Source organism: Brachycentrus maculatus, unplaced genomic scaffold (assembly GCF_059751285.1).
Source record: "Brachycentrus maculatus isolate JH-2025_06_01 unplaced genomic scaffold, ASM5975128v1 h1tg000271l, whole genome shotgun sequence".
Lineage (NCBI taxonomy): Eukaryota > Metazoa > Arthropoda > Insecta > Trichoptera > Brachycentridae > Brachycentrus > Brachycentrus maculatus.
Window position 1 is genome coordinate 4,899 of NW_028281022.1, and position 144,179 is coordinate 149,077.

The 144,179-nt window shown below is 31.5% G+C and overlaps 1 protein-coding gene and 1 long non-coding RNA gene across 3 annotated transcripts; both read right to left on the reverse strand.

The window, feature by feature from the left end:
• Window positions 1-20,902: 20,902 nt before the first annotated feature.
• LOC148305501 (uncharacterized) lies at window positions 20,903-102,871 on the reverse strand. 2 transcript variants are annotated; one of them, XM_088266581.1, is made up of 7 exons: window positions 101,646-102,871; window positions 89,957-90,266; window positions 58,463-58,736; window positions 53,972-54,136; window positions 28,325-28,401; window positions 25,872-25,973; window positions 20,903-24,146 (listed from the first exon to the last, which is right to left on the reverse strand). In XM_088266581.1, the coding sequence occupies exons 1-7, from the start codon at window positions 101,854-101,856 to the stop codon at window positions 23,714-23,716; spliced, it is 1,572 nt and encodes a 523-aa protein (XP_088122707.1). In that variant the 5' UTR covers window positions 101,857-102,871; the 3' UTR covers window positions 20,903-23,713. The 2 variants fall into 2 exon arrangements, with proteins under 2 accessions (XP_088122707.1, XP_088122709.1); XM_088266583.1 differs by lacking the exon at window positions 25,872-25,973.
• LOC148305502 (uncharacterized) lies at window positions 42,653-47,299 on the reverse strand. Its single transcript, XR_015838146.1, has 2 exons — window positions 47,118-47,299; window positions 42,653-43,557 (listed from the first exon to the last, which is right to left on the reverse strand). It is a non-coding gene; the product is annotated as an uncharacterized LOC148305502 (long non-coding RNA).
• Window positions 102,872-144,179: the final 41,308 nt, after the last annotated feature.

Below are 144,179 nucleotides of genomic sequence, written 5' to 3' on the forward strand. Positions count from 1 at the left end.
GCAATGTGAAGAACACCGTCGAATGATTTTAAACGAAGGAACATATAATGGTTCTGCCAGTAAAACAATTGAAGAGTCTTTCGAACACAGCATCCAAGCCATAATTATTTAAAGTTAAATATTTCATATTTTATTGATCATAACGATATTGAAAATTGAATTTAATCCCTTTTTTCAGATGTATTTAAAAAAATATCGATTTAAATTATCATTGATATATTCATTGATATATTCATTGATATATTAATGAAATTCATTAATAATAATAATAATAAAACCCTTATCCGCACCTCAATGGTGCATAGGGCACTGCGTCATATAAACTCAGTGTTATCTTGAAAACATGAAGGAAAGGTGATCAGCCCTCCGCTTCAGGTACCAGTCCAGGGTAATATTGAAAAAATCACAAATATTTATTTTACCCCCCTTGGGAATCGAACCCGGGACCTCCAGAACGGTAGCCGAGCATGCTGACCATTACACTACGGAGGCGGACAATTCATTATTCATCATTAATTCCGATATTCGTACTATTCATTATTTATTTTTTAATCTATTACCACGCTTGATTATACATTGATTGTCTTACATTGTATCCTTTTGTACATAGGATTTTTTAATACGCTACACATTAATAGACCTCTAATTAGTTTCATTCCGATATTTATTTGTACATTATGTCCGGTCAGTATTTATAAACATAATAAGTCAATTAATGTTCCGTTACCGCTGTTGTCTTCATAGTGGTTGGAAAAATTCCCTTGATAAATGACACGACTGTTAAAATGAGTAATTGCTTTTCGCAACGGATTATCGGGAAAATATTAATTGATCAGCAAAGAGTACACTCACCTACCCGGCACATAAATAAAGTTGTTACAAATGCGGCACTCTCTCCGGCCGGCCCCTTTAATGGATTAATGTAGCGTAAGTACCGAATTTAAATACACAGAACATTAATCATGGACAAGTAATAATGATGTTCCCGTTTATCGTCCGATCAAATTATTGAAGAGCGTCTGACAGTCGGGCATTTAACATTGTAAGGAGTTTATTATGACCGCCACCTGCCCTCGTTCTATTCGCCTTCCGCCACACAATTCTAAATTACCGAGGCGTTCTTGTCGCGAATTCCATCCGTTTCTGCACGCAGATTGCGGGCTGGGAGATGGTTGGCTTCGAATGTCTTTGAAATTGAAATTTTTCGAATCTCTAATACTTAATCCATTCATCATTTGTATTATTAAACTCTGGTATTTTGTATATCAAAAGCATTTTTAATTTATTATTAGATTAAAACCAATATTTTTAGCTTTTCCACTTTTTTATTTGACCAGCGACCGGGTTTCGTCGTTACCGACATCATCAGACTGGTGATCACCAGTCTGATGATGTCGGTAACGACGAAACCCGGTCGCTGGTCAAATAAAAAAGTGGAAAAGCTAAAAATATTGGTTTTAATCTAATAATAAATTAAAAATGCAATTCCATCACGAAGTGTCAGTGGATAATATAAATCTATTCAAAAGCATTGTTAATTTTGCGGTATGGTACCTAATACAATTGATTTATTTGTGGTTTGCAATAGATTGCAATCGAATCACATAACATACTGTGCAAATACAAATCGTTTAAATGTTTTTCATCAATTAGATAAGAATACAACAAACTTATAGAAAAAAGTAAAAGCACAGGTTATAAGGATTTGGATACCCAAAAATTTTCGAAACATCATATTATATAATTACTTCAGAGTATATAAAATTACCACTTGCGATATTTTTATGTGCTCATATCCTCGTACTTTGTGATTTAATAAATCATTTGCCACTCATCCGAATATTAAAATAATTTCATTACTTACTTAAAAACTTTATCGCCGAAATAAAGAATGAGTTGTCACCCCACGAATAATTAAAATGATAATGCTAAATTAGTGCCGCGATCATTTGCGATCCGAACGTAAAATGGCGCTCCCAGAACAGCAGGCAGCAGGAGCAGTTAGGAGATATTTATGGCGAGACATTGTTAGCGGCCTGGGTAGGCACTTGCGTACTCGCTGCATCAAATAATACGCTTTTCCCTGCGAAATTATTCAAATTACAAAACAAAGAGACTTCACCAAAAGCTTAGGACAAATAAAGCTAAGTGTAGATTTCTGTACGCGTGGCATTTTTGGCCTTTTTGTGAAAGTGCAGGAATTGCTGGGTGTATTTTCCTCGGGGTCTTGCATTGGGGATAGTACTTTACGAGGGAATGGCAACACTCTCAACAGCTTTATATGCAAATGGCCGCGAAGGGAGATATCAAACCAGTTTAGGGAGCATTGTAGGACTGTGTTTTAATTTCGACCGTTCAGCAGGTGTGAGCGGGATCACCTCCGCCGTTTAATTGTTCTCGAGTAATTGTTCAAATAATTTACTGGGCTCGGCTACTATCGCGCGGATTCGGTTCACAAACGCGACCCTTCCATTGATGTTTTCCACTTTCGATAAAAACCAAAGCATCCATAATACTCAACAAAAGTATCTATACATATATATATATATATATATATATATATATATATATATATATATATATATATATATATATATATATATATATATATATATATATATATATATATATATATATATATACATATATATATACATATATATATATTTATATTTAAATATATATATATATATATATATATATATATATATATATATATATATATATATATATATATATATATATATATATATATATATATACATATATATATATGTATATTTATATATATATATATATATATATATATATATATATATATATATATATATATATATATATATATATATATATATATATATATATATATATATATATATACATATATATATATATATATATATATATTTATATATATATGTATATATATTTATATATATATATATATATATATATATATATATATATATATATATATATATATATATATATATATATATATATATATATATATATATATATATATATATATATATAAATATATATATACATATATATATATATTTATATTTAAATATATATATATATATATATATATATATATATATATATATATATATATATATATATATATATATATATATATATATATATATATATATACATATATATATATATATGTATATTTATATATATATATATATATATATATATATATATATATATATATATATATATATATATATATATATATATACATATATATATATATATATATATATATATATATATATATATATATATATATATTATAAATATATATGTATATATATTTATATATATATATATATATATATATATATATATATATATATATATATATATATATATATATATATATATATATATATAAATACATATAAAAAAATATATATAAATATATATATATATATATATATATATATATATATATATATATATATTATTTAGCTAGGATAATTTTATTTAGACATGTTGTGAACCTATGATTTATGTTTATTGAAATTTATCATAAGATGAACAATTTAGTACCAAATAAAGAAAAAAAATATTTTTACATCTCATCAAAGATGAAGAAGAATATGGAAGTCTGGGCATTTACGGGGCTGACAACCGTCGTAGGCTGGTTTAAGTGTTCACTTTACACACGAGTAACGTTCACCAATTCTACCCATTATTGACAACCACACTATTCAAATTCTTGGAAGTTCTATATATATATGAACCAATTTCGAAACGTTGTTCTTGAATCATTAGAACTTTACTAGAGACATCTATTGGTGAGGTGAAAAGAAGCTTTTTATTGAGCGAATTGGTCGTCAGCCCCGTAAATGCCCAGACTTCCATATTCTTCCATATTCATCTCATCAAAGATGAAGAAGAATATGGAAGTCTGGGCATTTACGGGGCTGACGACCGTCATAGGTCTATACCGCCTATAACGGTCGTCAGCCCCGTACATGCCCAGACTTCCAAATTCTTCTTTATCTTTGATGAGATGTCAAAAATAATATGAAAAACTCCTATAATTGGAGATAATCCAGATTTATGAACAAGTATTTGGACACACTCAAAATGTGATGAAAAAGTATTTGAAATAACGAAGCAACTTCTCCAATAGAGCATGCTGATAGTGTTTAGGGAAGGAGTTAGTTTTATAAACTTTATTTATCCTGAGGTATAACAAAGTAACAATTAATAAGTAAGTGTGATAAAAAAATAAAAAATAAAAAAAAATTAACAGAAATTTAAATCATTAAAAACTATAAAATAAAGTAACAGTTGAAAAATAATTCGGGTGATAGAATTTCCTTTTATTTTCTTTTAACAATTTATCATAATCTTTCACCATTTACATTCCTTCTGGTAAGGAATAAATATCAAAATAAATAAATATGTATGCAAACAATTAAAAAGACGAAAAATATTACGATTTAACGTGATTTTACTCAGCAGAATTGAAATCAACTACGAAATTTACGTTACATTGCAGCAAGAAATTGAAAATGTTGAGCCGATAGTTTTTCAGGAGTCTCTAAATTATCGATCTGCGTGTTGTAGCTAATATGGATACATGAGTGTGCGTGGGCAGACACGCCGTCATTTCCGAGATTTTCCTCTTTCCAACTTTCATCAAACTTCGCAGGCTTCTAACATTTCATCTCGGATATTTACCGCGGTCCCATATCCATAAACTCTTATTTTGTTCACCACCTCTCTTCCTTCTTCCATCTTCCATCTTCCTACTCCTCCCGTTCTCCGGAGCGGGACTCCAAGTATGGGGAGATGGGAGCGCTTTATGGCGGCAATATATTCTGATATTTCACAGCCTCTTACACTGAATATCGGTATATCGGCTGACAGAAAATTGCAGAGCAGGACTATGTATTACAAAAAATCTACAAGAACGGAAAATTTCAAAATTTATATACATGCATACATATATAAATATATAAATATAAATATATAAATATATGTATATATATATATGTATATATATATATATATATATATATATATATATATATATATATATATATATATATATATATATATATATATATTTATATATATATATATATATATATATAAATATATATATATATATATATATATATATATATATATATATATATATATATATATATATATATATATATATATATATATATATATATATATATTTATATATATATATATATATATATAAATATATATATATATATATATATATATATATATATATATATATATATATATATATATATATATATATATATATATATATATATATATATATATATATATATATATATATATATATATATATATATATATATATATATATATATATATATATATATATATATATATACATATATATATATATATATATATATATATATATATATATATATATATATATATATATATATATATATATATATATATATATATATATATATATATATATATATAATACACATATATTTGTCATGTTAAATTATTAGTTATAAAAACGCATTACAAAACAAGTCATTAATGCCATTTTTTTACAACATTTTGAGTGTATCCAAATGCTTGTTCACCAAATCTGGATTATCTCCATTTATAGGAGTTATTTTCATATTATTTTTGATAAGTGATCACTTAGACCAGCTTATGACGGTCGTCAGCCTCATAAATGCCCAGACTTCCATATTCTTTTTCATCTTTGATGAGAAATTACATTAATGTCATCTTTACCAAAACTAATAACACACTTCGTATTGTTTTTTTTTTGTAATATTCTTTGACTTATGTTTGCAAGCCCTTTTAGTTTATATGTCAAATGGTTTATTTATATATTAATAATGAATTAAGACAATTTAAAAAGTGCTTGTATCGCGAAATTCAACCTCAAGGGCAGGTATAAATAAAGCACAATATGGCAAATACAGAAAAAATGGTAGAATCCAAACCCAAAATTGAAATGCATGATTGGTACAAACCGTTAAAACAACTATGGAATCAATATTTGCTATGGATCTAGATCAATCATAGGCAAGTCATTTATTTAAGCGAAAACTCTTGACTATTTTGAAATTTCGTTTCCTGTATTACCATTCGTCTCTGTTTGCTTAGCATCCCTCTCAGTTTTCCAGTTCAACGCTTTTACATTCTCGGCTGTTCTTTGCCTTAGCAAACTGCTTTCCATAAAACGGGGACTCGCCAACTCTGCTACACTTCACACAGTCTCGCAGCAGGGGTGTGTGCGTGCCCAGTGTGTTGGTGTTGGTGAGAAACCATTTCGGAAAAGTGTGAAAGATTCCCATCGAGATACGGAAGTGACTCATTGAAAGTCGGAAGCGAGAGGACGTTTCGAAAGTTATCTTTGTTTACCCAAAAAGAAGAATTCATGGAGATAAATGGTCGCACAGCATGAAATAACAGCCAGATAATTAAATGATAAGCATCGAAATTAAGCAAGTGAACAGTTTACACAAAGAAAGACTTTCATTTTAAGATAAGCTCTTATCAGAGCTTTGAAAGGGTGCGTAAAAGAAATTAAGTTATGTATCACATTTTCCAACTAAATTAAAATATTCATTCACCCAACATGAATTGAAATTGTAGTCCATAGTCGAATTGAGTAGAGCCTTTGTTAGGTTTATCATTAATGTCTGAGTATAGAACATCCTTTAAAAACAATTATATTTAAATTAAATCAATACACTTAATTTTAACACCCCGCAGTAAAAGATAAAAATCATAAATAAAGAAGAAAAAAGTTTAACCAAAAGATGAGTTTTATTATTCAACTTAAAAAAAAAGTAATAAATATAATTAACATGTCACATCACTAGGTATGCCATAAGTTTTTCGACCAAAAACTATCATGTTTAATACAATAATTTGATACCGCGTATTTCAATGAACTGAAATAGAAATTTATGGAAACATGTCACGTTTTAGTTCTTAGTAATATTTTTCCATTCAAAATGCTCCTTACCTTATGTTTTTCATGTGCCTATTTAGATACTGATTCTTTGATTGCTTTATATTTTACATTTCGTTCTGTGTTTTGTTACTTTTTTGTTTGTTTTTCGGTCTTGTTAACCTTAAACTTAATACCATGTCCTAAAATGAGTAATGGAAATTACTCATCGGAAATATTATATGTATGTGACTTATGTCGCTCACTCCTTTCAAGAACGTCATAAATCAAAAACTTGATTTTTCAGGAGAACGTTTTTAAAATTGAAAAATTTAATACAATGTATTAAAAATAAATATCAAGCCACTTATTGAACTTTTTACTGTGCAACGAATCCTTTCAGGCAAAACCTGAAGGTTTTTTCTCCATTTGAAAAATATTTAGTATTTTAAAAAAATAATTAAACAATACCTTTTCTTCAAAATGCAAAAAGCAACACTTTTTGCCCTGTAGCGGGTAAATATTAAGTTGAAAATATGCCTCTTTTGCTGGGATATAGTACATTTTCTGGGCACTTTGAAAACATGCACAACTGAAAATTGACGATTTTTGATTTATGACGTTCTTGAAAGGACTGAGCGATGTGTGTAATATGTTTAAGTAAATAAATAAAGTGACATTATACTGTATTACATATATGTACAAGTGATTAATTTATGAAACAAGTAAACAAAGCATTTCTATCCAATAAATCTTTCACTATTATCCGTAAAGCTTCTGCGATATCCATGCAACGAAAGCACGTTATTAACATGAGGAAAACCCATTCGAGCTGGTACGTGATAATGCTGGTGTTGCCGCATAACTTGGCATCCTGGGGAAAACAATCATTTCAAAAAGTCCGAACAAATCAAGTTAACTGGCGAGGGACTGAAGGGGTCAGGAGTAGGGCGGTGATGATGGCTGTTGCCATGGCGACGGTCCACCCCCTTAAACCTCAAAAGCCTGCGGGAAAACTAACACATAAGCCACGTATCCTCACGTCAAATTGCAAAAGAAGTACTAATGAAACGGTAAAAAGGGTAGATTTATCATTACAAAGTATGAAATTTCATCTCTTCTTGATAAACCCCTTTATAAATTTTCTCAGCCAGCTAGACTTTTCCTTGATTGGCCGAAATTCGGCAATAGAAATGAGAAGTTGCGAAGAGGTCTGTATATTCTGCACTTCGTCTGCGTTCGTAAACAGTCGTATGTCTTCGTTCGCCTGCACGATGAAAATTCAAGTGGGTTGAGTTGTCGCTTCAACGAATGAAAATGGAACTCGAAAAGCTCGTAAATAGGAAGTATTAAGTCTCTTCGAATTTATTACGCTGAGAAAATAAATTAACAAAGAAAGGCGCGATATAAATAATATACTAAATCACGCGGTACTCGCGAGAGATATACTGCCTACCAAACAAACTATTACAAATGTAGACATAGTAATTTTAAACATGTTATATTCCAATTTAATTAATAATTTTGAAAAAATTAAGATATTTGAATAATATTTAAATTATATTTATTGATATTTGTAGCCAAAACCTTGTATTTTCCAGCTTATTAATTTTTTAAATAACTGTACATCTCATTAGTTTTAGACCCAACAGGTATTTTTCCACAGGCTTTTCCCTTAAAAGGTTTTTTTTAATGTCTACTTTACAAAAATTAAAATATTTATTTGTTTCGATCTCGTGGGTATTTATATGTGGGTATTTTTTTTAAACATTTTCTATATTTTTTACCATCTATCTTCATTTTGAACTGCTGATCAACAAAATTAGCTACTTGAGACTCTAATCTAACCCCGTTTAATCGAAAAATACTTAAAATTTTGCAAAGAAGTTTTTTTGGATGAAATAGTCTTGAATGAATAGTATAGGAAATCAGGTTATGAAGCCGGTGAACAATAAATAATATATAGTACTTTTACCATTTTGTGCGTTAAAATAACATTAGTTATAGAACCATTTTATCAGGAAAGCCAAAATATAATGAAAATACGATAATAGTCGTAAAATGTTTGTGATAATAGTCATAAAATCTACTTGGTGAAAGTAAAAATGCAAAAATGCCTCGTGTTATAAAGAAGTTTTGCAAAAAGACTACCTAAATGTGTATTTACCTTATTTTCATCAAAAATTGTGTTGTTTTTTTCCTCTCACAAAAACCGTATGATTCATAAAATATATTTCTTTTAAACAAGACATACGTTATATGAACAAATAATTAATTTAAACTATTTTTTTAAAGGTGTCTCAACTTAATATGAAACATGGATCGTTCTTCACTTTTTTATGAAAAAGATGGAAGTCAGAGCATCCCAGGGCTTACGACCTTTAAAATTAACATCTCATCCGTAGGGTGAATAATCCAGTGTCCGATATAATAAATATAATTAATATTGTTTATTTATATTACGTTAAAACTTTTAAACTTCGCGTCGTTCTTCTGTAAAAAAAAATCTTAAGAAAACATTACTTAGAATGAGCTAATAAAAAACGAATACGAAACGATTACTTCGGATTCATATTTTACATATACCGTTATAGAAAATGCTATTAATTGTAATTCTAGATAAATATTAATTAAAATAAAGATAATATTGTATCAGTTGTTTAGAACTTCTGCTGTAGGTATGGAAAATTCTACTTTTCCTATTTTCCACTCACTAGCCTTCCCCTCCACGGGGTGGCATTAGTTATTGAGCAGATATACGAGCGTGAGTAGTAAGTAGGTAGTAAGTATATACAGCCTCCCCCGCCCAGAAAATACGGCCGAACTTCTGGCGATAGGAGGCTAATACTCTCAACTTTGCACTCTATCGCGAACTCTTATAGGCCCACAGAATGTGCGGAATCATCAAAATAGGTAGATATGAGTTCTCTTTCTGAGAGGAAATTATTTATCGGATTTTCGTCATAAAGAAATCATACGATGCTCAGAATTTGAACGTACTCCGTGGACCAAAGAATAAATTCTCTTTAAAAATATTAGTATTTTTTTACAACATTTTGAGTGTGTCCAAATACTTGTTCACAAAATCTGGATTATCTCCAATTACAGGAGTTATTTTCATATTATAATATGAAAATAACTCCTGTAATTGGAGATAATCCAGATTTTGTGAACAAGCATTTGGACACACTCAAAATGTTGTAAATAAATTATCTGGTCAAATTATAAGCTTAATAATAAAAATGAAAATGGTATTTTCTGGCGTTTCTCATGTGTGTGATTATAATCCAGGATTCGGATCTCACATACTAATATAAGAGTTTCTGCTTAATAAAAAGCTTCTTTACATCTCACCAATAGATGTCTCTAGTGAAGTTCTAGTGATTCATGAACAAGGTTTCTAAATTGGTTCATATATATAGAACTTCCAAGAATTTGAGTAGTGTGGTTGTCAATAATGGGTAGAATTGGTGAATGTTACACGTGTGTAAAGTGATCACTTAAACCAGCCTATGACGGTCGTAAGCCCCGTAAATGCCCAGACTTCCATAATCTTCTTCATCTTTGATGAGATGTCAAAAAATAATATATTAGTATTTATTTATTTTTTGACGGTGATTAATTGTTTCAATGGTTTGAAAATGAACAAAAAATGGTTCGTTTTTATTTTAGAAGTACTGGTAATTACTTGGTAAATACCACTACTTTCTAAAATCTATTTTAACACTTGTTTCGATTCATTCAGCCTTTGATAATGCAAATATATTGAAAATTGATAAATATTACCAATGCCAAATCGATCAACCGGAAATTTCAATTTGTTAAAAGCACAACGCATTACAAAACTCTAATAATTATATTTATATAAGACTTCAAAGTTAGCAATCATGCTTATGTAGCAATACAAATTACATCCGATTTAGAAATAAAAAATAACAAGTGACTCAATTATCGATCTAGAGTTTCATATATTTGTACTCTTACACTCGATTAGATATAAATCTAAAATATCGAATTATTTAAAATACCATAAACGCAGTAAATTGAGTAAAAAAACGCTTTTTAATAATTTGTTTTAAAATTAAGTAACGAAGAAAACAAGGTTTAGTTCTTTAACAATGCATTTCCTTATGGCGTTTTTTTCAGTTCAATTAAGAGAAAAAACGAATAACAACGAATATTTATATAAAATACGATTAAGAAACTAAAATATTTTTAAAATAAATCTTAAGAAAAATTGAAATTCGTTGAACTGTAATTGAATGTTAATTACTTCAGCAATTTTTAAAAACTGAAGATTGAATTTTTAAAAGTGTAAACATTATTTTCAATATAAATATAAATTAAATTTTTAAAAACTATACACGTTATTTTTATCTTAAAGTATAGAAGTTATAACGTAACGTATATCGGCTGCACCCTGTATTTTATTTGTAATTTAGTGAAAACGTTTCAATCCTGTTGTGAAACCTTTCGAAGTTAAGGTATTGACGAGGTCTCAATAACTAAAATGGTTTTGCTAACGCTTTCAACTTTGCACTCTATCGCTCGCCTTTATCGCTAAAACGTTACAGAAATAACCCCACACATGAAATATGTATATGGCTCCATACTCCATACGGCCTGAGACGAGGAGAATAAAACTTTTCACTTGAGCGGGCATTTCTGCTTTTCACGCCCTGCGCTACACAAATATAAAAGTTTTTATTAATTTAAGATAGCCATTGATTTATGTTCAGTTCGAAATTGCTTTTAAGTAATCAAATTGTTTGCTATGTTATCCGCTAGTGTTGGAATTACTTATGTTTGTGTTTTTTTAATGATTTTTTTGTATTATACGTCATATTTTTTACATGAATCAGGGAAAAAAATGTTTTAATGTCGACATGACTCGAAAAGTTTAGGATTAAATTCAATGTTTCATCAACTCATTAAAATGCATTGTACTTATTAATAATGAATATTCTTATAACTTTACATAAAAAACAAATGTAGCTATTTTAATTTAAGTTTTTACTTATTAAAGACCACTATTTCTTTAAATCTTTTTCGACACGTTGAAAATGATGCGGTGAAACAGGGGTGATAATAGATTAAAAAATAGTGGTATTTACTTGGTAAAACAAAGTGACTACCGAATCAATTAATAAAATTAAATACGGCTATTTTAAAACAAAAGTTTTTTTTTTATCTAAACCTTTATTCTCCTGATGAAAATAAATATTTCTAAATATTTATTTTCATTTGCTTCCCTGGGAATCAAACCCGGGACCTCCAGCACGGTAACTTATCTTAAACCTTTATTCTCATGATGAAAGTAAATATTTCTAAATATTTATTTTCAATTGCTTCCCAGGGAATCAAAGCCGGGACCTCCAGCACGGTAACTTAACACGCTAACCATCACACAACGGAGGCGGACAAAAGTAGTATTATAGAATTTAATTTTTAAGTAATTTGTATTTCAAAAATGCCTTTTTAATAATACCTACACCACGTATATGTTATTATTTCTCGATTCGATCTTACTCCTTTTTCGACAGACCAATCAAATTTCGGACACTATTTGGATAATTAATAAAACGATCAGTGTCAGAACGGTTTACCCTTGCAACTAGCATACAAGCATGCTGCTCCTATTATACCGGTAAGGGTGGTGGGGCGGCTGTTCGGTGGACGAGGGGGGGGGAAGGGTCGGTACAATACTCAGCATCCCTAGGAGGTGTGATTCCATCAAATTACAAGCCACGTGTTTACATTACCGGCACAAATTTGTCTCGCCCGGGATGCGAACTCCCTCCACTTAACTTGTCACACGTATATTGGCGGGAGGGTGATAACTGTAATAGAAAATAAAAGATACGATTAAATTGTAACATTTATAAAATGATACAATTCGATCGTGTGAAATAATATTTTTTTTCAAGGGAACTCATTCATGTTTTACTCCTTCCTTATGTGCTGTCAGGTTCACTTGAGAATACATTTCCATGTCTTGGGCAGCTCTAAACAGCGACTCAATTGTTCTGATCCTCATCCAATATATTATATTCTGGAGCCAGGACATTCGGCTTCTGGCCACACCTCGTTGACCTTCTATTCTGTTTTAGTTACATACAATTTTTAATAATGTATGGCAAACCTGAAGTTCATATTGAAAGTTTGAAATTTTCTGTCGCTTTAAATATACAACACTATCAATATTTCAGTAGTATTGTTATCAATTGTATTTCACTCTTCACTGTTAACGTTGGCTATTTAGTTTATACTTATAAAGATTCATCACTATACGACTATATTAAGAGTATATTTTATTATCGAAAATTATAATTAAGCTATGACATAGATTCTTTATACAGGGTCTTCGAGGTGATAACTCTCAAAAAGTGCGCTTAACAAATCAACCAATTATCATAATTATACTTGTTAATATTATGATATAAATTATGGGAAAAATAGTGAAAAGAAAATATCTCGAGTTTAATATTACCACTTCAATAACTTCTTCATCTGTGTTGAGATTTTTTTAAATCTCCTAAACGCGGTTCAACCTAGCACGTGTTCATAAAAAATTAACATATTCAAAACATTTATTTTTTGAGTGATTTAGATTATTAATAAAAATACATATTTTACTATACATATATTGATTAAATATTATTTTTGTTAATTTGTATAAGTTTGACGCTTTATTTTCTCAAAACCATATTTCGTAGACTTATTACACATTATATTATGCCATATATAACTGTCTTCAGATATATCATATTAAAAATATTATGTACCAGTAATTTAATGAACATTACTTTATTTCATTTGCAATCAAATCACAAAGTCGTGTATGAAATCAAGCAACACTCAATCTAATTGAAATAGGCTAACATATATCCATCAATTTGGCGAGTAAGCGAGAATATTGCGTCAATTTCACGCATTCTCATGGTCGTGAACATTGTTACTTCTCATGCATTGGAAAATTAGCAGTTCAATCTGACGACGGGGGCTTCCCTTCCGAATCACTCGGGGGTCCCTTCAACCTCCCCCGGGAGCACCCCCCAGGCCCTGCACAAGTGGAGGGCGAGGGCCCTCGGCGACATACTTTACATTAGCAATAACAATCTGATTTGAGTTGTTTTCCATCACCCCATTGCACATTTACTGCCGACTTGAGTTCAAAGTTATTAAGATGGTACTTTTAATATGTCCAGATTATTGCAACTGGCTTTAAATTTACAATTCCATTTTTTTTAACACTTTATATATTTTTTTACGATTGAATAATACTAGCATTGGAGGTTAGTGATAAGTTTACACTCTTTTTACTCATAATTCTCTCCCTATATTTTATATAACGTTTTTCTTCACATTTTTTGTTGTTTCCATTTCATATTTTCCATTCACTATTTATTTTTCTCTATTGTTTTCTTTTATTGCATTAAAAACATATTTTTATTAACAAAATATATCTTACTAAATCTTCCACCTAAATAGGTATGCGAAAGAAAGAATTATTAGTATTACTACAACTCTTATACATTATCATAAATAAACAAAAAAACAATAAGAATAACAAAAACTAAAGCAAAACAAAACAGTAATACACTCCACGCGCAGTAATACTAAAAGATTTCAAACGTCATCAGTATGACGCATTTAAAATGGACTTTCGAGAAAAAATTTACTGCAATGTTTTTTATCAAATACTTCAATGAAACAAGACAATACTACTTAAATATTGTATATTAAAAGCATTGATAACTTTGTGGTATGGTAATAAAATATTCCCCTTATCATCCATATCATCCATTGTTCACTTTGTGATAAAAGTGGTATTACACAAAGTGAACAATGGATGATTGGGATAGTGTTTTAATACTACTTATTTTTACAGTCGTTTAGAACAGCTGTGCTCATCGAAGTACTAAATAAATCTTAACAAATATTGAAACAGACGTTACGTAATTCGGTTTTTAGATTTTATGTAATACACTTTGGTTGCGTATCAATTAATCTGAGCTCCTGTATATTTAACATTAAAACAAACAAACAAAATTATGCCGAAGACAAATATAAATGTTTTAAAGTAAATGAATACCTTTCCTTTTAAGTAATTGAAAAAGTGACGTATCTATTCGTCACAAACCTATAGTGGAAGACATTGTAACGGGTAAATTAATAACATTTGAGTTTAGTAGATTCTACTAAGTCCAAATATGTAAAACAACGTTTTCAAAAAAATGTCCCTTACTGTGTTTTAAGTCTGGACAGCCGAATACAGTTACATATGAAAAATTATAAAACGGCTCCCATTTTATAAAAAAAAAAACTCTAAAATGACAGTTATAAATTAAGCAAGTTTTACTTATTTTTTTATTAAAAAAGAAAAATATTTGTGTTTTTATAATTCACACAAATATTTCAATTTCATACTATTTCTGTGAGCCTAAGCGGCTCATTTTAAGAAATAGGTATCAAATTGTGGTAGAGTTCGAACCGAGAAACTCTGACATAAGAGTCCGCGACACTAACCACGGGACCACAACCGACACTAAATTTTATGGGATAGTTTCAAAACAACAGTTTCACTAAAGAGACTATTAACAGTTTTTCAAAAGCTGTTTCGGTCAACCAAACTAGATACGTTGGAGACAGGGATAGAGGGGTAGCAATTTTTTTTATCATAAAATGTATAGAATTGTGTCTATCGTAAAATCAAATACCAAAGAATCACGTACCCAGTAGCGTGTATTTAGAAACAATATCCAATAACCTGAAATTAAAACCGTTTAATTTATTTAAAAATATTATAACTGTCTCAAAACTTATTTAAAAAAAACATATCATTTTTTTGATATCTCATCAAAGATGAAGAAGAATATGGAAGTCTGGGCATTTACGGGGCTGACGACCGTCATGGGCTGGTTTGTGATTGCTTTACATGACAGCAGCCTATGACGGTCGTCAGCCCCGTAAATGCCCATATTCTTCTTCATCTTTGATGAGATGTCAAAAAATAATATGAAAAATAACTCCTATAATTAGAGATAATCCAGATTTGTGAACAAGTACTTGGACACACTCAAAATGTTGTAAATAAAAATAAACAGTTTAATTTTTTTCCATCTCTTGTTTACATTACCGATTATCGAAACGTAAAAGAAAATAAAATTATTTATTTTCTTTTACGTTTCGATACTTATAAAGATGACTCTGAATCTCAGTGACAATAAAGCGGGTGAACCACCCGTGAAATAATCTTTCGGGGGTCGATTTATAAAGATATCACAGTCTCCACTCATAGCTGTTGGGGTGCATTACACACTACACCCCATGGCGCGAGATTAGGGTGATAGCCCGGAGGAAACAATCACTTTGTGACAGGAAGATTAGGAAAGGGATACTTAGCGTGACGGGTCATGCAGTCTGCTAAATTGGGGTATGTCGATATCATCGCAAGTAGCGCGTTGACCGACATGAGCTTTGAAAGAATATATTGGAAATACTCCATTTATCCGTATAGATTACCTACCAATTGACAAGAATAAATTATTATGACGAAATAAGGTTTAACTTTTGTAAAAGTATCATACCTAAAATATATACATATAAAATGTCTATCATATGTAAAAATATAATATGTCGTTCGAACAAATTTTGTTTTAATTCAAATTTTTATTCTATTTGATTTAAAAAAAAATGACAATGGCAGAAACATTATTTCACTGGGTGACATTATTTCCAGGGGGGTCAAATAAATATAAATGATTTTTTCACTCTAATATTTATTCTATATTACCTGAAGCGGAGGGCTGATCACCTTTCTTTCATTGCGTGCATAGGGCACTGCGTTTGTACGCAGTGCCCTATGCACCATCAGGGTGCGGATAAAGGTTTGAATGAATGATGATTTTGTAGTGTGGTAATATAACACTTTCCTTGTCATTCATCGTTCACTTTGTGTAATACCATTTAAAAAACACTACTTCATGACTACCGGTTTGGTAATTAATAATCATTTAGAAAAGTGTTTTAAAGTGGTATTACACAAAGTGAACTAAGAAAAATCATTTGGACAATCAGTCGGGTTTTGGTCTTAGGTTAGAGTCGCGGACAGACTTTCTAGGTTCAAATCCCACTCTAACGCAACTTGATTCCTATTTTCAAACACTAACTGCTTACCTTACCTGAAAAAGTATTGAACTGAAATATTTGTGTAAATATGTGTACTTATTGATCTAAATATTTTTTAGTCTTTCTCCGAAATAATTATAAAAAAAACATACTTATAGACATACATATATGTATATTATAATAAAAAAAATATATATCACCCACAAACATGAACAATGAATAATAAGTGTAAGTCATCTCCAAGCACATGAGCTTAATCTCTTTATTGGAGAGAACTGCGTTATTGATTTCAAGATTGTTAAGTAGAAAATGAATTAAATTATAAAAAAGCTCTTGTAACCATACTAAATAAATAAGTTAAAAAAAAAACAAAAATAATTAATGGTGTAAGGAAATTATACTTTTTACACTACGATATACATACGTAAATTAATTGATTTATATACGAGTATATATAAAATTGACGGCGCCTCTACTATACCTACTAATATGCTGGTTGTTTAAAAGTGGTTATTCTTATTACCATTTTACATATATCAAATACGTTTTCACGCGCTTATGTTTTCATGTTTAGTTGTTTGTCCTTTTCATCCCTTGCGATAACCAAAAGGACCTTCTTTCTATAGTCTACAGTCCATTTATAGGTATTGAAGGATAAGGTAATCTAGTAGTTTCATCTAAAAGAATCAAGGGATTCTAAAAGTTTTGTAATCATTATGACCATTTAATTATCTAATCAATTAAATTGAAGCCAATAATAATAATAAAATAATAAAACCCTTATCCGCACCCCAATGGTGCATAGGGTACTGCGTCATATAAACGCCGTGTTATCTTGATCGTCTACACATGAAGGAAAGGTGATCAGCCCCCCGCTTCAGGTACCTGTCCAGGGTAATATTGAATAAATATGACAGTGAAAAAATCACTTATATTTATTTTACCCCCCTTGGGAATCGAACCCGGGACCTCCAGAACGGTAGCCGAGCGTGCTGACCATTACACTACGGAGGCGAAGCCAATAAGGAAATCATTTTTCTTATCTCCATTTTGCACATAGATGCCAGGGCTACCAGATTAGAGAGAGAAAGGTTTGTCAATGAGAACTTTTTCTACGTGTGTGGCATTAGGAGACATTATTCCTGAGATGCTGTATGCGCCGTGCAAAAGTCAAAACAGACTGCACACTTGTGTTGATAAAATTTGTCATTCTAGCTACAAGAAAGTAGTAAAATCTCAAATAAAGTAATAAAATAAGCTTTAAAAACGTTTAAAAATATATTATTGTCATTACCTAGATGGATTTGATTCCCAAACGACCTTCCTGTCACAGTATTTCTTTAGCGCCCCATACACTTACCGCTAACTGCTGCTGTGCGCTGACGTACAAACATTGAGAATGAGAACATCACTTCTCTTTGATTTTTTTCTGAAGTCCTAACAGCGTTAGTCTGCTAATGAATTTATATCTCGCAGACGCCATCTGTGTGGTCGCCAACATCGACATGCTTAACTTTGCTGTAGGATTATTAATGTCATTGCATGTGGAACAAAATAATAATTTATAGGCGTGAAAAAACTCCACATCGTGTTTTTGCTTCTAAGATGACTTCATATAAATTGAAGGCAATCAGACAAATATTGTTTTATGTGGCTGATAGAAGATTAAATCATAGGATTTTCAAATAATATCTAGTGTATTTGTATGTATTATACATAGCATAAGAAAAAACCTTAATTTGTTCTCTAATTTTTTTTTTAAAAGATAAATATTTGTGTTGTCATTATTTACAAAAATACTTCAATTTTGTACCTACTATTTCTGTGAGCCTAAGCAGCTCATTATTAGAAATAGGCATCAAATTGTGGTAGAGTGGGTTCGAACTGAGAAACTCTGACTCAAGGTCCGCGACACTAACCACGGGACCACAACCCGACACGCTTTCTGAATTATTTCATATAGGTAAAAGAAAACTATTACAATGTAATTGTACAAAATGATGCTTATTTTTAAAACCAGTCATTCGATATAACGTATTTCAAGTCAACGGCAAGTCGTGAGCTCTAAAAATCCCCAGCCTTTTATATTTTCATCTCAGTAAACGCCTTCGTCTACGCCTAAATTTTTTTTACATTGCTCTTAAGTGGGGTGAAATCTGAATAAAAAATATAAACATACTAATCTATCGAGTTATGTAACATTTTATTATAAAGAGTTTATCTATCTTCTAACCCTCATCGCAACCCAATGGTTTATAGGGCTATGTATCTCATTTGTGCAATGTTATCTTGATCGTTAATAGACTAAGTTAATAGACATTTATGGACTAAGTAGACTCTACTTAGTCCATAAATGCAAAAAAAAACGTACTGCAAAAAAAATGTCCCTTACTGTGTTTTAAATTTGGACAGCCGTAATGAGACGTGTTTTATCTCATTTTTAAAAGACTTTTTTTTACGTAAGAAAGAGTTTTTTTCTTTATAATTTGCATATCCACAGTATCATACAGATTGAGTATCCAGATTTTATCATCTCACAATATCAGCAGATACTACAGAATAAATTATAAAGAAACAATTTTTATTTTGATTTTTTAAAATGTATGTATCTATGAAATAAATAAATAAATACATGTATAACAATAAATAATAAAAATAAATCAAGAAGATAAGGTAATCAATCCTGCGCTTCCGTTAATCCAGGGTAATAATGCAAATGTATTAGGGTGAAAATACATTTGTTTTAAATGTCTCTTATCATTTGTTTTATCTAGAATCGATCCCGGAACCTCTAGCGCAGTAGCCAAATGTTTTAACCAAATCAAAGTCATAGTGTACTAATGAGAAGAGTTTTATGTAATTTTTTATTTTTATTTTTTTTTAACTGTTAGAAAGAGTTTTTTTTTCTTTTTGTATTTGCATATCCACAGTATACTACAGATTGTGTATCCAGATTTTATCATCTCATAATATCAGCAGACACCACAGTATAAACTATTGTGTAATATTTTTTTCTGATTATTTTACTATGGAAAACTTCATTAAGTCTTCTTAAGGTCGCAAAACTGACATTTGAAAATAAGATTCTCATGATGATGGTTGACATAACGTTTTATATCATCCACGTTATTTCAAGACGAGGTTTGAACACATCCGATGAAATAAAACAAATCATTCTAATAATATACATAACGAACATTTATTTATTCATATTATTTATAACACTAAAATTATCTATTTATACACGTGTACACAGGAATCTTTTGTTTCATTATAAATTACAATAAAAGTAATACATTACTTTTAATAGTACTCTTCAACGAATTAAACATACCATACCTATATTTTGCAAAGCTCTATGTACATCAGCAGTAAAAACCGTTGCTAAAGAATTGTCTAATAATTATTATTGACATAAATTAATTAAGTAGGTATTTACAAACACTTCTTATTTTTATTTTTTTATATTAATAAATTAAGTACACGCTGTGAAACTAATAGCATATGTATAAGTAATTATATATATATATATATATATATATATATATATATATATATATATATATATATATATATATATATATATATATATAATAAATATATATATATTATATATATATATATATATATATATATATATATATATATATATATATATATATATATATATATATATATATATATATATATATATATATATATATTTATATATTATATTTATATATATATATATATATATATATATATATATTTTTATGTATATATATATATATATATATATATACATAAAAATAATATATAATATTTGCTTCATGACCTAAAATGTTTTTAATCCAATTAATCAATGAAATATCATCCGGAATCTTTAGTATATGTATTTTTTAACATGACATGTATTATGTACATAATAATAGAGACTTACAGGGCGTACAAAAAAATAGAAGCAGGTAATATGGTACAAAAAGCTATTGGCATAAATCCATATTTAAATAGGTTCAATATTTAAGTTATAAAATATCATTATTGTAATGAGTTATTTAAATATTGAGAAATCCATAAACATTACTCAAGTTTTTTGAGAAAAAATTTTTTTTAGTTTTTTCTTTCATCTTTGTTGCAAAAGCTGCCGACTTTTTAAACCCCATATTTTTTGACACACCCTGTATAGTAAATTAATTATTTGAAATACAATATAAAGAATTCGAGGTTACATATTTAATACATATTTCTTTAAATAACGTGTTTATATAATCAATTTTTAAACACCTTTTCAAACTCATAATATAAACAAACATCAAGTTTGAATAAATAAATAAATATATTTCTTAAAATAACAACTATGGGTACGGATTTTCTAATATCATTTTACAATAAACAAGAGAAATTAGGAATAATTTTTGACTGAACTATGTGTTTAGTTAATAAAATTATGCTTCATCAGCTAAAATAATATTAAAATTATATCACGAAGGGTCACCTTAATACTGAATGATTTTATAATTTTATTTTACAACATTTAAAGCTACTTAGCTACATATATGTATATATCGCTTTTTTTTCATTGCGTTATTTACAAGAGACCACAAAACAATTCGACATTTATGTTTTTTTCATCAGTTTAAACTATAATTGAAAACCTTGGGACAAAAACCACACATGTCACAAAAAGCCTTTTTTCCTCATGACAATAAACATCAAATATATTTATAACATATTTTATACCGTAGCATATTTTGCACACCTAATTTCAGGGGCTTTTCATTACTTTTTTTGTATATTCCTTTTCTAAAGTTGTGTGTAATCATAAAGGTACTAAGAATAAAAAAATGTGTTTTTGTCCCAAAGCCTGCAATTTTAGTCACATCAATAACATTTGATCATTGAATAGCAGTAAAAAATAATTAAAATCAAGCAATAAATTGTGTATGCGATCCAAATAATAATTTCATCGTAACAACCATGAAAGAATTTAAGTACATATTACATCGCTTTTGATCAACAAAAAAGTTATATTCCTAACAAAACAAATGCAATAACACACGTTAAAAAAATCGGAATTAATTTTTAATGGATTTTTTCAATATGATTCATAATTTGGTGTTATTGGTTACAATAATTGATACGTTACTTTTTTAATAAATTTAAAAAATGAATTTCTATCTAATTACTTCTAAAATAAAAATAAAAAAAACTGCAGAGATACTGGAGGTCTGAAAGCACAATTGAGTATACGATTTTACGAAAATACGTGTGCGTTTTTTATTAATCATTTAGGTAAGAAGAAAAATATCCATACTATTTTCCAATAAATTTTGTAATCATGTTAAATAAGTAATAAAATATGTATGTACTAAAGTCAGGTTGTGATAAAGTTCATAGGGGTTACCCCCACTCTGCCATACCTAGATCTTGATGATTGAAAATAGTATTGAATTTACATTAAATATTTGCATACTCGTATACTTAATATGTGAGAACGGATATTACATTTATTTAAAAATGCATGTACTTTAATTAAAAATCATCAATAATATCTTTCATTTTCAGACCTCCAATTAATCTTGTTATGAAAATTTAAGAAATAAATAATGGAAAGTACCATTACAATTTTCGGAAATATTTAATTATTGATCTGTATTAAATGTATTAATTCAATATGAGCACTCTACAACTCCATCACGAGCCGATAGCAGATTCAGAGACGATTAAATCAATGTATGTAAGCGATGTACCGTAATTTTCAGGATAATACAATATATTATTTTTTATATCTTCTTATTTGAATAACATACTTCTCATTTTTTATTTAAGTTTTACTTAGCAAATATTAATATTTCTTTAAATCTATTGTGACACGTGTTTCGATGCATTCTACACCATTTTCAAATACCGTATGTGATGCTAATTCTAAATTTTAGAGTTGGGTCCTTGGGATGTTGAAGTTTGAAAAGAGGGTAGGAGTAGATACTTATTTTTATTTATTTATTTTTTCACATCAACAAGAAAAATTGTAATATTGACGAGTAACACAAAACAGGTATTTATACCATTCCAGTTACAAATTTCCACATTTTTAAGTTAGTGAAAATACCTGTAAGAGGGACGGGAGGGAGGAAAAGGGGAAAAGGGAAAGATCAATGCTCAAGTCAAGGACAAATTATATGTCAATAGAGACACACCACGATATGAATGTCTTACAATATTATATTTCTTGTCAGTGGGAAAAAAGACAATACATGTATGTGTTTTTTATAAATGTATAAATATCTATAAACAATATAAAAAAAAATAAAAATAAGGAAAAGTCCCTCTCCAAGCACAAGGGCTAAGTCTCTTTTTGGGAGAGGCTCAACCCAATTAAAATTAAATGATTGTATTATATAGAAATGTATAGAAATTGTATATGAAAAGTAATCATATTTTAAAAAATAATAATAATAAAAACGATTAAAAAATGTAGCATCACGTACGGTGTTTGAAAATGGATAAAAGATTTTAAGAAATTGTCGTATTTACTAAGTAAAATTTAAATTAAAAATGGATAGATTTTACCACAAAGTGACTCTCTTGGTACGTCCTCGAGAGCAGCGTACAATAAGGTATTTATTTTCTAGTATTGAGGGTGTTCTAGGTCGGGCTCTGCGGCGGCATGTCGCGGTCGGGCGAGGAGGCGGGCGAGGCGCGCTCGGCGGGCTCGGCGCGCTCGGCAGGCGCGGGCTCGGCGCGGCGCGGCGGGTAGGGCGAGTAGCGCAGCGGCGCGGCCAGCGGCGGCGGCAGCGGCGGGTAGAGCGGGCGCGGCAGCTGGTGCGCGGCCAGGCAGGCCCACTGCCCCCAGAGGCCGGCGCCGCCGGGCAGGCCGTAGAGCCCGGGCAGCGCGGGCAGGCTGGGCAGGGCGTAGGGCCCCGCCGCCGCCGCCGCCGCGCGCAGGAAGAGCTGCGAGCGCGCCGCCAGCAGTGCCTTCTCCTCCAGCGTGAGATTATTATTGTGCCCGTCCAGCTCGAAGGGCCTCAGCGGCGCGCGCAGGTACTGCTGCTCGGCCAGCATCGACTCCATCGTCTCCCTGAAAGTTTATTACATTTTATTTCATTACTTATTGATTCGGCATTAACTTTGTGGAATGACCACTCATGAATTACATGAAATTATAGTAACTTTAAACATAAAGAGTAAATCCACTCACAAGTAGGCATAGGCTATGAAACTTATAAAGTAGAAGCCTGAGTAGGGACATGATAAACGGTGTTGCATAAGCCATAGCTAGATTTCAGAGTAACTTGGACGTTAGGTAGTTAAAAAAAATGTGGAATGACATGATTATTTTATTAAAATTAAACACTTGAATAAACCTATTTAATGAGTTTTATTTATACTTACGACTAGTTTCGAAAATATCTGTCGTTTCGAAACTAGTCGTAAATATAAATAAAACTCACTAAAGTGGAAAAATCAAGTGTTTAATTTTAATAAAAAACGTTTCATTTCATTTCAGTTTTGTGCTGAAATCTCTTGGTGGAACTGCATTTTTTACACCTTATTTTACGGACTATTAGACGCATCGTGATTTATAAGACTTTTTTTTTTATTTAATTACATTTTACTATTTTTATTGCTAAATTACAAAGTCAAACGAAAAAAACTTATTCCATTACTTCAATGTTGCCAGATCAACAAAAATTGATAATTTATATAGCGCAATTTTCGTAAAATTCTACTTCAAGGTCGCCGTGCTGTGAATCAATTGAGGAAAAGAAGATAGTGGAAATTATTTTTTTGAAATGAGCAAACAAATGCGTTTTTTCTTAGGATCATTTCAATCTCACTATTTTTACCTACTGGTGGAAGAGCATTCCACGCCATCGGGCCCGCAAAGGCACGCTCACCAAATAAAGTGAGCTGGTTGCGACCTGGTAAGATTATAATAGAGATTTGTTACCCTCGGCATCGAATGTGTGGCTATTTTTAAGACTTACTAGAATTTTATATCAAACACTTAAAAAAATACCATTTTAATATTAATTTCGAGTGTAAAAAGCACCTAAAATTTAGAAGTATTTTTTTAAAAGAAAAAAGTGCCACTTTTAATTCGTAAAATACGGTAATTAAACAACGTCTTGATTTTTTTTCACATTTGTTTTATTTTACCTGTGATCGGATTTCGATCGAAAGAATTTTACAGTGTTGATATTTTATATTAATAAACCATTTCTACATTGCCTAAGTAAAACATTTTGATGAGTGGCAACATACGTAAAAAAATGGATGAAGCATGCAACGTGCTTTGTAATGAATGCATGAAGCATGCAACGAGCTTTGTAATGTATGCATTTAATTAAGACTTTTGCCTAAAAGTACTAAATAAAGTTACATAATATAATCAGATATAATACAATAAAAGCGTAAAATAATATCTAAAAATCTTTTAAAAATATATATATATATATATATATATATATATTTTAAACGAATAATCCCCAATTATTTCAAGTTTTAAAAAAGAAATATGTGAAATAATTCGATCAAATTAGAACTTTTGTAAAGAAATGAGCAGACATAATTCCTTTTTGAGTTAAAAAAACAATTTTCATTAAATAAATAAGGGTGAAATATAAAAACTTTGCAAACTGCAAGAAATACAGCCGAAAATAAAATCAAAAGTAGGTATATCTGCTAAGACCCGTCTCGGGATATCAATCTTATCGATCGGAAAATCCTTGACGTCGGGAGGACGTGGCGCGTAATCCAGAAGGGGTGACCGAGTAAGAAGGGATAATGAAGGAGAGCTTACTTAGGATAGCCGGGAGGAAGGTCTGGCCAGGGCCCCGGGGGCTGCGGGGGGCCGAGGGGGCTCTGCCACCAGGGGGGGCGGTAGCACTGCATGAAGCTTTCACTTGAAAATAAAAATTCACCAATTTGCTTTTAAGCTCCCGATAATGGCCGAAATGGTGAAAGGTGTCAGTTTGGAGGGATTAGTGTATTATACAGACTTGTTTTGTGCAATGCTTTTGTTATATCAATACAACAGCTTTAATTTCAGTGGTTAAGGCATATGAAACGGATTTAAGACCAGGTTTTGAAATATTTTAAATAAATTCTTCATGACCCATTGTAATAAAAGTAAGTAGCTAATTTTTCGTTTGAACGTATGAATTTATTTATAAAATAAAAAATATATATACATATTTTAAACCAATTATAAAGTATTATAAATATTCAATATACATCTATCAACTATGGTTTTAAGCATAATACCAACTACTGCATTATTAAATGATACAATATATATTTTTTTAAATACTGCAAAGCAAACAACATTTCATTAGTAATTTGGTAACATTACACTTTATGAATCGTATAATTTTCATTGTGGATTGTACATTGTTTTGATCATAAAACAATTCAATTATGATAGACGCCGTAGCGTAGTCAGTAGACGCTCGAGTGCAAAACTGGCGTCGATTCCTACCGCAATTCAAGAAATATTTATTTTCTATCGGTCTGGGTGTTCGTAATGTTATTTTAACACCTAACCTTTCCTTTACTAACTATCCTACTTCCAGACAAGCCTTTAAAATAGAGGCCGTGCGGGTTATTTTTTTTTAATATATAAAGAAATATAAAAATAATATAAAAATAACAGAAAATATAAAAAATGATCCAATATAAATTACAAGACTACCAATATGTAAAATATTCGACGAAAATACGATAGTATAGTATTTAAGGTTAGTATTCTATTTTTTTTTTCATTTTCGTACGAATTTGCCGGTACGTAAGAAATCCTTTAGCAAGTTCGTAGTTTGTAACATATTTAGCTCCCAACATTGTAAGATACATTTATATTTCCTCTTTGTCTGGTACCGTGTAATATTTATGTGAAATTCACAGAATCGAAATGTTACTGAATTGTCACGTGCATGGCAATCGATTAGACCTTGCTCAAAATAATTATTTTAGTCCCTGCAAAAATGTCATCCATTTTGATGTGAAAGCTTTTCAGAATTATTATAATTGTTTGTAATATTTATAACAATTGTTTTAAATTTTAAAAATGTTTCGATATTTTATTAATTAATTATGCTTTTTTACATGCAAAACTTCCGATTGGCGTAATTACTATCTTTAGATATTATGAGTTGACTAAATTAAATTTTTTATAAATTTACTGTCATTTATTTTGATTTTGACAACAAAATTATATTATAAATTAAAAATTATTATTAAATTGTAATAATTATTTGTTAATTTAGAATTACGAATCGGAATTTTTTATAAAATATGTAAAATTTTATAATAATTAAATGCATATGAAGTAAGAAAGAAACAAAATTAAATTTTGTTTAATAAAATGACTTCATAATAATAAAATCATTGATTTATCATAGCAATATTATGTAAACTATGCATATTACTACCCAAGACTGGTTTGTGTAGGGGAGGATTGATTACCTTTTCTTGGTGTAATTAACGATCAAGAAAACACTGCATCTCTATAATCATCCTATGCACCATTTGATGAGGGTAAGGGGTATAAACAAGTTAGAAATCTTAAGAATGCATTTAAAAATTTCAAGGCTATTAGGTGAACATAATATCATGCATATAAAAATATAACATCTACTTTTCATAATAAATATATAATAATAATTTAAATTGCAAAATGTAAAACACTCAGGATTAAAACAAATACATTGTTTATTTAGTTTTATTAAAAAATCATAGTATACCAAACTGAACCACGTGTTACTGAGGTTCAGTTCGGTCAAATGGAAATGGAAGAAAATAAAAATAACACATTTCAAACACGTCTCATTTTACAGTGTTTTTGAAGCAATGAAAATATTAGAAAATCTTTTAAACCACAACGTAATCAATTACATTGAAAATGCTAAGTGGCAGTAGCTGTTTAGAAGCATGTTGTTCATCATGAGCAATGCTTTGAATTACTGTTACGTTCAACAGATGGTGCTGCCATTGTGATATATTGTTATTTTTATTATAAAAAACATGTATACATGTCGAAAGTTAAATATACAGTTGAATAAAAATCTCACGTATTCGAATGTTACGCTGTGTCAAAATTCAAACCAATCGATTAGTTTAAGGGGATTTAATATTTTGAACAAACTAATATTATATTTTCATTTGTATAGATTTGAGATTTTTGTTATGGTTTATTATTTTGGCATAATCCTGAGTATATTACCAGTGATAAAGCGCTTGAAATAAATTTATATTCACCTTTCAAATTCCGTTAGCCTGGAAGAATCTCTGAATCCTTTGGCGAATGGATTGCTATCGATCTTCAGTTTAGTTATCTGAAAGAAAAATATGACTTATTAACACGTTTAAAAGAAAAACCACGAATATATACAATAGTAGGTACGTACAATAGTGATTTAAGTATTATTTTTTGGTGCCGATTTGCACAAACACACAAATATGTGTACAATTATGTGTATGTATATGTATGTGTGCGTGTATGTATTAATGATACTTTAATTTAATTTAATTAATTGATTCGGCTTTGTGGTAATATCTATCTTTTTTTTATTTAATTTTTACTTGATAAATACCACTATTTCTTAAAACCTATTGTAACACGTATTTATATGTATTCCACATCATTTTCAAACACCGTATGTGAAGGTAAGTCTTAATTTTAGAGTTGTGTCTTTGGGACGTTGTAGAATGAAGATAACAAATAAATAAAATAAAAAAATTCCATGAACACAACTCTAAAATTTAGATTAGTTTCAAATACGGTGTTTGAAAATGATTTGAAATGCATGGAAACACGTGTCACAATAGATTTTAAGAAAAGTGGTATTTACCAAGAAAAACTGAAATTAACATAATATTATTCTTAGTAAACTGTTATTAATTTTAATAATTTTTAAATAATGTTCTTTTTTAATTTAAGGAAAAATAATCCAAATGCCATATGAACCTTAGGAATTATGACACTTCACCTCATAGTTATAAATGAATAAATGGTTAACATATGAACATTCCGTATAATATATATTTTTTTAATAATTTTATATTCGTCCTTATCTAATGCAGGATAAGACGTCAAATTATGATGCATTAAATTCGGGTTCGATTTGAAAAAGGTGTACTTATATAATATTTTACGTTGAACTAACGCCTGAAATCAATTGACTGAATGACTGAATGGCCATGATAATACCTCCTCAATCCAACGCAGTGCACTATGCATTTTATCATAATTATAAGGGGTAAGATTCTCGTTATTGGAGTGCAAGTCATAATTATAATTACGTTTTCATTAACTGGTATCAACAGAGCCAATATGGCGCCTATGAAGAGCCAATTACAAAGGAGAATCACACCCCCACGGACAGTGGAGTGCAAAAGAGATGGACATATCTCGTCAATGACGTGTGAGACTGCGATAGCATGAGGCGGTTATTTTTATTTTATGTTAAAATATAACTTATTTTAATAGAGGGGGAATCGTTAAAATAATTTGAATCAATTATGTCAAAAAACAACCTCACCAGAACTTGAACCTGGAACTTCGAGTAGCTGTGCTAACATATTATTGAAATGCTATACATACTTCTTTGCAGTGGGGGTGATTTTAACTGATATTGCAAGTCGTTATGGGTTCAATTCCTAACTAACTATCCATCACGCCGCTTCACTGCAAGGGTAGGCAGAGAGAATAGAGCGCCAAACTACCCTGTCTTTGCAAACATTCTTCGCTTCTTCCACATTCGTGAATCTCCTCATACATACAAGCCGATTATTTCGACTCCTGACCCGGCCGCTTTCAAATATTTGACATACCTGTATATTTTTCGAACTACGTTTGCCCCATAAATTTGTTTAACCATTCTTTCCTCACTCATACGTTCCACATGTCCAAACCTTCTCAACACACCTTTCTCAATTTTATCGATTGGGTTTGATTCCGGTGTATTTAAATACGCATCCACTTCAACAAATTTTAGTTCTATGAAATGATTTTCATAATAATTATCGTTTTTATTTAATCTGGTAAATAATTCTTACATTGACTTCGCAAGCCTTAGAGCATCACAAGGCATCAGGATTCCACCGCGTTTTGTTGGGAAATATATCCAAAATTAAACAAAGTTATTGGATTGAATTCTACTTTAATTTACATGTCGCTCACTCCTTTTAAGAACGTCATAAATCAAAAAACTTGATTTTTCAGGAGAACGTCTTTAAAGTTTAAAAATATAATACAATGTATTAAAAATAAATATCAAGCCACTTATTGAACTTTTCACCGTGAAACAGATCTTTTTGGGTAAAACCTGAAGGTTTTTTCTACATTTGAAAGATATTTAGTATGTTTAAAAAAATAATTAATCAATACCTTTTCTTCAAAATGCAAAAAGAACACTTTCTGCCCTGTAGCGGGTAAATATTAAGTTAAAAATATGACTCTTTTGCTGGGATATAGTACGTTTTCTGGGTATTCCGAAAACATGCACAACTCGAAATTGACGATTTTTGGATTTATGACGTTCTTGAAAGTAGTGAGCGATATATGATATGTGACGCGTTTCGTCTTATTAATACATTATCAAACACTCGTGTCATGTTTTAAAAAGACGAAACGCGTCACATATCATATATGTAAATAAAAGTAGAATTCAATCCAATAACCGTGTTTAATTTTTGATATGTTACTCAACAATTCAATATGGAATTCTACCAACGGTTTGCAGTTACAATGAATATATTATGCGTTTTACTCTTTATACTCGTACATACGCTCTATACATTTATTCATAATTTTAATTAATGAAAATATTCCGTTATATTTAGTATAAACATTTTTTTTCATGACATTTATTCGTGGTTCCTCGAGCGCCCGACGCGGCTGCTGAGGAACCACGCTCCATCATTTATTTAATTTTCTCCGGACATTTACATCTCAAGTCTATAATTTTTTGCTCATCTATAAATATTGTGATTGGTGTTAACTTGAAATGGTTAAAAGTTATAATTTTATAAAGGTTAGCTGTTAACTGATGAAAGTGCATCAATAATTTCATTGCGTAGTTCAATATAGCAGTGCTGGTCTAAACGATGTAGTGTATTTCTAAGAATCTGTGCCGAATGAACACATGTGGCAAGTTGGCGTTAAAAAGTGCTTTGTGTTCGTCCCTTAAGGGTACTTTGCGACCATAGTGTATTCATCCGAAACCCCTAACTTCTCGGGGATAAATGACTGCAATAAAAATGTGCAAAGACAATACCAACCTGAGAACATGTGCTTAAACGGTTAAATTTTATGAAATCGAACTACAAACTTAAATACCTCAATTGCGCCAGCTCCCATTTGTATGAAAGCGAAAGCGGAAAACCTCTGAGACAAAACCATCATATCGGATCACAGAAGGGCGGCAAAAGAGGATAAAAGTGAAGTCCCGTTTGAACTGTGCTAGTCTGGAAGTTGGAAGTTAGTTGAAAGTGCTAGTTTGGAAGTTGGCCATCCACAATGACGAAGAGATCAACAAGCTGCCCTCCAGCGTGACGACCATCGCTCAGGAATGCGTCCTGCTCAAGACCTTGGCCATTCTCCAGCCCATGGGATCAAGAGGAAGGCGTTTTAATTTGTCGGCTCATCTTTTCCCCGCTCCAGACCCGACAGCCCGAGATCGATTGACGACGTTTTAATCCATTTTTTTTATAATTATTATTTTATTATTATTATCCGTGTCCTTATAAGCGCCCTTGAGGTAGTATTTTACGAAAATGGCGCTATACAAATTATCCAAATTATTATTATTATTATTCATAATAATAGGGATCCTTTCGGAATTCTGACATTTTTCTTATCCATACACGTTGATTTAATTGCGTATACGCTAATATATAGTTGTAAAAATGTAAGACTGTGAAAACGTGAAATACGAAAATTGTAAAGTGCCCTTGAGGTGATTTTTCACGAAAACGGCGTTATATAAAAAAAAGCCATTTCTGTTATCATTATATAATAATACATATTTTAATGTTTTCAAAGAACATCTGATAACTAAACAATTATAAGGGAATCAAGCGAAATTAAATCAGTAGCAGTAATGGCCCTTGTCATTATAAATAAGTATCTCCAGTAAATTCCAAGTAAACCCCTAGCAGCTACTTATGCTATACACCCCTCATTCGGCAATCCTACCAGTAGTCATAAATTAGGACACAAATTCCCCAACAAAATGTAATAAATCCAGGGGCGCATCCGTCACCCGGGTCGCCCGGGGCGCGACTTGGGGCCCCCTAAAATAAACCGAATCGCTCCTGCGCTGATAGGTGTCAAAACACTATTCTTCTGCACCGTTAAAACTTTACCCGACCTTTTATAACACTTGTGTGTCCAAAATACAAGGGTGAAAATATAAACGCCGTGCTAGAATAGACTGCATACTCCCCGGGTTTGGAGAAAGTCACTTATTCAGAGGAGGAATGTATTTAGACATTTGTTCTGACTATATTTTGAAGTCCCGACGTCAAGCGGTTAATAAATGGCTACAAAAGCCACACACAGTTTGTACGGACTATTCAAATGGAAGCGAACGTCATATTAATATTTTATCAAATAAATCGTCGTTTATAATCACGACTTGTAATTTTTAAAAACTATTATTCATACTTATGAATATGTAAGTATGTAGGTGACTAAGCGATGAGCTTTTACATATTATAGATATATATGTATATATATATATATATATATATATATATATATATATATATATATATATATATATATATAATATATATATATACATACATATTTTAATACATTATACAGAATTAGAAATGAAGATATAAGAATGGAATATAAGGCTGAACAATGAATATTTGAAAAGATTAGGAGAAAAAAAAAGAAAAGAGTTCTTTACGGTGTTATGGATATGTGGAGCGAATGGATAACGAGAGAATGATTAAGAAAAAATTACTTAGTAAATACTTCTATAAATAGTGGTATTTACGAAGTAAAAAAAATAATTAAAAATAAATAGGTTATACCACAAAGTGAATGCCGAATCAATTAATGAAATGACTGCAATTGAATTTAATCGTGTACTTTGAACAGGATTTTTATTGATTTTAGACCGTTACTTAATTTCTTGCGTATTTTAATAAAGTATCAAAATATTTTTATGACTAGCAATAAAGACTTCACCTTTACATGAAAAGTAAATTTGAATAAAATAAAACAGGAAGTTACTTATCGTACAAAAAATACAGTGGCGCCATTTCCCAGCATCAATTGTTGCTAATGATACACGAATGTCTCTAACGCCATTTTTTCTTAAAATTTCCATAAAAAATGTGCTTTTATTAGTTACACTTATCCTTCAACGGTAGAAACATTTTTTGATAGGTCGTATCGTTAACGATATCGATGTCACCCTGTCAACTAATATTTGGAGGTTATTTTACCAAGACCATTAATAAAGCACGAAATGGAGCCGTAAATCATCCATTCGAAGTTGAGCGTGTGAAATGGAGATTTCATATAGTCAACCTTATACGTTTCAGTCAATCATTAACACATCGGTTCACTAGTCCTCGTTAGTCCCTTAACGATAGACTCCGTCTCATTTAAAAACTATTACTCTCTCTCTCGTCCTGTTCGCGCTCACCTCTAGCTCCCGAAATAATCCGCCACTCCGGTGGCTTTAATATTTATGGCCGAATTTTTTCCCGCCAGTCATTTTAACGCGGAAAGTAATTTCGGCGGGAGAATTAATGTCTTACCAAATGAACGTTGACGTAAAAATGCCTCGTATATTCGGTTTTTTGTCGAGTTTACTAGTTAACATGTTTTCGGATGTATCATTCCGTCTTACACGCTCGGTCCACTGCTTTTATACGAAACATGATCCTATAAATATGTTTCCACGCGAGTCGTTCTCTCCGCTTACTTCTCACTGCTGACTTCCTTAATTTATGCGCGTTTTATTACTTCTTCCACGGAATCACCCGAGAGAACTGCTTTCAAATAGTTACCCTCGGTCAATTTACTTGTTGGAAGCCTCTCTACTTAGAACTACCTCTACGGACAATTAATTAAGCTACTGCGTAATTATGTATTGATGAGAGTTACTTAATTACGACATTTCACTACTGCATTCAAACTGATAGATGTTTTTATATTTGTAATAATCATAACTGTACATTATATCATCTATTAGTTTTTAATATACCCTAAGCAGTAGTTGATATGCGCCTATATTATTCTAAAGCTCTACTAGCAAGCGTTAAAATATTTTAATATAACACATTCTAAACTTTTTGGCCCAATTTTTGTGAGGGCATCAATTTAAAATACATATTCTTTAGCCATATTTTTCTCTCGTCCTCGGTTTGGGACCATTTGAGCTGCAATTTATTTTTCTCGATTCTAATTTGGAGTTTTCTTGCGCTATACAGCGGGGAACTGGAGTGACAATATCTCATCACAAGTGACAGTCATTAAAGCCGAAACGGTTGTCACATGACACTTTATGATGCTCGTTTACAAACATTTCCGACTCATTTTTTTCTCGAACACAAAAAACGCGTCAAAATAAAACTATCAACAAGAACGCGGAGCTTTGGGACGGAACAAAGCATTTTCGATCTAAATAAAGCTCCTTATCCCCAATTACGTGCAAGTACACGAGTTTTTTCTGCCAAGTGGCAGTTGAAACAGTCATAAAGCTAATTAAATAACTTTTGGTCATTCTATAAACGGCAAAGTTATACAAGTGGAGAATGTTTTGTTTTTGGTTATTCGATATTTTCTCTACAAAATGACATAATACCTACAAACTTTTTGTATTATGTTTAAATAATATATATATATATATATATGTGTGAATATATATGTGTATATATATATATATATACATATATTATATATATATATATATATATATATATATATATATATATATATATATATATATATATATATATATATATATATATATATATATGTGTGTGTATATATATATAAAGATATATATATATATATAGATATATATATATATATATATATATATATATATATATACATATATATATATTTATATATATATATATATATATATATATATATATATATATATATATATATATATATATATATATATATATATATATATATATATATATATATATATATATATATATATATTGTAGTTTGTAATAGAAGAGGAGGAAGACTTTGTAATAGAAAACTTAGCATGATCAAGTATTTCAAGTACACGAAAGTAGTCACGTTAGAAGTCGGAACAATCAGCGGAGATTTTATGAGGAAATGCGTAAATGTGGAACTGGCGAAGACTGTTTGTTAGCAAAGGCAAATTGGTGTGGCGGTCTATTCTCTCTGCTTACCGCTGCGGCGTAGCAGCGTTATGGACAGTTAGGTGTTTTTCTCCGAGTATTTTAATGAATTTATTGGTGCTTATTTACCTCTGAGAAGATTTGATTACAATATTGATCCACTACCGCAAGTTTACAGTTGATAGTGACGTCAGTCTCCTCTGCGCTCTTTGTGGTCAGCTTCTAACAAAGCGACTGCCCTCGCCTTTCCGCGGCGCAGCATTTCCAAGAAGCGAGAACCGCAGAGAACTGTCAATATATTATAATACGGACCGCTATAGACGGCCACTTAAACGATTCAATAAAGCGAAGGCGCTAAATAAGAGGCTCGTTATTGTGTCCGTCCTGAATACACCCGCTGACCGTTTGTGGTTGCTCGCCTTTCACCTCCGTTCGGACGAAATTGTGAATCGCAAATTATTTATACGTTTAATGCTATCTGTCTATATAATACGAACGATTAGGACGTTCTCGAAGTAGAAATATTATAGCTTTAGGGCGTGTTCCGTGAAGTGTGTGCCGCGGCACATTGGTGTACCGTAATGATTAGTTGGTGTGCAGCGGAAAAGTCAAGTTTTATGAAGATAACACAATTGCTTCAAATGTTGATCGGCTGTGTTTAGTTATGTAAGGTCACATTTCGCATTTCACATAATATGTTATATGAGTTTTCAAATCATATTAATTTTAATAATAAATCTATATTGAATCAACTTTGTTTTTTTTTCTTTGATGTACCTACCACCTTTGTAATTTCTCAATTTGGCAGGCGTACATTAAACACACAAAAGTTTGCGGAACACTGCTTTAGGGTATCTGCAGAGCTTAAGTTATCATATTATATTTTATTAATTTAATAAGTAACATTTTTTAATACAAATTCCATACATTTATGCACATGGCAAACTTATAATTTTATTTTCGCTGGGCCTCTCCAAAAAAGAGACTGATCTATTGGGCTTGGAGAGGGACTTACACTCAAGGTTTATTGTTTTATTTGATTAATGGTATAATAGTCTTTTTCTTTTCTATTATTCATGTTTTTTAAGATTTACATCCACCTAATGGGCATTAACTTTTTCTTAAGAATTTTGATATTTTCTTTTTTTTTATTTCTTTAGGGAGTTTACTGAAGTATTTAATTCCCAAATACTTAAAATTTTGTTGTTGAATTGAAAAATTGTTTAGTATCACAATTTGGAGTTGCAAAATAATTGTGGAATCTAGAAGATAATTTTTTAACACTAGTATTATACCACTCAAAACGTTTTATTTCATTAACCACGACTAGTTTCGAAAATTAACGGATGTTTTCATCTACTGGTTTACTATTCACCTGTATATGAAAACATCTGTTAGTTTTCGAAACAAGTCGTGTTTAATGAGATAAAACTCATTGAGTAGCATAATACTAGTATTTGATTTTTTTAAATATGTAATATAAACTACTCATATATGGGTAATATATGACTACTCATATACGCTTGATAACTAAGAAAACCTCTATAACCTATAGACAAGCTTGAATCAGAAATACTGTATTTTCTTTTAATTATTATTTTGATATAATTTGACAGTGGTCGTGGTTCATTAATCATAGTAATTGCAACAAAACGTATGCAAGAAAAGTACTTATCTACAATACTCGCAAGTGTGACCGCGTAATTAGGTTTCGGTATCGCTTCCGTTCGGCGGGTACACGGTAGGTACTCGCGCATGTACAGTCAATACGGTGTCGGCTGAATGTCTTCGGCAAATTACCGAAATTCGGCAAACTTTTCCGTTGCCAATTGCCCAATTGACTTGGTCAATTTGCGCGGCCGCTCTGTGTACGGCCCACCGCATTGTAATTAGCTGCAATACCGCCTGCCCTGCACTGGGTACTCAGCAAGTACTCAGTACGAGGCTGGCGGAAGTTGGTGCGATTTTAGGACTGCACTGCATTTTACAATATGCGCTCATCACCTTATTCATAGTCGTTATATTTGATAATAAAAAACATGCCACGTGCGAATTTTGTTTCATAAAAAACTAAGTTCATACAAAATTGCTTTGCAAGAGAAGGTCTGTCAGGATGCCTAGATGCTTCTGTATCAGATCTGGGAATGCGGTGAGACAGCTTTCAATGCCACAGACGACACCTAGTACTTTGCAGTTACTGTTTAAAAATATTATCTTGTATTACAAAATTTACTGAATTACTTAAACAAGAATTTTTTAGACAATTTTTTGTAGTAAAATATTGCCTTTTTGTTATAAAAATATTTATATTACATGTATTAAAGGTAAATCATTATTTTTCTAAATTTGTCTCAACTGCCTTCTAAATATTACCTCGTAAATACTGCTAGTACTAAATTTTAATGTTTAAACTAATAAATATACAAGATGCACTTTCTACAAATATTTACATGCAAATTTTTACAAAAAAATTGCTAAATGCATCAAATTTTCATTTGAAAAAATAAAAGGACTATTTATTGTGTTAATTGATACTCATACAATATATTTACTAGCAAAACGGTTTGACCTTACAACACAATATACGAAGTTTTTATTTCATACAGATAGTGTAAACAAAATACCTCGTATAACAAAGGTAGCAGATATAACGTTATTTACATAATTGTTAGAATTCATAGAAATTATTTAACAGTTTATCTTTGAAAACCGTAATCATTAAAAAAAATAAAAGTGAAATATTTGTGTTTTTATTATTTACACAAATATTTCAATTTCATAGTATTTATGTGAGCCTAAGCGGGTAATTATTAGAAATATGTATCAAATTGTGGTAGAGTGGGTACAAACCGAGAAACTCTGACTTAAGAGTCCGCGACACTAGCCACGGGACCACAACCCGACATTAATTAATTTTAATCAAGCCCTAATAGTTTTGTGTCTTTTATTTAACTTATTTCTTTTAATAAAAATACATCAACCCCGTTTAGATAGATCCGGTCCGTTCTATATTTTATTGGGAATAAAATACTGTCCAGTACTTAACTAAACAGTATTTAATTCAGTATAATATGAATGATAAAAAACAATTTTAAATACAGGAGTTAAGTATTTACGTATATTTACTAACAAAGTATTCAGAACAATTATGAATATCGAAGGTTCGTGTCCATCATGTAACCAGCTCGCATCTGTATAAGGGTAATAACAAATAACCTTGAGGTATACCATACGTATTCTTTGCGATTATTGGCGTGTAATGAGTGCACGTTTAAGTTCATATGAAATTGCTCGGGTCTCGAGGAAAATATTAACATATGCATTTAATGTTTTCATTTTTTTCCATTTAATGTATTTCTTGCATTCTTACTAAGTGTTCTTCCACTTTCATTAATAAATAATTTTTATTTTTTAGAGGGTTCTTTTTTTATTGAATCCTTTAACTGTTTTATGTATTTTATTACAAATTATATTAATTGAAAAGAAAAAGAATAAGTATGACAGTGTTTTCTTCTCAATAAACTAGCATTGAAATCTTATTCAAGCTAGCAAACAGATTCAGCTCACAATTTTGTAAAAAGCTTTTTATTTAATATTTAAAAGTGTGATCACATGTATTAAAATACACCCCATTAAATATAAAAATGTGAAGTGAATAATTAATTACCATAATCATCATTAAAATACCATACGTCTGCATACAGGATGAAACAAAATACATGACACGCGAAAAGTAGCAGAACATAACAAAAAGATCATAATAATATTTTTTGAAATAGCTCTTATTTTGTTTGAAAATATTTGTAATTCTTTGCTATTTTGTTGAAACTAAAAATATTTTTATCATTGTTTTTGTGTATACATTACATTTGATTTTCACATTATAGACGTTAACGCGTTTGAGGTAGGTGCATGAATCACATATTGGATTCTCAACCAGGTATAAAAATAATAACATAACAATTTAGATGCCAAACTCAGTGTTACATATTTCATTACAGTTTCCTATCACTGCAAAAACCGTATCACTTCTAGATGTCGGTGATGATTTCCAAATATGTATTTATTTAGATTGTCCGTGACACACAAATCGAAATCCATGAAATATATTTTTTTTAAATCAAGACGAACTTTATTTGTGTGGTCTGACAATAAGCAAAGAGCTTTTGTATTGGATCCGGCAATGTGTTGGGAAGCTTTCAATATATTAAATAACAATTAACACGGCAGATAATCACTGTATCACGGAGACAGTGCATATGGTATACTTTACACACACACATACATATATATATATATATATATATATATATATATATATATATATATATATATATATATATATATATATATATATATATATATATATATATGTATATATATATAAATATATATATATATATATATATATATATATATATATATATATATATATATATATATATATATATATATATATATATATTTGCTTACTAACATCCCGTATATGAGTGGTTGTATATTATAGGTAGGTAAATGACCTGTGCCAAAGAAGGTTAAATATATAATACTTTTTTGTAGTTCATACACACCCAAAAAATTCCAGAACGAGTCCGCATTATTCAAAAATGTAAATTAAATTTTATAAATATTAATTTCAAACAAAGATACGCCTATTATATAAAACGGTGAACGGTAGTGAACATTAGTTACGTACCTTATGGTTATTAGTGTTTAGTTGGTGATCTTACATAAATTATGTTGATACACACATAATATATTGCGCATCGGGGATCATATTGTGTTACAGCAGTAGCGGACTTAAATTCAAAATCTCTTTTCTAAATCCCATCATGGAATCAAATAGTTAATAGAATTAAAGAACGCATTATTTTGGGTTATTTCGTATATTTACAACATTTTGAGTGTGTAAAAACACAAATCTCCCTCACAAAAAATGGAAAGAGTCTCTGCCTTATAAAAGCTTTCGTCATTCCAGCATAGATAGCTGTTGTGAACTCAAATAGTGTGTTACGAGATTGATCCATATATCAAAAACTTAAAATTGTTCAGGAGTGTGGTTGTCAATCATGGGTAGACTTCATAAGCACTATGTATTTTAATTTCCACGATCGCTGTTAACTACAGAACACATATATTATTTCTAGTTTTTCATGCGACGGTTTGGCCTCCATTACAGAGTAGATTTTTTGAAATTATATTAGAAAATGCCCCTTAAAGCATTTCGACTACTAAACCATGAAATAAATTTAAAACAAATAATCACACTTCAATATTTTCAGTATGTTCAAATTTTTGTTTCTAAAGATTGATTCATCCCATTTTAACTTATTTATACAGATTTTTTGATGCTTAGATTCTTTAATTTATAAAGAGCGTTCTATGGGTTTCTACGGAAATGGTTTGTTGTAAAAGTTAGTTGATTTGTTATTTTAAGATTTTCTTTATTATTTCAAGATTCATAAATATGTCCCACGTGGAAAATAGCTACTCTCTAAATATACGTAGAGGTATGTATAAACGAAAACGTATTTAATATTTTTTCCCAGTGTATACTTGTAATAAATAAGAAAATTATTATGTAACATTATCTAAAATGTTCTTTTCATTTTTCATTTGTTGATAAGGATAAGATAATTATTTACTACGTCATCATTTTTTTACTTCTGAGTAGCGTTAATTTTTTACAATTAAAAGCACCGTCATGATTCCTTCACCCAGAATATTAAAGAAAAAATGGTATACCTAATTACTATGTGTGATTAATTCTCACATAATATATTCCATGATAACTACGGAGAGGTAACTTATGTATGTATTTTTACGATGTAACTAGACAAGACCACATGTCGGATGGTAACCGGCTAATGATATGTGATAATTAACAGTGGGAGTATCTTTAAATAAGCCTGCCTCGAAATTAATCATTACCTTCTAAAATATAACGCGAACTAAAAGAAGTAACTTTAATAATGAGAAGGTCCTATCCTATACAGTGCAATAAACTCATTTTGAAAAATGCTGTAGTTTTGTTATATTCTTGAATATATACAAACTTTATGAGCACATTGATTTTTTTAACTGGAACGTATCGCTTTAGCTATTTACCGGTTAAATTGAATTCAGTAATATCTAAAAATATATGCACGTAAAGATTTAATAATTGATATCTGGATATAGAGTGGCAGTGGAGTGTTCGCCTCCGTATTGTAATGGTCAGCTGGAGGTCCCGGGTTCGATTCCCAGGGGGGGTGAAAATAAATATTAGTGATTTTTTCACTCTAATATTTATTCAATACTACCCTGGACTGCTGCGGAGGGCTGATCACCCTTCTTTCATGTGTTAACGATCAAGATAACACTGTGTTTATATGATGCAGTGCCCTATGCACCATTGGGGTTCACATAAGGGTTTGAAGAAGGATAAAGAGTATTTTACACGGTCCTGAAATGGGGTTATAACTGTAATATCGACTCTTAACGGAAATGCTTGAAACTCTATATTTTTTCGAATATCTAAATTCTATTATTTTTATGAGAAAAACTAATTTAAACACATATTGGGCATAAGTCAATAATAACATAAGTTGATTTTTACCGAGCAAAGTTAAGTTGGTAGAGATACAAACTAATAAAAACTTAACATATTCCAAATGAAGGAATGAAAACGAAATGATCAAAATAAAGGTTTGTTATGCGACTACCGTAATATCGACTCGAAATAAAATTACAAGAAGCGCTTTTTTGATCGATTTTATAAGAGTTTTTATTTTTACGAAGAAAAAAAAATAGTTATTCAATAGTTCTAATGTATTAAAAGTAAAAAAAATATTCCAAATGTTCTAGATACATTTAAACTTAATAGTTTGGATGGGTGAAACGCCTTACGATGCAAACAGCAGTTATTTTATATCTCAGTATATATTTTTTTAAATGTTATTTTTCAAGTCTTTATCTGCATCGAATGATGCATAGACCATTGCATAGTATCGACAAAGTGTTATCTTGATCGTTAATTGTATGCAGACAAGGTAATCAGTTCTGCGCTTCTTGCACCAGTCCAGAGTGATATTAATATAGTTTATCTCTTATGAGAGCAAATCACTTGTTTATTTTGACCCTCCTGTTAATCGAACACGAGACTTCTAGCACTGTAGACAAACGCGCTTATCAGTATACTACGTAGGTGGACATGTATTAAAATATTAATAATCAATAAATAATTCAAAATGATATAAAATATTTTATTTTTAATCATTGATATGACATGATATTGATATTAATTATGAAATCAGTAACATAAAATATATATTTTTTTACATACATCCTTCCATTAAATAAACGCTTTATAAGTCTGAAATCTCAACCCTAATAACATTTGAAGTTTGAAATCTATCGAATTACAGTACTAATATAGCCGAATAACATCTTCAGTCTAAAATCTCATAAGTACAGTACAAATTAAAACACCCGAATAACATTTGAAGTTTGAAATCTATCGAATTACAGTACTAATACACCCGAATAACATCTTCAGTCGGAAATCTATTAAATCACAGTCCTTGAACACCCAAATAACATTTTACGTGTGAAATCTATTGAATTACAATATTAAAACACCCGAATAACATCTTCAGTCTAAAATCTCATAAGTACAGTACAAATTAAAACACCCGAAAAACATTTTACGTGTGAAATCTTTTTGATTTTAATATTAAAACACCCGAATAACGTTTTAAGTCTAAAATCTATCGAATTATAGAACCAAAACACCCGGATAACATTTTTAGTTGGGATTCTATTGAATTACTGTACTAAAACACCCGAACAACACTCAAGGAATCATTATCTTCATCCTCACTACTGTAAACGTTTTGATCAGTCTCAGAGTCGCTCACTATTTCGATCACTACATATTCTTCATCCCCTTCTACCTGTTCCAGAACTTCTACCAGCTGGGAGATGGTCCCTATACCGAATACGATGACCACTGTGTGGACCTTGTACACATGTCTTGTTACTCTTGTTACTATATCTAGCATGATCTCAAAAATCAACATCTTGATACCGGCATGATTACATATTGAACAGTCTCAATATTTGCACTGCAAGATTTCTTTCATCAAAAATCCTGTCTGAAATAAAAGCAAATAAAAATCAACGACAAACACTTTTTACATTAATTGATTTGGCAGTCACTTTGTGATAATATCTATTCATTTTTAATCGAAATTTCACTTGGTAAATCCAAAATTTCGTAAAAATGTATTGTAACCCGTGTTTTGTGCAAAACGTGTATCATTTTCAAACACCGTGGTGCTAATTAAATTAAATTGGAAACAGAATGTGCGAAACAAAATACATATGCAGTTGACAAAAATTGGTGAAGCAATAGGGCATAAAGATCTTTCCGATTCGATTTAGAAAATATGACAAGACGAATAAGATAAATAAATAAACTATGTGACAAATCTTGATTGATATCGAATCCATTATTGAATCCATTGTATCTATTGTATTATTTTTAGGAATCCAATATTGAATCGATTGTATCTATTGTATTATTTTTAGGAATCAACCATATTAATTTATTATTTACTATACACATTCACAATCATTTTTAATACAAACAGAATATACTATAAATCCTCGTACATTGAAAATTTTCGTAGGCAATTAATTTTAACATAATAAAAAAAAACACCATATTGCACCAGAATGCATCAAAACACGTGTCACAATATATTTTAAGAAATAATGACATATATTAAGTGAAATTAACACATTAGATTAGATACAACAGCAAAAATAATATTTTTCAGCTTCAATATTACTAGAATTATTATTTCGCCTTCAGTATGATTTATTAAGCGTTTAAATGTCGTGGCAAAAATAAAAATACAAATTAAGTGTATTTTGTATTTAAAAAGCATTATTAACTTTGTGGTATGATAATACAACATTCTCCTTATCATCGACCGTATGGTGGGTAATTGAGTCGCGGCAGTGGTACGTTTGCGTCAAATTATCAAACGTGTGCACGGACTCTTATTCAGAAATTAATAATAACGAATACAGGTGTCTATTTTTTTCAACAGATTTACAAATAAATCAAAGACCCGCATTATTTTGTGTACCTCTTCAGTAGTCGAATAAAAAGACAACAAAAGATATAATAATAGTAAGTAAAATATTGGATTTTTGTTTTGTCTCAGGAACAGTGACCCTCCGGCTACAACCCGACCTGACCGACAATTCACCACCTACAGCGATGGCAACATTCACACCGACACAAATCTATTGTGGTTTTCTTGGTCAAATATTTTGTACAACATCCTTTGTGAATGAATGAATTTATTATATTTTATCATGACACCCTTTTCATCCGTTCGAGAGAGCTTCCGTCCCTTTCGCGCGCGAAGCTCCCGCCGCGGGGAACAGGGACGCAGACTGGCAGTAAAGATGGACGAAGGTGCCGTATCGTCTCCGCGTGTGCGCGACAAGCTACAGTGGGTTGCCATATTAATAGGGACACCTATGTATATGAAAAAAATGCGTTTTCGGCACTTTTGTATTCATAAAACAAAGATGTTAATAATTTTAGGTACTTTATTATTTTTTATAACCAAGAATATTTATTTGGGAATATTTAAACACATTTTTTTCTTAAGTTGTATTATTTAAGTATTTCAAAGATACACAATGAAGCATCATCAATAAGTTCAATATTTTGTAACATCACCTTAGCCTTAATAACGGCTTGAAAACGTCGTGGCATACTCTCAATTTACAATCTTGCAACAAGCATTAGCCCAGGAGAGTGATGGCACATCCAGATGAGGTTTTTGATGTTTTTTGAAGTGTTATCACAAAAATTCTAACCCCATGTAAATATTCCCATATTTTTTTACAGATCTGACACTATACTGGTATCGCTTCTCCACATAAATATTAATGGTGATTTATATATTAAACAATTAACACAAATTTTATTTATATGTGTTTTTTTCAATGACAAAATAATATGTAGTAGACTCTAAAAATCAGTGTTTGATTTTAGTATTTAATATATAAATTATAAAAGGAGTTCTACAAATTAAACGCCAAACCTGTAAACAAAAATAGCTATCTGAAGAAAAATAACAAAGGGATTTTCCATACAATCCAATTTATTTAGAAGAAGTGACAGTGAAAACATAAAAACCACAAAATATTGTTACTGTCCCTAACAATATGGCAGCCCACTGTACATAGAAATCACTCCTATTATCATTGAAATTTGTCGAATTTATTCCCACTCGTGTATGCGTGTTTTGACGCCTTCGGAAACAAAACGACGAAGAGTTCAGGTTCACCCCTTTGTTGGGAGCCAAAGCATCGTTTGTCATACGATAATATTCCGTGAAACTAGCCCGCGGCGCGTCCATTCAGGTGACAAAGCGCGCTGTTTGCCCGAAAAATGTTTTATATCCCATTTTATCATTGTCAGGGCGACTTTTATCGGGACATGATATCTGTGTTATGCCATTCGTCGCATTCCGGCTCTCGGTTCCACTCGCCTCGTAATGAGATTCTCGTAAATACCAATTTAAAAACACAATCCTTATCATTCATCAAATTAATATTATATTTATACATCGGCACTATCATGGCAAAATTTTAATAATACATACAAATGTCGGAATTCCAAAAATACTTGCCTCAAAAGGCCCATTCGCTCACAGATGATGGAAAGGGCACTGCATTGTATGGACACGGTATTAACATGCTCGTTATTTACATGTAACTAATATGATAACTTTATTTAATGGGATATAGATGACGGAAGTGAAGCAGCTCAGGGTTAATGAAATTATTGCTAAATGGAGGAAGGATGGGCTAATAACAACGCAAAGGAAAATAGTTGTATTGGTTACAGGATTCGAGGTTGCATACCCGTACTTTTACTAGCTTGTCCTAGTCCTTTGTAGAAAAACTATTGCTCTTTGAGACAACAAAATTAGGTTTTGAAATTTACGACGCTCATACATTTTTCATAATATGGCGAACGCTATGCATTTAAAACATTATTATTATAGTAGTACCAGACATGAAAAGACTACACTTTCGAAACATAATTGTATAAAAGTATAAATAATCACTAGTACCTATTATTAAATCAGCACCTCATATTTATTAACAAAGTAATTTTTTTATGACGAGGCTATATCGAAAAACACGTTTAAAAAAACCATAAAATCAAAAAAAATATATATTTGACTTTTTTGTGAATAAATAACACGGATACATCATAAAATGAATATTAAAGAAAGTGATTAGTGTTCATATAAAATTTAATATTTAACATATTCTTCATAGGAAGATAAATCACTTAATATCCTGGAAAAGGTCCGCGAATTCGTGAAAGGTTAAAGCCATAGTAAATAAACGCAGATGTTGCAATTTACTGGGATTGAATATCGGTGAAGCTGCGAGCCATGAGATGGATGCATCGATACAGGAGATGTGGTCGGAGCTGACAGCCATCGGAGCTGGTAATCAATCAAGCAGAGACCCTCGAGGGAGTTCGATAGAATACTGATAATAATAGCGGTGAAAGGAAACACATTAGCTTATATTATACTGAAATTTTCGGTAATATTCTCCAATTTTCCTGACAAAAAGAATCAAATAAAATAGTAAATTATGGACTAACCGAATATCAAAGACTGCATATATACATAAAATGCAAGAATAAGGAGACTGGAGGTACTCATTTTCGGGATGTATATTGTTTTACAGTGGCAGTAATCGAATCAACAATTTATTTTTATCTTGTAGGTTTTTTTAAATACACATGTTTATACAATTTAAAAATAAAATGTCAAAGTATTTTAAATTTCTATACTACTTGAGTAATTCGAATTTGGATTAAATTTAGTTTTTCAAACTAAATAAGACCCAATCATAACTTACTTATTAAGATGCAATGCATAATAATACGATAAAATTATAAATTTTATATAATTTCTGTTTTTATTTTTTTAAGACTCTACTCGTTTACGAGTGATTTTAGTTGTAAAAAACAAAATATACTCTCATTATAATTAAAATAAAAGGAGGACATAAAAATACAACAATAATAATAATAAATGTAGAACAAATGAGTGAGGAAAGAACTGTAAAACAAAATTATGAGGCGAATCTAATTGGAAAAAGGAGCAGTGGAAGACCGAGAAAAACATGGCATGATCAGGTATGCCAAATACTTGAAAGTGGTCAGGTTAGGAGTCGGCGGGTATGTATGAGGAGATGCATAAACGTGGAAGAGGCGAAGAATGTTTGCAAAGACACAGTGGTGTGGCGTTCTATTCTCTCTGCCTACCTCTGCGGGGAAGCGGCGTGATGGTCAGTAAGTTAGTTAGTTAACTTATACTCGTTAAAATTTGTTTACATAAATTTTTTAAAAAAAAGATCGTTAATTTTAATTCACAACACTTCTTATACTTGTTCACAAATCTGGAAGGTGTCAGAAAAAAAAATCGCTTGTGTCTTTTTATTCAATCCCCTGAAGCTGGTAGTGTCTAAATAATCAGTAATTTAGGTCTGAGATGGGACGATGTTGGAACAAGGAAATAGAACGTATATTTCAGCAGAATATTAAAATATTTGAGTTGTGAAGAGACACTGATTAGCCCCGGTTAGATGGACTTGTCACTGGACACGTTCATCACAAATGCTCACCAATCTCCACCAATACTCACCACTTTAAGGTTATTTGAGTTGTGAAGAGACACTCATTAGCCCCGGTTAGATGGACTTGTCACTGGACACGTTCATCACAAATGCTCACCAATCTCCACCAATACTCACCACTTTAAGGTTATTTGAGTTGTGAAGAGACACTCATTAGCCCCGGTTAGATGGACTTGTCACTGGACACGTTCATCACAAATGCTCACCAATCTCCACCAATACTCACCACTTTAAGGTTATTTGAGTTGTGAAGAGACACTCATTAGCCCCGGTTAGATGGACTTGTCACTGGACACGTTCATCACAAATGCTCACCAATCTCCACCAATACTCACCACTTTAAGGTTATTTGAGTTGTGAAGAGACACTCATTAGCCCCGGTTAGATGGACTTGTCACTGGACACGTTCATCACAAATGCTCACCAATCTCCACCAATACTCACCACTTTAAGGTTATTTGAGTTGTGAAGAGACACTGATTAGCTCCGGTTAGATGGACTTGTCACTGGACACGTTCATCACAAATGCTCACCAATCTCCACCAATACTCACCACTTTAAGGTTATTTGAGTTGTGAAGAGACACTGATTAGCCCCGGTTAGATGGACTTGTCACTGGACACGTTCATCACAAATGCTCTCCAATCTCCACCAATACTCACCACTTTAAGGTTATTTAAAATACTAAAATAACCTTAAAGTGGTGAGTATTGGTGGAGATTGACTATTTCGAAAACATAATTAAGTAACATTTATATTATTTTTTTGATATTATTTTTTTGACATCTCATCAAAGATGAAGAAGAATATGGAAGTCTGGGCATTTACGGGGCTTACGACAGTCATAGGCTGGTTTAAGTGATCACTTTACACACGTGTAACATTCACCAATTCTACCCATTATTGACAACCACACTACTCAAATTCTTGGAAGTTCTATATATCGTTTTTGTCCGCCTCCGTAGTGTAATGGTCAGCACGCACGACTACCGTTCTGGAGGTCCCGGGTTCGATTCCCAAGGGGGGTAAAATAAATATTAGTGATTTTTTCACTGTCATATTTATTCAATATTACCCTGGACTGGTACCTGAAGCGGAGGGCTGATCACCTTTCCTTCATGTGTAAACGATCAAGATAACACTGCGTTCATATGACGCAGTGCCCTATGCACCATTGGGGTGCGGATAAGGGTTTTATTATTATTATATATATGAACCAATTTAGAAACCTTGTTCATGAATCACTAGAACTTCACTAGAGACATCTATTGGTGAGATGTAAAGAAGCTTTTTATTAAGCAGAAACTCTTATATTAGTATGTGAGATCCGAATCCTGGATTATAATCACACACATGAGAAACGCCAGTACAGAAGTTATTTTCATATTATTTTTTGACATCTCATCAAAGATGAAGAAGAATAATATAAAAATAATATGAAAATAACTACTGTAATTGGAGATAATCCAGATTTTGTGAACAAGTATTTGGACACACTCAAAATGTTGTACATTAAAATTACCTTAAAGTGGTGAGTATTGGTGGAGATGGACTATTTCGAAAACATAATTAAGTAACATTTGAGTCTATTTATTCAAATATAGCACATTTTCTATCGTATGTGTGTATGTAAATATGAGTAGCACTAACCAACCATCGCACCGCTTCTCCGCGGTAGGCAGAGAAAATAGAACGCCACACCAAGCTGTCTTGGGAAACAAACTTCGCCTCATCGACTTTTATGCACCTCTTCATATTATACCGACTCCTGACTAGACCAGTTTCAAGTATTTGAAATAATTTTAAGTACCAATTTTTCCTCGATCTTTATCTGTTTCTGTTACCAACCATATTAGCCTCATAAATTTGTTTTACTATTCTTTATTCACTCATTCGATTCACATGCTCAAATCATCTCAATACACCTTTCTTTAAGCGAGGTAATCAACAGCCCACAACATAATTTTCTTTTAACGTATTTGCATTTTTTGCTTAGACCACCGTTTTTGTATTGAAAAAATAAGTTTTCTTCTAGATAAATATATGAATTTGAAAAGAAAACTGTATTGAAAGACAAGGAGTTACAAAAATGATAAAAATATTTATTCGCCAAATTCAAAAATACATTCTTTCAAAAAATGTGCGCAGACAACTAGACAAGTGGGGCTTATCGCGAAGCCTGCTACGTACTGATTTTGTATATTTGAGAGTACATCCTTAATTTTATCGATAATCCTTATCTCAGTCTTGCATTCTTTCCTTATATCACCATTCGAACATCTATCAAACAACGTTATGTATATAAAAGCTACACATTTTTATGTATCATTAATAAACTATTAAACAACGAAAAAACTTCAAATCTTTGCTGTGTACTCTTTAAAATATATATTTTTATTCTTATATTTATGTTTTAAAATGAATTTTTCATCCACGTATTATTTTAGTTGGTGAAAATACAATATGAATCATATAAACATCAGCGAAGAATTTGGGTAATGGCAAAAAGCACGTGTCGAGTGACAATTAGTCCAGAATACGGAAAAATATAATTCTTTACAACATTTTTTTCACGCTTGTTATTTTAGAAATAGGCCACCCATACTGCAAACCAGAAATAATAATTATTTTGTACTTAGTTTATGAATATCATTTAGTTATAAATCATAAGGTAAAAAATATAAGTTCTTGTATTAAATACAATATCAGAATTATTAAGTAATACATTTTTTTATTTATCAGTCTTTTCAAAGAGAATTATGTTGCTTTGTTATTATATTGTAAATATTTTAATAGAAATGTGACAATTTTATTGAATCAAATGGTTTTACCCTAGCCCACGGGACTTATTACAATGTACCTTGATACGAGACTGTAACAAAATTAATAGCCATAAGAAAAACTTACATTTCACCAAAAACGTTGACAAAAAATATTTGAAAAATAAGATCAAAATGTTCTTTGAGAACTTTATGTAAAAAATGAACATAAAATATCGGCAAAAAATTAAGATTCATGCTATTTGTTCATACATTCTTTACATGTATTGCCTTGCTGATCTCCACAAATTAAATCCGTCGTAAATTTTAGCAATAACATAATCTAGGGTCAAAAAATAAAACTTAAGGTCATTGTAAGTATTGAAAGTAATGTATGTTAAGTTAATAATTGTAACAAATACACGAAAATTATATTCATTTCTGTTCTGCCTTTGAATGCAGATATCTCCTTTAGGCAAAACAGTGGAATTAATTGCTTATAAACATTGAAAAATATTTAATTTTAAAATATAATTTGGTGATTAATGAAAAGGAAGTCATTAATTTTTGTTATAATTCATTGGAATAAAGTAGAAGATTGAATTCAAATTCCCGTATAAAAGTCTCAATTTCTTGTATGTTGAATATTTTATGATCATATTGCCTCCGGAAGAAGATTAAAACCATATTTCACCATGGATTGGTAATTGTATAGTTTAGGTATGAGATAACCATTGAGTAGCTTTTGGCTCTAAAGCCAAAAGCTACTCAATGGTTATCTCATATTGTAGTGTCTAAACACTACAATTGTAGTGTCTAAACACTACAATTTCTGTACCATAACCATCGCGCTTGTGCTCACACCGTTGTGTGCATAGTGGTATATTGCATTATTAGGCGGATCTGCTATACTTCAAGCCGCACATATGGGTATTCTGCTAATTAAGCGGCCATAATTATATTCTACGGTAAATTTTTTTTCAAAACATTAGAGTTTTTCCACATTTATTTTATTCGACCAGTGACAGAGTTTCGTCATTATCAAGGCAGGGGTCGAAAACTGTGATTTCATATAATATTTCTTACAAAATGAATTTAAATATAATGAATTCAAGTGGTCTATTACAATAATAATTGCATATTAGTTACGGCACAGGTTTTAGGCAGGGGTTAAAAATCCATAATTTTCTGTATTTTACAACATTTTGAGAGTGTCCAAATACTTATTCACAAATCTAAATTATCTCCAATTGGGAGTTACTTTTGGCACCTCAACAAGATGAAGAAAAATATGAAAGTCTGGACATTTACAGGGCTTACGACCGTCATAGGCTGGTTTAAGTGATCACTTTACTCACGTGCAACATTCACAAATTCTACCCATAACAACCACAACCACACTACTCAAATTCTCATAGATATATTGATCAAACTCGTAACACAGTGTTCGCGAATTCACTAGATACATCTATGATGGGATGAGAAATGATTTTATTAATCAGAGATTTCTTCATTTGTATGTGAAATCCATTCCTGGATTTTATTCACATACTTGAGAAACGCTTAAAAACATCATTTTCAATTTTATTTTAGCTTATAATTTGACCAGTGAATTTATTTAAAATATTTATACTAAATGTATTTTTTTTAAATGTAAATATATGTATATGTAGTTCAACATTTATATTTTATTCATATTTTTTATATGTATATGTATATGTAGTTCAACAATTATATTTTATTCTTATGTTTTTGTATTTAAATTTGTCGTGTAATGCAAAAGAATTTAAAATAAAGAGAAAAAAACATTCACTTAAACCTATTTCTCCTTACAAGAGACAAATTTTACGAATTCGATTTTTGTCCAGCTAATTACTGGGAATACCCCTATGTGCGCCGCGACGTGTGTGGCCGCCGCCCCCGCCCATGGCACTGCTAAATTGTTTGCGTTCTTGTTCCCTCAGACCTCGGGTAAACAGATTAGCGTCACCGTCCGCCCTGCGACCATCAGCGGCTCGGGTAATTATCGCCCGGGGCGGGCGCGGCCGGGGGGCGAGCGTCACCCAGTGACAAGCTTTGATAAGTGCGATCCGTCAACTCGAGATGGAGGATATCGAGAAATGAAGTGTAAGGAAATGTCGTCTGATTAATCGACGCAAAAATGCATGCTTTTTTTCTAGCGTTGACGTCAATTTATGAATTTTCAACTATGGTAGCTAGCTCAAAGATCCTTTTTTGTTCCGATGCCGGAGTAAATATTATGTTTCTTCAATTTATTCTTATATATAATTTTTCAACCTGTATACTCGTATATTCAAACCCTTATCCGCACCCCAATGATGCATAGGGCACTGCATTATATAAACGCAGTGTTATCTTGATCGTTAACATATGAAGGAAAGGTGATCAGCCCTCCGCTTCAGGTACCAGTCCAGGGTAATATGGAATAAATATTGGAGTGAAAAAAATCACTTATATTTATTTGACCCCCCTGGGAATCAAACCCGGGACTTCCAGAACGGTAGCCGACTGTGCTGACCATTACTCTACGGAGGCGGACAAATATATACAAACAGATTAGTGTCTGATACAAAATTTTTCATAATTGTCTGAATAGAAGTATTAAAAATGTTATATTAGAAATAAAAATCATGTGAACGAATTCGAAACAAATTTCATTATAAATGAACCATATATTTTAAGAGCATAAGTTTAAAAAATTAATGCAGTATGATAGATGCTTCATAGTTAAAGCACCTATAACATTTTTTAAAGATGGTGAAGTGTATCAGTGATCGACATTTACCGAATTATGGACAGTTTAAATAATAGCATTAAAAATTTTAAGTTATCGTGAAGAATCCAATGTTTTTAAATTGTGAATACCATATTATTCGATGACGATTCGCACACCATTAATACTACTTCCATTACAATATACCTAATTAATAGTTTTATTTTCCATGTCTCGGTATCGTGCGAAGGCAGAATAAAGTTTAGATATAATCTACGTCAAAAGTTTGGTTGAAAGATGCGAAAGATTGAAATGACTCACCAATTGATTCTGATACGCTGTGACGGCTGTGAAAATGGACTCGGGAAAGATAAATGTCTTGTAATCCTCCTGCTCCAGGTCCGTGATGGGAGAGTTTCCAGAACCTTCCCTTCTCCTCACCAAGTGAATTCTGGGCTGGTACTTGTGCATAGAATTCAACACCAACTGAAAAAAAAAACATATTTTTACACTTTATACGCTGTGTAACATTCTACATTCTGTAATTTTTTTTAAATTTGATTTTTTTAAATTTGATTTAAAATTTGATTTTAAAACCTGATTTTTTAAAATTTCTTAAAACATATATTTCAAGTTATAAATATATTTTCTTATGTGACTTTAAATACAGCCATCTTTAAAGTTTCGTAAGCGATAAATAATGTTATTAATGTTAATTGTAATCACTTAAACCAGACGAGTCCTGTCAATACCCAGGCTTAAATATTTCTGTCCCTAAAGGATTGTCGTCCCTGTTGATATATTTCTAAAATAATTAAATGAAAATAATACTGTTTATTTTATATTTACATTAAAAAAATAATACTTATAACCAACCCTCGGGGTTAAATGTTTTTGAATACTTATTTAAACATGTATTTTTACCAGCCATAATATAAGGTTCTGTCATATTTCAACAAAACATGACAGAACAAAAAGGTTTTGCCTCGAATGAGTATTTATATGATAATATACATATCACATACCAAACACTAAAATAGAGAAAAACTAATTAAAATAATGGCAACTTGCAGTCCGTCCTCAGCTGTGTTTGGAATTCTCACGATACGGAATATTACGGGCTTTGCCAGGAGTGAATAATTCATCTGTATGGTTTGCTCATGATTTAAACGCTTTTGGTCCTTGGATTATTTAGCCGACATGAAGCTTTGAGAGTATTTTCAGGATGGTGACGTTACCAAAGGCACCGACAGAGAGCAAATAGAGGAATGCCGGAGTTTACGCTCTCAGTGTAACACGTTTTGAATTTGAATAGGCCCAAACTAACTTCATAATAATTGGTGATTTTAAAAATAACATGTTCAAATAGCAGCACACTTATAGTAATTATTACAAAAAGGTTTGAGGTGGGACCTTCAATATTTAAATGTTAAATTAAATATATTTTATGTAACAGAAAAACGTTATTCAATTGTTTAAGTACCTTCTCACAGTAATAATTTTTCATTAACTATATAATTAAACATTTTTTTTAAAATTCTGTATATACACAAGTTTAGAAAATTAATACAATATGGATGTTCTATATCGGGTAGAATGGTGAACGTTACACAAGTGCATAATTTTATAACTTAAGCCAGCCAAATGTCAAGTCGTAAGTCCTGGAATGCTAAAAACTGGCATATTCCATACGATAGATATTTCATCTAAAGTTAAAACACCTGTAATGTATATTCAAACTCCATTTTCATATCATTTTTATATTACTACCATCACGCCGTTTCTCTTCTGGGGTAGGCAAAGAGTAGACATATTTTATATATTGTTTATATATATATATACATAAGTTTTTTGTGAATTTTGTAATTCTGATGGATTTAGATTATTAAAGCTATAAACTTATTAAAAGTATATATATAAATATAAGTTAAATACTCTTTTAAGATTAAAATAGTCTATTTCAATGCGTTTTGGGCACAAAAACTTGTGGAGTTTATTTGTTTCAAAATACCAAGTGCAATATTCTCCCGGTTTCCCCTACTTGAAAATTTTAATAGTCAATTGTATTGCGAATGAGCGAAGGCAGTAAACGTTAGCAATGCCGCGTGCGTATTTTAATATGGTTTACTGTTCGTAATATGCAGTAAGGCAGATTTTTAATCAGTCGGAATATTACACTTCGAACTGAACCATTCAATCTCCATTCGCATTTCTTGCCTTTGTGTGGTTAAATATACGACTATCTCGCAGATTGAAAGTAGTAAGTAAACATTTTCCATTTCGCTCTTCAAACAAAGGAATGATCTACCGGTCGACCAGTATTATCTTCTACCGTCTACTATTTCTCAATTTGCTTGTAATAAAGTTCATGCTTCAAAAATATTTTTCACATGAATACGTAGAGTCGAACAGCCTTCCCCCGGATATTTGTGCTGAAGCCGCTCTTAAAAGGTCGAAGAGCCGCATGCAGCTCCCGAACCACACTTTGCTGATCTATATGCTGGCGAAATTAATCATTATCATTTTCATATCATAATTCACGTCTATGTTAATGCCCTTAAGATAATAATTTACGAAAATGTCGATATATAAATTATCCAAATTTATTATTATTATTACGAGGAAAAATTAAAGCTCGCGACAATAGTAACAACGTATTATTGTTAACTTGTAACGACAGATTTTAAGAAATGGTGGTATTATTGTGTCGGGTTATGGTCCCGTGGTTAGTGTCATGGTCTCTTAAGTCAGAGTTTCTCGGTTCGAATTCACTTTACCACAATTTGATACCTATTTTTAATAATGAGCCGCTTAGGCTCACAGAAATAGTATTAAATATAAATATTTGTGTAAATAATAAAAACACAAATATTTATCTTTTTTTAAAAAAAAAATTTATTTACCATGTAAGATTTAAATTAGAAATGAATAAACAATATATTACTACAAATTGACTGTTCAATCAAGTAATGAAATTAGTATAATAGGATATAACAGAAACATATATATTTTATTTATTGTTTCGGCATTAACTTTGTGGTAAGACATGTTACAATAATTAAAGAAAACACTTCGTTTTTTACCACTTGAGTTTAATTATAGACTACATGTTTCAGAAGCTAAACTTCCATCATTCAGGTCTGTATAATAACTAAAATATAAAATATAAAATTGTTCTATAAATAAGGATAGGGGGAAAAGTAAGGGGAAGGGGTTAGTCAAGGAACGGAGTTTGAAAACAAAGGAAAAATTGAAAGCAATGGCGAAGAATTTTGAAACAATATATTATTTAATAAATTATTATTAGAATTCAGGTTTTTTTGTATTTCTAAATTTTCAAGATAATTCATAATTTGGCCTTTATATGGAACAAGGTGTAATAATTTTAATTTATGGGAGTGAAATGAGTGATTAGTATCTATTATATGATTTGCAAATTCCGAAAAATAATTACTAACAAGACCGCTTTGATGTTCTTTAATTCTAATCTTTAAATTTCTCGCAGTTTGGCCAATATATTTTCTATCACAATCTCCACACGAAATTTCATAAACACCACTTTTTTGTAATAAATCAATTTTAGATTTTGAGTTATCGAGGATTTTATGTAAATTATTATTTGTATAATATGCAGGTTGGATATGGGAGGGTAAGATTTTCGAAATATTTTTAGTTATTGAACCCGTATATAAAATTTTTCGCCAAGATTTATTTTTTATTGAATCATTATTAGGTGCTGAATATATGTATTTTTTGATAAAATTATTTTTAATTTTATTTTTTAACATTTTATCTATTAGCGCGCTATTATACCCGTTGTTTTTTGCTATTAGTTTAATTGTGTTTAATTCACGATTATAATTTGAGTTACTGAGGGGGATATTAATTAGTCTATTTAATAATGAATGGAAACTGGCCATTTTATGAATCGTGAATTAAACACAATTAAACTAATAGCAAAAAACAACGGGTATAATAGCGCGCTAATAGATAAAATGTTAAAAAATAAAATTAAAAATAATTTTACCAAAAAATACATATATTCAGCACCTAATAATGATTCAATAAAAAATAAATCTTGGCGAAAAATTTTATATACGGGTTCAATAACTAAAAATATTTCGAAAATATTACCCTCCCATATCCAACCTGCATATTATACAAATAATAATTTACATAAAATCCTCGATAACTCAAAATCTAAAATTGATTTATTACAAAAAAGTGGTGTTTATGAAATTTCGTGTGGAGATTGTGATAGAAAATATATTGGCCAAACTGCGAGAAATTTAAAGATTAGAATTAAAGAACATCAAAGCGGTCTTGTTAGTAATTATTTTTCGGAATTTGCAAATCATATAATAGATACTAATCACTCATTTCACTCCCATAAATTAAAATTATTACACCTTGTTCCATATAAAGGCCAAATTATGAATTATCTTGAAAATTTAGAAATACAAAAAAACTTGAATTCTAATAATAATTTATTAAATAATATATTGTTTCAAAATTCTTCGCCCTTGCTTTCAATTTTTCCTTTGTTTTCAAACTCCGTTCCTTGACTAACCCCTTCCCCTTACTTTTCCCCCTATCCTTATTTATAGAACAATTTTATATTTTATATTTTAGTTATTATACAGACCTGAATGACGGAAGTTTAGCTTCTGAAACATGTAGTCTATAATTAAACTCAAGTGGTAAAAAACGAAGTGTTTTCTTTAATTATTGAAACATATATAACTGAAAGCCGATCTCTCGTCAACCCTCAATGTTTTGTTGTAGGATCTCTTCGAGTTTAGGAGTATTTACCTGTCCATTCTTGTCCATCTCGTTGTTGGTGAGCTTGACCTTCTCGAAGGAGACGACCTGCTTGCGGAGCTGCTCTCCCGTGAAGGGCGAGTCGGGGTGCGCGTAGAGGCGTGCGGGGGCGGGCGGGTCCGCCTTGCCCGCCACGAGCCACGAGGAGCGGTGGTACGCGTACCGGTAGCGCTTGCCGTCCACGGGCACGATGTCCAGCAGCACGGCGTAGCGGTGCCCGGCGCCCACGCCCGTGAAGGACACCCGCAGGGTCGGGAACATCCGCCTACAGAATAAAACACGAACAATAGTTATAACACATCGGCAACAGACAGACAGAAATAGAAACACCCAGGCCACCATGTCATGCGGCAGAAAACCAGACTACCCCATTAGAAGATACCCTCCTGGCCTTCACGAAGCTATGCCAGGAGCGAAGTGGATCGAGACTCTCGACCTGAGCCTGTAACGCGCCTAGAGAACTTTGTACTATTTGTCATATGCCATGCTAAAATTAAGTAACACGTCTAGCAAGAAAGCACCTCCCAGCTAAGCACGCAAATCACAATTTTATGGTAACATACACAGAATAAAAACACAGAAACCCATCAAACAAAATCTGACTCATACCTCTTTTGATCAAAAGAACTTTGATTTTTATACAATAAAGTTGTACAACCTGCTTTTGTTATTCATAAAGTCATAAAAAATTGACTTAATATAAAAGAGGTATCAAAAACGGATAATAGAAGTGGGCAAATTTTAAATACGAGTACATCATATCATTCAGCCAGTATTTGAATGCAAAACAATTTTCTTTCATTCAATTTTATAGACAAATGAACGGCAAAATTCAGTGAGGGCAAATAAATATGGGTTAATCCTGTATAACAAATCAAATATGATGCAGGTACCTCAAATAGTTTTGAGTACCTGGGATTTTTTTTTTAATCAAACGGAAATGCCTTGTGCTTCCGTACCCAAGGGTAGTTCGTTTACTACATAAAGTAGAAAGCTTATGCATTCTTAGTTTAGTATTCAGGGATGACGCCTCCTATATTAACCGTTCACCAGCCCCTTCTCGGGGTCCACAGTGCCCAGGTAATAGCTCTCACCGACCCCAGACCCCGCCAGGGCGGCGTGTGACACCCCCCCACATTCTGTCGTAGGGTAGAGTACGTGACTTGACCCACTGGGCGACGTCGGAAAACCTGATGACATTTACCCGCTACTAAACTTGGAAATACGTAATCACCTGTATCTTCAGCTTAAGATTTCTAGAACTTTGAAATACACTTTATGAATTATATTTATGATAGGTATATCAAATTTATCAGCCACCTAACATGTATTTCTAAGCGTTATTTTTTATATAGAGTTTACATGATAATACTTATGTAGATTTCCGCTTCTATAGTGTAGTGGTCTATGCTGGAGGTCCCGCGTTCGAATTCCAAAAGGGTCAAAATAAATATAAGTGATTTTTTAGTCTTATATTTATTAATATGAACCTGGACTGGTAACCTTTCCTTCGTATATTTAAGAATCAAGAAAATACTACTTCTGTACTATGCAGTGTCATGTTTACCTACCATTGGGTGCGGATAAGGGTTAAAAAAGAAGAAGATCATAGTCTTTCGTCATCAAAGTGATAATTTTAAATCTTACTCGTACTCTATATTGGAGGTTACTTATGAAATTTTCAGTCAAATTAAACATTCCGTATTTAGTCGATTTCGGTTTTTTAAAACAAAAGATAATTACAACTGTTTTTTATTGAAGTTTTACTTAGTATATACCACTATTTCTTAAAATCTATTGTGACACGTGTTTCGTTGCATTTCGCATCATTTTCATTATATTTAAAATGATGTGGAACACTTGTTATATAAGATAGTAAGAAATAGTGATATTAACTGTGTTAACTTTAAATTAAAAATGGATAGATTATACCAAAAAATGACTGCCGAATCTTTTAATGAAATTACAACTATCTTATCATTAGTTTTGATCTAGTACGTAATTCGATTTTTCATGATGATTTGAAAATATTATTTATTTTTTACAATCCATTATTTATTACTCGGGCCAGCCGAGGAAAAAAAGATATTCATAATGCACACGAAACTTGGCAATGGCGAATAAAGTAAGAGAGATGCCCTCCACATTCTGCATATTTTAGTATCTCACGTTGGTCACAGCATTACACATAAATATCGCATCGTGTGCGGAAAAGGTGATGCCGTGAAGACATCCGCGCTACCTGGAGGGGTGGGTATAGGGGGGTGGGGGGTGGAGGGATGGGGGATGGGGGATGGACCGAGGGGAGGGGATGAGGACGTGCGGTCAGGGGAGCGGCGGCGGCGGCGCTGTCAGCGTCGGAGGTGACAAGTGCGCCACTCGCGCTGATTGGGCGTCTCCTCCACCCGGACCCGAGCGGACACTAAGTGACCGTGTGATAGATGAAATTTACACCCGTTCTGGGGCCGAAAAGCTCATGAAAATATATTATATTATTTATTAATTCAGCATTAACATCCCTATTTACTGTACCCGTTTATTGTTTTATATTTTATATTTTTCCCCACATTACTTTTTTATTTTATTTTATCATCTTTCTTATTTATAAATAATTTATATTTGATGCCCTAACTTTGTGATTTCCCGTTTTATAATTAAAATGTAACGTTGTTTAAAATCACTATAAATATTTTATTATAACTTAATTATAATGTCTACCGGTTTCAAAACTAACCGTTTCTTAATCAAGACTGATTAATAGTATTAATCAGTCTTGATAAAGAGCCGGTTAGCATTGCAACCGTTAGACATTATAATTAAGTTATGATATAATATTTATAGCGATTTTAAAACAAAGTTAGATTTTAATTATATTTCTTATTTGTGTGTATCAGTCTTATCAACCTTAATACCATGTCCCAAAATGATACATGGAAATTACTAATCAAGAATGTTAATTACATGACTTATATTTGTAAAATCTTTTGAAATAAATAAAAAACAAGATTAACTTTGTGGAATAACATGCAAATTGTTTTTAAATAATTAAACACTTCCATAATACAACAAATTGAGTTTTATTTCATTACACACGACTTGTTTCGAAAACCACAGTTGTTTTTTTTAATTGGAGTAAAAAAACGTTATATTCAGGGTACCGTAAATTTTCAATCAAAATTGAATTTTGTGACTTTTTTGGATACAATTTGTAACAAGGGTCGATATAATATTCTTACTTCTTGTTAAAAAGTTTATATACTTACGGTATATTTTGAAATGAACTCGTGATTGTTTGGAAATAAGAACCCCTGTTCTTAAGTATTTAAAATGTGAATAATATCTTTCAAATATTGGACTACACTCTAGACTTTTAAATTATATCAATGACAAGACCTGTCTTCATAATAGAAACTAACCAGATACCATGTTATACGATATCCAATTTCATATGAAGAATCACAAACAAAATAGGGATTTTGTCTTCCGTATTGTTTACTTAGTAATACATACGTACGATATTTAATCTACTAGTGATTGAGGTCTGACTTATGCTTTACTAGAAAATGTAGACAAACATGCAATTTGAATTGTTTATCAATTGTGTACAGAATTTTTTAGTTCTTAAATAAATTGCTAAGAAGATTGTAGCAGTTTTATATAATAGATCAAACATCCAACATGTTACGATACGATATGCAATATTACAAATACATTTTATTAAAGGAACTAGCGTCCTTTTTATTACAAGTCGTTGCAAATTATATACATGTCAAGGAAATTTGTTATAATGAGGGATGTGGTTCACATTCAGTTAATGGTTTCTGCTATTTTGCATGGTGATATTACGACAGTGAATGAGTTGATATTCGAAGAATTCCAATTCGACATAAATGATTTAAGTGTCATATATCCTGTAGACTTGAATAGTGGTCGATTTATTAAAATTATTGTATCATTACTTTAAAGGCGCAATAAAAATGCATTAAAAATATATTTTTATTATTTTATTAAAATAAAATAAAGTAAAAATAAAAAAGGAATAGGAGGTACTATAGGAATAGTAAAAGAAAATAGAAGCAATGGCTTAGGCACTCAGGGTTACATACCCGTAGCTAATGTAAGTTGTACGGTGCTTATATGTACGAGTAATATTTTCATATGGAAAACTTCACAACAGTTTAAAAAATACACTATTTTTTCACATCTCAACATAAATGAAGAAGAATATGGATGTCTGAGCATTTACAGGGCTTACGACCGTCAAAAACTTGGCTAGGTTAACCAAGCCTATGACGGTCGTAAGCCCTGTAATTGCTCAGACTTCCAAATTCTTCATCAACTACGTTTAAATGTCAAAAAAATAACTAGAGATACCTAATCCAGATTTATGAACAAGTATTTGGACACTCTAAAAAAGTTTTATAACACTCTCTTCACAATTCATCGTTCACTTCATGTAATACCACTTAAAAAGATTAATTCGGAATAACCATTCCATCATCAGGTCAAATTTAGACTGAGTGTTAATAATAATAATAAATTTGAATAACTTACATAGCGCCATTTTCGTAAAAAACTACCTCAAGGGCATGTTATATTACTATACCACAAAGTTAACAATGCTTTTAACAAACATAAAAATTATATTAAGATTTTTAATACGCGAATTAAAAAATTAGTCTGGTATAACGAAATATGTATAATTTAAAGAGTTTTGGAAAATCTTATATATTTTTTTCATGACATTTTGCGTTCGTGTGAATGTTGGATGTTGGATGTATCTGAATACTAATGGGACTATGCGACAATTAGCGCAAGCCACAAGGGCGTCCGTGCGCTCATGCGGATCCGGAAACGGCGTGAAGTGACGCCGCCGCCGCTGGCTGCTAGCGACGCTCCTGCGTCGTCCCTGCGTTCCCCGCACGCGGACGCGCTATTGGCAGACGATTACAAGTCTTGTGACCACTTAAAACAGCCGGAACTGATTTATCATGTGGCGCTGCGGATGGGTAACCGTTCACTTCAACTGAAGATTCAATTATAAAACAACGGATGAAGTGAAATGAAAAAGTACGTCTAATATTTTAAGTGCATTTTTTACTAATTTCGACAAAAATACTCTAAAAATACGGTCAATTTGATAGAATTTGTCTGTTAAGACTGTTCATTTTTTTAATAGACCTGTTTTAAAAATAAAAATACTTGTTAAGGGTTTACTCGCAAATATACAAAGTCACTACGCGACCGGCTACAAGAGAAGCCACAGTGTTGTCCGCGCAATTTATTTTAAAATATTTATTCGATTTTGATTTTTTTAGAATATACTCGTATATTAACATGTATTTCCAATAAATATTTTTTTAACACCTTACATTTAAATAACTATTTTCTTTTCAAAACCAAATATTTATGACGAAGAAAAATTTATTTTTTCAATACAAAGCAGTGTTTGAAGCAAAAAAAAATCCATTCCGTTAAAAAAAAAACCTGAGATTAAAAAAAATAAGTTGAGGCAATTGATTATCACGCCTCAATAAAAGCAAATATTCTTTAGTCTGTTTATTAGTTTTAACATGTATGCCATAAAATTTGTAGATTGAATATCCCAGTGTAAGTAAATCCATTGTGTAATAAAATTTGGGAGGTCATGTAACATGTATTCCCCTTTTTTCAGACGTACCTATGTTTAAAACCGGTTGTTTTTCCATCAAAATTGACCCACCACATACGTCGTTACCTTAATGCAAAATATACCACAGCCATACGTATATGTTTCTAAGGTTCAACCTTACACTAAAACAACATACAAATTATAGTTTTCTTTATAGAGAACATAGTTTAAGAATTATAGTGCATTTTTTTCAAATGTTATTATTCTTTAACTATCTAACTAACCATCACGCCGCTTCCCTGCAGGGGTAGGCAAAGAGAATAGAGCGCCACACCACTCTGTCCTTACAAACATCCTTCGCCTCTTCCACGTTCATGCATCTCCTCATACATACCCGCCGATTGTTACGACTCCTAACCTGACCACTTTCAAGTATTTGGCATATCTGATCGTGCCATGTTTTTCTCGGTCTTCCTCCGCTTCTTTTTCCACTAACATTCGCCCCATAAATTCGTTTTACCGTTCTTTCCTCACTCATTCGTTCCACATGTCCAAACAATCTCAACACACCTTTCTTAATTTTATCGATAATGCTTATCTCAGCTTACAATTCCTTCCTTATTTCACTATTCGCACATCTATCATACATCGTTTTGTCGCACATTCTTCTGAGAGATCGCATTTCGACTGCATTCAGTCTACTTTCATCCTTCTTTTGCCAACTCCATGTTTCACTTCCATACATTAGAGTTGGAACCAGGACTCCATTGTGCACTGCATTATTCTGTATTATTCTTTATTTTTTTCCTATTTATTTATCGGAAATGAACACTTCAAATAAATGGCTGCCTTTCATTAATTATTATAAATTATATCTACTTAGAATATTTGTGGGGCAAACAAATCAAATTGTTGGAAAGGCATTGCAGTCACAATGCTATAAACACAAATAAATCAATTGCATTTATCGAAAACATAATTATTTTAAGGCTATTTTTAACTATCCATATTGAAATATGAATCGTAGCAATTAAAAAAAAAAACAGTCTAAACACTTGGTCATGACTAACATATAAAATCTTTTATATCTATTCATATCACTATAAACTTTGACATACAAATAAAAAATATTTTATTTATTGTTTCGGCATTAACTTTGTGGTAAGACATGTTACAATAATTAAAGAAAACACTTGTTTTTTACCACTTGAGTTTTATTATAGACTACATGTTTCACAAGTTAAACTTCCATCATTCAGTTAAAGTTATTATATAGACCTGAATGATGGAAGTTTAACTTCTGAAACATGTAGTCTATAATAAAACAAAGGTGGTAAAAAACAAGTGTTTTCTTTAATTATTGTCAAATAAAACATTGTTATTTTACCACATTTTTATATAATTAAAATCTCATTTACATCCGCATGTCCAATGACTTCAAAGACAAACATCTGTCTTGTCTTTGTCATACATAAGAAAAGGATTTTTTGTAAAGAATTAAAATAATTAATTGAGTTACAAGTATACTCCAGGGAGCAGACCACATTAGACATTTCTCTTACTGTTTCGGAGCATTGGAGACCGACGGAGCGTCGCGGCGCACGAATTAAGGTCTGCTCAAACAAAGTCGAGATTATTAAGAAAATTCATTTTGTAATTTACGTATTCTTCAGTACATATATTGATTTATTTATTTAGTGACACTTTTTTTTAGTTTTTAAATGTCATCCTTTCATTATACAATATAATACAAGTATAATGAATTTGTATAAAAAAACGCTTCTTTTCAGTTGGAAGGAAACAACCTAATTGCCTTATAATCCTTCTTTTGAAAAATATTCTTTTGAGATTTTATTTTCAAATATTAAATATACCCACAGTTCTTTCTATTTAGAGTTTTAAAAAAAACTAGTTAAACATCAGCGAGAATACGTTATATCTAAAGTAAATATATTTTTTTAAATCTGCATAGACAATATGTAAATACTTTTGCTAAGCATCTACATTTTTTTACGAAATGAGATGGAAGTACTCATGTTTCACGTAATCTTCACAAATCTTTAATTGAAGACTCCACCGTCAGTCAAAAAATCTTATATGAATAGAATCCAACAACAGTGCATATATCCATCATAAAAAATTATGAAATATGAATGTTCAATGATTGACAGAATGATAAAAGTTAAACAAGCGTATACAATGAAATGATCACTTTAGCCAGCTAAATGCCAGGTCATAAGCTTTGGTATGCTCGGACTCCTATATTTTTTCATTTAAAAATTATAGAATTCAAAATGAGAAATAGAAATTACTCATCGGGAATATTATATGTAAGTACATATATATGACTTATGTATGTAATGGTTTGAAATAAATAAATAAAGGAATCATCGCCTCAAGCTAAAATACCTCTAATATATATTGATATATCATTCGTAAGGTTAATCATCCAATGTTCAATAGAGTAAATGATAAAAACTGTTAAAATTACATGAGAGCCAAAGCTAAAAAATCGTTAAGAGCTTTTCACAAAGGAAATTTTAACAGAGAACGAAGCGAACCATGAGATTTCCACGTATTGCATATCCTCCATTTAAAACATTTCGTAAGTAGGAAATATTATTTATGGAGTGTCTGGCATGTTAATGCTGATAAATTCTCCATGGCTAGGGGCTGATCAAAGGTCCGGAAATTGTTTTCATTAATTGGCTAGTTAGTCGCTTCACCTATAAAATATGTAACTCCACTCTCATTCTGTCGACAATCTCTTTGTTCTTCTATTCTTTAATAATAATCTTCTCTGTCACTTAATATATTAATTTTCACAATTTCACTGTTATGCTCCCGGTTTATGTAAAGCGACTACTATAATTCCCGTATCGCTGTAATAAATTAACGAGTGTCAGAAATACTCTTCAAAATCTTTACCGATTGAAATTCGACTGTGGAAATGTCACCAACAAATCTTAATTCTGCCACTTAAATTATAAAAAAAACTTTTCTTCGAAAAATAAAACGTACATTTTTTACCATTTCAAAAAATATGTTTTTATTAAAATATATTTAAAGGTTACCAAAATTTTATTTTTACTAGCTAATATTAAATTATTTTAGTTCCTGAAATATTAAAATTATCAATAATAATTGTTGAAATGTTAAAACTAAAACAGTGATGTATAATATTGATTTTTTTTTTATTATAAAACATATACTGTTTATATTTATGACAAATTATCAAAACAAATTTATAGAGAAAAGTCGCAATAATCAATATATAATAATAAAATAACATTTTGATCAAAGTATAGATTTGCCATTATTTTTTTAGAAACATCACAAGGATATACATAATTTGATATTGTATCTTGTTGCAAGAAGTGGTGCTCCATCTAACACTCATCCCAATGAGCGCTGACGGATATCTCTGTATCCTGACACCTCCACTAGATGTCACCAGTTACTAGCTCTGCAAGAGAAGCAAGAGGATTACGAGCATCTCCGTCGGCGTCGCGACGCTCCTTCACCCCGAAAACTGCTCTTTCTTCTACCAAACTCACTCCTAGTGCCGATGACAGATATACGCACGTCAAACGTGTTTTTCGCGAGTGCCAGACCGTGACAAGTTGTCTATATGCAAATGGCTGTGTTACTTTTGGAGACAAATCTGACACAATGGCTTTGAGAAGACGAGAATGTGGCGTACGAATGTTTTGTCAATGTGTGAAATGGCTTCTAAATTATTAAGGAAAAAATTGTTTTTATACCACTTGAGTTTATTTATGACTACTAAATTATTTAATTTATTTATTTATGGCTTCTAAATTAGTGAAAACATTTGTTATGCAACAGAAAAAAAAAACAGAAAACAATATGACACAAGGAATATGTATTGCTCTATTTTAATCTGCAAGCGCATGGTTTTAATCTGTGCACTTTTTTGCCCACAAACGACGCATCATACCTCAACTGAACGCTAATAAAAAAATAAACAAAGGTAAAAGAAACGTTCATTATTCCCATGTATAAAAAAGTTTACACAGTATAATTTTTCTATTCAATTCAATTCAAACCCTTTATCCACACCCAATGGTACATAGGGCACTGCATTATATAAACACAGTGTTATCTTGATCGTTAACACACGAAGGAAAGGTGATCAGCCGTCCGCTTCAGGTACCAGTCCAGGATAATATTAAATAAATATATGAGTGAAAAAATTACTTATATTTATTTGACCCCCCTTCGGAATCGAAACTGGGACCTCCAGAACGGTAGCCGAGCGTGCTGACCATTACACTACGGACGCGGACATTATAAATTAGAAAAAAAATACTTTTGTGATTTTGATCTTCCCCTCAGCGTTTGGGCAGTGTATCCGAAATCCCCCTTCATTGATTTTCTCGACAAACTTGAGACAATAAAAATGGCGTCCCGCCCTTCGCGGGCGGGCGGCGGGGCGGCGGAGAGGGCGGGGGCGAGGGCGGGGGTGACAGATGAACCTCAAAGCATAATTTGAATAACACTCGAGGGTTCAGATGGCGCCATTGCACATAATTAATCTTCGCCGCAGGAGCGGCATTAGATCTACTCGGAGCGGGGTGGGCGGCCGCAGACCGCGATGTCTGGAGCGGAGGTCAGACCCTCGATACGACGGCTGATGAGAACCTTAATTGGTTTATAATGTTCAATTTCTAATATTAAATTTACTTCTTTATCACTTTCCGTTTATTTCGAGATGGTAATTTATATATCGCTCAAGTCATGTTTTTTTATCGTTTATTCGTCGGGTGCCTATTTTTGAATCTTCACATTAATGAATCATGAAATATTGATTCTATATTAAAATAATTAAATTATTAATTCATATAAAATCCACCTCCGTAGTATAATGGTCAGCTCGCTAGGCTGCCGTTCTGGTGGTCCGGGGCTCGATTCCCAGGGGGAGGGGTCATATAAATACATATATGTACCAAAGTGATTTTTTTCACTCCAATATTTATTCAATATTATTCTGGTCTGGTACCTGAAGCGGAGGGCTGATCAGCTTTCCTACATGTGTTAACGATCAAGATAACACTGCGTTTATATGATGTAGTGCCCTATGCACCATTGGGGTGCGGGTAAGGATTTGAAGAAGATGAATTCTGAATTTATAAACCTTTTTTCTGTCAGATCGCACTATACATATGTGTGAATGCTTACAATTTTTATTTATTATCCCCCTGTTCTTCTTTGATCCCTATCGGCGCCTATATGGTGCATAGGGTACCGCAAAGCTGATCGATGTGGAATTAGCTTCATGTTTCGTTATATGAAAGGACGATGATCAGTTCTGAAGTCGATATTCTTAGATTTATGAATTAAATATTCATGAAAAGTATGTTTCACTGATACGACGATTAAGATATGAATTTTAAGTAAACATGAGTTAATTGAAAGAAATTTTTGGTCTATTTATGAAGGATATATAGTTTTATACTTTAAATTAATGACACTTTACACATAATCAAATATTGATATTGTTTTAAATTAATGTGGAGTTTGATAAACCACAATAAATAAGATTACAGTAAACGCATGTATAATACTATTTTTTGACATCTCATCAAAGATGAAGAAGAATATAGAAGTCTGGGCATTCACGGGGCTGACGACCGTCAAATGTAAATGCTAATGCACAGACTTCCATATTCTTCTTCATCTTTGATAAGGTATCAAGTAATAATATGAAAATAACTCCTGTAATTGGAGATAATCCAGATTTTGTCAACAAGTATTTGGACACACTCAAAATGTTGTATGAACAATATTTGAAAAATTTCCACTGTTTAGAGTAACTGTTCGAACCTGGGACCTCCAGTCCACCATTACACTACCGAGGAGGACTAAAATAAAATATATGAATAATAATAAGAGAATAACTCTTTTTTTTTGTTTTTTCTTCCAATACGATATTCCAAAAAAAGTTAAACACGCATTTCGTCCCCAATATCCATGTAGGCTAAATCGGGAAATAAATATCAAAGTGGAATTTACTTTGCATTTGATTGAGTTGTAGGCACATAGGGGTAGAAGCCGAGAGGACTGGTGATGTTCTATAAGTGGAATATAAAGTTGGCGAAGAGGGCGGTGACGGGGCTGCCATGTGTCACCAGGGCGGGGGGTGGAAGGGGGTGGGGTGGAGGGCTGGGGGTTGCTACAGGGTGGGGGGACATCGCTCGCACACTACAACTTTCTCGGCAAGAAGTTTCAAATTGCTCGCTGCTTTTACACGCCACGCTACTCCGTCTGCATTTTAATAAGGTTTGAGATTGTGATATTCCTGGACATCTACAATTTAAGCACATCTCGAATTTGATCAAGATTTCAAACTTGATGTTTAAATCATTATTTGATTGCTGAATTTAGATGAGCCATCGCATAATTAACTCAATGTTATTGCTTTATTCCTGAATTGAATTTTAAATGGAGATAAAAATATTTGTATTGTTTGTGAAATGACATGTTGATTATTAAAAGTTTAACAATTACTTGATAAAAAATTTGATATTAGTTTTTGAGATCACCTGCCGATGAAAACATGTGTAGTTTTAGAAAGTAGTCGTGTGAAATAAAACTCAATTAGTGGTCTGATACAAGTGTTTAATTTTTATAATAAAAATCTTTCATACTTTTTCATTTTTCAAACGTATGAAATGAGAATCTTTTAGTAAAAAAATAAAACAAAACAAAACATGAGTACTTGTTAATAACTTTACCGCCTTCGAAGTGTAGTGGACAACGCGTTTATCTACTTTCCTTTTTTCAGGGGGGTCAAAATAAAAATAAGTGAATTTTATCCTAATCGCTGAAATGCAGGGCGGATCATCGTCCCAACACTGCTTATTTGCGATGTAGTGCCCTACGCCTAATGAGTACTAATAAGGGTTAGAGAATATAAATATTTATTTTATGTTTTTTAATGTGTCGGGTTGCGGTCCCGTGGTAAGTGTCGCGGACTCTTAAGTCAGAGTTTCTTGGTTCGAACCCACTTTACCACAATGTAATACCTATTTTTAATAATGAGCCGCGTAGGCTCACAGAAAAAGAATGAAATTGAATTATCTGAGTGAGTAATAAAATAAAAACACAAATATTAATCTTTAAAAAAAAAGGCATTTACATTAAAAAACATATAATGGTATATAGTGTATATGCCATATGAACCTTTACATGCACAAATCACATCCATCAAGGTTTGGAATATAAATAAATAAAAAATGAAAAACAATCGTGTCCTGTTAATTACAATAAGAATTAAATAGAAATTAGTAAACTAATTAACATAATAACTAGTTTATGGGAGGAACACATCATAATATTTAAAGGAAAAAATATATGAAAATGGCAAAGACCTATTAGGAAAATACCGACAGTAGCTAATTTGGAAATACCGTTTTTACATTTGATTTTTAAAAAAAAGTGACATATATGATGTTTAAGTTGGGTAAGGTTCTTCAAATTAGATATTATTTGTTCATACCTACCCTTAAATACGCTTAGAAAACATAATATATATATTCAATCAAAACATTTCTATTGGGTTTAATAATATATGTGCATGAACAAATAGTAAAGAAAGGAAAGAAAACTGTTCAAGTCTCTAAAATTAATTTGTAGACTGAACCAATGTAATGGTTTGAATTTTTTTCATTATATTATACGTACTCTTTGCAGATAATAGATAGGGACAAAGCAACACCAAATTAAGAAGCATTGTTTGCGGTAATCTAATCTCCTATTTATGTGAACACGATCATTAGTACGAGAAGCTATCTCTTTTTTCACGTGCCGCTGAACTTGATCATTTGTGTTATAAATGGCGGTGCGAGCATTTTTATTACAAAGTACAAATGATACATTTGTACCATATTTAGCTTGTCCGTTCCGGCACAAAGATGGCGCTGTCAGCGCGGAAGTGGGCGGCTCCGGCGCGCCCTTCCGGAAATTACCTTCTTAATTGCAAATTAATGACACATCAAACCACACTCGATTATCAAACGCTTCTCCCTAGTTATATAGTTCTCACACGTGGGAGTTGAGCGAGCCGATGGCCATCATTGTTAGAAAATCACCAAAAAACTACGGATTGATGACCAGAAAATTCAGATTCTCGCAATATCTCCGCGATTCTCCTTGACCTCTTTGAACGCGTTGAAGTGAAAAATATCTAGTCAGAATGGGAATTTTAACACAATTTTTGCAATACATTATTTTGAAATTTAGTATACTATTACAACCAAGTCGAAACTAGTTGAAAAATACTATTTTCATTAATTGATTTGGCAGCCACTTTGTGGTAAAATCTAATAATTTTTAATTTGCTTGATAAATACCACTTTTTATACGAAATAGTGGTATTTACCTAGTAAAACGTAATTTAAAAACTAAAAAAATTTTACCCTACTTAAATTGAGATTGTAAGTTTGTTTGTAAGATATAGTAAATGTGTTTCACGGTATATTTTCTACAAACGATCCTATTCTGTACCGAATATTAACTGAGAAATAATCGAGGAAAGTAGATATTCTTAAGGCAAAGCAAATCGTGGTTGACAATCAATATAATAACATAAGAAAAATCGAATATCCATTTGGTAGTAGTAAGTTACAATGATAATAATATTTCGTTAATTTTTATAGCGCCGTTTCCATAAAATATCGTCTGTAACATATCTTATGCTCTGTACTATATACGAACGTAGTAGGGTTAGTATTTATTAGCCTTGTATGTGGCAAAGCCATATACCACGGAAGACAGACACAATTGCGTAACAAAGTTGCACTTGTTCCGGGAACATTTCAATTCTTCTTCCCAGAATTTCCAGACATAATGACCGACAGACGCTTGTAGAGCAGCGCGAATAGTTCTGCGTTGATTTATGGTTCTCGGAACAGCGTGTTGACTACTGAAACCATCAAAAGTGACATCCTGCGTAATGAGTGAAAACGTCGTTTCGCAAACTGAGCTTATTTCCATCGATTTGTCTCTCGGTTCTCTCGAATAGTTTAACGGTCTGTTAAGGAGAATGCTCTGGTTATGACCGTTTCCAGAATCTCTTCACGTTAATATAATCCTGATGCGAGAGACGACTCTCGCGTTATCTTTAAAATCCCTCAAATTACCTTCATTACCACTCAACATAATCCTCGCCCCGTCTTCTATACGCAGGCAACGTGTGTCAACTTCGAGAGAATTATCTCTCTATAATCCTCACTAGTTGTCGCTTTAATTTCTCTAAAAACAGGCTCGGGTTTTACGACGTGACGAAATGGCCGGAACGCGTCCCGGTGCGGGCATTTCGCCCTAAGAAAATGTTACATTTTCACGAGCGAGTTTCCCGCCCTAAATTTACTTTGTGTCAAATTTTCGCTAGCAACTTCTCGCGGGAAGGGGGTGGAGGCACTCGCCTTATTACACGACGGCGGAATTTGTTATTCGGCTGTCGTAACCCGCTCCCTGTAATTTGACGTTAACAGAGAGTAAACTGTAGCCGCGGAAGTTCGCGGATGCCTTTAATATTTTATTGTCGGCGCGGGATGATGGCGGAGGCTGACACCGTTTCCCGCCTTGACGTATTTCCACAATTTGCATAATATGCTAACCGAGGATGTTCTAATGAAAATCTCGGAGCTCTACCGCCATTCGGGACACTTTGCGGGGAACCGAGAATTGAACATCTCTTTTAATTGTCAACTTTGAAAAGTTTTGTTTTATAAATTAGCTTTTGTAATTTCATTTTACTTTTATTCTGATTAACTCTTTATTACTTCAACTCCCGGATTCGTTCGAGAACTCGGAAGTTTTAATAAAGAAATTTGACTTTTATTTGGTTTTTAAGTAACTTAATAAATTAATAAACTGTCACAATAAAGAATAATAAAGAAAACAATTTCCATTTACAATCAGTCAACATTTACTAGAGGGAATCCTATTTTGTAGATTCATAAATACATTAACATCAGGGCTCATTTAAAAGCAACGCGTAAAAATACATACATTATAAATGAGCATTAAGTTAGTTGCAAAGCTGTTCTCAAATTTTTTCTAACGTTCAAAGGGCAGAGAAAAATTGCTCAGTACCTGATACGTTGATAATGACAACTTCACACACAGTAACAACACAAAGATAATATTTAGTTATTTGACAGGAAACATCTCTACCCCTTCCCCCTCCTCCCATTTCCACCAACCTATCCACTCGTGAAAGGTAACCGTGACATAGCCGTCACAACACATCATAGATCAACGCGATTTTTCAGCGTGAAACTCTCCACATGATTAACTGAAATGCGAACGGATAAGTATCGATAGCCAGAAATGCAAAAACTTGTATTTAACAATTTGTAATTAATAATACAATAATTATACTGATTTCAAACATTTACATTATAAAATATGTTGTGGGCTCTATGTAGGATGACAGTCGCTATGATAGCCAGTAGAAGAAGATATTGACAATTTCGAATGAAGATCTCCACATAGAAAAATTGACCAAACGTAACACCTAATCTAAAAACTAAAATGTTATGGTTACAGAATATCTTTCTCATTTTATTAAAATCTGTACGAGCTGCCTCGATTCTGCATTTCATATCGATTTCTGGGTAACTAGCAAGAATATAACTAGCAAACGTGATCATTACTTAGATGAGCATAAGAGCCCGAAACGGTATGTTAAGATTTTACAGATATTACTTAAATATTTTTTAATTCACTCACAAAAAAAAATCGTAAAAATTTGAAAAATGACAATTTAATACAAAACCTATAATACTATCTAACAACAAAAGCGTAAAGTAGTGGGAACACCAGATTGTTGTCTTTTGTCAAGAAATATTTATCAGACAACCACTTCACAATTTATTTAATGTCTGCTCGCTTTCCACAACATAAATTTCGCTCGCTGACACGGAAATAAATTATTTCATCCGCCATTATGGAATCACCCACGAGATGTCTGGTATTCCGGCAAATAAATAAAACCGAATGTTTATATTATTTTCGGTTCCGTAAAGAAGGACATTGTTTCTAAGAGTTTACTGAGATTAAGATTTTCTAAACGTTGTATTTGCTCACATAATAGTATATGTAAATATCATAAAGCTGTCACGATATTTATTGTAACATGTAAACTAAATACGTCAAATGCTACCTGAAAAAAAATAATGCCCGTAAGTTGAAAATTTAAAGATGTGGGTAATACTAGCCTTTAAAATATAACTCATGTATAAGAAATACAATTTTAAATGTTTGTAGCAAAAATGTTGTAGGTTTCAAATGTTATAAATATATTTTTGAAATAATATGTAGGTAGATGTTTTTTTTATTGAACTTGTGCTAAATTAAAATTGTTTAAATTTATTTACGAATCCATAAATTCTTTATTTGTACAAATCTTCCGATTTTGTATTATGGTGATAAATATATAACTCTGAATAAAACATAAACTAAACGTATTGTATAAAAAAATGAGTAAAAGCTATGAAGAGGATAACTGTACAATTGTATATTTTCATTAATCAATATTTTCAAACAATGCCTTTATTACATAAAATCTTAATTTTTCGTGATTTTTTTTGACATCTCAACAAAGATGAAGAAGAATATAGAGGTCTGGGTATTTATACGTACGTATTTATGCGTACGGCCGTCATAGACTTGGTTAAGTGTTTACTTTACATACGTGTAACATTCACCAATCGTACCCCCATGATTGACAGCCACACTACTCAATTTTTGGAACGAAAAGTTTACACGTTTTAAGAAAATTTATTTTATCGAGTAAAATTTTTATTTATCCTACTCTAGGTTAAAGTACAAAACAAACGTGCTTAAATGCAACGTTCACCAAAACTTAAACAAAACTCAAAGATATCCCTGACTTCACGAAAGTACGCTGAGTGTGGTTAAATACATATCCAAAGTTGAAATAGGCATTCGGGACATCTCCTTCATTTTGTATTGAGGGTGAAAGAGACGCATTGTAAAAGAAAACTCCTTTAGTTTCTGTAGTATGATACTTTTTCCTGAATTCACCCATGTAAGGGGGTTGGGGTGGAAGAACTCGCAGTAACTTTATGGGTGACACCAGCAGTTTACTGAAGATGAAAGTTCAACCCAAAAGATTAAAATATAATTTATGTTCACGCCAAATGGGGGAGAAAATGTTTATTCTACGCTTTTCCGCCATTTACGTTAAAAAAACCCTACGAGTACTTGGGAATGGAATATCTTATGCAGACTTATACTTAGATTATAAGAAAAAGTTAAATATAATTACCCTTATTTAAACACAAGCTTTTCTATTCATATAAATTTTATATTTCACATAAAAATTTTATTTGAAATTCAGGTTTTACTTAGTAAGTACTCCTATTTCTTAAAATCTATCGTGACACGTGTTTCGATGCATTCTACATCATTTTCAAACAACGTATGTCACTCTAAAATTTAGACTTAGCTTCACAGGTCTTTGAAAATGTGGAATGCATCGAAACACATGCCACAATAAATTTTAAGAAAGGTGGTACTTACCAAGTAAAATTTTAATAGAAATTACCATAAAGTCTAAACTGCTGAATCAATTAATTGGAATAACAGTTTTAGTTTATAAAATATTTCTTCGAAATCACTCACTTTATTTTCACGTATAAACATCGACTTCTGTGAAGGAAAAATCATCATTCATTTTAAGACTTAGTTGGTTAACACAGTTCAATCAACTAGTTTTTTGTGGTTTACACTATAATTTTCAAATTTATTTGATTTATTTACAGCGAAGAAAGCGATATGTGAGCATATTTTAATATATATTGTGTATTTAAATGTACATTTACAAGAGCGTTACATTCCTAAACAATTTTTATTTTGAAAGGAAAATCACGGACAAAAGCATTATTAAATCCTTTTGATAATGAACACTTTTTTTAAAGACTCACAGAATTTGAAATGAAAGAATGATTTTATATCATCAGAATTATTTGTCGGTCAGGGCGTAGAATTTGGGTTTTGAGTTATAGATAACATCCATCCAAAGTGTGCTACTCGACATTTTTATCGTTTTGAAGCTGATTTTTACGTATCAATACTTTTTTCATCCTTTTCCGGAAATTCGATGACTTTTCTATTCTTTCAAACGAAGGTCCTATTTCAAAAATTGTTCCATTAATAGTTTTGTTTGTCTTTTTTAATGTCAAGTGCTCGGAATGCCTGTCAAGAGTGGAACATGAGGCGGGTGTAGTAAAACGCCGGTTTTATTGCATTTACAATGAACGAGTACCCACTGAGATGAGATTTGTAGAAGTGTAGCAGTTCCGGCGCGATGGTGTCGCTGATAGATTTGGTAAAGGACGCCGCTGGAGCGCGGGCGCCGCCGCCGCCGCCGTTTCGGTTGGCATCCCGTTCCTTCCTCTAATGATCTCACATGTCTCGGTGTTGTGTTCTCGCCTGAAGTGTCACCGGAATGAAGATGTACGGTCTCTCACAGCTGCAGTGAAAGCTGCATATTAATACTGCCTCGGGATTATATATAAATATATATATATATATATATATATATATATATATATATATATATATATATATATATATATATATATATATATATAAACATATATATTTATATATATATATATATATATATATATATATATATATATATATATATATATATATATACATATCGTAGTCGTACAGGAGAAAGTGACACCAATGCAGTTAGCCATTTTTAACAAGTCAATAGTTAATAAGTCCAGTTTTAGCATAAAAATGAAGTTTTCACCAAAAACCCATTTATTTGCTAAATCATTTTCAGTATCTCGTTTTCCCCAATTCGAATACAGTGGAGCGCCATTGAAGTAGTATCTTACGAAAAAAGCGCTTCATAAATTATCCAAATTAATAATTATTATTACTTGAAGCGCAGGACTGATCACCTTGCCTTAACTTCATTAACAATTTGGATTACACAACGTCGTTGAGATGCAGTGCTCTATATACAATTGGTTCAGGTTGAGCGTCAGAAGAAAAAGAAGAAGAATAATCAATTTGCTTTATTTTTATTAAAATATGAATCATTTTATCGTTCCAATATTTTCCATGCTCACTATTGTAAAATATGCCGATGCAATCAATACTTTGAGCATAATTGGAAATTAACACAAAATTAGGGGCAGTGTGCGTTTTCAATCCGCCATTTGCAGTCGCGCCAAACGATTCGCGGCATTTTATTGAGGTTCGGAATTGCATTTGGCAAGTCTTGCGGCTAATGAAGTGTCCGAGTGAAAGAGGATGCGCGCGCAGAGGAATGGCTGCTAGATTTTCGCGACTTTTAATCACCGACTAACCCGCGGAGGGCGATTGATGAAGCCAAAGTTTCAGCAGATAATGATGCCGAGAATCCTAAAGCTCGGTCTCCACTTCAAATCATAAAAACAATATTGAAATTATTATATCACAAATTTTATGTTTCTTTTTGAAAGTGTGATGAAAATTCTCCTCAATTATTTTGCTTGATATTTTATTTAGCGTGTAAACAAATAATAAAGTATCATGAAGTTATGATAACACCCTACTCGCGATGAATGATAATTAGTAATGGAAGTTATGTTTTCAAGTATGTTTTTGGTTTGGAATGAAATCATAAAAATGTTTAAATTTTCTCTCTAACCCTTATCCGCACCCCAATGATGCATAGGGCAGTACTTAATATAAACGAAGTGTTATCTTGATCGTAAACACATGCATGAAAGGTGATCATGCCTCCGCTTCAGGAACCAGTCCAGGGTAATATTGAATAAATATTAGAGTGAAAAAATCACTTTTATGTATTTGACCCCCTGGGAATCGAACCTGGGACCTCCAGAACGGTAGCCGAGCGTGCTGACTATTACATTACGGAGGTGGACAAAACTTAAATTATGAATTTATGAAACAATGAAATAATGAATTAAAGTTTAAATTATGAATAAATAAAATAAATGAAAAGGAAAAAATCCATTTGTTTTGAAGAATTTTTATTTTAAACATTTTAAATACTTGTGTAACGTTCTGATGGGGCCAAAATTAATATTTGTAATTAATTTTGCACTCTAATATTTATTAAATACCACCCTCGATTGGTACCTGAAGCGCAATCCTTATCTCCTTTCCTGCAAGTATTTTACGATTTATTTATGTAATGGATTTATAAAATTTAAAAAAAAAAACTAAAATTATAATTATTTTTGCACATCTCATTAGTGAAATAAAAGTAATTCGCTTAACCTGTGTTGAAAATGTGTAAAATCTATAATTCAATTTTCTTGATCAAACATGATTTTCCATGAAGGTAACTTTAATATTTATTTTTACTGCAAAATAATTTTAAAAAAAACAACTCAATTACCAAAAATAATAGAATTGTGAGTGATATTAGTTCGGGTGTGCGAACTCTGTCTGCACCAAACTTTACCAACTGAAACCGCAGAGGAAAGTTTTCCAACATCCACATTAGTGTTTCATCGCAACCCAAGAGTAGTGTGACGTTCCACTGTGTTCGCATATACAGCTCACATGTAATTTATTTTAAAGCGAGGACTAAATGAAGATGTATTCAGTGTCTTCTTTGGCAATAAACTATAACTATACTGAACACCGCACAGTAGTAGCCAATTATATGGGATCTTATCTCAATAAATATTCAGACAAAATAAAAAGCTACCACTGGTATAGATATACCAGATGAGAAATCAGATAATTTCTGCTAGGTATTAGTTTATAAGCACTACATACATAAGACAAAGCCTATCGAATTATACTCAATATACTTATTTCGCTTTTTCAATTATATCATTTAAACCTTATTCTCCGTCTCTGTAGTGTAAGGGTCAGCACGCTCGGCTATCGTTCTGGAGGTCCCGGGTTCGATTCCCATGGGGGTCAAATAAATATAAATGAATTTTTCACTGTAATATTTATTCAATATTACCCTGGACTGGTACCTGAAGCGGAGGGCTGATCACCTTTCCTTCGTGTGTAAACGATCAAGATAACACTGTGTTCATATGAAGCAGTGCCCTATGCACCATTGGGGTGCGGATAAGGGTTTTATTATTATTATTATTAAACCTTATTCTAGGCAACTAGAAACTGCTGAAATGCGAATGCATAGATGGTCAGCTGGAGTGTTCCTAAGAGATAAAATAAAGAATTCACACACCGTGGAAAGCTAAGTGTAACATATATTAATAGAAAGTAGAGGAAAGGCAATTGAGATGGTATGGGCACCTGGGATGCAGAGAAACTGATCGTATTATAAACCAGGCAATTGCCATAGATCTTCCTCAAAAGACATCTAGAGGAAGACCATAAAATTCATGGATGCTTCAGAATTATAACATGATTCGAAAGCATGGCCTACGTGACGTTGTCCACGGTAGAAGGACTTACAACCTGAGAACGAGGAGAACTAACTCCAACAGTCTTCAAAGACGATAAGTTGGGATGGAGACATGAAGAAGAACATTTAAAGCTGATTACTCCAATCAATGCCAAAAATTGGTTATATTTTGCGTATTTCTGGCTAATATATTTCACAATTTGAGCTTAAGAAACTCGAACTGAAAAAATGTAAAAACTGAGAAAAAGCAACTAATACACCCTTAATATTAAATAACTGAAAAATGAACAGTTACTCATTAGTCTCACCTCTATACCTACGCATTATACTTATTTTATATATATATATATATATATATATATATATATATATATATATATATATATATATATATATATATATATATATATATATATATATATATATATATATATATATATATATATATATATATATATATATATATATATATATATATATATATATATATATATATATATATTTCTTTATTAAGGTAAACAATGAAAACTGCAAATATGAATTATAAAGTTCCAATAAACGGTCGTCTGGTTCTCGAATCAAGTCGAAGTCTTGACGAAACAAACTGATCATAGTATAATTTACCCTCCAAATGTAATAGACGTTTTTGATGCTCGAAAATCAATAACTTGATAAGATTTTTTTCCCATAAATTTAATTTAAAATAATGAGAAAATGAAAACGTTAGTAAATCTTGACTTCTACTTAACCATTTATATCAATGAAAAATTAATATAGGTTTGTGACATTTTTTACAAGCAATTAATATTTCTTAAACAATACTTAAAGTGAAGGTTAGAATTTATTCTCTACGACAAAGAACGGGATAACATTGGTAAACCTTGCCTTACCGCTTGGAGGAAGTATACTATATCATTCTACCTAGTAATTAGTTGCGAAACAGCGCCAGTTTGCACTTGTAAAATATAATGTTCTCCATGTATCCTGAACACTGCTTTCATACATTTTCCTCTCCTCAGAGCCATTAAGTCGCCGCCTCACTAATATCCTGAAAGCGGCTAACCAAGTTCAGACACGTAGCTCGTCCAAGCAACCATGCTATTCGAATTATTACGAAACATTTTTCAAACTCTGGCATTTATAATTAATACGGTTTTATCTTAATATGGCAATTTAAATATTAAGAAATATATACAGCATTTCTCAATATAACTACATACTAAAAATACATAGTTTAATCGTTAATCTAATTGAGATTTTTACGAGCATTTTTTGTTTTTTTTTATTATTTTATATTCGTATTACAGTTTTGTCATAGTTATGTAATTATTAAAATGTTGGCAAGATTTAACTTTTAATTTGAAAACCTTGTATTGATCTTTTACTTATGAGATGTCGTCGAAATATTGATGATAATAATGGGTTAATCATAATAATTATTTCTTAAAAATAACAATTTTTATAATCTTAATTTTACTCTTAAAGCATTTTAGTTACATATTATATATACATTCACAAAATACATTTACAATACACATTTTTCATTTGCTAAAATTGAATCCTTGATATATTAGGTATAACGCTCCCCGCTGAAGCGTGTAATAATTTAAATGTTAAATAGGCTCACATTGGAGCAAGCTGTTATCATCCCTCCGGAATTACATCAGCAAACATATTAACCGAACATAATCTCACGAACAATAAAAATATTTGGAGAACGAATTATCAGGGGAGATATGATAAATTGTTACTATCCTCCCGAGGCATTAAGAACGAAGAGTAGGATGGGAGTGGAAGGAGAAGGCAGCAAGTGAAATAGCCAAGAATAACAATTACTTGAAACAATAGTAAAATTTATTTTATATGTCCTTTGTGTATTCAAATTGATGTAAGAAAAAAAGTTGTTTTTCTGAGCAATCACTATTTTCACATTTTTCAACGATTGTCGTAATTCCACTATTACTATTAAGTACTTATAAATTGTAGAGTTTTATGGGTAATATCACTTATTGACTCAGCAGTCACTTTGTGGTAATTTAAATATTTTTTTTTTATTTAAGTTTTGATCGGTAAATACCACATTTTCTTGAATATTGTGACACGTATTTCGATGCATCATTATCAAACATTATATTTGATAATGATGTTTAATATATGGAAACATGTCGCTCACCTTTCAACTAAGTCATATATCAAAAATCGTCAATTTTCAGTTCTGCATGTTTTCGGAATGCCCAGAAAATGTACTACATCCCAGCAAAAGCGGCATATTTTTAACTGAACATTTACCTGCTACAGGGCAAAAAGTGTTGTTTTTGCATTTTGAAGAAAAGGTATTGTTTAATTCTTTTTTTAAATATATTTAAATATGTATTTGTTTTACCTAAAAAGATCTGTTGCACAGCAAAAAGTTATATAAGTGGCTTGATATATATTTTTAACACATTTTATTATATTCTTACACTTTAAAAAGGATCTCCTGAAAAATCTTATTTTTATATATATGACGTTGTTGAAAGGAGTGAGCGACGTGTCGATTTTTAATAAAAGAAAAGAAAATTTGAATAATATGAACCTGCAAAATTACTGGCTGTCAATTAAATAAGTACTTCAATCTACAAATCAACAAAATAATAAAAATGAGAAAATAATAAAAATTCTTAACACTTACATATGTATTTAACAAATGAAGATATAAAATGTTGACCGGTAGAGACTAATATAAAATTTACTTAAACAATAATTTTTCCAAAACTTCTCAGTTTCGGTGGATGACCGTTCAACTTATTCATTTTTCATTTAAACCCTTATCAGCACCCCAATGGTGCATAGGGCACTGTATCATATAAACGTAGTGTTATCTTGATCGTTAACTCAAGAAGGAAAGGTCTTCAGCCCTCCGCTTCAGATACCAGTCCAGGGTAATATTGAAAAAATATTATAGTGAAAAAATTACTATATATATATTTCCCCCCCCCCTAGGATCGAACCCGGGACCTCCAGAATGGAAGCCGTGCGTGCTGACCATTACACTACGGAGGCGGACTTTAACTTAGGAGATGAAAAAACCTGACAGGACACGGGTTATAATCTAGGAGGAAAAATTTATCTTTTCCTGTGATATAATGACTTTATGTTGTCACACTGATTTTTCTCTTTTTGTTTGTCAAATAATAAACATTGTGTATGTAAAAATAGTTTGTTAACAAATATTTTTTATTTATTCATCTTTTATTTATATTTATTTTGCTGTTAAACTGTGTCTATTCTATTATCCAGGAAAAATTTGAAGAGAAAAATAAAAAGATATTTTTGCTTTAGTAATTTTATGTTAATATGAATTAGGTAGGGTGATCGGTGTTGCCAGAACGTAGGTACTGAAATTGTCTGTTCTTACTTTGCACGACTGAATTCAATACAAAGTGGATTATCCTTAAACCGCGCCTAATTTGTCCAAATATCTCGGGCGGGCGCTATGACACTATCTGTCGCCTGCCCTGAAAATGGATGGTGCTTGGGGCTTAAGCCATTTAAAACGGACAGATTATCATAATAAAACGTTGCTTGGGGGAGGGGGCGAATTCAGGGGTGGCAGAAAAATATTTTTCCACATTGGAACCTAAAATCATACACCTAAGTAACTTCACTGCTAACTTAGAATCAATGAAATGTATAAACTCATGCCTTTAGTGAGATAGCGAGTGTTTTTGCCTAGAATTTTCACTCATGAATTGCATGAAATTATAGTAACTTTAAACATAAAGAGTAAATCCACTCACGAGTAGGCATAGGCTATGAAATTCATAAAGTTGAAGCCTGAGTAGAGACATGATAAACGGTGTTGCGTAAGCCGTAGCTAGATTTCAGAGTCACTTGGACGTTAGGTAATTCAACAAAAAAAATCCACTTTGGAAATATAAAGATACATTCATATAATACCCATATTATTTTATAGCCATTCAAAATAGATTTGAACTATCTTGCATGTAGCAAAACAGTGACAAGACAAATTTTTAAATGAAAGAAGATGAACGTCTAAGCAACTAACGGTTTATGTATGACCTGGCATTTGGTTGAATTAAACGATCACTTTATACACTTGTTTAACGTTCACCATTCTGCTCATTATTGTGTATCAGAATTTCTTTGAACCTCAGCAGACTACTACTACTACTACCATCACGCCATTTTCCCGCAGGGGTAGGCAGAGAGGATGGAACGCCACACTCTTCTGTCCTGACATACACGCAGTAGACTTGATTTAAATAATATTATTTGTGGTTACATCGCATGGTATGTCTCTTTTTATAGACAGTTTAAAAATTGTTTCGATTAATTGAGAGCATTATTATATTAACTTAATCAACGAACAAAAAAAGCTTTTTAAATAATAGCCAAAAATAATACATATAAAAAAAAGAAAAAATATGTGTATCGGTATTTTTTTTAATATGTCATACCCCTAATTCGGCCTTCTTGTGTTTTAGCATTCCCGCCAAATTGATGGGGCTGCTGTACAAACAGGGGTGGAGGCTATTGTGGTTGTTGTCCTCTCGGAACGGATTGTTTTATAGCCCTTAAATCTGAGCGCATACACCCCTGCGTATCTCTTTGTATCCCCTATTAAAATACACTTTGTAACAGAGCGCGTTACAAGTTGAAGGGTAGCTAGCAGAAAATACAACATGTCTAATGCTGACTAATCATGTCGACTATATGCAATAAAATCTTTTAAAAGAAACAGTGAATTTGTATGTAATGATTAGTGCATTATAAGAAAAAATATGATTTTTTTTATAGTAGGAAATTTAATCAAGTATCCAAAAAATGCGGTAATAAAACGATATTAAATTCGGCTATAGTATTTTATTATTAATTGATTCGGTAGTCTAATTTGTGGTAATATGTATCCATTTTTAATTTAAGTTTTACTTGGTAAATTTATGCTGTTATTTCTTGAAAATTATTCTGACACGTCTTTCGATGCATTCCCCATCATTTTAGAACGCCGTATGTGAAACTAAGTCTAAATTTCAGAATAGTGTTCTTGAAAAATATTTTTTTAATGTTCATTAGTACACACATAGTTATATAACAAAAATCGTATTATGGCGAATTATTTATTTATCTGATTTTAAATATAATCCAATGTATTTTAAGTAGCTTTTATACTGTTACATTATTTTCTTGATTTTTTTTTTCATAGTAAACAGAGGGAAAAATGTCAACCAATAATATGTACATATATCGAGAGATATAAAACTGTAGAATGTATTACATATACGAGTATAAACCGATTAATCATTTAGGAAAAAAAATATATTGTATTGTAAGTTACGTAAAAGATACGTAGCATTTTGTTAAAATCAGTTTTTTTTTCAAATCAATTTCAATCATTTTATGACTCTATATCCGACTTCTCTTTCCTTACACCATTCAAATTTTATATTTTTTGACAGGAAATATAAAATGAAAATAACAAAACATCCACTAAATAAGCATTTATTAAAAAAACAAAAATGTAAATTATTGTCGAGCTATACGTATCTATCTATATGGAAAAATTAATTTGAAATGTTCGTTATTTTAAATTAGCACTGAGCCTCAAATAATGGTTAGTGATTTTTTACTAGCTATATTACGAACAGTTTTTGTTGGCTGTGAAGTTAGGAAGTCATCGTTCTCAGTCCACGGAGGCGTGTGAAAATTGCTGATAAACCTCCGGCCTAACGCTGTCAATTCGTTACGTCCAAGCAAAACTTTAAACTAGGGCGCTCACCGCACGATAAGATAATATGAAATACGCGTTTTTTACAATCGTCCGCCGTAAAAAGATAATTCTGATTTATTTGACAAAACGCCGTGCAATTTCATACGGTGATCAGCCGCCACGAGCGGGGCGAATCGGATGCACCCTTCCGATCTATGTGGCCCTGGTAAAATGCAGTATAAGGGATGAAAATATTTTGGCGCTATTAAATCACCCGGAAAATTGCATTTCTTTTATATATGCGTAATTGAAAAGGGTGATTTATGCGTGGGATTAGGCGAAACAAAGCGAAGCTTTTTAGATAATTAACCGTATCTCGCTAATCTGTTATTCGCTGACTGAAAACATACCTAGGTACTATCAGTAGCAACGAAATGTACAATTAGTTTATTCAATTAACAGGGTAATATTTCAGACAATACAATGGCTAATTTAATTGTAGGTATCTACTCGCATATCGTACTGGAATGATCATTTTGAATTTAAAATGTCTAAATTTACAATAACAAAAGATTTTCGGGACTGTTAATTTTTTCTGTCGCATGTTTTTCACACTAATAGATTTTACTGGCCACATTTCCAGACTGTATGGTTATTAAAAAAAATATATGGTACCCAAATCGATTGAGTAAATAATTTTATAACGTTTTTTATAAGTTTTGTACTGATATTTGGTGGAATTGCATTTTACATAATAAAACAACTATTTAGTTTTTTCCACTTTTATTTTATTTGACGAGTGATGTCGTTACTGACATCACCAGACTAATGCCAGCCTGATGCCAGCCTGATGATGAGGATAACAATAAAACCCGATCATTGATGAAATAAAAATAAATAGAAAATACTAAATACGAGTAGTTACATAGTTGTCTTATTATTCTGCGATTGTTTTAAAATATTTCGCATTTTTCTCATGTGTTTCATATTGAATTTTTTCAAACATTACTTGTACTAGAATGTACAAGCCCCGATAACCAAACGCACCTACTACATTGCACAACCGATACAATGTTGACTTAGCAACTCGCTGTCTGGACAGACGTTTAGTAGCTCTCAACTACCAAACAAGCCAGAAGTATAATATACCTGACAGTTCCTAAATTCAAACTGCGGTTTCTGAGAACAGCGGCGTGTAACGGGCCCCTCGAAATAAATACACATTGTAGCAGTCTCCCCTCGTTCCCCTCAAGAATGCGAGATCTCCTCCCACCCCCTGACAAACAATGGTCCGATATGTATGATTGATCGCCAATTGTTATCGATCGACTTCGGGTTTGTCATGCCGACTGATGCGGTAGCGACTACTGACTACTAAGATTTACTAAGACTGATTTTTAGTATTTATCTCCCCGGAACGCGCTGTCAGATATTAATTGATGATCGTACAGGTTAAGTCAACAGTGATCCAAAAAGCGGAACGTTAATATGCCGAAAGACTAGAAGCATCCACCAGTATTAGCGATATAGATAAAACGATGAATTAGAGCTTCTTGGGAGGCCTTAGTAACGGATGAGGATGCATCTCGGTAAACTCGATGCAGAAAAAAACTTTTTATAGAAGAAATCAAATAATCTACAAATAAGATTCAATTTATATCTAAATACTGTTAGCTGCACATGTATCAAAAACGAGGGAAAATATATTTTTATTGGATTCAAGAAATCTTCTACCAGAATGGGAATTTACAATTATTATCCAACAATTATACACAAATTTATGTTAAAATGTCCGTTTGTTCAAAAACTTATATCTGCTAAAGCTTTTCATCAATTGCTTTGAAATTTTTATACAACTTTGCATTTGAATGCGCGTGAGTTTTTATTTATCTATACAAGCAAAAATCTGTTACAGGTAAAACAACGTTTTATTAGGAAAACGGATTTTTACAGCAATGGTAGCGACATCTGTTGAACGTAACAACAACTCATGCTATACTAAATATTGTTCATAAAGCGAACTTCTTGACAGCTACTTTCACATGGCATTTTCAATGTTTTCGATTGCATTGTTCCAATATTTTCATTGCTTCACAAGCACCTATGAAGTGAAATATGTAAATTAGAAATGTTTGCTTTCTATTTTTTTTCCATTTGACCAGACTGAGCCACAGCAACGCATTACCGGGTACAGCTAGGAGTAAATAAATACGAATAATTGATTCGGGAATTGCTATACGTAATATATCGCTAAGTATAATTTGAACATCTTCAAAGATATACATACTATCTTTATATTTGTAGGTCCTACGTCCATCTTGTATTTTATCAGCGGCCAATTGGAAGAACGCAACTCGTGCTAAAGAATCACTGTACCTAGTTTAATTTCTGAGAAGTGGTTACCTGAGACCCGTAAAATGATCGATTTCACTGCGACGACCAAAACAATCTGTGGCCTGTGAGGCTGTAGAGACGGGTCTATGCGACCCACGCCTGACCCCGGATTATCGGGCCAACTACAATCAATCCAGCTCGCTACTGCAGGCTGTGTGGCCGGCCCCGCTATTGTTAACGCGTGAACATTAGCGAATAATAAACTACCGCCGATTTTTTTATAGCGCATGAAGCGATTGTTTAGAAGAATATCTCGGTTCCAGCGTGTGAGTTTAATGGGAATAAATTTAATGATATTAGAGCTAATGACGGATAATTTATTGTAATTCAGAGAGAATATGCAAAAGATTTTTAATGAAGAATTGCGAATACTTGGATGTAAGGAAATAATGATTGAGATAGATCTTATGTTTTGGCTACTGATCTGTATACAAAAAGTACTTAAGTCCTTCCCGAAATTATCACGATCACTCACAAACTCTTTTCATCTTATAATTTGAATTAAACTACATAGTTTTAAGCAGAAGAGTAGTAGACCCCAGACAAGATAGTCCGATGCCATGAATAAAGTGGTGGGCCTGCACTGGAAGACAGTCGCATACAATAAAGAACTGTGAAAGTCCAAGAAGGTGGTCTTTATTCAATGATGGACACAAGAAGTCTGAATGGAGTACATGAGTTATTAATTTTTAATATTATTTATTTATTCGGCATTAAGTTAAGGGAATAACACGTTGATTTTTTTTTAAACACTTGTATTTTACCACTCAATGAATTTTATTTTATTGAACACGAAATGATAAAAAATACGTCATCATTATTATCTATGTTTCCTTTTACAACAAGTCCCATAATTAACCCCCCCTCCCTTTATTTATAACCCTATCAACCTCGATTTGTCTGCGTCCGTAGTGTAATGGTCAGTACGCTCAGCTACCGCCCTGGGGGTCAAATAAATATAAGTGATTTTTTCACCCAAATTAATCCATATTACCCTGGACTGGTGCCTGAAGCAGAGGGCTGATCACCTTTCCTTCATGTGTAAACGATCAAGATAACACTGCGTTTATATGACGCAGTGCCTTTTGCACCATTGGGGTGCGGAAAAGGGTTTTGTTTAACTTTTCACCCGTAGATGAAAACATCTGTTAGTTTTCAAAAATAGTCGTGATCAATGAAATAAAACTCATTGAGTGGCATAATACAATTGTGTAATTTATATTTTTGAATAAACTTCCAATAAGATTCCAAATAGATTCGAACTTCCTTGGAAAATATTGTCACAGATGATCTGCAAAGTATGAATAGACGAATTATAGATGGTATTTGTAAAATACTGTGCAGTCTCACCTCCCGGTCTTGGTGATGATCATCTCGGTGCCGAGCTCGTTGAACTTGTCCCAGAGGTCCTTGGTCTCCAGGTGGCAGTGCACGTGGCGCAGCTCCTCGCAGCTGCAGCGCTCCTGCAGGCGCGGGTCGCGCGGAGCCGCGGGCGCGCCGGGCGAGGCGGCCGCCCTGGCCCGCGAGCCGCCCGCCTCCGAGGTGGACGACACGTCGGCGGGCGACTCGCGCCCCTCCTCGGAGCCCGTCACCGTGATGGGCGGCGAGGGTGAGGGCGAGCCGCTGGCCACGGACGACGCGGTCGTCTCCGCGAACTTGTCTGGGGAAAAGATTAACCAAAATTGAACAAAGCCACATAACTATTGTAACTACTGCTATTAATGCGTGGCAGGAGCCTGGGTGAGAACTTATCCGACATAGAATCCGTGATAGTTCATAAGGAACTGTCACGAGAGGTGGTACCATACACATTAGCGTGCACTGAGTTTTTAATCAATGTAAGCAGTAGGGTTGGGCGAGGATAAATAATAATAGATAATATAATAATCTTGGATGATTTATACAGCGCCATTTTCGTAAAAAAACTACCTCAAGGGCGCTTAAGGCTAAGGCATAGTAGGCACTAGTCTTGTTACTATAAGGAAAGCGAGTAATCTAGGGTGGCTAATGCTTCTGCCTATACTATAAAGAATGCACGCCCCTGAACATACATGATAAAAAAAATTATATATATATACATATATATATATATATATATATATATATATATATATATATATATATATATATATATATATATATATATATATATATATATATATATATATATATATATATATATATATATATATATATATATATATATATATATATATATATATATATATATATATATATATGTATATATATATATATATGTATATATATATATATATATATATATATATATATATATATATATATATATATATATATATATATATATATATATATATATATATATGTATATATATATATATATATATATATATATATATATATATATATATATATATATATATAAACATATATATATATATATATATATATATATATATTTATATATATATATATATATATATATATATATATATATATATATATATATATACATATATATACATATATATATATATATATATATATATATATATATATATATATATATATATATATATATATACATATATATATATATATATAAATATGTATATATATATATATATATATATATATATATATATATATATATATATATATATATATATATATACATATATATATACATATATATATATATATATATATATATATATATATATATATATATATATATATATATATATATATATATATATATATATATATATATATATATATATATATATATATATATATATATATATATATATATATATATATGTATTAATATTTATATATGTATTTATCTATATAAAAAGATTAAGAAATACTTGGCACCATCAGGTATGCCAAATACTTGAAAGCGGTCAGGTTAAGAGTCGAAATAATCGGCGGGTATGTATGAGGTGCATGAACGCGGAAGAGGCGAAGAATGCAACAATGAAAAAGACAGAGTGGTGCGGAGTTCCATTCTCTCTGCCTACCCCTGCGGGGAAGCGGCGTGATGGGTAGTTTTAGTTAGTTATATATACATAAGTGTGTGTATGTATTTATAAACACAGTAATAGCGTAGACAAGCAGTTTGTAACAGTCCAATGTAATACATTGGTGGTTTATCCCGTGCAATTGAATGCGTATAAGGTGATAGGTGCGAGTAATCAAGTATTGCAAAGTCACTTAGCATGCGAACAAGATAAGAGATGCTTCTCAGCGAGATGATGGATTGTCTGTCGCCGATGATAACCTCGGGGGCGCGTGTAGGTACTCGCATAGTGACAACTTGACACTAGATACTGACACTAGACACCCACTGCCATTTTATACAACTCCTTGCAATAAACTCAACATCATGATAATTTTATTCGTGTATGGGTGATACTTATCTACTAGTCAATTTGCTGTTTATTTATTTAAAGAATCGAATAGTGTCGGGTTGTGGTCCCGTGGTTAGTATCGCGAACTCTCGAGTAAGAGTTTCTGGGTTCGATCCACTCTACCACAGTTAAATACCTATTATTAATATCGAGTCGCTTAGGCTCTCAGTAATAGTATGGAATTGAACTATTTTTGTAAATTATAAAATGACTAATAATTCTCTTTAAAAAAATATGGTCGGTAAACAATGTAAAACTAATATCTTTCTTCTAGTTAATATCTCAGACTAATTTATAAAAAAACGTTGGTTCACGCTTCCCCACAGGGGTAGTCAGAAAAAAAAACAGATCGCTACACCATTCTGTCTTTGCAAACAATCTTCGCCTCTTCCACATTCATGCATCTTCCTTAATATACCCGCCGATTATTCCGACTCCTGATTTCTCTACTTTCAAGTATTTAAAACCCTTGATAATGCCAAGTTTTCGATAATATAGTAATTTTATCGATAATGCTTAATCAACTTCGCATTCTTTCCTATATTACTATTCGAACCTATATCAGACATCGTTTAGCTACACATTTGTCTGAGAGAACGCATTTCGTCTTCGTTGAATCTACAATAATAAACATGCAATTTATGTAAAAAAAATATTGTGACCATATGTTTTTTCGTATATGTACAAATTATCCGCTAAGTGTATTTATTCGAAAAACAACCTCCCTCGTAATTTAAGTAGGTATCTGATTTCTCGGAATATAAATAATTCCGAGAAAACCGCGGGTCACCTGAAATCCAATCATATCCGATGGCATTAGGTTGTCATTCCAGTTCGTACATAGCCAAATTGGAAGGCAGAACATACTTCGCGGGTACTCTGAAAGTCTGCTGCCCAAATAAAAAGAGAATACAGTATGAATATCGTGTCCTTTTATATTGCCTGCCATTTAGATTCTGACATTAGAAACAGAAACAAGAAAACATGGGTGTATTCGAAAATGTCAAATAATGAATAAATTTTTAAAAAATCGTTTCTTTTCTACTGGAAATGTAAATATTGTAGTCGTACAAAGTGACCAACTAAAAAAACGTAAAATGTTCATGAGGATTATTTAATTCACTTTTGCTTGGCATGAAAATAACCATCAATGCAGTTTGTCATTTTTAACAAGTCAATTTATTATACTGTCAAGTTTAAAATCCTTTGAGATTTTTTTCAGAACAATATTGAGCTAGTATGATATCAAATAGTCAATAATCACGTTATTGTAAAAAATGCACTTGGTCACTTTCTCCTGTACGACTGCGATATCTTTAAAAAAACTTGAAGTCGGCGTAATTTTTGCTGCTATGATGGTTATATTTGTATAAATTATATATATGCAGGGCTTTTATTTCATGTAACGCTGTGGAACAGCGTTCCGGCACCTTTATTCACGGATATTTTTTTTTCAAAATCAATTAGACGAAACAATGTTTATGCTTACGTAATTACAATCTATATTTATATTATTCGTCGAAATGATAAAATATGGTATTGTAATGAATATTTAAATTAAAATTTAATAAATTTTTCAGTATTTTTTTTGTATACAAATGACCCTAAAGTGCATGCTTGGTCACGGATCAATAAGTCTTATAATTCAACATATAATGAAATGTTTCTTCGGAGAGGAACTTTACAAATTTTTGAGAGTAAAAGTGAAAAGACTTTTACGCCAAATGTTTCGAATATGACGAAAAAGACTAATTCTTACAAACACGTGTTAACAAATATAAATAACTCAAGAAGTAAAAAAAGAAATATTGTAAAATATATTAATTCTTTTTTTAAATAAAAAGGTATGATTTATACATTCCGATTAATGTTTTAAGTACCTTCACGCCTGTTGTTATCTGAATGACTGTAATAAACATAAATACTATGAAATTCATAATTTTTAAATTGCAGGGAGTACGAAATTTGTAAACATTTATGCGGTAAAATAATATGATGCCCGTTTGGAAGCGACTACACCCTTGGGCAAAAAATATACAAAAATCAAATTGCGTGTATCCGCCAGACATTTCGACAAAAGGAATAACTGATAGGTGGTACGTTTTCTCATATTTACCCTCAAAATGAAGTAAATTTGACATTAAATGTCAATCATTTGCTTTTGTGACAATATTCGCATGCAAACTGCTTTACCGGTGCCTTACAATTCAGTAAGGATCCATAAGTAATGTACCAAGGAGTATTTTTAGACTTGTAATCTAATATATTAATACAATTATTTTAACAGTTTTCATAGAAACCAAGGTTAATGTATCCTTTGTACTATCAAGATCGGATTCTCAAAAGATAATACACGAAAAAAGGAAATATTATTTTTGACATCTCATCAAAGATGAAGAAGAACATGGAAGTCTGTCATAGGCTGGTTTAAGCGATTACTTAACACACGTGTAACATTCACCAATTCTACCCATGATTGACAACCACACTACTCAAATTCTTGGATATGAACTAATTTCGAAACATTGTTCTTGAATCACTAGAACTTCACGAGAGACATATATTGGTAAGATGAAAAGAAGCTTTTTATTGAGCAGAAATTCTTTTATAAGTATGTGGGTCCGAATCCTGTGTTATAATCACACACATGAGAAACGCCAGAACGCGCCATTAATGCCCAGACTTTCATATTCTTCTTCATCTTTAATGAGATGTCAAAAAATAATATAAAAAAATAACTCCTATAGTTGGAGATAATCCAAATTTGTACACAAGTATTTGGACACACTCAAAATTTTGCAAAGAGGGAATCAAAAATTATTTGAACAACATATTCTTAATGTACACAAATCATAACTAACACACTTGATGAAAACGTACGTAGAACAACAAGATTTAACACACAAAGAAATACATAAAACAAAACCTAACGCATAACTATTTTGGTGAAAAAAACTTTGATTACTATGCAATAAAGTTTTACAACCTACTTTCATTATTTACAAAGTCATAGAATACCGAAATTAAATATAAAAAAGGTATTCATAAATGGACAATGGAGGTGGATAGATCTGAAATAGATCGCATCATTCGGCCATGTCGTGTTTGATTGCATGTCTTAAACAATTGTGTTTCCTTCATATAACGCTCACTCCTTTCAAGAACGTCATAAATAAAAACAAAAAACTTGATTTTTCAGGAGAACGTTTTTAAAGTTTAAAAATAAAATGTATTAAAAATAAATATCAAGTCACTAATTGAACTTTTTACTGTGCAACATATCTTTTAAGGTAAAACCTGAAGGTTTTTTCTCCATTTGAAAAATATTTAGTATATTTAAAAAATAATTAAACAATAACTTTTCTTCAAAATGCAAAAACAATACTTTCTGCCCTGTAGCGGGTAAATATTAAGTTAAAAATATGCCTCTTTTGCTGGGATATAGTACATTTTCTGGGCATTCCGAAAACATGCACTACTGAACATTGACGATTTTTGATTTATGACGTTCTTGAAATGAGTGAGCGATAATTACAAATATGGTTTTTCATATAAGTATTGTAAAATGTACCTTCAGTGAGGAAAACTTAGTGAAGGGACATTATTGTTAATTGTAAAATGTAATTAATGAAAAATAAATAAATTAATTCATTAAAATCTTTGGTTGATCGAAATGTATATGAATAAGCAGGCCTTGGGAAAATGTACTATTTTATTTAAATACATGTTAATATAAATATATACTTGAAATGCTTGATCGGACCAAATTAACACATTGATTAATGACTTCTTTAAAATAATTCATTACCTAATTCGGTTTTCGAATCGATTATTTGAAGCTAATCACGGCAATAAATGCATATACTTAATTACATATTGCGACTATATTTGACAATTTGACATTAAAAACATATGTTATAAAGAAATATAAACCGAATAAACTAACGAATACCATCCTGATTGGGTAACCGAAAAGTTACAATTATTCATTAGTCACACCTCAACCTCAAACATTCTCGCCGATCATTCCAACTCCTAACTACTTTCAAGCATTTTAGGTACTTGACTATGCCAATTTTTTCTCGGTCTTCCTCTGCTTCTATAACCAACCACATTCACCTCATAAATTTGTATCACTGTATTTTCTTCACTCACTCGATTCACATGCCCAAACCATTTCAACACACATATTTTTAATTTTATCGATAATGCTTATCTCAGCTTTGCATTATTTTCTTACATCACCATTCGAACATCTATCGTAGATAGTTTTGCCGCACATTCGACTGGGATTCAGTATACAATAATAAAAATGCAATTACAACATTTTGAATGTGTCCAAATACTTGATAATAAATCTTGTTATTTGGTTGTTAATTAGATAATAAATCTAATTAACAACCAAATAAATTTTACATATAGTCCATTGTTTGATTCGACATCGATTAAACACGATTCGTCAATATCCAATTCGAACCCCCCCCCACTCCTCTCATCCTACAAGTATATAAATAGATTCGATTCCTAGTCTAATTCTAATATACGTTTAACCTCGGCTCGTAACGCATGTCTGTATTGAAAACTATAGTGCATGTTGGTCTTCGGGTCGACCAAAAATCGCATGTGTTAGATATTTTGTGTAGTTTTGAGTGTGTAAATGGTGCTATGGTGGTGAAGGGTAGTATTGTTTGCATGCTGTGTTAGTGATTGTCCTGACGAAGAGACGGGTACGTCTCGAAACCGGTAGACGTAAAAATCTCGGTGAGTGGTTATAAACTAATTTTATTAACATTTTTGTAAAAAAAAAAATAAGTAAAAATGACTAACCACAAAGTAAATGCTTTAAATATTAATAATATTGAGAATATAATAAATCTTGATTATCTCCAGTTATAGGAGTTATTTTTCATATATTTTTTGTCATTTCAACATAGATGAAGACTTCCATATTCTTCTTCATCTATGTTGAGATGTCAAAAAATAATTTGTAAAATGCAATTAATGGAAATAAGTTTTTTACCATATGTTTTTATTTTTAAATATATTATCCGCTAAGTGTATTTATTCGAAAAACAACCTAACTAACTAACTATCCATCACACCGCTTCCCCGCAGGGGTAGGCAGAGGGAATAGAACGCCATAACACCCTGTCTTTGCAAACATTCTTGCATGTCCTCATACATACCTACAAAAAAAGCATCATTTTTAGTTAAATATAAACTCGTTTATCTCAAAACTACTGTTTTGAACTTGCGGCTATTTGCCTTTTTACATTACTTTAAGTGTAGGATATCAATAACGTTATGTTATTAAGTAACTTAAAAAGAAGAAGAAGAAGAAGAAGAAAACATCAGAACGGATCAGTCGTAGACATTTTTCATCGACATAAAATCGAAGTGTTTTCTCGAAGGTGAAAATGTATTTGTACATTTACACTGCCACGTTAACACGCGCGAGTAGCCAATATGTTGGGAGTGTATGGAAGATATTTGCGAGCATGAATATTTGATACAGCGCTAAGTGCGGCCGCCGGAGGTGTTAAGCCCTCCTCTACTGCCCTTTTACATATTCCCCTTAATGTTCGCTACCCGCCGCTCCAGGTGAGCCAAACTTGTGGACATTTTCGGGGCCTCGAGTCCAAAGGGGCAATCTACGAGTACCGCCTGGAAATGACGAGATATAAGAATGAGGACTTTATTAGTCCCTCAAAGGCTTTTAAAAAGTTTCATACTCACTTATATTTATTGTGAAGATATCTAGGTACCTACTTAGAATATAGATACTTAGAACATAGAACTTACATATTTACCTACCTGATATGATGAATATATCTACGTTCTACGGTAATTATAGGTACAGTATGTATACGTGTATATATATATTTATATATTTTATAAAAAAAATATTATTTTTGTTCTTTACAAAAGTTGTTTATGGGGTGGGCGCTTCAAGAAAAATGCCTTTTTTTACCTTAGGGAGAAACTGCATTATTTCAAACAAAAACTGTGCTGCAATAATGTAATTACAAGTAGGTAAACTCAGAATGTCTCTAAACGCACGAGTGCTTGAATTGTAAGATACGATGTAAAAAATGGCACTTTCATCGTCACCCTACCCTTCCGATACATATATTTGATATGAGAATAAAAAACAATCAAAATTTTATCGTGACTTTTGTGCTTATTTATTTTAAGGCAGAAATAAGTACGTGGGTATCCATTGAAATATTTCCAAATACAGTGAAATAGGTTCCAATTTAGCAGATATCTAATCAGTTCATTAATTTATATCCAGTTTCGTATTAATTACATATTTATTGAAATTATATGACTAGTATTTTTAATACAGAAGAAATGTTATTTACAACCCTTTTATACTACAGTAATCAAATTGAATAGAGTAGTGAATGGGATCAAATCTATGATCAGTTCTCACTCCAGAGTCTTGGTTTCAGAAGTGGAATATTGTTAAAGTACACAGATAAATATTAGGTAGATATTTATAATTACGAAGAGGAAAATGAAGAAAATAACAGCAATCTACCGTATATATCCATTTAGTCGCTGCGACGAAACCAAACTACAGACGACTATTCAAGGATATGGAGCACATTAACGAATGGACCAAAAATTGACATATTACTCAGGTTATTAAAAATTCTACCTTTCTTTGCACATGAAAATACAACCCGTCGTACTCTTCTCTTTTAGAAATAGCGGTAGATTAAGCACATAGATTTACATTACTAGAAAAATGATGGAAAAGTTAGGAATTGATAGAGACTTATGAAATACTGAATGATTTCTATGAGTGCTCTTTGTAAGAGATGTGTAAAGTGAATTCGAACACTAATTTTCGTTCTCGATTCCACATAAATCCAAAGAAAAACTCATTCAGTAGTTGTGTCAGATTGAAATACCTTGGCAAAGCTAAGTTGTCAATTCAACCGCGGTCAACCAATTTAAAAATCACAGGGGTGCTTTTTGGAGAAAGAATATCGTAAATAAAAAAGTATATGAAATATATGTAGACACACCAGACGAAATGATAACAATATTTTCTTAATGGACGGTTAGACGCGTTCTTATAATAATTAATGTTGAATGATAATGATAACAGTTGCTTTATTATTATTTTTTTGAAAAAAAAAATAACAAGTTTCAAACAACACCTTCTCCAGAAGTGCCTACATTTTCCGACTTCCCTTGGCTATTTTCGGGTAGACTATACATATCTGTTCCGATGTCCGTCCAAATTTATAGCTCAGCATCAGTAAAAGCATTTTCTAAGAAACCAGGTGCAAATTTGGGAGAGGATTATTTGGTACATTGTGGAACTCGAGCTTAAAAGTTGACTGAAAATTATCTTGAAAATACCGGTATCAGCACACAAATACCGACTAAAAATTGTGAAAAAAAATTGTGAGAAATTTTCACAATTTGTGCTATTTTTATTTTTTAGTAACTTCCTTGATATTTCCCAGTTTTCACATACCTTTGTCTATGTACGAATACCTACCTAATTAAGATATTTTACTAAGTTTTATTAAATCATAATAATATTGATATTAAAAAATATCAAACGAATGAATGATTGTGTCTATGCACAGTGATAGATATGTCATTTCAATTTAATTCCTTCATTTTCAGTCATCTGTTTTTCACATGTTAATTCCAGTTATACAAGACGCTTAGTGTTCGCTGAAATACTTATTTCATGAAATTTCAGAATTTCCCGTTAGATTTAAGAGCGATGATTTTCAATACAAATATTCGTGGGTGTATTTGTATGAATTTGTATGGATGTAGGTAGTAGGTAGGTACTCAAATCGATTTACATAAATTGTTTTCACGCGACACGAGCGCCATCTGTTAAATCGGAAACAAAGCGTCGCTAATCCTAAATTAATTGTTTCGTCTGCAAATAAATACAATTATTTTAGCCCATTGAGATTGATTTAACTAATCTGACTTAAATAGTCTCGAAATACGAATGGATAAATGAATACCAAAACACACAAATTGGAATATATGTGTGTCTACCTACTTAACCTACATACATATATGTACAATTTGCGTAAAATAAAGCTGAAAATTAGTCACAGTGATTGAATCTTGGCAAATCAATTTTGCAGTGTATAATTAGCAATAAAATGAAAATATTAATATTTTTACTAACGCAATTTCTAATAAATATTTGATGTCAGCATTTTTATTTTGATGTGGTTGGTTACATTGAACATCGAGAAATGCTTATATTTAGAAAAAAATATTATTACTCATGAATAAAATAATGTTTTACGAAGGTTTTCTATTCTTACATTGTAATGAATCATTATTTTAATATTGACTATAATATAAGCTCTATAATTATAAATTGACAATTCTTACTGCATTTTTCAAATATGATGCAATTAGAAAAATTTAGCCACGGCCGTGATTGATTTGATCAATAATTAAATGCATTAAATTTATCGCTAAAATCAATAACGGATAAATATTAAAAGTCATTATCTCATAACCTACTTCGATTAAATAAATTATCTCCCAATAGCCTGATTGAAATGTGTTTTTTTTACTTGCAATTTATTTATTTTTACTTAAGATATGAATCTAACTTCCTTAAAATTATTTTTCAGTTTCCTGAAAAATAATGTGAAGTAAAGAGTGATTCGTATTTCTAATATTAAATAATTATGTACGTTAAGATATCATTATTTCTTGGTTTCCTCTACCTCTTCCCCTCAACTCATTACCTACTCCTACTTCCTTTACCTTCCTTGTTTTCATCATTTTACAGTTCATTGAAATAATTTGTTGATACGTATTGTACTTAATTGTAATTTACTTATTTTTTCTTTAATACTCTTGTACAAATACTATCTTCCCTTTAATTACAAACTGTTGTAGACCAGTATCACTTGCCTATTTTCGGTTGGTTGGAAGATATTGCTTCTAAACAATAAGCCTACATATGTATATTCTCTACAAGAAATTAATATTGTTAATAATCAATAAACGTTATAAAAATATACCCACATAATTATAAATAAGTAAATATTGTAATTTTGATAATTAATTCGTATTTAAATTATACAGTTTTAGTTTATTTACTTAACTGGTCATGCAAATAATTAAATTCCTACTTTGGCGGGCTTATTGCTAAGTAATATCTTCCAACTGGACCAAACGGAAATTGTTTTATACAAAATTTATTATTTAAGTATATTTAAGTCCAATTTACTGTATTCAATTTATATTTAAAGTACCTACAATTTAGTATTTTTTTCCAAAAGTCGAGACTAGAGGTTTTTACTCTTCTAATAAATTTTAAGAATCCTATGAAACATTTTTAACGAGTTGAATTACATTCATTATTAATATTTCTACTAAAAGTTTTTTTTGGCTTTAAGAAGAACCTTGACCTTTGACTTTAAGAGAATAAAAAAATAACTAAAACTATTTTTAGTAAATGACAGTTTACTAGAAACATAACTTTTTTTCATTTTCTGAAAACAAGTAAGTGAGTCAATTTGCTCGTTCAATTGATTAGTAATATTTAGTGTCGTAAATTTTTTTATTTTATAAAGTACTTAATATGTCATTTAAATTACAAAGTTTTCAATAAAATCAATAGAACTTACCATGTATTGCGTAGTGTCCATCCGCCAGCGGAGTGAGTCCGTCTCGCGGGGGCCGCCGGGGCCCGGGAGCCCCTTGGCCCTGGCGGTCCCGGGCCATGATGGCCGCGATGGAGAAGTCCGTGGCGCACGGCCGCAGCGTGCAGTCGTCCTCCATGCCGCCCCGGGCCCCCCTCAGCTCGCGGTAGTAACGCAGCTCGTTCTGCAACAACATCAAGGGGGCGCCACTGGACCGGCGGGCGGTGCAAAAATCCCGGGGAAGACCAAACGATTTCGATGACTGCCAAATTTCCCGGGATTCACTCGCCGCTGAGGGTTAACTGCGATTTTCTTATCGGAAAATAGTTGTTCTTGACTGCCTTCGAGATTAATAAATTACCGGTTCAAATGTTTAGCACTTAACATTGTTACATTTTGTTTTATTTTTGAGATGATATCAAAAATATATGTCAACCCACAAGTAATGTTTTCCCGGGGTAAGGTAAGTATCTTATAGCTGATTTTTATTTTTCCAGAAAATATGCAAACAGCTTTATTTTTGTGTTGTAATCAGTTTTTAATTACTTAAAAATCACTATACCTATCACTATATCACAGAATAATGTTTTTAAATAAATTCACTACGATGTAACGGAATCGTTTTTCAATTGTAATATTTTTCTCGTGCATTCTATTATCTCAGGTATATTATTGACATAATATTTATCGAGCTCTTGTGACACATGAGTGACACTTCTCGCACCGGGAACGCCGAGTCTCACGTGACACTGACAACTTCTCGGATGGACTGACACGTCTTAACTGACATTTCTTATTCAGGTTCACCCATCAAGCTATCACTGTCCGGGGTAGATTTCCCTCTTGCCTATCTGTCAACAGTCATAACGGAACGTGATTTAAATTTCACAACAACGGATACTTTCATATAGTATGATATTTAACTGAATCGAAACAACATTGTTCCTTAGATTTTCGAGAGTTTATAAAGAAATTTTTGTTAAAAAAAATCGTCCGGGAAAAACACAAGTAACATTTTTTTAAATTTTAATTTAATTCACAATCCGATACATTCTGGTTAGGAACCGGGATGCATTTTTAATTTATTTTTTTTTAAATTTTAGAATGTCGCGAAATTTTTCTCCGCGCGGTAAACACGTCGCGTTCGATTCGTCGATTTGAAATATCGCCGTCGGGTTTTCTCGCTACTTGTATCGAGCCGCGGTAGCGAGCGCCGCTGCCAGTGGCGGACGGAGCTGTGCCGACACTCGGGCGGCGGCCCACGTGCTAGGGCCCGCCCCCGCCCCCTCCACCCGCGGAGGGCGTGTCGCGCCGAGCCCCGCCCATTACACGATATTTTCCTCTTTTTTTCTTGTTATTGCACTCGCCTTGCGACCGCGCCGCTGTGATTGGGAATATCGAGGATTTATTAAGAGCGGTTCTGCATTTCACGACATTACCTTTTTTTTGACATCTCAACATAGATGAAGATTTTTACTATAAACATCCATTTTCTTTTTTGATAGATATAAACTAAATATGCTATAAATCCTTGTACATAAATTGGCAAGGAAAATTTTCTAAGGCAACTAACAAATATTTTTTTAAATATAGATGAAAAATGATATCATAGTCTGGGTATTTACAGAGTTTATGACCAGCCATGGACTGGTTTATACAGAGATGTCAAAAAAAAATCTAAAAAACTCAGATTTGTGAACAAGTATTTGGAATATTTTCAATTTTGATTTACCATTTCACTTAGCATATTTTCTTATCTATAAGCACATAATTAACTACAAAAATACTAAAAACAAAAATTGCCATAATTTTTATAAATATTTCAAATACTTGGTCATGTATTTTAAATACTTGTCCATGGTCTGGTCAGGAGTTGGAATAATCGGCGGGTATGTATAAATGTGGAAGTGGCGAAGATTTTTTGCCATCGCCACTTCTTTTTTGCCATCTTTAACTGAAGGCCAATCTCCTGAACCTTTCTACAAATCAAGGCAAATAGAGATTTACGTATTAATTTTTAAATCAAAAACAGATTTTTGAGTCTATTAAGTTGTATTTTATTAACAAAAACACTTAAAAATTTATATTTTAACAATTGTTTCGCCTAGTTATGGCATTTTCAAACGAATGACATTCGTTTGAAAATGACATAACAAGGCGGAACAATTTCACAATATTAATTTTGTATGTGTTTTAGTTAATAAAATACAACTTAGTAGACTCAAAAAATCTGTGTTTGATTTAAAAATTAATACTTAAATTAAAATGGAGTTCTACAAATTTAACGCCAAATCAATAAATAAGCAAATAGGCATGTAAGTTTCAATGAGAGCAGAATACTTCAGTTTGAAACTTCTCAATCTTACGGAATTAGGTGTTTTTCATATGTAATGCATGTCTTCTAATAGTAACCAGCCGATATTATTTTCTTGGATTATGTACTTAAATTACCTACAGCATTATTTCAAGGCTCCAAAAATTTCAATCGATTGTATTTTTGTAATTGTGTGGCGTACTTTTTATCGACAACTATGAATAAAAAGCAAAATATATGTTTACATCACTTGTCGAAATCAACGAGCGAAATGAAGCATGAATACCAGTATGTAATTTTTTACGTAAATATTTTTAGCAAAAATTAAACAAAAAATTTAAAATTTTGAGAATAAAAAATATAAACTTATTATGAAAATCATTGTTTTTGTAATCACCTGTTGATGAAAATATCAGCAGTTTTTTTAAACTAGTCGTGTCTAATGAAATAAAACTAAGTATCTTGTATTGTACAAGTGTTAAATTTCTTTAAATAATCCAATAATATTTAGATACATCGATTAAATTATAAACAATTAAAAACATTGAAAACCCACCAAAATTATTAATAAAACTGAGGTTTATAATAAATAAGAACTTTATCGTTTTCTTTCTTTTTTTCATACTTAAAACCCTTAACATAACTAATTTGTAATTATTTTTGTAATACACTACTTAAAATCATTAAATTTATATTAATTTTATCAGAAAAATTCATATTAAATAATGGTTTTCAACCGCTGCCTTGTTGTGTATATAACATAAAATTTTGTTTAGCCTCCAGTCTAATGATGTCAGTAACGACGAAATCCGGTGATATATGTGGAAAAACTATGAAGTTGTTATTTTATTTTATAACATACGTGGAAGTGTAATGAAACTGGAAAGGATCTGCAAAAATTTTCAATACAAAACTTAAATCTAATAAAACTGAGGAAATTCATAAACCTTATACAGCCGAAAACCCAGAAACATACACCTTCTTACGAATTGAAAAACATAACGAAACAGAGTACCAACAGTTTGGCGGTTTGGTATGATCATATGACTTTGAAGTCGGGCGAGGCAATGGAAACTGGTACCCCGCATATCCGCGTATTTCAAATTATGTGCTATATATATAATTTTACCCATATATGAAATGTTCCCATACCCCTCATATATTTCAATCAATCAATTGAATTTTAAAATAAATTTTAAATAATATCTCACAAAAATGGATTTTAATTTCTGAATTTTAAACGAAAAACGGAAATCTTTTGATCAATTGTTATATGCGTTGAATTTGTAAGCAAGTCGATCGACCTTCACCTATTGAAACCAATATATTTTTTCAAAGACATAATTATTATTTTATTGCCATTTTTGTTTGATAAAAACCATAACTGTTGAATTGTACTTCGATCGAATCATCTTCCAATATTTTTTTATGTATCCATCCGTACGTAGATATACCGTAAATAATTGTGAAATCATTTGTATTTTTTATTTGCTGTTAGGTGGTTCATACGCACATACATACACCTATCGAAATACATAGAGGTACCTAGATTTACATTTTAAATTTGTAAACTCGTAGCAATCGATTTGTGCCTTGCTACATTATATATATATATATATAGAAGAAGTCGATATACGAAAGGGTATAAAAATAGAAGTTTATACATTATTGATGTATGTGTTTTATATTTGGAGCTCTTGTATCAAAAATTGACGGGTCGCCACTGGTGTATCGGCAAGCATTTAGAATCTATTGAATATTTCGGGAGGTGCGTAACATTCGACCAATATTTCGAACCCTTGAAATCACTGTTGCGCTATGTTGGCGTCACTTCCGGAAACTAACTTACAAAGAGCGGGGTTTGTAAATGTGATCCAATCAACCAAGACGCTCACTTCCAAACTGTATGGACAAGAGACCGTTGGTTCTTTATACTCGGGTCTCCCCTACCAACATGAAATTCTACGTGCACAAAATTTAACGCACTTTTGTATAAATATGAATTAAAATCAAAAATATTACATATTTATTGATTCGGCATAAACTTTGTGGAATGACATATTGAGTATTTTTTTAAATTAAACACTTGAAATGAATTGAATTAAACGTTTGTAAATTTTCGAAACTAGTTGTGTATAAAAATAAAACTCATTAAGTGGTTCATTACAAGTGTTTATTTTTTTTAAATACCTACCATAAACGTTTCGTTGTTTCCGACAGAATATCAAAAAAGTATATATGTACTTTTTAACGATATATTCCTTCACGTGAAAAACGTGTCTAAACGTGGGTAGTAGGTAGGTACCTAACTATTAAAAATAATAATAAATTCAGAAATATTACAATTCTATTTTTTTAAATACTGAACTGGAGTTGTACCTGCAAGAATCTCCCCGAACCGAGTGTACCTCATCTTATACCAACCATATTAGTCTATATTAGCGTGGATTTTTTCCATAAAATTTTCCTTTTTTATGTTCAAAGTGAAATTGGTAAGTACCTATGTATTTGCGTAGAAATGACAAATTTTAAAAGTTTTAAATCGTTATTAAATTATTAGGACCAAAGGTACCTACAAGGTTAGATTATTTAAATATAGATACATTTTTTAATTGTTTTCTGACCCCTTCAACCAATCTTCCAAATACTTGTCTCTCCCTTGACTATTAGACCTATCAGCGTTTTGACAATTTATAGCGTTTGTGTTTGCTGTTATAATCATTGATATATGTAATTTGAATTGTTTACGAAGCGGTCAAGAAATTAGTGTATTTAAAAACATGTTTAAGTATCGATATACAGTAAAAACGTAAGGATTATCTATATATTTACTTTTTTCAAACTGATGCGTTTTTTTTTAAACTCGATATCTGTAGAACTGTGTAAATATAAATATAAATATGAACTGACTGAGCATATGCACACTTTGAAACCATGAATAAAACGGTTCCTAACCAAAATTTCGCGAAAATGTCAGCCACGACAGTTAGTCAAAAGAGCGATGATATGTTTCGATGTATGAAAATGAACCAAATTACGTTAAACTTTATAGCAGAGCCATTTGAAGTTCCTTTATAAAAAAAAAACATAAAAAACATCAACTACATACATGGTTTTTATCCACTTTTATTTTATTTGACACGTCACCGGGAACGTCGTTGCCAACATCATCAGACTGGAGTAGGCCAATCATTGATTCGACAGTTACTTTGTGGTAATGACCATGCATTTTTAATTTAATTTTCACTTGGCGAATACCACTATTCCTTAAAATTTAATGTGACACATGCATTCCGCATCATTTTATGTGTTATGGGAATCCATCGAAACACGTGTCACTATTGATTTTAAGAAAAAATGGTATTAACCAAACGAAATTAAAAATAAGCCAGTCTGAAGACTAAACCCAAAAACCAGTAAAACAAAAAAAAGTTGGAAAAAAAACAAATAGTGGTTGTTTCATTATATAAAATGTAGTGCCACCAAGAAATGACATATATATACACACACACACACACACACACACACACACACACATATTTATATATACCTAACCTAACCTAACCATCACGCCGCTTCCCCGCAGGGGTAGGCGGAGAGAATAGAGCGCCACACCACTCTGTCCTTGCAAACATTATTCGCCTCTTCCACGTTCATGCATCTCCTCATATATATATATATATATATATATATATATATATATATATATATATATATATATATATATATATATATATATATATATATATATATATATATATATATATATATATATTATATATATATATATATAAATATATATATATATATATATATATATATATATATATATATATATATATATATATATATATATATATATAAATATATATATATATATATAAATATATATATATATATATATATATATATATATATATATATATATATATATATATATATATATATATATATATATCACTTCACATCACAGGCGGAGAGAATAGAGCGCCACACCACTCTGTCCTTGCAAACATTATTCGCCTCTTCCACGTTCATGCATCTCCTCATATATATATATATATATATATATATATATATATATATATATATATATATATATATATATATATATATATATATATATATATATATATATATATATATAAATAATATATATATATATATATATATATATATATATATATATATATATATATATATATATATATATATATATATATATATATATATATATATATATATAAATATATATATATATATATATATATATATATATATATATATATATATATATATATATATATATATATATATATATATTATATATATCACTTTTTTTCACTGTAATATTTATTCAATATTACCATGGACTGGTACCTGAAGCGGAGGGCTGATCACCTTTCCTTCATGTGTAAACGATCAAGATAACACAGTGCCCTATGCACCATTGGGGTGCGGATAAGGGTTTTATTACTATTATTATATATATATATATATATATATATATATATATATATATATATATATATATATATATATATATATATATATATATATATATATATATATATATATATATATATATAAACTACAAAAAGTGCTTCGTCATCATAAAAGCCGATTAATCGAAAGATAAGTAGGAATAATCTTCATTTTATTTCTCGATAATCTTAGTTTATATAAAAAATATTTTCTGAATCATCCAAAAAAATCCAATTACTAAAAATAAATCTGATGCCAATAATATCAGGCCTCTGACAGAATCTGCTTCTTATCCCCTATTAGCACAAAACAAGACGTACTTTTTGTATCACTATAATCCTAAGGGAAACCGCCAAAAGCTGAGAATCTCAATGAACATCGGTTCTCTCTTTCCAACTATGTGTGGAATTAGTGCGATTGCAAGTGACAGACAGAGATAGCAAAAGCCTCTCGCCTTGCTCGAAGTCGCCGGCCGGTATAATACAAGTTGCAAGCGAAGAGACAAGTTTTTTTGTCTTTGTTCAACTCAGTGGGCGGAACCGGCCGGCCGCCTTGGGCGGAGTTTGTTGGAAAGGGACGGACTGCTGTTTTCCAAGTCCGGCGGTAATGAGTAATGACACTTATGATGAACTCGGTTGGGGACCGAGTTACATTATTACGGCGTTCTACGAGACAATAAATAAGATTTGAATTTCTTATGTTAATTGATCGAACTGTCAGTCATAGTATGTAAATATTTTTAAAGGCAGGTAGGTAATTTTTCAAAATTCTTTTAGGGTTTTATTAATTTTCATTATTAAATCACAACCTTACTTTCGTAAACCGATTTTTTAAAATATCTTTAGTTCAACTTACCCGAGGTGTATCTAAAAAATTACCATGTCATTGTTTTTAAAAAAATATTTACCAATAAAAATATAAATAAATACAAATCTTTCACAAAACATTTTGAGTGTGTCCAAATACTTGATCACAAATCTAGGTTTTCTTCACTTGGGAGTTATTTTTTACATTTTTGATATCTCCACATAGATGAAGAAGAATATGAAAGTCTGAGTATTTACAGAACTTTCGACCTGTCATAGACTGGTTAAGTGATCACTTTACACACGCGCAACATTCACCATTCTACCCAAGGTTGAAAACCACACTAGTCAAATTTTCGGAACTCCTAGTTTTTTGTAAGACGGGTTTTTACCGAAACAGCGACATTTGTTGAACGTAACAACTGTGTACCTACTGTATAAAGTTACACGTGCATGAAATGATCTCTTATCCAGCCTTTGACAGGTCGTAAGCCCTGTAAATACCCAGATTTCCATCTTCTTTGGCATAAAGTGATAGATGCTCCGTCTCATGTTAATAATATTCATAAATTATCGTAAGTACTTAGATAAATATAGTTATAATATTCATAAATTAATTTATGTTAATATTATGACTTAGGAATAAAAAAATAAACAATAAATAATTAAAATGAATAAAATTTGTCGATTTTATATTCAATTTTTACTTAGTAAATACTACACTATTTCTTAAACTCTATAGTGACACGTGGTTCGATGTATTCCGCATGCGGAATGCATCGAAACACAAGTCACAATAGATTTTAAGAAATAGTAATATTTACCAAGTAAAACTACAATAAAAAAATATACATAATTTATTCATCTCATTTATTTGTAGTTTATTTCTTAATTTATACTCACTATACGTATAGATAGATTAATTGATTTTACCACAAAGATTTAATAATCAATTAATGGAATAAAATATGACTTGACATTTTGTATATGTGTTTGTATATTTGATATTGAGTAGATCTGTATTACGACGGTCAGTCTGCCCGTAGATAGGCACACTTAGAATTATTGCCCGAATTCGGGCACAAAACAGTCCCTGGTCCGCAATTCCTAACCAATATGCGGCCGGCTGTGTCTTCGGATTTTCCAATTTGAGCTGAGTTATGGTCACTGAATATTGACTGGGGTGTTCAATATCACAGCATCGCCATTTCTAACTACCTCGCTAGGAACAGAACTACTAAGCAGAATAATACAGTCGCAGATAAAAATCCCTTCCCGACATGTGCCTATTTTTTTTCCTTTCCATTTTTACTAGGTCCATCAATGCTTATAACATATATTTTAAATCTTGACATGAACACAATATGATTGATTTTTTTACTCACTTCACACTTACATAATGTCACAAAATTACATAAAAACGTGACTTATAAAACATACTTGGCCTTATAGGATCGACGCATAAAGGTTTCCACGATTGACCTAACCTACCTCAATTAAGAGTAAAAAAACACATCAATGAAGATGGAATGTAGAAAACGAACATATTAATATAATTATAAAGCTATACGATACGAATAGGTACTAAAAATGGAGTATTTATAATTATTACAAAAAAATGTTTTGAAATTAACGTTTTTTTTATTTCACTTACATTTACAAACTACCATTATTTTAAAGAAATACCATATTTTTCATTGCTGAAAATAATTCCCCGAAACATAGTATCATTTTTAATTTAAAAATATGTTTATATTACATATAATTTGTTTAATTTAATTTAAATATTACTACACACTAATTGAAATATATTTTCACATGTGTTTCGATGCATTCAACAACCTTATACACACCATATGATCGAATGCATTGAAACACGTGTCACAATAGATTTTAATTAATAAGGAAATTTACGTAATAAAAATTTAATTTAAAATTAATACATTACACCAAAGCGACCATGGAATCAATTAATGAAACAAGTTTATTTATAAAACAGTATTATTTTACTAATGTATAAAATTATTCAACATTTCACTATCTTCTTCTTCCTGGCTCCATCCCAACTTACCGTTTTTGTAGACTGTTGGGATAAGCTCTCCTCTTCCTTAGTTGGTAGGTCCTTCCTCTTAACTTTTTAGACCGTTTCCTTGGACGAACTTGTTTCCACTGCTTCATTTTGCTTGCCCCTGGAATCCCGCAAGATAAACTAACTAACTAACTAACCATCACGCCGCTTCCCCGCAGGGGTAGGCAGAGAGAATAGAACGCCACACCACTCTGCCTTTGCAAACATTCTTCGCCTCTTCTACCTTCTCATACATACCCGCCGAATCCCGCAAGCTGCCCCACAAAATATCACTATAAATATATAAATATAAATATAAACATGTATCAATAATCTATTGAATTCGTTTAAAATATGCGTTATTTTTTACAGTTTCTAAATTATTTTGAGTACAAACGTAGTTATTCCCTGAAAACTTACGTAGGTACCTACTAATCTACAATAAAAACCCCAATTATTATAATTTTTCTTCAGTTGCATTAATATGGACTAATATTTTAACTAAATTTACATCATACGTAATTACATATATCTTTTTACAGTACAATCAGATTCACAATCAAAATTCAGACTCTTTTATTCTTCGGACGTTTTTCATTTGCATCTCATCATACATTTTTTTAATATATGGATATTATTATTATTTAAAAATGAATCCAAAACTTTTGCCCACTCTTAACACCACCAACCCCTGCAAGATACCCTTTATGATTATTGTTTTGGACATTGGGGACACGTGTTGACCAATGATATTCGTGGTACACCCCACACTGCCAGGGTAGCCAACCGCCAGCCATGGGGCGCGATCCAATATCGAGATCTGATATCCGGTTCTGTAGCAGTTCTTTATTGTGGTCGTTCTATTGAATTAGTATTGGCTTTCACTATTTATATTTATACAAAGGCATGCCCTGTAACGGCTCCGGAACTAATATGGAGGGACCGTTAGATTTTATCGGCGATCTGGAATTGCAACGCTTACCTGGACTGAAATTGAGATTCCAAAAAAACGTGGATTGAAAATTTATTCATTCGTTCTTTATATTATTGATTGAATCCTGTAGCGAAACAGTTTAGAAGCGATCCACTAAAAAAATTCTTGGATTAACACGTATATAATTCATTTAATTTATCCTTGACATCTTCTTTCTCTTTATAACTTTTTTACCCTTTTTAATATTATTAATTCAGGAATTGTACAGCTTTACATTTAATCAAAGTATATAATAAAAAATAGTTACATTAATAAAAATAAAGCCAATTACACAATTCCACAAACTTTATGCAAATAATTTTTAAAAAAGAGGTATTTTTTAAAAGTAGTGGCATTAGGTATAAAAAAAATTAAGACATGAAAATTCTAAAAAATAAATCATATGAATTATATACATGTTAATTAAATAATTTAAAAAAAACACAATGAAAAATAATTATAATAAAAATAAATTGTATCACCCACAAACATAAACAATAAATAATAAGCGTAAATCCCTCTCCAAGCACAAGAGCTTAGTCTCTTTATAAGAGAGAAATGCGTAAGATTATAAAGTAGAAATGTCCAGAAAATTAATTTAATTACTTAAAAAAACCTCTTGAAACTTTAATAATTTAAAATAAAAAAAAAAGACAAAAACTCAAAATTATGACTGATAATAAATAATTTTCAGAACACTTTCCCAATTATAACACATTAGGTACATATATTTTAACAAACAAAAAACGTTTTATCCATCAATATTTTGGTAAGTTTACCAATCGCACCATGGATTACTATATTTGGACGCAACTCCTGGTTCACATACATAGTTATGATTTAGTGATGAAATTTTATTATTTTATTTTATGTTAAAATACTATGTAGTTAATTTATAGATTTGGCGTTTAATTTTTGAAATATTAATTACTATGTATGTAGTTAATTTGATATATTAATTACTATGTAGTTCTAAACAAAATATGGCTGATAATTACAACAACCGCTTGGACAAGCTGAAAATATATTATCATTTTTATTAAATGAAAAAAAATTGCACCATTAAAAATAAAATAGGAAATGACTACAGGTCTGAAGGGGTTAAAATAAAATAATTGTGAGTTGTCAGTAAATTGTTCATCGTAAAAATGTTGATAATGAATTTGATTATAAGCAAAAAAATGTTTCATGACATGTATGGCGGTTCGGAAATGAATGTATGAAACGGCGTATAATGTAACACTGAACATTACATTCATGTATTGTACCTTAACGGTTTAAAAGGCAGCGATATCTATCTACAAAATATACGTAATGAAAAGCAACCTTCATGCCTAATAGGGGGGCTGGTTTATGAGCAAACTTAGTATGAAACATAATGTGTTATAGCACACTGAGTGAAAATGGCCATTGCGTTACAATAATGAATTTTAGTAAAATAACCGGCGATGGAATCAGATTTGCGTTGCGTGTTGGTACATAATGCCCGCTCGGCTCAGGACCAAAAGCGTGTCGAGGGCGGGAACCGAACCGGGTATCATGTCATTAAACCAACTCATTAGGGCCGCAAAACCTGCCGATAAGTCGCCATTGCTCCCGATAATTGGCGCACGAACGGTCGCTTGTTGAAATAATAGTTTGCTATGCGACGATAATAGGTAATATGACAGTGAGGAAATCATTGTGTTTTCTGAACTAATAATTGTCACGGAATGTTCTGTAATTGTTCATGTACACTCGAGGTAATAAATTCCTTTACTTTTTCAATCATAAGAACCTTACTACCTACTATCAGTAAAATCCTGTAATAATTAGGTATAATATTAATTATTATTCGATTCACTTAAAATATGATCTTTCTTGGTGTTATATTTTTTAAATGCGTTAAAAATACGTTGGCTATGTGACCCTTAAGGAACCGAGCTAGACGTGCAGATGTGGTAAATTCAACCAGGTAATAAAATTACTTTAATGTCAATAAAAAAACGAAACAAAAATTCCAATAATGATTGTTAATCATCGGCGTTAAGCGGCCCTATGAGATGAAGAAGAATATATTTACTTGTAATTTGTCAAATACTAATTGTCAAAAAATTTAGTTTTTGTTATTTTATAACATCAATTCTTATTACAAAATTAATTAATTAATTAATTAGTAGACAAGCTTTGTTGTGCTTGAAACCTTCCGGGTAAGTTCTTATGAAACTTCATTATAATTTACTGCTTCGTTCGGGGCCATATATAAATTAGAAATATGTGAGAAATTATAGCTTCTTAATTTACATCGAGGGCCATAAATAAAGATTTAAAAGAATTTTATTTTTCAGCCCCGAAACTTAGCGTTAAAACTTGAAAAAAGTTATCAAATAAAGCTCGGTTCGCTTACATTATTACCTACTACGAATTAATTCAGTAGAATTTACTTACACATAGGTTTTGTCGGACTTAAAAACCTTAATTGAATGAGGTTTTCCTCATCTTCTCCTAAAGCCACCTGGTCTCCTGGCAGCGCAGGGAGGCAAGACGGAGCCAAGAGATGGGGTGAGAAACAGGGGTGGACAGTATGTCAAGTCCCAGGGAGGTTCTTCCCAACTAATTGACCACCCGCTCACCCCCTAAGAGTAAATTAAAAATAATGCATGCTTTATAACCAGTAAATTAACTTCAAGAAGAATCGAAATGCAGTTTTCTTATTTTATTTTAAACCATCAACTCCTTTTTTACGAAAGAAACATTTATATGTACAATTCAATCAACACCAAAAAAAGGAGAAAATTGGAAAAACGTGAATTCATTTATTTAAAAAATTACTTTTCCTACCTTTTTCGAAATAGTTTATCAAAGAAAGAACGTAGAAAATAGAAATAATTGTCTTCTTATTGGTAGTATGATACTGAAATTTAACCAACTGAATTCTATTTTATTCCGTTTGTTATAAATTCTGCTCCTTTAAATGTATCATTCGTAATTTTGGATTTACAGTTAAACAAATATCATTAGAAATGTTACTTTTTGATTTTACAGTAATTTTTATACAATTACCGAAACTCCTTAACATAATTATCCTGTATCTCATAAAATATATTGAACTCCAAGGCCTTGCAGCGCAGGATTAATCACCTTGCTTTAAAAACATAAGCATTACCATTGTTTACTTATTAAACTATAATTCTAGGTGATCTTTTGCAAATGTCCGATAAGATTGTGGTACTTCTTAGGTAAAACTAAATGTACTCTAAATGATTGAACATTGAGCTTAAAGATACCTGTTTACTCACTTTGTGCTGTCCAAAATACAATAGAATAAATACGCAAGAGTCAAAATAAAATCGCTATTCCTTGTCAACAACTTTCCATTGCATTTTTTCGGGAGATCTCTTTTTTATGAACCGTCTTCTCGGAACGTGATTTGTTTCCGCTCTTATTGTTTGGGGTCACATCCCATTTTCACTACTGGCGAGGGAAGGGGGCGGGAGTGCATGACCCAAGGGAGGAAGGGATCGTAACCAGAAATTCAATTAGCAAGCACGTGATCTGGACTATACCTCCTCCTGTTGGTATGTACCACAGCGTGTGTGATCTCGAACTGTTACATCTGTCATTCTCTGCGGAAAGGATGAGGCTTTATGAGTAATCTTGCGTTGCAATTGTATCAATCAAAGTTGATCATCCTATTAATTGTGAAGATGTTTGTTGGGAAAAAAACCTTCTTGTTTTAATAAGTTATTTTTAAGTCCTAATGTGACAAAGATTATTTATTGATTGAATAAATAAGTAATAATAAGTTACGTAACTTTAAAAAAAGTGTAGCTAACAGAAAAACGGAGACTCGACAAGCCTTGCACTAGACAAAGCGACGCACAGCAACACCTTCAATGCCACTCAGTACCAAGTTATAAAAGTAATTAAATAAAAATAATAAAAAATTCCAGGCCTGTAGAAATTTACATACTCACCACAATTATTCCATCAAAATTACAAAATATCATTAAAATATCCTTTTATTAGGACTACGGCTTCGTCGGAACTACAATAAATGATCAAGATATTTTATTAGTTTTCATGAAGATTTTTTTTTGTGTACTTTTATGTCTTCATACGTTAATTTAAATATTTATACATACAAAATAATACGACATAGTCAATTTATTATTAAAGTTTTTTTTTATATCAAAGAATAAGTTCTTCGATATAAAAATTTTAATATCTCTGTAAAAACGTAAAATCTATGTAAGCGGAGATCTAAGACAAATTTCTACATTTCTTGATTTTTGCCCATTTTGTAAAATTTAAGTAGCCATATCAACCTAAGTCAATTTTGAAACACCGCAAAAAGAATGACAAAAACACTTCCTCGTTCATTTGAAAAAAAAATCACTGGTAGAAAAGGGTTGTAAATATAGAAAGGAAAAAGTTTTACTCCTTAAGATTCGCAAAATCTACAATTTGACCATTTATATATAATAACTGATTATTTATTTATTTAAATAATCAATTATTTAAACGATTGAGTATAAGATATTGTATATTACCAATAGTGAAAAGAAGACTGTAAGATAAGCAGACTGTTAAGAAGATTGTTATAACAAAATTCGGATAACTATTGATAACTCAATTTGTTGGTAAAAATCATTAAATAAATGTATTTTTAATAAAGAATAATTCAACTTAATCGTAATTTCTAATTCAAACCCAATTTATTTTATTAATTACTTCACACAATTACATGCGTGATTTCGTCAGTATAGTACCTATCCTAAACCCCATTTATAAATCAGGATACAGGACCCCTTTGAAGAGAAGAATCCTGAGTAACTTATGAATGTGTAACACGGAAACTGGAGTGGGATTTGGGGCTCAGTGGCACGAGTGTAGATATAAAAATAAAACGTATCGTAATTCTCTGTCACTGAAGCCTGAAACACCCCCGAGAGGGCATACTCGTAACCCCCTCCGCCGCAGATGAACAGCCTGCAATAGGAATTACAATCAAAACCGTGCAGTAAAAATCTGACGTCTATTTCAAACCTGTCTAATTAAAAAAATACATCCTCCCCTCTTTTATTTTCTTTTTACCGTTTTGACGAGGTGTCAAAACAAAGAAGGATTTTTATAACACTCACCTTATCACTCATCGTTCACTTTGTGTATTTAAAAGGATTTTTATGTTTTTTATTGTGTTAAAAATATATGCATCTACGCGAAGAATCTTATTTTGGGTGTATAATATTTTTTTGCTAGTAAGAGTTTTATTTGTTATTTATGTATGTTAATCATAAATTATGAATTATTGAAGTGTTGGAACACAAGCCATCACTATAATATAAGTTTAAGGTGAATCGGGTTGTGGTCCCGTAGTTATTATTACGTAAGTTTCGGGGTTTGAACCCACTCTACCACATTTTGATATTTATTTTAAATAGTGGTTAACAGAAATAGTATGAAATTGAAGTTTTTTGTAAATAATAAAAACAAAAATTTATCTCTTTTTTTAAAAAAAGTATATAATACCGATAAAAATATTTTTTTATAAATTGAAAGGAGAATATTAAGAATTAAAAAATGTATGTTTTAATTAACTGATTACTTATGTTTGAAGCTATTATAGTTTCATGTAATTCGTGATTGACAATTTTAGGCAAAAACACTAACTCACACGAATGATATTTTTAATTAAAGCATAAATATAGCATCCGAAATTTGATAATGGCAGTAATATGGTAGTCAATCATGGGTAGAATGGTGAATGTTACACGTGTATAAAGTAATAAAAATCACTTAAACCAGCCTGGAAATGCTCAGACTTTCATCTTGTTCTTGATCTATGCTAAAAAAATGATAAAAAAAATCTGGAATATTATTATTTGACATCTCATCAAAGATGAAGAAGAATATGGAAGTCTGGGCATTTACGGGGCTGACGACCGTCATAGGCTGGTTAAAGTGATCACTTCACACACTTGTAACATTCACCAATATTACCCATTATTGACAACCACACTACTCAAATTCTCAACTTCCAAAAGTTCCATACATATACCAATTTCGAATGATTGTTCTTGAATCATTAGAACTTTACTAAAGCCATCTATTGGTGACATGAAAAGTAGCTTTTTATTGAGCAGAAACTCATAAAATAAAATATAAAAATTTAAAAAAAAAATTAAATCTATAATAATATGAAAATAACTCCTGTAATTCCAGATTTTGTGAACAAGTATTTGGACACACTCAAAATGTTGTGAAATCTGGAATAATTCAATTTGATGAAGTTATACGAGTCTTTATAATAATATTTAATTAGACCATTCGATGCAGAAAAATGGTTATATTAAAATAACTCATTTTGTTTTATGTGTCGCTTCAAGCGTTTTCGTTTTCCGGACTCATATATAATTTCAATTATAATTTTGACCACGTTAAACGCCGTTGAGGAAACGCAGTTTTACGAAAACGACGCTACATAAATTGCCCACACCAATTATGAATTCCATTTCCATTTCCACTTGATTGAGTCGACAGAGTTTGTTATTTATTCATCCAGTTTATTGAAACTATATGAATATTAAAATCGCCGGTCGATTATGCGATAGGCGATTTTATTAATATTCACTTTGCATAGTTCTCAGTGCACTGGCAACTTGGCTAGATCATGTATAAGGTAGGCGGTGTGGTGTGTAAAATGCTCCGTGACCAAAGCGCCTATTACAGCAAAGCTTTAATACTGCGGTAAATTTGTAAATTGCCTATGAAATCTCCATTACGTCAAATTAAATGCCAACCGAAGTTGAAATTTAAATTCGGATCTTGTGTCTCGCTTACACTGTAGTATTAACATAATGTCGGGCCAATAAATTGTGTGTTTTCGGGTGAGAAATCAAATAATTGATCGTAATAATGATTCGGTGAATCAATAAAGCCGTTTCAACGTTACGACACTACCTCTTGTAAATAATGTTCTCAGATTTAATCTCCAATTCATGTAATATTAGAAAGGAAATATAAATACAGGATGTGTGAATAATATTAAATAATGTGATTTTTGCAATATTCTCCACGTCTAAGCAGTGACGAACTGGGTATAAAAAATGAGGCCGCTGGGAAAACGAATAAAATAAAAATCATTAAAAAATAAAGCATTTTTGCTTTCAGTATTCTGAGTATGTTCAAGATATTTATTTCAAGGTTTTTGTTAGTAAAATAACTGATTAATTTCAAGCATAGATGTCGTCCACGAAGTCACATGATCTTTTCAATTGAAGTATAAATACAACTTTTCAAAATTTGAGTATCGCAGAAATGTTACTCAGTGATAAAATGATAATTCAAAGTTCACTTTATGTAATACCACTTCAAATTAGTAAAAAAAAATTTAGAGTGGTTTTACACAAAGTGATAATGAAGATAAGGAGAGTATTATATTACCATAACAATGCTTTTAATATAAAAAATACATAAAATAATCACTGAAACTAGCCAAAAGTAGTTAGTTAGTTAGCCTTGTAAATTCCCAGACAGAGACATCCATATTCCCACATCAAATTGACTTCTTCATCTATGTTGATATATCAATAAAAAAATATTATTACTTCAATTCAATGCCTAGTGATCAAATAAATATGTGTGTGTGTGTTGTTTTATTGTATTTTATATGATCGCAACGCGTCACATATTTTCATATTAATGTAAATAAAAGTAGAATTCAATCCAATAACCGTGTTTAATTTGGACGTATGAAATATATTGTTTTAACATGAGCGATATGTATCTAGAGAGAAAAAAACGCGAAAAAGTGTCGGTTACCCATTCGATGTGGGTATTACTGAACTCAATAAACATGCTTGCGTTTATTTGACTGACAAATTGTCAAACGCCTTCGGAATCGATTAGCGGAGAGCGCGCGCGGCGAGAGGCGGCGGCGGCGGCGCTCATAGCGTGCATCTCTCATCTCGCGGAGCCCAAACAGGTGACGCGCCAGGCGGACAATGCGCCATTCATCAGGCCGGCCTCGCTGTGCGCTTCCACGGCACACACTACACACTACACACTCCTGCCCTCGGCCGGCGTCGTGTGGGGTCGGGCGCCGCTATGGGAACCGTATTGGCACTAACCATACCGCATACTGACGAATCGCACTAACAGCCCGCCTCGGGTCGACCAACTTAGGCCCGTAAGGACGCTGCGGTCCAGTCTTTTCTATAAGACTGCAAGACTATATTGACAACCTCTGAAGAATGAATTTCACTTTTTTTTAAAATTACCTAACGTAAAAGTGATTCAGAAATCTAGCTACAGCTTATGCAACACCGCATTCATGGCCTTACTTAGGCATCAACTTTAACTTTCAAGTTTTATAGCCTATGCCAACTTGCGATTAGATTTATGTTTTATTTTTAAGTTACTATAATTTGTAGCATGGGGCACTTGATGTTAACTAAATGAAGGGAAAAGGTGATTAGTTCTGCGCTTCAGGAACAAGTTCAAGGTGATAAAATATTTGATAGATAAATCGATTTTTAGTGAATTGATCATTAAAACAGAAATGTATGTGATGAGCATATAACTACTACCACCAGCACGCCTTTTCTCTGCAGGGGTAGGTAGAGAGGATGGAATACCACACTCTTCTATCCTGACATACATTTAGTCATACATACCGTCCAGTTACGTAGACTTTTGATGCTACCAGATTTCAGTTTTTAATTGATCAGATCGTCTCAACTCTTTTTCAGCCGTGTTCGTTTTTGTTCTCCCGTTCACATTTGCCAAATACGAGTATACTTTCCAAGTCATTATTTTGTTATCCATTCACTCCACATATCCATACCACCTTAAAGAATATAAAATATTCGTGAAAATCTGCGAAAATCTGAGTTAAAAATCTAATACGAATTCAAATCATTCGGATATTAAATATGTAACCGAATTCGTAATAAATTCTCTAAAGCTCAAACGATAGTAACGATCTCTTCTCCCAAGGTAATTTAATTCTCATTTTAAAAACTTGTACTGAACTATTAAATTATCTTTTTAAATCTTTCACATTTATCTATCATCTAATAAATTAAATATGGTGGCTGATAAATTTCAACTACTTTATTAAGTATTCAAAGCAGATTATTCAATCTCACCTCGGTAATGATTAGAAATACGTAAAATAGTTCACATCAAATTGGCAGTATCCGAGAGAATAGATCACCATATATAGAAGCAAAATATGGTAGATTAATCGATTTTATAATTAAATTTACCAGTAATGTTAATATATACCTGACTATACCCGTTAATCGGTTAATCATCCGTTAATAACCCGTAAATAAGTTAAACGATTCGGATATAAAAGTTTTGAATTATTTTTAACTACTGACTTCTGATATACATATTTCATATAAGTATTATATTGTAAAACAATGATTAAAGAAAACACTTGTTTTTTACCAATTGAGTTTTACTATAGACTACATGTTTCAGAAGTTAAACTTCCATCATTCAGGTCTGTATAATAACTAAAATATAAAATATAAAATTTTTCTATAAATAAGGAGAGGGGAAAGTAATAGGAAGGGGTTAGTCAAGGGGCGGAGTTTGAAAACAAAGGAAAAATGGAAAGCAAAGGTGAAGAATTTTGAAACAATATATTATTTAATAAATTATTATTAGAATTTAGGTTTTTTTTGGATTATTAATTTTTTATTGTAAAACAATAAAAAATTGTATCAAAATTTTTCTTTAATATCAGATTGTTAAATATCTCAAGTTTATCAGAACTACTGTGTGTGTAGACACACAATTTACAGCACTTTTACCGTGTGACCAGTTTATGCATTTAATACTACGTTACTTTATTATTTGTCATATTTGCAATATTCAAATTATACGAATGGCAATCTGAAAAAAAATACACGAAACAAAAAATCTTATCCTGTATGAGAGTAATTTAAGCCAAACACCATTCTTCTATTTATAAAAGAAAATTTACACAAAAAACGTTATGGATTATTGCGACGTATTGTGTAAATAAAACTTATTTAGCAAACAATATAAACACTTATTCATTCAAACCCTTATCCGCACCCCAATGATGCATAGGGCACTGCATCATATAAATGCAGTGTTATCTAGATCGTTAACACATGAAGGAAAGGTGATCAGCCCTCCGCTTCAGGTACCAGTCCAGGGTAATATGGAATAAATATTACAGTGAAAAAATCACTTATATTTATTTGACCCCCCTGGGAATCGAACCCGGGACCTCCAGAACGATAGCCAAGTGTGCTGACCATTACACTACGGAGGCGTTTATAGCCAGGCTGAAAAAATACGATTCACATCAAAGTGTTTGCCGCGGCATCGGAAATTTTTATTTGAAATATTTAGTATTTTGTAGAATTTAGTTGCCAGTTTTCGACATGATTTTTAAATTAATAAAGACTTGAAATATTATCAGACCAAAAACCTAGATTATCGCACCTAATTTTTAAATAACATATAATAACGTATAATTAATAGTGAATAATTTTTTTATGCTGCTTATAATTTGACCAGTTTCACAACATTTTGAGTGCGTCTAAATACTAGTTCACAAATCTGGGTTTCCGCTTTGGAGTTATTTTTGCATTTTAACATCTTAACACAGGTAAAGAAGAAAATTGGAGTCTGGGTATTTACAAGGCTTATGACCTGTCATATGCTAATTAATTGATCACATTACACTTAACCACCCTATGACAGGTCGTAAGCTCTGATATTACCCGGACCTCCATATTCTCCTTTATCTATATTGAGATGTCAAAATGTAAGACTGAATTATCAATTTATTTTAAAACATTTACGAATTTCTGATTTTGATCGGATTGACCCTGCAATGCGAGTAACCTCATTCTGAATACACATGTTCAAGACCGCTATAGCTGCTGGGCGTCGCTGTTAATTGTACTGCATCATCGTATCCGGTGCTGACAGCATCGAGAGTTGGCCACAAAATGGCGATGTACCAATTTGGGATGCTGATGAAGATGATGTGGAACGGCATATTAATCGATAATTACCCGTAAAGTGTACCTAACAGCATATAGGTGGACCACACGTGAAACGGAGAGAGAACCAAAGCTTAAGGCCCAACATACGTGAAATCGCAACTTAATTTTCTCTAAATTTTAAGGCCCAACATACGTTAAATCGCAACTTAATTTTCTCTAAATTTTAAGGCCCAACATACGTTAAATCGAAACTTAATTTTCTCTAAATTTTAAGACCCAACATACGTTAAATCGCAACTTAATTTTCTCTAAATTTTAAGGCCCAACATACGTCAAATCACAACTTAATTCTCTCTAAATCCAGATAACATTTTACGTATTTTTTTAATTAAACACCTGTATATTACTTACCACATACTGTGTTTTATTTCAGTACACACGACTAGTTTCAATAACTAACTAATATTTTATCAGATGTTACTTTTCACCTGTAAATGAAAACATCTATTAGTTTTCGAAACTAGTAATGTGTAATGAAATAAACTCATTAGTAGTATTATACAATTGTTTTTTTCGTTTTTTTTTGTTTATTTATTTATCTAAACTTCATGTACAGAAAATAAATAAGTACATTGGCAGGCTTATTGCTAAAAAGCAATATCTTCCAACCAACAAAATCAACATGTCATTCCACAAAGTTAATACAATAATAATATATTTTATGTAATTGATTTTTTCCTTAAAACACCGTTTTTGCATTGAAAAAATAAGTTTTTTTCGAAATAATTAAATGGTTTCGAAAAGAAAAAGTTATTGAATGGTAACTAATTGAAAAATATATCTTTTTTTTAATTATGTATTCTAAAAAAATATCCAATTTACATAATTTTTAAAAATCGAGCGTGAGTAGAGATGTGACCTCTCCGGTGGTCGCCGAGCGAATGAAGTGACTTTATACTGGACCTTAATGAGCGACATGCGAGTACACGACACACATCATCCGAAAATTCACTCGGCCCTACTATAATTATCGTGTCTTTAATACTGACAGTAATTTGAGAACGATTCCGTAAAAATGATATATTGTGTACTATAAGATTTATTAATTTTTACATTACACGTGAAATTATTATAATTTTATTGGATGGGTACCTACGCATTGACGATTATTTACATAAATCAGTAATAAGTCATGCAAATTAAATAAAATGAGGTAAATTTAACAAACGTGTTTACACATACGTAAAAAGTGGGTTACATGGTATGTACCTACATAAAAAAGTAGGAACTAGTTTTTTTTAAGGTTTGGTTTTTGAACTAGCAACATTGTTTCTACAGACTGTCAATTTGACAGCTGACAGTTGATTTGTAGTCAGTGCATTTTGCCATTTTACCATGCGCGTCGTAGGTTCGATGAATGGGCCAAAAACAAAATTCAGCTTGATCCTTTTTTTCAACTTGACTTTTCATTGCAAAATTTTGTTTAAATTAGGCATATTTTTGGTTAAATGGCGACGTCAATAATCAAAATTGCAAACAATAAAAAATAATAAAAAATTTGGAGGAGAGAAAACCCAGAAGCCTTTGTCCAGACGGACTTACATCCGTTAAAAGTCACTCCACAAGACCCCATAAATATGCATACAAATATATCCTGTTTTTTATCTCCGTAACCATCTGATCTTATTGTCTATAATTACAAGAGTCGGTATCGCATAAACAGTTTCAGTTTCTTGGTTGACAAACGTTTAGGAATCGAGGAATGCCAAGTATGCCGCAGCATTCATTAGTTGATCTCGCGAGACACGAGGGACTGAGCCCTGATAGACTGCCCATTGTAAGCACTGCAGGCAGATATGGATGTAGCCAATATATCAGCAGGTGACTAGTGACAATACATGTACATGAACCAATCGCTATACAAAAAAGCTGTGTCATAATAATAGCCTGGTATGAAATATTACTTTGAATTCACGGTTTTCATGATCAAATTGAAAATTTGGACGACGAATTCATTCCTATTCTTGTCTCCTGTATAATAGTAACATATTCTTCCTTAATATTACCTTTAACATCTACTTTAAAATTAAAATCTATTATGTTCTTATGTTCGCGTTATTTTACATATACTGTACACCCAAACAGTAAACATATTAACATAGAATGTTGCCTTGGCAAAACTAAAATGAACAGTTTTCCATTACATTGGAAAATTAATCTTTTCGGTTACAATTTATAACATATTTTATATTATGCACGTAAATACATTTCAACAAATTTGTATATTATTTGAGTTTGAGTTTTTTGTATTGAGTTTTAACTTTACCAGTATACTTTTAGTCTAAGCAGAAATAAATTTTAAAAATCCAATTTATCACTTTTTTTTTATAAAAATATATATTATTTTGGGAAATAAAAAGACTTTGTTTTTTTATCCACTCACATTTTTATCAACAACCAACTAGTTTCGGCAACAATATGTTGCCCTCTTTAGAGTTTATTTTATGACTAAAGTCAAATTTTAGTCATAAAAAAAACCCTGAAGCGGTCAACAGGTTGTTGCCGAAACAAAACTAAAAATGTGAGTGGATCAAAAAAACAAAGTCTTTTTATTTCTCAAAATAATATATCACTATGATCCACAAAGTTAATGCTTTCAATATTCAAAATATATATAAAAATATTTTTTAACGATTTTTTATTTTATTTTATCGTTTTACACTGAGTTAAACTTTATCAGCATACTTTGAGTCTGGATGAATTGTTGGAAAATTAATCTCTTTTGGTTCCTATTTATCACACATGTTATATTATAAATATGTTTTAACGAATTAGTGCATAACGCTGTTCACAATTTCACATTGAGGCAAATGTGTAAAAAATATATTTCAGTTGTAAACCTTATAAGATCGCGCGAAAATATGGCAGATACCATATCGCTCACTCCTTTCAAGAACGTCATAAATCAAAAATCGTCAATTTACAGTTGTGCATGTTTTCGGAATGCCCAGAAAATGTACTATATCCCAGCAAAAGCGGCATATTTTTAACTTAATATTTACCCGCTACAGGGCAGAAAATGTTGTTTTTGCATTTTGAAGAAAATGTATTGTTTAATTCTTTTTTAAATGTATTAAATAATTTTCAAATGGAGAAAAAACCTCCAGGTTTTACATAAAAAGATCTGTTGTACAGTAAAAAGTTCAATAAGTGGCTTGATATTTATTTTTAATACATTGTGTTTTATTTTGAAACTTTAAAAACGTTCTCCTGAAAAATCAAGTTTTTTGATTTATGACGTTCTTGAAAGGAGTGAGCGATATAAGAAAGTAAATATTTAAGAACTACCTACGAGTGCCTACTAAATTCGTAGAATAATCGTTGTACGTATTAAAATTTTGATTTCATTTTCCAAATATGTAATTAAGTATAGGTTTGCAAATTTGGAATAAAGTATTTTCACTTAGAAGAAAAATAAAATTTTATTTACAAACTAAATATAATTTCATTCATCATTTTCATTTGCCAAATTTGCTTCTGTTGCGAATGAACCAAAATAGAAGGTCTGAAAATAGCTTTCGGAATTTCAATTCGAAAAACGTGCGCAAGCATAGTTTTTGTAATTCCGAATTTTGAAAACGTATTTGGAAAACCGATGTGTGCGGCGAGCACAGGTGTGAGACTTTTCTAACCATAGATTAATTTTCTTTTCTGACGCTTTGGTATTAGAACTTGAAATAAAGGGATTAGTTTTGAAGCGTGTTTGATTTTGTAACTTCTAGTAAGTAAAGATTCGTGATTTTGAGAATGAAAATCTAATTAATTAGTGCCTGCTTTGACTATTGCCCTATTAATCAGCATGTAAAGTGAATTATTATTCAAGGTGGCTATTCATGATAGACAAAATCAGTTCATATCTTGATGTGTTGTGGTAGATTTCTATCACAGTTTGAGACCGTTTATCCTTGTGTGAGTGTGTCCGTGTGATCGTGTGTCAGTGTGTCCGTGTGATCATGTGGCCGTGTGGTCGAGTGCTCGAGTAACATTTGTCATAAACTTTTCGTTCTGACCATAATATGAAGAAGACAAATGGACATCCCGCCACGGTCGGCGTACATTCCTCTTGCGGAATGTCTCCTAAAAATATGCAGGTATGTAAATAATATTTCATCCATAGTTGATTTAATAAATAATGTAAGCCAGAGCAAAGGAATCATTATATTGACTTGTTTACATTTTCTAAAATTCTCTGTAAGCACTTAACACGCAACAATAATTGTATGTTTTATATGATTTTACTATGGTAAAAAAAATCGGAAAACACAAATCATTTATATAAAATTATATAATAAAAGTCTTAACATTAAAAAATATGTACGTGTTTACTTAAGAATAATAAATATTATTTTATTAAATTAACTTGAATTAAATATTTATGATAAAACTTAATTTTTATAGTATTTTTGATTATAACTAGCATATAATAGGCTTCTATTTGCTAGTTTTTATTTTTAAAAACCATTCTGAAAAACTGATCAGAAAAATAATCCCACAAATAGTATGATAAACTACCGATTTTTTTCAACCATATCCGCTCCCTATGTGGAGCATATAGAGTCCACAAACTTTTTCCAGGTTTTTCTGTCAGCCACCAGCTCCCTTACATCCTTCCAAGTCACGACCGCGTCCCAAAGCCAACTGAATCGCCTTTTTTGACGACAGTTGTGACCAAGATTTGCTGCGTCCTACGCCTTATCTCTTCATTCCTCACAAAGTATAACCACCGCACGCCTAAAATTCTTCGCAGACACCTGTTCTCAAAGCTTAGTACACGGCTGTTCTGGGCCCTTGTGAGGTGCCATGTTTCACAGCCGTATAAGAGAATAGGAGAAATGACGGCATTGTTCAGGCGGCATTTGGTCTCATTAAATAGTGAAATAGTTTTTTTTAAAGTCACATCAATTGTAACCGTAAATATACCAATATAATATAAATCATTTTTTACTCGCATCATATCAGCCTTAAGATGGTTACGCCCGATCATCGCTATTCTGTAAAATTGAATGAGTTAAAAGGAAGCAATATATCGCTCACTCCTTTCAAGAACGTCATAAATCAAAAAACTTGATTTTTCAGGAGAACGTTTTTAAAGTTTAAATATATAATACAATGTATTAAAAATAAATATTAAGCCACTCATTGAACTTTTTACTGTGCAACAGATCTTTTTAGGTAAAACCTGAAGGGCTTTTCTTCATTTTAAAAATATTTCGTTTATTTAAAAAAATGATAAAACAATACCTTTTCTTCAAAATGCAAAAACAACACTTTCTGCCCTGTAGCTGGTAAATATCAAGTTAAAAACATGCCTCTTTTGCTGGGATATAGTACATTTTCTGGACATTCCGAAAACATACACAACTGAAAATTGACGATTTTCGATTTATGACGTTCTTTAAAGGAGTGAGCGATATGTAAATAGCGCGCTTCACAGAACCCTTTTCTCTGTATAGGTATTGATATGTGTATTTCATCGTAGAACGTACAACACCACATGAGGTTTGTGTAATAGTAAGATTAAAGATATTTTATGAATTAAATAAAAACTTGCAAATGTTATAAATGCCTCGAGGGAACCATCCATTATTTTTAGAAAGTATTGCATATAATTAATTAACCTCTCAAAAGATTTTCATATTCTTAAAACTGGGTATGTTGCAATGTCTTTAAATAAGCAGTTGTTGATATTGATTAATGATCATTGTGATTAAGAATCAAGATGAAATGACACGGAAAGAGATAATGTTTGTAGCGGGTTCATTTGTTTATTCCGAGTGTACCAATAGGAAATAATAAAACAATGTTTGCTGATTCCCACTACACTCTCTAGGTAATAAGCATGATGTCTTTGCTCTTTGAATCGTAAAAGGTGGTACAAAAACAGCCAAACGAAATCTTTTCAATTGAGCAACCTTTAAATTGTATAAAATTCGTAGAACAAAAGACCTAAATTTACTACTATAATTTTTTATTCAAAATGTTAGTAATATTGGTATTTAACCACTCCACAATTTTTATGTCTACCAGTTTCGTGACGTACCCGTCTCATCTTCAGGACAATCACTACCACAGCATGCAAAAATACTACCCTTTACTACCATACCACTAATTTCACACTTAAAACTACATAAAATGTTTAACACATGCGATTTTGGTCGACCCGAAGACCAACACACACTAGGGTTAAATACTTATATAACTAACATTTGTGTAAAAAAAATCAAAGTTAAAATGACTACACACAAAGTAAATGCTTTAAATAATAATAATATTGAGAATATGACCTAAATGTATTTCAGTGTTATCTCTAATCTTTCCATAGTGTTAAGCTAATTTTTGTCCTTTATCCTTTTACCTCCATAATGTGGTGGTCAGCACGTTTAGCTACCAATGTAGAGGTCCTAGGTTCAATTCCCAGGGGGGGGAGTAAAATAAAAATTAGTGTAGGTACTATTTACAGTAACATTCAATTAATATTAACCTGAACTGGTATATAAGCGCGAAACTGATCACCTTGCTTTCATAAAAAATGACAAAATTAACATTGCATTAATTTGATACACTAGGGTGTAGAATCTACACATATATAGTGTTAGTATCCTTTTGCATATGGCGGTTTTTTATCAATCGTTTTCTGTCAGATTTGTATCAATAAGTAACATAGGACATATAGTAGATTTTTGTGGGCATACAATTTACAAATTTAGTTATACTTCACATTTTGATTGTATCCATATAGGTACTTGTTCACAAATCTGGGTTTCCTCTACTTAGGAGTTATTTTAACACTTTTTAACATCTTAACATAGATGAGGAAGAATATGGAAGCTTGAGTATTTACAGGGCTTAAGTATACTGAAGTAATCAAATTATATAAGTTTTTTTTTTTAATTTTGTAGAAGTACATTATTACTACCTTAACGTTAATTTTACTTTGGACAAAAGACAAATACTCGTTTCTTTCGGTCATGACCATATATTGGCCGCCCAGGCTCGAAGTATGCTGGTACAGTTTAACGTGAGCATACCAACTGCGATGCCGATGATTACCCATTGTCTTCGGTATGCTGAAGTAAACTTGAAGACCCCCCTGTACCAATGCATGAGCAAATATTTGCCTTACCAACAATGACGGGAGATTTAATATTATGTCATTGAATTATTTAAATAATAAGGGATATGACTTAGTCACGAAGCAGAAAGTCGTTGAAGTCTGACCAATACGTATAATGATGAATTAAAAACATAGTTCCTAGCCGATTAAGAAATTTACTACAAGCAAAAACTGTCAAATTGTTCTTTGAAATATGATCAAAATATGTACATTCTAAACATTGTTAATTTACTATTTTTGACATTCAAAATAGATAAACCTACACTAGCCTTTGGCTGATTAGTCCAATATTACAAAAATCAATTAGTAACCTACCGATGACATTTTGCATTTGAAGTTTGTTCACTGGTACTCCCCTATTACTGACCACCCTCATCCACACCTAATTATGCATATGTCACTGCATCAAATCGATGAAACTTTAATTTATTGTATATTTTATGAAGATAAGGTAATCTGGACTGGTCGCTTCTGGTACCAGTCCAGGGTAATATAAAATAAATATTGGGGAGAAAAAAAAGTTATCTTTAATTAATCTCCCCTAAGAATCGAACCCGGGATAAATGGATGAAACTCCCGACACTCCCCTAAATTGTCAATTTGTTAAAAAAAATTGCGAGTTTTTTTGTTGTTGCAATAAGTCATTCACGCATCACCTTAAAACATCATCAAAGATACATTTTGACATCTCAAAATAGATAAAGAAGAATATAGAAGTCTGGGTATTTACAGTGCTTTTGACCTGTGATAGGCAGGTTAAGTGAACACTTTACACACGTACAACATTCACCATTCTAGTTATGTACAACCATACTTCTCAATTTTTTAAACTCTTAGATATATGATCAATCTCATGACACAACCGACATCTATGTTGGATTAAGAAAGTTTTATTAAGCAGAAACCCTTTTATTTTGATGTATGAAAGATCTGAGCCCCGAATTATTTCGACATGCTGGGAAACGAATAGAAAATTATTTTCAATTATTTGAGCAGCTTATAATTTGACCAGTTATTTTTATTCTCAAAATTTTGTGTGAAATCATTAAAAAAATTATTAATTCAAAGTATTATTTTTTGACATCTCATCAAAGATGAAGAAAAATATGGAAGTCTGGGCATTTACGGGGCTGATGACCGTCATAGGCTGGTTTAAGTGATCACTTTACACACGTGTAACATTCACTAATTCTACCCATTATTGACAACCACACTACTCAAATTCTTGGAAGTTCTATATATATGAACCAATTTAGAAACATTATTCTCGAATCACTTGAAGTTCACTAGAGACATCTATTAGTGAGAAGAAAATAAGCTTTTTATTAAGCAGAAACTCTTTTAATAGTATGTGAGGTCCGAATCCTGGATTATAATCACAATATAATTATTTTTTGACAAAAAATGTCAAAAAATAATATGAAAATAACTACTGTAATTGGAGGTAATCCAAATTTTGTGATCAAGTATTTGGACACACTCAAAATGTTGTAAATAAATTTAAAGCTTTAAATTTTAAAACAAGGACATTTTCAATGAAAAATAAAGCAGGTGAGAGAGTGGTGTTTCATTATGTGCCCACCTTGGTCATCATCTGTTGATGGTGACAGAGTGTGGTGTTCCTACCACCCGCATGCAGAATACTTCATCAGTCAGCGGTATCAGAAAGTGACAGAATTATCTCTGGAGATCGTAGCTTCAGGCTGCAAGGAGCCCCCCGGGATTTGATCGAACGGTCCGATCCTGATGTAAATTCAATAATCTTTTACTATTACTATGTATGCATGTTATGCGAGTATCCTATATCCAACGTGAATATTAAATTGATATTTTACTCGTTACATTATTTATTGATTTGGCATAAACTTCGTGGAAAGACAGAGCTTTTTTGTTCACCTATCGATGAAAACATCTGGAAATTAGTCTTGTGAAATAAAACTCGATTAGTGGTCTAATACAATCGAATAATTTTTAATGATTTTAACCGTTTATAACGATTGTGTTGAAAGTATTATGAATTAATATCAAAATATACAAATCATTGAAAATGATTGAAAAACATTTTTCATCTGCTTTTAAACGTTTTTTTGCAGGTTGTATAGTAAGGATAGGAAAGGTTAATTAAAAAATTTATCACAAACACTAAAACGAACAGAAAATAAATATTTCTTAAATTTATTTTACACTTCTTTGGAAATCAAACCCGCGACGCCAGTTTCGCAGTCGGGCGTCTACCAAACTAGCCACGAAGCCTGTTTTTATATATTAACAATTTAAAATTAGTATAAAATAATTGTGTGTGTGTGTGTATTCTGTTCAATAAGTTTATTAAATAATATGTTTGACGTTAGTTTTGAGTCTGATTTATTGCAAAGAATGACTTAATATATAATGCAACTTTCCTTCAATATATTTAAAAAGTATTATAATATTTAAACCAACAGCATGGATATAAATTGCAGCAGTTTTTAAATACGTGCAATGTTTAAAAATAATGTCACATTCTTGTTTACTAGGGGCATAACTTGGGGCAACGTTTTGATCTAAGTAACAAGGGTTTTGTGACCATTTTACATTTTTATCAATAGACATCTTCTGAGACTCATAAATTAAGTGGCACACTTCTAGGGATGGATATCCAAACATTGAATACTAGACACGACCACCTGCCTTCTTGCGCTATTCATTTCTGCACCCGCAGATAGGCTGTTTTTTTCATGAGCAAATAAAGGCATAATTGAACATCTGAAGAAGACTTAACTATCCATACTTATTATTAAGGTATCTAAAAGATCTCATAAAATATGATGTTACTTTGCCCATTCTATGTTCGATCTCTTCATTATCCGTTTTACATTATTCATTGGGTATTAGTAAGTGCCTAAATTATCCACTCATATATAAGGAATGTATTAGCATTTAACATTGTTATTATTAATGTACGTACTTCCATTTGATCATATTTCATTTGATTATATTTTAATATCGCTTTTTGCGTTCTTTTTTAGGGAAAATTTCATTGCTCCATAAAACTAAACAAATTCATATATATGCTACCATATTCGGCTTTCATATATAGGATAAATAGTATTATTCGATTGCTCTTTCGTTTAGTAGTCAGAGCGTTTGGCTGCCGTGCTGGAGGTCCCACGTTCGATTTCCAAGGGGGTCAAAATACAAATAAGTATTTTTTCTGAGATGAAACCATAGAAACAGTTTTTATCAAAATAATTTCGTCTTAATCGACCAAATGAAAATAAAACCTCTATTTATAATAATTATTAAAACAATTACTTTTTTCTTATCTATGTTATTCCTTATATTATCAGATAAATATTTCTGTTTTTTTTTTCAAGGAATGCATTATTTTGATTCATATTGAAATAGAGCTTATAAAATCTAATGACGAATATAACGGGATTAGAAAATGTATTCGTTTTAAAGGTTTTTTCGTATTAAACATTTCGATTTGAACATATCTAAGAACAATAGTTTTTAAAACATAAATTTACATTAGCTAATAATTATTATCACTTTTTACCTCTTCATATACTATTCATTACCTGCTTGACTTGACATTTTCGACATTTTTAGTTCGCACAAATAGATAAATTATGCACACTTATGAACTCACCTAAATAGATAGCATTTTTTGTTAAATGTTACTTGTCCATTGAAAATTGATATATTAGCTATTGTTACATACGTGATTATTTATCGCTATTTACATATATCAAGTTTTAATACTTCTGTTAAACTAAAAATTGTGCTGTTTTATTGTATTTAAAAATGTATTTTTAATTGTCATTTTTTAGTTTGTGTGTAGCTATCAATTTGATACAACCGCTATATGTGGCAACTAGCAGCGTATTTATTCACAAATACTTTTCAAAACCCGATACTAACGACCACCCCTGCTGTCTGTATTCATAAAGCAATTAAGAGCAATGCAAACACACTTCTTTCTCGGGGGTCGATCTGTAGAGCAAGTCTGCGGGGGGTGCAGTCACAAAACACTTCTATTCCTTCATTGTCCGACGGTGATCGATCTTCCCCACTTCATTATGGCAGTGTAAACGCCTAGAAAGGGAACAAAGCGACCAAAACGCATTATCACCGATACCGCAAATCAATCCTGATCGAGCTGGCCCAAATGACATTGTCAAAATATTGATTGTTGGACGATGAAAGAGAGCACTCCAAAGCGAATGACAAAGATTTTTGTGAATAAATCCGACCATACTTCGCACGAAATACCACATAATTACTAGCGCTATTCATGATTGATAAACCTTATGCCACTCTAGGCCTTTACATGCACAACGAACATTTTTACAATAAACATGCAGAATTCGTACCAATAATGCTGAATCATTTTCACCGTTGAATCACTGCCTATTATTACTTTTAAAACTATTTTTCCTCTTTTCTTTGCGGTAATATTATTCCTTTAAAAAAAACACTGTATTAACTCAAGAGGGTAGTTGCAAACATAGAATTTAGTAGCGACCGGCTGCGCGAGGACTACATGTGTCTTCGCACAATTTAAAAAAAAAGAATATTGAAGAAATATTTTTAAAAAGTTATTAAATCATTACCTTTCATAAAAAATAAATAATTCCATACAAAAATTGTATTTTTATCAAAAATTTCTATCACGTTAAATGTTACTGGTTCAATTACTAGGGGGGTCCCAACAAATAAAAATGTTTTTTAATTCTTTTTTTATTCAATACTACCCATGACTGGTATCCTTACGTATCCCCATGACCTTACGTTCATACAAATTACGATCAACTAAACATTGCATCAATTTGATGTAGTGTCCTAGGCACCATGGGGTGTGAATATGGGTCAGTAGTAATTCATATGGAGGCAAGATAACTAACTAACTAACCAAACAGATACTACATAAATTAGGAAAGAAATAACGATTTAAGTTAGAATGATGGTCATCACGCTCGGCTACCGTTCTGGAGGTCTCGGGTTCGATTCCCAGAAAGTGGTCTAATAAATATAAGTGTTTTTTTCACTTTAATATTTATTCAATATTGCCCTAGACTGGTACCTGAAGCGCAGGGCTGATCACCTTTCCTTTGTGTGTTAACGATCAAGATAACGCTGCGTTTATATGATGCAGTGCCCTATGCAACATTGGGGTGCGGATAAGGGTTCGAATGAATGAAAAAATGAATGATTTTCTTAAAGACTTTACTATACAGCAACTCGCAATAGCATCTTCGCGTTCTTAGAATTCCCATAAAATGATTTGATCCTTTGATCTTAACTATAATAATTATTCTTCGCGAATCATAAACAAATACATTTGATTACTCTCCGTCGAATGACACATAAACTTTAAGAATTCTCGCAGATAAACGCTAATTTTACTGTGGTATGTCTTGCGTACTTCATACGAAAATTTATATTTAAAACTGAAGTCTGTCGGATATAATGATTTTACACGTATGTATGTATATTTTAAATACGCTTTAGTTAATTTACTAACCGGTAGCATACAATAAACAAAAAATAAATGATAAAACGGTTGACACTATTTTTCTACAAGTTGTAAAGAAATTTTTTCTTATCAGGTAAAATATTTTGGATCATTTCTTTGTTTTTGGTCATTTAACATGCTTTTATATATCTTATATAATTAATCAATATATGTATATGTATATATATATATATATATATATATATATATATATATATATATATATATATATATATATATATATATATATATACTACTACTACTACTACTACCGTCACGCCGCTTCCCTGCAGGGGTAGGCAGAGAGGATGGAACGCCACACTCTTCTGTCCTGACATACACTCCTCGCCTCCTTCACATCCAAACATCTAGATTATAAACATTAGATAGATCTGCCCTCCGATTACGCAGACTTTTGACACCGCCAGATTTTAGGTTCTGATTGATCTGATCGTGCCAAGTCTTTTTCGGTCGTCCACGTTCTGTTTTCCCTCTCACATTCGCCACATATATTTTCTTAGTCATTCTCTCGCTATCCATTTGCTCCACATGTCCATACCACCGCAAAGAATTATTCCTAATCTTTTCAATTATTCCTCGTTGATCCTTACATATATTTCTTATATCTTCGTTTTTAATTCTGTCATACAATGATTTTCCACACATTCGTCTGAGGGAGCGCATTTCAACAGCGTTCACTCTGCTTTCATCCTTCCTTTGCCAGTTCCATGTTTCGCTTCCATACATTAGTGTCGGTACTAGCACGCCGTTGTGAACCGCTAGCTTGGCTTCCATGGACATATTCTTATTTATTTATATATATATATATATATATATATATATATATATATATATATATATATATATATATATATATATGTACATGAAATGCATGTATGTGTGTAGACTCTGAAATCTAGCTACGGCTTATGCTACACCGCTTATTATGGCCGCCCTACTTAGTCTCTAACATTATAAGTTTTATAGCCTTTACCTTCTCTTGAGTGGATTTACTCTGCATGTTTAAATTAACTATCATTTATTGTCATTTATGAGTAAAGGTTCTAGGCGAAAACACTCGCTATCTCGCTAAAGGCATTAATTTATAAATTATTAATCCCAACATATGTTTGAGAAGCTATAATTATTCAATATAGGCTTTCATAATCATGATAAATTGATGACTAGTTAACGATCTTATACATTAAAAATGTCATCCCAACGAACATTTTAAATAGACATATTTTTTTATGGCACCTATGTTTTAAGTATTGTTTGTGACGTATGTAAGTATACATAAAAGTCCTATTCCCCGGTTAAGATAATTTACACCAGATAACTAAAAGCAATGTGACCGCGAAACTCGTTACGAGGGTTTCTACGATCTAAGAAAATATGAGATATCTGCTTCAATAATAAAAGCCCGTCGTAAAACATCTCGGACGCCATCAATATCGCGTTATAAATGCATGTTTAAGCTTTTATATCCTTTAATGATCGAGAAAAGTGTACGCTTAGTAAAAAAAATATGACAGGAGTACAGGAGATGTGAGGAGAACAAGGATGCCGTCGGGGAGCTCGGGAGCCGCCAGATGGAACCACTTCAAAGGGCAACGAAGATATGATTCCGTATTAAAGTTTATGTATGTAAATACGAGCAGGGCTTCTGGGTAAACATATTTTTAGAGCCAATAGACGGATATGCGGTTAGGCTTACTGCTTACTGCTTGCTGCCCATAGAATAGATAAAAGGTTAGGATTAAAAGACATATCGGCCGATCGTCAATGGCAGCCGATATTTGAAGTTCGAAATATAATCACTTCAGTAGAGCGTCAATGAATCGAAGCGTGGGGTATGTTAATATCTTATACAATGTGGTTGAGTCGTCCGCCGCTAGTTTGGTGGATGAACATTTAATTTATTATTTTCTTCATTGATTTATAAAACTTCTTTTACATAATGCATAGACATTGGCAGGCTTGTTGCCAAGAAATAATATCTTCCAACAAATAAAAAATAGACTGGTGAATGTAAGACGTGTATAAAGTTATCACTCACACCAGCCTACGACGGTCGTCAGCCCCGTAAATGCCCAGACTTCCATATTCTTCTACATCTTTGATGAGATGTCAAAAAATAATATGAAAATAACTCCTGTAATTGGAGATAATCCAGATTTTGTGAACTAGTATTTGGACACACTCAAAATGTTGTAAAAAATAGACTAGCGATACTGGTTTGAAATTAGAATACCGATAGTTTTTGTGTATAAATATTAACGGAAAAAACATAAATTACAATAAATTGTAACATTAATTAACGAATAATTACAACATTATAAATAAATTAACCTATAAATTTGTGAAAACAAGAAAATCAAAGGGAGTGGGATCAGGTATGGAGTTTAAGAGGAAAGGGTAGAGGATACTATGGTAACGTGATATGATGGACGGTAAGGGTTCCAAGGATAGATAGTAATTATAGAAACATTCGATTTAAAAATGTACATATTTTTTCGACCTCACATACTTTGTCTTGACTTCTAAATAAATTCAACGTAATAAAGAAAATATTCTTAACATAATATAAATCAATGTTACTGTTAACTATGTTGTAGATAGTACCAGGTAAAGGTGAGATTTTTAGAAGTATTCTTGAAATGTATTTGACAATTATGAAAAAATTATAAACATAATGAAAAACTAACAACTAAAACGAACCTACCAAACGTCTATGCGACGATAAGTAGGTATATATAATTTTTCATATCGCAACATTTTTTCCATCTTATATTTTAAAGTACTATACAATAAGTACTGTCCGCCTCCGTGGTGTAATGGTCAGCGTGTTTAGCTACCGTGCTGGAGGTCCCGGGTTCGATTCCCAGGGGGGGAGATGAAAATAAATATTAGTGATTTAACACTGTAATATTTATTTAATATTACCCTGGACTGGTTTCTGAGGCGCAAGAGTGATCACCTTGCCTTTATGTAAGTAATGATCAAGATAACTTGATAATTTGATGTAGTGCCCTATGCACCATTAGGTGTGGATAAGGGTTATAAAATACAATATTCAAAAATAATAATAAGTGGATCATACAATCAAGCCAACTCCGCTGAATGAATCAGAAAACAAATTTTCAGAATACTTTTGTAAGAGGGGCTTTCTCAAATAGTTTTTTTTCAAATTAGTTGATGTGACATTTTCAATATACGGCAGACAAGCAATTGATGAATATTTAACAAACGTTTTCCATATTAATAATTAACAGAGGCAGGATTTTATATATCATCCCCGGACACGGGAGTCACCAGATAGCGCTCATAAGACATTATAACCGCTTCAGTCTTTGATAACCGACCGCCAGTTTTACATACCAAATATACTCATCTTACGAAGAAAACTTAAGAATCTAGTCTAGTTATTCAAAACTATGATGGTAAATATTTCGAATACAGGAGAGATAATAGTTTCATTAATTGATTCGGCAGTCACTTTGCGGTAAAATCTATCCATTTTTAATTAATGTTTTACTTAGTAACTACCAATATTTCTTAAAATCTACTGTGACACGTGTTTCGATGCATTCCGCATCGTTTTCAAACACCGTTTACGGTACACACATTTAAATGTACACACTAACAAACAGATTTATGTTTTCGTAAGTTTTCTTTATAATCATTTATTTAAGGGTGATTAAGTAATTCAATACTTGTTTTGTTTATTGCAAAAAATATTATTTATGTTGTAAACGTAATCATAAAATATAAAAGGAAAAAAATACACACAAATAAAAATTAAAACATGAAATGTGAAATGTGAAAGGGTCATTTCTTACAAAAAAAGAATGATCCGTATGTATGAGAGAAGACTCTCCCCTTAAAGTTGATAAATGTAATGAATTGAGGAAGCTGTTGTTAGAAGATAAAAATGTAGACGTAGAAGAATACAAGTTTAGTATGGATAGCATCACGAACTATGAACAGCTTAATGTTAAGTGGCGGCGCCATCTTTACTCAAAGCAAGTGATCGAGTTTTTTCTAAAAATATATATTTTATCTCTCAATAAGTGAACAGAATAACAACTTATGCTTCCGACTGATACCACTAATGCATGATGTAAATTTTGTTTTAGACCAATAAAACGATAATTGACATTTGATACTTTTTCTCTATTTGTCGAATTGACAAGTTTACTTTTATGTATAATATATAAAATAAATATAAAACAACCGCTGCATAGAAACATTCGGTAGGTACATTTCGATAATAAAAATATGTAACAAAAAAAGTTGAAGAATTTTGTCTTGTGATTAAAAATATATATTTAGCTTATTTCTGGCGTTCCTTAAAAAAATACGTATTTAAACACAATTCACAATTTTTTGAGTAAGTAGGCTTTAATTAAAATAAGATTGATTAAATGACTGGTTGATACTTAAATCTACTACACAAAATCGTTCAGCTTGATCCGATTATGTCGTGGAGGCGCTTAAATCGGTCTAAAACTGGTCTAAAATACCAAGTGGATTGAAGTTTCAAAATAAACTTACTTAAAAATTCCAAACTTATTTGAATGTTTAAAGCAAGCCTTACTTTACATGCAATTTCCGCAAAAATGTAATTACAAATAAATAAAAAAAATCAATCATAATAACAAAAAAATAGTTACTGCGTATTAGTTATTATTACATTTTGTAAAGAGACGGTATTTTATTATTTTATGGGAAAAATTAAAATTAACTTTTATAATGAAAGTACTTATCTACTAAGTAATCAATATGATTGAATAAACGTTTAATTATTCACTTACAAAAGATGTGTCTTTCTTTTTCTTGTAAATTATCTATGTGTGACTTTGTTTTTCAAATAACACCATTCTCCGTATATTTTCAAAAATATTATATTTAAGTAAGTAAGTAATCACATCGTTCAGCATTTCATCAAATTATATACGTAATTAGTAACTATTGCGTTAAAATGCGAAAAGTTACCCCTTTAAAAGGGTTGATCTTATACCAGGAGAGCAGACATCAGAAGGGTTGAGCTGGAAGTCTCTTCCACCCTCTCCCTGTCGCTAACTTAATGAATTGCTCCAAAGCACTGAATTAATTTGATGCTAGACAGAACAACTCTTCATTTATTTTCCCTTTCAGTAGCGACTTGTGAAAGATATTTTGTCTTCTTTATATTATATATTGCAATAATTACTATTTAAAAGGGATATGGGAAAAGTGTTTGGCCATTTGGAAAAAAATAATACGGTTTTAAGTATCTCCATTTCTGTGTTCATTATTGACGGTAATTGATGTAAGGGCATTTAGACGTCAATATTATAATACAATATCAAATACTTTTTATTCTTTGTTATGTTAGTTTGATGATTGCTGTATGAAAAATCTAATGTGTGCGGATACAACAATTATATGAACTATCAGACCATTTTATTTACAGTACTGTATTATTAGTATCGAGGAAACAGTTCAATTATTTTTGAATATATAGTACACACCTCAATTTAAAACCATAATTATATATGTAACACCTAAAATCTTTGAACACCCGCAAACTTCACAAAGTAATGTTAAGGCAATGAGTTTTAATGGGAAAAACTTATTTTGTTAATGTTCATTCTTTTAACGCAATAAAGTAACTCGACTGTGAATATTTAACACTTGAAAATTACATATAAATATAATAAATATTTTTAACTCGCTTCAACTTAAACGAAAATAATTTAACAATTTGTTTCGGATTGGTACGTATTTTTCACAAGGTTTTACGTGGCCACCTCTATTTTACCAATAAAGATATAGACCTAATTGTTGTTCAGATAACGGGATAATTTTTAAACTGATTTTGTAGTTTTAATATATAAGATTCAGTAGATTTTTAGATAGAACCCAATGTCGACTGTCTTCATATGAAAATGATTTTTAATTTATTACATTTTTTCAGCGGTTCAGTTACTGATTTTATTCTGGGTTATATAATAAATATTATGATCTAATAAGTCAAAAGTCCAACTTTTTGACGTTTCCGTCATCATTATTATAGGCGTCATCACTGGGTCGATTATATATGAAGATTATTTTATTATATTTAATAAGTGAGTAGGTACGTATGTAACTCTAAAAGTAAAGCGCCAGACTGATCACTGATCATTTTGATTAGTATAACACAACAAATACACGTTGTTTTTATGCACCACTAAATGCTAATAAGGAAAAGGCAAAATAAAATATTTAAGACGGGGTGATTTTTTACTTCGTCGTAATAACAATAATTTTGGATAATTCATACAGAGATTTTTTGGAAATTACCACCTCAAGAACGGTCGCGACTCTTTTGTAGTCAGCTAACAGTCCGACTTGTCTTGAGGAATTTTACTTATTTTTCTCTCAGCAATAAATAAATGCTGAAAAGTTCCTATGTGGCCCACATTAGATTTTCCCTCCTGTTTCCAACACAGATTTAAATAATATTTTTTTTATGTGGAAGAAACAAAAATCCACTTAATGATCTATAAATCATACACGATAAGCAAGGTAAATAATAAATGCAGCTCCCATACAAAAAATACTCTTTTGTTTTGAATGTTGTGGCATATAACATATAATGATAATCGTACATTACAATGACTTTAATTACCCATCGGAAGTATTTATATTACCTTTGTAACAAGGAAACTGTAAAATAAAATCGATTAGCATCCAGCTTATCGATTTTTCTCGGTAGCGATTCGAAATTGAATTTTATCCAAACGGGTGTTTAATTCCATCAGGGGTTTTCAGCATCGACACTCGCACATCCCTATTCATGCGCTCGGCCGGAAGTAACGCGAAACACTACAATTGTAATTTATGGACCGGATGATTGGTTACCACTGCACCCTGCACCCCACACCCCCTTCCGACTGAGTAACGATTGCGCCTGTTACGGAAATGGAGCCGATTTGCGAAACACTTATTTATTCGGATTATCGACGGGACACCCCAGATATGCAGTCAACGTAATTTCCCATTCGGTGATTGAATTCAATTAGATTGCTTATCAAATTTATAGCTGCGAGTAATTAATTTATGAGACATCCCTACAATTGTCGGCAGAGGAAATATAACGTCCTAGTTCACGGAGGTTAGAGGCCAATACGGAGGTCAGAGGTTGAAATAAAATTTGGAACGAAGGCAAAATAAACGATTGGGTAAATGATCATGAGTTAATTCCATGAAAATTGTAAAAAGTTTATTTTTATTTTTTGTCTTTTTTTGTGTGCATATTAGGTTAAGATAGATAAAAACAATAAAAAAACGTATGTAAAAATATCTCCACCAATAAGACACACGAGGTGGCTTTGTGGGTATCTGCAAAAAATCTTTAAAATATATTTAAAATATTATTCTTTTAAATAAATGTATACAACTTGTGTAAATAAAAAAAGTTAACCTATATTTTTAATCAAAATGAAGATATTGGATTAATTTTTATTAAGAATATTTTGAGGGTGCCCAAAATTTAGTTCACAAATTCTATGTAGATTTGCTCCATCTAAGAGTTATTTATACCGAGTTTATTTTATTTTATTTGTATAACATAAATATAGAAGAATTTGGAAGTTTTGTAATTTACCGTACTTACGAGCTGTGATTGGCTAGTTTATGTGATCACTTTATATATAAGAGCCATTCTACTCATGATCGACTCACTAATTTCAATAATTGATGTCTCCAAAGAAATAGCACATGGACGATCTTTTAAATTGAAGCATGAATATAATTTCTGGAATAAGAATAGTAAGGTTTTAAAATTATGGATGAAATGGTGTATATTACACTGTGTAAAATGTTCACTGAAACAAGCCTATGACAAGTTGTGAGCCTTGTTAAACGTCATTTTCATTAATATGAGTTTCATATTATTCTTTATATACATATAAAGACATCAATAAAAATATTGATATTTGATTTTGTTGACTTACATATTTGGACGTACATGTTTTATTAATTATTGTCTCAGTCCGATTAAATGGAAAAGAATGAAAGTAATATAAATACTATCGTGTAACTAAGTGTCAAAATTTCAAAGCAATTAGTTAAAAACTTAAGGATATTTAAGATTTTGAACAAACGAACGTTTATATATATTTTTATTTAAATAGATTGATTTAGACCAGTTATTGGGCGGGTTGTGGTCCTGTGGTTTGTGTCGCGGACTCT

Excerpts from the sequence above, each read along its gene's own strand:
- LOC148305501 (XM_088266581.1), bottom strand. The coding sequence starts at position 101,856 with ATGTTGTTGCAGAACGAGCTGCGTTACTACCGCGAGCTGAGGGGGGCC. Across the intron at positions 54,137-58,462 it reads AGATGGACAAGAATGGACAG|TTGGTGTTGAATTCTATGCA; the intron begins GTAAATACTCCT and ends TTTTTTTTTCAG. Across the intron at positions 25,974-28,324 it reads AGGCTAACGGAATTTGAAAG|TGAAAGCTTCATGCAGTGCT; the intron begins GTGAATATAAAT and ends TTTATTTTCAAG.